The sequence below is a fragment of the Natrix helvetica genome (assembly GCF_964273705.1).
Source record: "Natrix helvetica genome assembly, chromosome: 1".
In the NCBI taxonomy this organism is placed as follows: Eukaryota; Metazoa; Chordata; class Lepidosauria; order Squamata; family Natricidae; genus Natrix; species Natrix helvetica.
Genome location: NC_138548.1, coordinates 79659928 through 79804106, shown reverse-complemented (window position 1 = coordinate 79804106; position 144179 = coordinate 79659928). Strand labels below are relative to the sequence as shown.

Sequence of the window (144179 nt, the reverse complement as noted above, 5' to 3'; positions counted from 1 at the left end):
TGATTAGCACAAGAAAAAAAAAATCTGCCTCTGCCTCCCAGCAATTTGCCTGGTAGAGCAAACAGCAAGTTTCACTTTCAATTTCTTCCGATTATCAGCTATTTCAGGCTGCAGAGATTGCTATAGCTTATTGAAGCTTCCACAAGCCCCCGTTTGCCGCAAAGAGATAAATTGCTGGGAGGTAAAGGCCAAAGGGTTGGGGCCAGTGGGTGGGTTGGGCTACATTCAGTGTATAAGACGCACCCAAATTTTCACCCTCTTTTAGGGAGTCTTATACTCTGAAAAATACGATAATCCATTCTCAAAACAGAGATGCAGTTTTCTCTATTTGCATGGTGTCATGTTGCCATTCTCTCACTTAGTGAAGTCTTTATCCTCTCCCAAAATAACATCAAGACCCATCCTTTTTTTAATTAATGAAGAGGCGATGTATGTGCATGTATTTGTTGTTGAATATGATTTTCTCACTAATCTGTGAGTGTTGTGGATTGATCCACAGGATCATCAATATCTGGAAGGGAGTTAAAATATTATATATTTGATTAACATACAATTAAATTCATTTCCCAATATTACCAGAAAAAGGAAGAAAGGACTCCTGTCCTAAATTTTCTAGAGGGTTGAGCTAAAGTGCTAAGGATAGGAGTTAATGCACATGGGTTTTCTATAATCCTAGTCAAATAAATTCAGAGAAAGTATGTAGATGGCCATTTCCAGATACTGTTATTATTTAATAAATGTGCTGTGTTCTTAAGGGTTTCGGGTTTTGGGGGGGGAGGGGTGGGGGTCGAATGATATTGTATCTTGCACCAAAATGAATATTTAACACTATATGTTTTGTAGCCTGGTGAAGCAAAGCCGTGTTGAAGATGAAGCCAATGTAATATTAGAATGGATTAATGGGGAACTGCACATCAAAGTCTGCTGTCCTGTTGATGTGGGCAGTGAACTGCTATGCTGGTTAACTGACTCACAGGACAGTCCTACTTGTCTGAAAAATAATATCCTAGCACATACCTCAGATGGGGAACTTGATACAGAAAAGAAAACACGGCAAAAAATGCCAGTAATAACCACAACCAAGACCAGAGATTTAGAAGATGAAACTTTGCTGCAAAAAGATGATATTGTCCAGGATTCCTCTGCAGGTACTGTACATGGTTTAGAAATTTTGAACTTCAAAAGCAGTATCATACATCATTCTGGCAAATCAAATAGGAAATGAAATATACGGGTAGTGCTCCTCTTAACAACCACAGTTGGGCCCAAAATCTTGGTTATTGAGCAAAGCGGTCATTAAGCGAGATGCCATGTGACTGCTTTGCTCAACAACTACAATTGCGGTTGTTAAAAAGCGCTCCAGGGAAGGGACATGGGCCTCTCAGATGTGATAGGACAGGGAGAGGACACGGGCTACCTACCATACCCGAGAAACCCAAGCTCTCTGCCCCAGCAAGGAGAACAATTACAAGAATGACGACACTCGCTAGTATTTTCACCAGATTTGAAGTCCGTTCCTCAAGGGCCCTAAGGAGCGTCACCTCTGGAAATCTTAATTCTGAAAGGTTCGGAATGCTGGAATTTGCTAGTATTGAGGCTTCCCCACTGAAGGGGCAGAAATGCTAGTGAACCTCAGTGTTTTGCACAGGGGGGTGGGATAAGAAAATTCCTTGGCGTGCTGGGGAATGGACCTCAAATCCAATATCCCTTCCACAATTCCCCTGCCCATTTCCTAATTAACTTTGTGAAGACGTTTACAGAAGAGGTAAATGGCAGGTTACTTAAACAGGTTTTCAAGTGACATTATGTGACAGGGCGAGGCCAGCATGATATTTTACAACAGCCAGAAATGCTTTGCAAGTCATAAAGTGCCCTCCCAAGGCTGACATGACTGCAAAGAGTCTAAACGGCTCGTTGTAAGTCAACAACTGGCTGTAAAAATTACTTTATTTCTGATAACAAGATTTTAAAGTAAAGATCTGATATCTTAAAGTAAAGAATTCACTGTCACATTCTATTCATAGGAAGTTTTGAAAAGTGCCTCTTTTGAATTGTTGTAAGGACTTGATATATAGCCATCTGTCTGAAATGGTTTAGGGTTTCCTGCCTAGGCAGGGGGTTGGACTAGAAGACCTCCAAGGTCCCTTCCAACTCTGCTATTGTATTGTATTATATTGATGGTATATTATATACCATTATATAATTATATTATATACTAGCAATTTTATAAGGTAGATTCTTATTTTTGAACAAAGATTATTGAAAATATTTAAATGTAAATCTGATAAACCTTTCAAGCTGAATGCTCCATTTTCTGTATTTTTATTTATTTTACAAATGGTACTCTAATGGATAGCATTATGAAGCCCACAAAGAGTAATTTGCAAATAGGCTTTCCTAGTTATTCTTTAATTTTCACTAGTAATTTCAAAGCACGGTGTTTTTCCATTCAGTAGCTCAGTTTCAGTGATTGGGAGCTGAGTCTGAGAATATTTATACTTTGCCTAGGACTGCTGAGCAGATAGACTTGCTGAGTAGAAGTCATGCTAGTCTTCCTTACTGAATTTGATTCAGTAACTCTGGTCAATGCAGTTGTATAAGCAGCAATGTATTATGCTGCTATATCTCATGAAGTATGTTACTATAATGCAGAATATGTTATAAATATCTGACTGTACAATTATACTACAAAGGAAAGCTAGTTTGGTCCAATAGTTAGGGCACCAGGCTAGAAACCACCAGAATGCGAATTCTACTCCTGCTTTAGCCATGAAAGCTGGCTTGGTGACTTTGTTCCAACCCCTCTGTCTTAATCCATGAGGTCAAGCTCAGGTGGCAAACTGGTCAGTAAATTCTTATCAAAGCCATGGTATGGTATTAATAAGTTTTACTATAAAGTGACTATAACTAGTTGATGTTTTGTTAAGAGAGCTAACAGTTCCTGATTCCATTCTTCAGGCATTCCTGGTATTTCCAAGTTTGCAGAGTTGAAGGACAGAGCCCGTTGCGTTTCTGTGTTGAATAAGAAGCTACAGATGGAACAGATTCTTGGATTAGATGTCAATCTCAAGAAAAGCAGTAGAACTTCTTCCTTGCAAATTGAACAATTGAATACCAAAATAAAGAGTAGAAATACTACACTTTTAAACAAACATCCTGTTTCCAAGGATGATGAAGGCAAAGAAGATTCTCAGGAACAACAGATGGCTGAGAAAAAGTCAGCTGCAACATTGACTGAAACCTGTTCACACCCAACACCACGCAGTGTAGTTTGCATCAGTGCCATTTTGACTGATAATGTAGAGCCATTGAGGAAAGAATCCTGTGCTGAAAGAATCCCGAATGGATATCTTCCAAGTAGACCCAAAGACAGGGCAGAAAATCCTAGACAAGAGGAACCGTCACATAGATACAAGCCTGATGATTCCGCTCACACAGAATCAAGCACTAAAAGACGACACAGGTGTAAAGAGTGTGGGAAAGCCTTCCTTCAGCTCTGCCACCTGAAAAAACATCATTTTGTGCACACTGGTCACAAACCATTCTTGTGCACAGAATGTGGCAAGAGCTATAGTTCAGAAGAGAGTTTCAGAGCACATGTGCTGGGACACAGCGGGGTACGACCTTTTCCCTGCCCACAGTGCCACAAAACATACGGCACCAAGCGTGATCTTCAAGAACATCAGGTGTTGCATACAGGCCAGCGTCCCTACGTCTGTCCAGATTGTGGAAAATCATTTGCCCGTCGACCTTCCCTTCGTATCCATCGCAAGACACATCAAGTTAAACAGCCAAGCTCTACCACCTCTTCTGCCTACCAGTGTGTGATATGTGGACGGCACCTGGCCAATCCAGGATCACTGCGGAACCACATGCGCCTGCACACGGGGGAATGTCCTTATACTTGTCCATACTGTCCCAAATCATTCCGTCAGAAAGGCAATCTACGTGGGCATCTTAGGTTACATACAGGGGAGCGTCCTTTCCATTGCCATTTCTGTGGAGATGCCTTCCCACAGCGTCCTGAGCTGCTCCGTCATCTGATTTCCCACACAGGTGAGGCTCATCTGTGTACAGTATGTGGGAAAGCACTGCGTGATCCCCACACGTTGCGAGCGCATGAACGCTTGCATACAGGCGAGCGGCCTTTCCGCTGCCATCTTTGTCCCAAATCCTATCCTTTAGCAACAAAACTCCGACGTCATCAGAAAGCCCATCATGGTGACCAGCCCCATCAGTGTAACGTTTGTGGCATAGTCTACAGCCTCCCTCAGAAACTTCAGCGCCACAAGCTTGAGCACAAAGACAATATAGTCAATGATTCACCCAAATCTGGCATTAAAGATCTCAAGGATACTGCCATTTCAGAGCAGCCTGCTGTGCACACACTGAGTGTGGCAGAGCCGGGCAGGAAAGCACAAGTCGTCGTCTCCAACACTAAGTACATTTCAGCACAAGAGGGCTCTGCCCAGCACAAAGATCCCATTGAAGTTGCTGAGGAAGAATGTATCATTGTGCAGGAGCAGGCTTCCCCCAGTAACACGTTTCTTCTTCAAGAGGGTGTTGGTTTTAGTGCTGTGGCAGAAGTCATTGAGATAGAATTGGGAAGCTGAGCATTGCCTTTATTTTGGATTATCTGGAATGCATGTATTTTATTTATTTAGAGAATTGATACAGCCGACCATTCACTTTCAATGACTCTAGGTGGCTTACAAAAAATTAAAAACCCAAATGTATAAAGAGTAAAAACAATAATCTACCACCCCACCCCACACCGGCAACATCAAACAAGCCACAAGCAATTTGCTTTTTCTCTAATTGTGAAAGGGCAGCATGATGTCTTCGAAGCACAGAATGCTAGAGAAGTGCAGGTACAGTTAGTCCTCAATTTACAATTGCAATGAAGAATCATGGCATCAAAAATCTTAACGGACTGGTTTGGACAAAACTGAGCAGCATTTTTTCTGCAGCTGTTGATAAAAATAGGATCACCAACATGATTGCCAACGTCCAATGACGGATATGGCACAAGAAGAAGAAGAAGCCTGCCCATTATAGTTGGAAGTTGTGTCCATAGCCATAAGTGGGGGACTATCTGCATTTGACTTCAAATTTGGCTGAATTATCAATATCAGTGCCTAGAACCTTTATCATTGAATTGGATGCTAGGCTCAGTGAATAGACCAGAAGTTATTTATTAAAAATGTTCACTAATTAACCTTATACGCAGTCAATATTGAGCGAGGACTGTTTGTATCTATTTGCAGTTCTTTAGAAAAAACAGTGATAATGCACATAAGCATTGATCAGGTGGTTCTCCTAGGCGCTGCTTGGAGTGTCCAAGCATGGGTTAACTTCAGCTTGCTGCCCAAGGACTGAGTTTAAATCTTTAGTGTAGCCACCCCTCCTGTTCCCTTTGGAGGTCAGTTTGAAAAACTCAGTCGCCCTAAAAGGATGTGTTTGAGATTTCTAGTCCTTGGATAGCAAGCTGGATTTCTCCTAATTGGATTAGTGTAGCCTTTTTATTGTTTTTTTCCACTGTTGTAGTCTTAGATAGACCTAGGTTTTTTGTTTATACCATTGAACCACAGTTTCCTTCATCTAATTGCTTTCCTCATGCATGGACCAGGCTGGTGGGAGCATTACAGCCTCCCTTGTTTCCACGAGGCTCTGGCAGCACTGGGAGGCTCGTTAGAGGCTGCTGACGAGCCTTGGGGTCAGGTAGGGAAGTCAGGAGCCCCTGCAATCCGTCAGAAGACCCCTCTTAGCTCCAGAGGCTCTACTGAGCACTCTGGATCACTGATGGCAGCCCAGTGTCGCTCCAAATGTGCGGCGGCCATTTTGGGAGAGAAAAAAATATATGCGCTTTAAATCCAAGCCGCTTTTTTTCTTGCTCACTGATGCAGCCTGGGAGGGGTGCTGGTCAAGTGACTTGCTCTGGGTCTCCAGGCAGGCCTCCCCCTCCCCCGAAGATCTTGATTGGCGGCACAAAGTGTTTGGCTTTCTGGGCCATTCCTTGTCCTTTATTAACAGCGCGGATCTGCAGCGCCCTGAGGACTTCTCCTACTGGCGCCATTTTGTTGCTGCATTCCCTGTTGAGCCGTTACTTCAGAGATTCATCTCATTTTGGGACTCTAGTTATTCCAAGCAACCTTCTGGATACCGGGGTTTGGGGGCTGAAAGTTTCACCATGGCCAGCAAGAATGTGGAGAAAGCTGCAGATCAGGCAGGGCCTACCATCAACAAGCGCAGCAGGCCCAATCCTGTGGCCAAGGGTGCCAGTGCAGCATGCCCCACTAAAGGGAAGCAGCCTAGAACAAAGAGAGGGTCCAAGGGAGAGGAGAGGCTGGCTGAGAGATGCCAGAGAGCCCTAGAAAAGCAGTTTCAAAAGGCTCAGGGCAACCAAGGGCTTGAAAAGGATCTCCCTCCACCTGCTGAGGTTCCTACTGACCCCTCATTCTAGATCCTCATCCAGATGAACCCCATCTGTGGTAAAGGAGGGTGATTTTGGGTTCTCCCCCAACCCCTCTAGGGCCTCTCCCAGGACTAGCCTCATCCCTAGAGGAGGAATATTGGGAGGATGCCGGTTCCCTGTTGGAGGAGGAAATTCTTCTTTCTGGGTCTGTAGCCAGGGCATTTCCCCAGTACCAGGATCACACCCCCAGGTTGACCACAGCTATGAAGGAGGTGGTTGTAAGGGCCATATCTCAGGGGATTGCTTATGGTATCCAGCAATTGGGCCTCACCCTACCCCTCCCAAGCCAAACCAAAGGTTCCTGATCCCCCGCAGCAAACTGGCAGGGTCTCCCCTTCGGCCTCCTCAGCCGTCAGTGAAGCATCTGACATAGAGAAGGGCAGTCATGATGCCCCAAATTTGTCGGAGGACGAGAATCCGACCCCCGACGTTCCAGCATTCTCGGGTTTATTCAAGCCCCCCATGTTCCGGGCCATTCTTACCAAGGCTAGGGCTTCTTCTATTCAAATGGGGCTCCCACCCAGTCAGATAAGAATTCTACCGATCAGGGCAATAAGCCAACAAATGGAACTCAGGATCTAGGTGCAGGACTGTTCAAAGAGACCACTCCCATTCAGGAGCTGGTTCCAGCTCCCCAATTTTTCCTGGACATTATTCTGTGCCAATGGGCCCAGCCGGGCTCCATGGCAAATCCAAGTGGGGTGGATAAGAAGCTGTATTCTATGGAGGCCTCTATGGAGGATATCCTGAAGCTTCCTCAGGTGGGTGACCCCATAGTGTCCCTAACCTTGAATTTGTCTCTCCCGGCTAACCTGCCGGAAGGACTCAAGGCTGAGGACAAGAGGGCAGAGAAGGCCTGTCACATGACTCACATGGCCATAGCATGGGCCATAAAGGCTTCCTCTTCCTACTTCGGTAGGGCAGCACTATTGGCTGCGCAAATTGCTGTCCAGTCTCATGGCTAGCAATGTAAGGTTGTGCCAGGATGTCAACAAAATAATCGCGGCGGTCGAGTATTTGGCCGATGCTTTGCTTAACACCACCAAATTCTCAGCCAGGGCCTTTGCCTCCAATGTGACCTCGTGTGGCTTCGTCACTGGCAGGTGGACATGAAGGCAAAGTGGAAGCTTGCTTTCGCTCCCTTCAAGGGAGGCAAGCTCTTTGGGGAGGCCTTGGACTCCTTTTTAATTGAGTCGAAGGATAAGCGCAAGGTCTTGCCGGCTGTTACAAATAAGCTGGATCGGAAAAGGAAACTTTTTTTTTCGTAGGTAGCCTTTTCATAACGCAGACACCCCTTCTACATCAGGGGGCTACTCCAGACCTTACACCCAGACGCCGGACCACTCCCACAAGAGGTCTTCCTTCAGAGATAAGAATAGGCAGCAGGGGAATCGCAGGTCCTTCTGAGGGGGATATTCCAACCACTCCTTTTGTCGGACTAAGTGAACGGCATGGTCCTCTCACATTCACACCCTCAAACAGCACGGCTTCTTGGTAAATCTGGAGAAAAGCCACCTGACTCCGACCTCCAGAATTCAGCATCTGGGCATAGTGATCGACTCCACCATTTGCAAGGTTTTTGCAAGGTCCATCTCTCTTTCACTAACTGTCCGAGACATTCGGTCTTCCGACGATAGACTTGTTCGCCAGTCCGTTGAACATGCAACTCCCCCAGTTTCTCATGGTACTAGTGCCCCAGAGCGGAGGGGACGGACACCCTTTGATGTCGCTGGCCCCCAGGTCTTCTTTATGCCTTCCCCCCTCTCAACCTCATTCCTCAGGTGATCAAGAAGATCCTGCTGGAAGGTGCTGAGGTGCTGCTGGTTGCGCCGCATTGGCTGAGAAGATCCTGGTTCTCCGACCTTGTCGAACTGTCCATGACCAAATGCTGCCGCATTCCTCAGGAGCAGATCTCCCTCAGCCAGGGGGCCATTCAACACCCGGATCCTCAATAGTTCCAGTTGGCCATCTGGCACTTGAGGGGAATCTCCTAAGGCAAGACAGTTTCTCGGACAGGGTCATCCGCACTGTCCAGGCGTCCCTCCACGGAGCGCATCTATGATGCTACTTGGACTGCCTTCCTTTTCAGCCTGGTGCCTACTGCGTCAAATTGTCACCACTGCTGCAACTATCCCACAAATTCTTGACTTCTTTCAGGACAGGTTGGACAACGGTCTTGCCCCTAACACCCTTCGGAGGCAGACTGCCGCCTTGGCCACCATCTTGTCCAGGGACGACTACACCGCTCAGCAGACACCCCATGGTTCGCAGCTTCCTGAAGGGAGATGCCAACTTACCTCCCCCGATGGTCCACCAATACCTGACTTGGGATCTGGCAGTTGTTCTGCAGACATTGACTTCTCCATTTGAACCACTTCATTCTGTCGCTTTACGCCACTTATCATTTAAGACTGCCTTTCTCATTGCAATCACTTTGGCTCGCAGAATCTCTGAATTGGCGGCCCTGTCGATCAGGGAGGACCTCTGTGTTGTGCATCCAGACAGGGTCATTCTTCGGCTTGACCCCTCCTTCATTCCAAAAGTCAACACCTTGTTCCACCGGTCACAGGAGGTGATTCTCCCTGATTTCTGCCCGCATCCCAGACATCCCAGAGAGTGAGTCTGTCACAAACTTGCCGTACGATGGGCAATACACATATACAAGAAGAGGACAGCCTCCTTTCACAAGTCCGAATCCTTCTTTATTTCCTTCTAGCCCGCCTCAATGGGCAGGAAGGTTTCATCTTCGACTATTGGGCGTTGATCAAGTAAATAATAAAATTAATAAAACAGTATTTGCCAAGTCTCATCATTCAATGTAGTGAAACTCTTAATATCTCTGACTATTGATATTTCAGTATACTCTGAACTTTCTTCGTTATCTCTCATAAGAAGAACTTGGGTGTTTTTTTCTTTTATTTAATAAATCCAGGCTACATCCCAAAGGTGCTTTTTCAAGAGGTAACAAATGAAATCCTTTCATTACCCATCATCCAGTTAGAAGCTGAAGAAGCTCCTTAGATGAGAAGCGAAATGTCTTCAAAGAAAAACCAAAAAGTCCAGTTGCCTCTTGAAAAAGCACCTTTGAGACAACCATGACCTGGATGACTGAGAATCTCCATAGACATTGTAATACAGTCTATATACTACAAAACAGAGCTTCTATTTTAATAATATGGTAAACGCATTTGCTTGGGCCCAGAGAAGCAAATACAAAAAATTATCTCTTTCCACTTGGGTTTTACAGCATATTTATGAGACAGAGATCAGTTAGAAAAATATACTCATATTCAATGACAGAAACCTTGTTTCCAAGGATAAAATTAAAAATAAGTCTCAATTTAGTTGCCAGATATGTTTCTTCCTGTACTTTCTTTAATGATCCTTGCTTATAAAAATCAGGTTTTGCTCATTACTTATCTTGATTCATATTAAGCTACAGTATGTAGTTCCCAAAATATTTAAATATAAATATTTTCCTGCAATATTTGATAGGGATAATATTTGTAGTTATTATTTTCTTCAAGGCAGCATTTTGGTCTTTTTGTTATTGCCTGAAATGGTACTGTTGAATAATCGCTATGTCAAAACAAAACTATTGTGTAATTATTTAGTAAAAACGACTTGGAAATATATGTGTGCACAAAACATATATTTCTTATAATTCTTCAAATCTACAGTTCTACCTTTAATACAGTAGAGATAAGCAAGTTCAGTGCTGCCTATTTTATGAAGAAAAACAAAGGCTAAAAAAACTGTGCTACGTAGTTCCCTGACACAGAGGAGATACTTTGAAACATTATCTTATTTGATGCTGAACCCTCAGTTTTTAACAATAGTTGCCTCACAAAAAGCTAGTTGAATATATTTGTTTTTATTTGTTAATGGGTATACTGTATCTGGATATTGTAAATTGTTTTAATTTGATGAGCTGTTTTCTATTTAGCGGTACTATCGCAGTGTTGAAGTTCACAGGTGATATTGCAGCCTTACTGTGGCGTTCTGTCATATACTTACCACATGATTCTATTCATTTTAAAAATGTATGCCGTGAAGCAAAGTCAAATTTCAGTTGTAATCTTTATTTCCAATAATGCTTCAAGGGCCCACATACTGTATATCCTGCAGACATTGTTAGAAAGTAAATATATGATATGGATTGTATTCTAGCTTTTTCTTAAGGAGTGTGTGTATCTGACCAGAAAAAAAAACCCAAAACAGAAGTAATCTAATGTAATTAAAGCACTCTGGGAAATTAAAAGAGTAGTAGAGGACAATAGCACCATCTTACTTCCTATTAAGCAGATGCCTTGTTACTAAACACTTTCAAAATGTCCTCCACATATCTAAAGATTTATCTTTTAAAAAATTGTCTCTGAAAATTACTGACTTCCCACTGTTACAAGCATTACATGAAGTCTGTATTATAAACTGTTGTGGATCTCTGAGGCAATAAGATTTAGAACTCCAATGTAGAGTAGCTGGTCTGCATTTTTAGCTGTTCCAGGAACTGGTCCAACATTTTGCATGCAACAAATATTGACACAGCTGTAAGTCTTCTTCCTTTGCTTTGGTATACCACTTGCTCTGAGCTTAGTAACTGAAGTTACATTGAGGTGTATCACTCACGCTGATCTTAAGTACTAAGTGGTGCTTGCTGACAGATATGGGGGCATTCTGATCATTGCTTTTTAACTGATGTTATTGGTCAGCTTTGCACATAAGAGTCTGCTAGGATTTACTACAGACTTTCTAATTTTTACAGAGAGTGCTTGTAAGTATGTAAGCTATATGAAGGAGCTGTTTTAGGTGATATAATTGTATAACTTGTATGACCTGTTGCTGACAAATCCACACCAGCTTCTAGTAAAAAAAAATCTGTCTTCAGATATTTTACTATACATCTTGCCAAATTACAGAAGTTAAATCAACTAGTTTGCCATTTACTGAGTCTTCCTTTCCCCTTTTGAATAATACAATTCTGTTTGTCTTTCTCTAATCTTTCAAACCCCTTCCTGTTCTCCAGGAGTCTTTAAATGGTATAGTAAATTCTAGATTAATTCAATCAGTTCCTTCAACACCATGGGATTTAATTCATTTGGCCCTGGAATCTTAAATTCATTCAAGATAGCAAGTAGATTTTAACATTCTCAGTCCTGAATTTTATCACCCTTCCCCATGTCTTCAATCAAGCGGAGAGACAAAGTTGTAAAATAATCCCATCCTCTCTATATATCCTTTTATTACTTTCCCATGCAAAAAATTAGTAGCCTTCTTGATTCTTTTTTTCATTTCTGATGTACTCCCCCCAAAAACATTGCATTTTGTATTCCTCACTAACCTCATCTTATTATTTGAGTTTTAAATCCCAGCTCCATCCTAAAGCTTGGGCTATAACTTGTACTCCTCACTAACCCCTGCTTACTTTTTCTTTACATCTTCTTTCTTAGCCTATCGGTGAACCTACTGTTCATCTAGACCAGGGGTGTCAAACTCACGTCATCACGTCAGTGTCACATGATGTATCGGGACATTTTTCCCCTTTGCTAAACCAGGCATGGCATCCAGCCCACGGGCCGGGGGTTTGACAACCCGGATCTAGACAGACGTATTTTTTTCTCAATTTTACTTATGGGGATTATTGGTATCTGTTTATCTCCCATGCCTTTTGAGCTTGTTTACTTTTCAGGATTTTCAACTATGGTTGTTGCTCAATTTTGACCTAAGTTCATTAAACACTATGCATAACTTGCTTTTTCTCAGAGTTTTGAACTTGAACATCCCGTTTCTCTAGTTTTCTTTTTGTTAAGATTTGGTCCAGTTAATTGAACTTGCTTGTTCAGGTCTCTGAAAAAAATGAAATTGTCTGCAAATAAACTAGAAACCTTTGGATCTCGTATTTTTATTTGAGTTAGAATCCAGCTAATCTGCTTCATACTGAGCCCTCTGAAGCTTTTGTGCAACTACCTTCACAACCAGTTTCCCCCAAAAGCTGGTTACATACAGGGCAAAAATTGTCCAATATAGAGGAGTTCAATAATGGCTTTTTGAGGATGAGGTGAATGAAGAGGTAGAGATAAATAACTCCCTGACTTGAAGAATTTACCATCGCCAGAATCCACTCACACAACATCCCTGGGCCATTTTAACAAGCCAAGAGGGACAAAATCTAAAGAACAGGTGGCTGACTTCACCTAAAGCCTCTGTCCACTTCATCAGGCTCAACAGGTTCAAACCATTCCAAACATCTCTCGATATGCAACTAGGCCAAGCATCCAACTATGAGTGAATGTGAGCAAACGTCTAACTGATGTTGAACAAATTCTTCCACGAAAACATGACAGAGGTTCTCTGAGCCCCCCTCTAGCCAAGAAGGCAATGTATCACCTGAAACAGCTGCAGGATAGCAATAAAGAGAAGTACTGATGCTTCGTCACCCTTACCACCACAAGGTAGGCTTTAATAGCAGCTCTAACCTGTGTCCAGTCAAGTTCTTTTCCCTTGTGGAATGCCAGCAATGCTCTAGATGTTTCTTCTGTCATTTCATCTGCCATGAGCCATGGAAAATGCCAAATCCACCCAGGAAATATAGGTGCAATCTGATTTAAAGCCGCCTGTTTATTCCAAGTGGCAACAAAGGCCTTGAATTGATGCAATAACAACTCCCAGCTCCCCCTAAAACCTATCAGGGTTCATTGGTCATGGGGGGAGGGGGGCTAATCAATTTAATGGAGCTGGCGAAGACGGCACTAGCAAATCCTACGGCCGTGATGGCGAACCTATGGCACGCGTGCCGCAAGTGGCACGCGGAGCCATTTGTCAGGGCACGCGAGGCGCTGGCCAGCTGAGTTCACCATTTTTAAAAGCTATTTTTCGCCTTCCCCAGTCTCCAGAGGCTTTATAGGAGCCTGGGGAGGGCGAAAAGAGCCTCCCCCGCCCCCCCGGAGGCTTCAGGGACCGTCCCTGAAGCCTTCGGAACGCTTAAAACTACGTTAAAACTAGGGTAGTTTTAAGCGTTCTGAAGGCTTCAGGGACCGTCCGAAGTCACTTCCGGTTTGCTCGGAGCGTGGTTTTAAGCGCTCAGAGGGAGAGAGAGAGAGAGAAGAAAACAAGAAAGAAAAAGCACCGCAAAGAAAGACAAAAAGACGAGGCGTGGAAATGCCCAGGCCGCTACGAATCCCAGAGCGCCCTGTTTCTTCAAAGGATCCCACCGGCGGTGGGGGCAAGGGGGAGGCTCGGCTCGGCTCAGCCAGTTGCCGTGGCGGTGAGAGATGAAGCTGAGCCACAATGGGGAGGGACAGGATGGCAGCTGCCGCCGCTACCGAGCTTGTCCTGGGGGCTTCGATCGGACACTGGTGCCGCAGTCGGCTGCCGAGAGGCGGCTGGGTTGTCTGTGACTCGGTTCCCCCGCTTTTTCGCACACACGTAGGCGCGCACACACACACACACACGCGCCTGCTCACGGACCTACATACATACACACACACAGACCCACACACCCAGGATGGAAAGCACAAGGCGCCCCCTCTACCGGATCCCGCTGGATCACGGGATCCGCTTGGCTGGGAACTGACGAGGGGCGCGAGGAGAATTCACAATCATCCCCAGTTTAGCAGCACCCAGCCCGGCTCACTGCAGCTGGCCGTGATGTCAGAGGCACCACTCTTAAAGGGACTGACAGCCCGGCTGGCGGCCGCAGGTTTGCCCGCTCAGCCTGTGTCTGACTCGGTGTGTGCGTGTGCGCTGGTTCACATTCGCGCCCGCACGTGGAATTGGGGCGCGCGTTGAAACGCGAGTGGCGTTGGGAAGGGATGTAAAACGAGAGGGAAACGCAGACAACAGAGCGGCGTGGGGAGGGGAAAGAGATGAGAGCGGAGATCCCAAACTGAGAGAATCTCACCAGGTTTTGCCCAGCGACTTTCACGCTCATTTTATGTATGCGTGTCTGCTCAGCTGGGTGGTTTAAGAACTACTGTCGTGGAAATGTAAACGTCCGGGGATTCTGAATTATGCATATTATAGACTTCGTGCCTGTGTGTATTTGTGTCCTAGCTTGTCAGCCTCCGGAGGGCCTCCGGGGGGGTCGGGGAGGCTCTTTTCACCCTCCCCAGGCTCCTATAAAGCCCCTGGAGCCTGGGAAGGGCAAAAAAACCCATGTAAAAATGGGGGGGTCGCGCGTTGTGCGCGCATGCGCACTGGGGGGGTCGCGCGTTGCATTATGGGTGCGGCACGCCCGCACTCGACCCCCCTGCGCTCCCCCCACTTATGGCACAGGAGCAAAAAAAGGTTCGCCATCACTGTCCTATGGTATCAGGGCATGATGTGATCATGACTAGGGGAACAAAAAAATCCCTAATTTCAGATCACAGCACCTTGAGGGATTAACACCACATCTGATGTGTGGCCACTGACTGTCATCAGGCTCTAGATGACTTGGGATAGGCCCATGGCCATCATGGTGGCCATAAACCTCTGGGCCACCTCAAACCTCACTGAGAAGGTAGATTAAAGTCCCCCAAGACCATGAACTGGGAGACTCCACTGTCACCCAGATAAGCAGTTTAGGGAGGGAGGTTGGTGCAACAGCAACAATCCCAACTGATCCTTAGAATCCAATTTAATGAACAGGGTCTTACAACTAGGAAACACTCCTGAAGACCAAAAGTGATTTCTGGATGACAATCGCCACACCTCAACTCTTGCCCTGGTGTCTTGGCTGATGGTACACCCCAAACCTGGGTGGGCATATCTCGGAAGCAGCCACCACCACATTTCCAGGCCCAGTCAGGTCTCAGTAATACATGCCAGGTCCACCCTCTCATTAACATTTAAATCTCCGATTAGATTAGAGGCCTTGTTACAAACTGAACTAACATTGAAAAGCAGCAGCCAAAAGTCAGCCTTTTCCTATCCCTTTACATACCGTAACTTATTTTAATTTATGGCCCTAAAGTAAGAAGAGTGATGCTGAATTATGTTTTATCTGATTTAATAATGTATTAAACTTGCATTGCATCAACCATCACTAGGTGATTCCTATAGCATAGGACAATATATAAATCAAGATCTCTGTATTTGTTCATTTGTTCCCTACACTGATAGTTATGTTAATTTGTATTGAAGGCTGCTAATTTCCTTCTTGGCTGGCAGGTATAGAACATGCTCTGCAATTATCCTATGAATCTACATCATCTTGTTCAAGATGTATTGTGTCTGGTGAGGAAGACAAGATTAAAAGACAGCCACGACCTTTTAGGCAATCAGAAGAGCCCACCATTGTTAGAGACGTGATCTGTCTGACTGCTTCCCACTGCCCCCGCCCCAAAGTATTGCTAAATGATACATTAATCTTGCAGTCTTCATTGCAGTCATATAAAACCTATAACCCAGGTCCTGAATTGGAAATTTCTCAATTGTCTCTCCTGTGTAATGAATGTTGATTCTCTTCTCCTCAAGTCCTGTTCTCAACCAGAGGATGGGACTGTGTAATTGCTCTTTGTACAAATGGCCAAAGAGTTGTTCCCAGCTTACCTAATGCTAATATTTGCCAGAGATAACAGATATTAACCCATTTGTGAAAGAGACAGACAGAAGGAAGCAAACTTCTGGGGTTGGTAATTCATCTGCAGCATTTACTTTTTATCTCAGAGCAGAATAGGAAAGGCTTAAGTAAATTATATTTTGTATCACTTTGGAATATTCAGAGTCTGAATTTTTAAATAAAGTTAGTTTCTTCCTAATTTTTAAGCTTAAAATCACATCAGTCCAGCCAACTCAGAGAATATTAAGAAGTTGACGAAGTTGTAGCTCAAAAGAACTAAAAGACCCCAGGTTTTATTTCTTTATTCAAACTGATGGATTAAATGTTGTTAATTTTTTCCTTATCCAAAATAATTCAAAGGCTGAACTTTAATTTTAATAGGTAGGGTGGATCTGTTGAGATAATGGCAGTGCTAGCATTATTTCCTAGTAAAGTTATAAAGTCTAGTTCTATTAGAAGCAGCAGAGAGGGAGATAAAAATAACTTCATCATTTACTGTGAAGATTAAAAACTCTCCCAAGTGAATGACTACATATTCAAACTGATAATTTGTCCTGTCCTGTAAAAAAGAGCTTTAAATCATCAAACAACCAATGGGGTCACTTTGCTTTAAGGTTAAATTTATACACTCATGAATAAATATTCATTATGCCTATTCATTATTATTCAAAATTAGAAATAGAGTTGAAAACAACTTTACCAGTTTTCTTTGTTTTTAACAATGAAAAGTGGATATATACATGTGTATGTAAAATAACAAGTCTGGTGGGAGTGTTGTATGGATTGTTGGAATAATTTTCAATACATAGTTGATGTGATCAAGACCCATGAATGTGTTTGCCTTAGTCAACCCTTAGTCAATCCAAAGTCTCTTTCATACATACACTTTACCTCAATTTAACAGAACAGTTTTCCCAGGTTGCAATGGAAGAGAACAGTATAGAGAATCTATAGTTCCTCCTCCATCCCTTTTATCCCCTTTGAGATAAAATCAGGATTACTTTATTGCTATATACTGTAATAATATACTGTTTTTTATCTGCTTTACCTGTACAGTGCTGTATTGCCGCCTCTTCTATGTTTTTATGTTTCCATGTTTGTAGTCTATTTTATCTATTTCATTTGACTGTACACCGCCCCGAGTCCCTTTGGGGAGAGGGGGCGGTATAAAAATCGAAATAAAAGGTAAAGGTAAAAGGTAATAATAGAATTTTGAAAAAGCTGAGAGTGCTTCTCCTTCCTTCCCTCCCTCTTAGCAATCAATCCTAAACCTTTCATTCCTTCCTGTTTTCCCAGACTAAAATAGCCTCTCCCCAATGATGGCCATAAATCTTTTTCCTGGCCATCTCTGTTCTCTGCAGTTTTTGATAATATGCTAATTGGCAGACAAGGGAATGCTTACATACAGAGTAGGCATCCCAGCACAATAGCAAATGCTTTTACAACAGCTAGTTCAATTGACTGATTACAAAACCATTGATATGCCTATCACTGGCTATTAGTGCACTAATGGCAGTAGGAATCATATGATCTGACATGGCATGTTTTCCATCTGCTGTCTAGACCCACGCAATGATTTTGCCTTGGCCACAAGAATCCAGAATCTCTTGCACCTGGCTGAATTTATCTAAGCTTTGAAAGATAAGCACGGTCTGGATCAGAAATCACCAGGAAATATGAGGCACTGCAGACTACACTGGAAAGTAGCAAACATCAAAGAAATAAACCCTTAAATCAAAATTGTAACAGAGTAAATGTTTATCTCAACTTGCAAGGTAAAAGACACCCTTTATCTCTTTCTAGATATGCCTTCCAAGATTTTTGTATATTCAACATTCAGCCAAACTTCAAAAATGCCTTCGTTAAAATGTTCATCTTATCAATACATGAACCAATTTCTACCTGCTGTTAATCCTTGAAATTGATAAACAAGGTCCCACATTCTTGAAAGCCAAATTATTCAACATATATAACAATTAATAAAAAGTCTACTCATGGGACAGTCTGGTTTCATTTTAATACTAAAATGTCTATGCTCTGGTTTATTCATGAGTAAATTCCATAGTCTTCCCAGAGCTATATTCAATTCATATTCAGTAAACAGAGATCATTACTATATACATACGCACATGCATAAAAAAATACATGTTCCAACAATAAGGAAAATTAAAATCCTATATCTAAAAGAACCAAACTTTCTTATCCAATTACTGTGGAAACCCATCCTTTACCTTCTACCAAATCTATGACGTTTTGGAGTCGTTTGCCACATCCTCAGGTATCTGACTAACTGTTCCTTTACAGCAACAGCTTCTCTACACAATGGGAAATAAAATGGCAATCTTTGGGTTTGACAATTGTTCTCCTAAAATGGTATGGCAACAGGGCGCAGTGCTTCAGTGCTATAACAAATGGTAGATAATAAGGCATCTGTGTAACATTATCCAGACCAAACCAACAGGCACATAGAGATAAACATGTACATACCATTCAAAGGAGACAATCAAAAAGCCCAAAAGGAAACAAAAGGACTAAACCAGCAATCAACAGCCCTGTGAGTAGAGATTAACAGCAAAGTTAATATTAGACCATCAAGGAACAAACAATATCCCAATCTAGGAACTACCAACTCAGACAAACAAGCTAACAAACAATAACCCAATCAAGAAACTACCAAGAACATTCCCACCAACACTGACAAGGCAAGCCACTAGTATATAAAACAAGAAAAAATCCAACTCCATAGTGGCACTGATGATGTTATCCAGTTTGATAATGAAATGTCTGCAAGAAAACAACAAAGCTCAGAGAGCATCAAGGATCCTGCAGTGGTATTGTAGTTATTGTAAATATGATAGTTGAAGAGAATTAAGTACAGGGGGCAAAGTTAACTAACTTAGAAGGACTAAATTAATTGCGGTAAAATATAAAAAATTTAAAAGTGTATTAAATTTGATCATGGAGGGTGGGATGTTAGATGAGTTGTTGGAAATGATAAAAAGTGTACGAGCCACATTAAAAGATAACAAAGAGGTAGAAAAGGAACCAGAAAAAATGTTGGAAGTGGAGACAGGAGGGAACAGGCAAGCAATGTAAATGAATAAGGAATTAACAAGATAGAAATGGAAAATAAAACTCAATGGGGTAAAGGCACAAAGAGAGCGGAGAGGAAAAAAGGGAAACGACATCCGAAAAAGAAATTAGCCAAAAATAAAGAGAGAAATAAAGGGAGATGGGAAAGAGAAACTTGGGGGAGAGATACTCAAAAAATCTATTGAAAAGTGAGAGAAAAGATGCAGAAGAAAAGATACATGACACATAAAAAGAAGAAAAAGAGAAAATTTAGAAATAGGAGAATAATAGAATGATATGATCCATTAGAAAGAAATATTGTTAACAAGGTAAAATATGTTTTAATTAGAATGTGTGGGAATTATATTAAGAACCTTAAAGCTGTTAAATAAATAAGTTGATTATATAAAACTTGAAATTTGAAACTTGAAGATTCATATTGTTAATGGAAAATAGATGGAAAAGGAATGATAAATTGTTTATTTTTAAAGAGGAAGAATAATTATATTGTTTGTACACGTTAAAAACTAGAAATTGGAAAATAGGAAAAGGTAAGTGATACGGCTAAAATTGGACATAATGGAAATATAATGTAAAATGAATTATATCTTTTGGTGGGAATGTTAAAGGGGGAATTTGGACAGCACTCTGTTCACAAAAGAATTTTTATTATGTAACATAAATAAATAAAAAACTTTTTAAAAAATTCACATGGCTTTGACTTTTATGTTCATACAGTAGGCACTAAAGCCTCATTGCCTTTCCATATTCCTATTTTAAACCAGGAGAGTTGGTTCAAAGAGCCTTCGTGTTAATTTTATGAAGTACAAGATCAGTCCTCCACTTATATTTGGTGTCCTGAGTCCAATAAATGAGTTCCTGAGGTCTTTCTTATTTATCGATTGCATGTGTCAATACGTTTAGAGAAAGCAAAAGTACATCAAAGGCAGGGAGAGAAGAAGCCAGGAGGGGTTTCCTTGGCATTTTCATCTCTGACACATTATGACCCAGCTTCCTGTTTCTTCATTCTGGTTCAACATTAACCCAGGCAGGGTTGCAACATTTCTTCATCCACTTCGTTCGCAGTTCTTCTGCATTTAGAAGCATCCAAGATGGGGCCGAACAGAACCAGAATGCTGAGGACTCTTCTCATTGCCACCTTCTTTCACCTCACAGTGGGCAACAGCGGTAAGGGATTGAAAGCAGGGAAGAAGAGGGAGAAGTTGAAAAAGATTTGCCAGGTCAATCAGCCCTTTCAGAAGTAAACAGTCTGTGATCTGGAGAGTGAGCAGTTTAGACATCAGTGAGATTTCAGAGGAAACAGAGTAACCCTATAACAATGTGGCCCAGCTAGGACAGCAAAGCTCATGGTTTATTCTGGAATTGTCCTATATGTGATAGAAAAGCTAGAAGATCAAGCATCCAAGAGGCCTTTGTCATATAAGAAGCAGTAGCACATTTCTAATGCCAGGCACGGTGACTATGGCAGACAGTAAATACCGCAACTGTGAAAATAAATCCATAGTGCTGCATATGACTCCCAAGAGAAGAGCAGAAAAATATTGGGGAAAATTTATGAAGGAGAGCAAGGAAAACAGCTGTTTTTGAGATTTTTAGCCAAGCTGTTCTTTTTTTACTTTTTACTTCGGGTGTGTATATTTTAAGAATACTCAAGAGTCACATCAGATGAAGCTTTTTGCAGTTTTCTGTTTTTTGCTTGTTTTGTGATAGTGATGGGGAAAAGAGCCCCCTTAATCAGTTCGTTCTGGTTGCAGTTCTTTCTTATCTTGATAGAAAAGCTCTTCTTTATACTTTACCAAAGATTCAAACATTCTCTGGCTTTTCAGGAGTTTGTGTATTGGTGTTTCTATTTCCTCTTTCTTATCTTAATGGGTTTTTCTTAAAAAGTCAGGAGAAATGGTGGGAAAACAAAAAAGAAGAAGAAACCCAGGATCCCTGGTATAAACCTTTGCAGTAATGTGGCTCTTTGCATAATAAAAGCCTGGTCTGGGAAAGTGCCATTGAATATAAGGGACGATAATCATGTCCAAGCTTTTTCTAACTCCTCTTAGGTGACAACAACACAGACTTTAGCCTGCCAAGCTACAGCTGTAATACATTCATTAGTTCTTAAATTCCTCTTCATTGTGTCTTTGGTATTTCTACCCAGGCTGTCCCATTTCCTCCTTTTTATTGCTAGATAGCCATTTTTGTCTTAACATTCTCCAGTGCTTGTTGCTGAAAATGATTTGGAGGTTCTGGTATCTGAATTTGGAAAAGAGAAAACAAACGTCCCAGCAAGTTGCATTAGGAGAGAACTACAAAGGTTAGATAAATAGACAGCCAGCTTTGCCATCACAGTGGCAGTCACAATGTGAGGGCGAGTAAACAAGTTTTTTTCCTCTACAGATAGGAAGAAAGAAAAGGAAAAAAAAGGAAAAGTAAATATACATTTGGGCTAAACTTTGACTTTATATTATGAGGAAAATGTATTACTGCCATCATAAGTTCACAAAGATTGGCTTTATACAATCCTATTTTATTATGGTTATTAAAACTAATAACGCAGCCATGAGATTTCTTTTAGAGAGCAATCTTGAATACTTCCAGAATGAGCAAAATCTTCCTCTTTGCAAACTCTTCACTAAACTGTTTGTAACTAGTCAATGACAAAGAAAACTGATAGGAAAGAACAAACAACAAGGTAAAAAAACGGGAAAGAGAATAGAAAAGCATAGTAAAAGAAAGAGAGCGAGATGCAAAATCATTGCTAAATTACGCAACTAACAACAACAATCTATCAGGAAATTTCACATAATTTACTGTGCTTCATGTTGATCAAGGATAGTAAGACTGGTAATAAAGCTGTGCATTTTATTTTAAATCAATGCTTAGGGGCTCTGGGGGGGAAAGGCACAGAGTTGTGGAGCTAGAGGTCTTTTTGACCTCAGTGCCAGATTTAGGCATAAACTACACTTTAGAGCAGTGTTTCTCAAACTTGGCGACTTTAAGTCCTGTGGACTTCAACTCCCAGAATTCCCCAGCCAGCTATGCTATGCTGGCTGGGGGATTCTGGGAGTTGAAGTCCACAGGACTTAAAGTCGCCAAGTTTGAGAAACACTGCTTTAGAGCCTCACAATCCACAGGGATTTAAAAGTTTCAGAATTTATTTTTCTTTCTCTCTCTCTCTCTCTCTCTCTCTTTCTTTCTTTTAGAATTTTATGTGACTTTTTATATTCACTATAAACTATGAGATTATAGTCTATAAAACAGATCAAACCAGCCAAATGATAAACATGTAACTAGTAAACACATTCACTTGAAAATAATTTGTATTTTTTACTTCAAACACCTTGCTATTGAATAATTAAAAGGCATTTACCATATGTTTTTCCATTTTGGGGAGATGATCACAGATCCTCTTTTAGTAAACACCTTGTGAGACCTTCTATTGTAAGTTTTTAACAAGGGAGCCTCCAAGATTTATATAGTCGGCAACGACTATCAGATTACAATCCACAAGGATTCTTTTATCTTTACCTTTACCTCCAAGCTTTATATATCTTAGGTCTCACTAAGTCTAAATCTGGCACTATTTCCAAGACATTGTATTTTTTAGATTGCTTTCTTCCAGTAGGTGTGATCTAGCTCACCTGGCTGAAACATTTGGAATTTTACCTGAATTAGCATTCTGGAGAGTGCACTTTGCCTCTGCCTTTTGTGGCTCAGATCATATAGTAGGTTCAACCGCTGTCCTCCAGATATTTTACGGCTACAATTCCCAACTTATATGTGCTACAGAAATTCTGGAAATTATAGTTCTAATACATTTTGAAAGCATCAGAATGAGAAAGTTGATATACATAACTTACTGAGAGTTCTACTTCCAGAAGAAGATTCCTTTACAGGCACTTCAATTTTTATAATTTGAAAAATTGGAGCTGAATCAATCGCTGGCCCTTTAGATGTTGCCCAATTTTAACTCCTGGAAATTCTAGACTGTGTGTAAGAGACAGATGTAAAAAGAATCAATCTTTGTCTTTTTGGTCCACTGACTGGGTGTTTTGTTTTTACTAGTTTTTCTTGAGCAAAAGGAAGCTCTTTCATTGCTGAAACGCACACCACGAGCTAACAAGGGGTTCATGGAGGAGGTACTTAAAGGTAATCTAGAGCGGGAGTGTCTAGAGGAAATCTGTGTCTATGAGGAGGCCCGCGAAGCCCTTGAGTCCAACATCCACACAGTATGTATCATTTAATATACCAGTTCCTACAACTAGTTAGTCACGTACTGTATTTAGAGTCCATCTACCGTTCAAAGTATTTCTCTCCTATATAGAGTAGAGCAAGAATATTTTTTCAATTATTAGAGTTATGTCTGAAATATTTGCTGTTCATTATGTAAGACTTGGAAGGGATCTCAGAGATCAACCACTGAGTGAAAGTCTATTTCCACTTCAGCCAGTCTGTTTCATTGTGGAATAGCTCTTACCATAAGGAATGATTTCCTGACATTCAGTCAAAATCCACTTTCTTGCAATTTAAACTAAAAACTACTTTGATTTAAACCCAATGCTTCCAACATTTCCTCATAAGTTTTTCTTTCAAGGTCCCATAACATTTGGGTTGCTCTTTCCTCTGCTCACCATATTCTAGTTTGTCTAAGTCTTCCCTAAAATGCAGTGGCCAGAAGTGGATGCAATGTTCTAGGTATGATTGAGCCAATGTACCACAAGGAGGAGCAATAGTTTCTCTTGATCATGATACTATATCACAGCAATAGACTGCATTACTGACAACAAGATGTTGTGTTTCCTTGCCTTTTTTGACTGAGTCATATCTCCTTTTTATTTCAAAATTTCAATAAACATCTCAGTTTACAATGCTAAATCAATTTAGCACTGGTCAGTCTTCTAAGTCAATGCTTTTCTTTTGCAGGATCTATTCTGGGCACAGTATTCAGGTATGTTTTGTCTGAGTCTCATCAGATAACCAGAATTTTGTCGATAATTTATCGTTGAATGTTCATTCCAAGTTCTTGTTTATTCTTAAGTCAATGGTCAGAATCAAATATTTGTATTCTACATACATATATTAGAACACACACTTTCCATGTCTTCGCTAGATGGGAATTAAATTAATAAATATCAGGAGAATGAAAGATTGAGGGAAATCGTTCTATGGCTTGATTGCGGAGGAGAAATTTGTGGAGAAGCTGAAGAAAAGGCATTCATAATTTTAGGCATGATAATCATTTCCAGTGATAATTAGATTTGATTAATTCTACCTTTTATAAATGAGCTGCTGGTCTCCTTGGACTAAATATTTTTCTTCTTTTGTTAGTTTGTAGCACTTTATTGAAAAAGAGAGCAATTCTGGATGAGTGTTTGAAAGGTAAAAAACATTGTGGAAGATCTATGATTCCTTTCTTGGTGTTAGTGGGCACATGGAAGTTCCTTTCTTTCAAGAGAATGGAGGCAAATTGATGACAAAGTAACTGTTAGAACAGTAAGAGAAAGAGACAAGATTTTTTCAATGGGAAAACCCTATTCATTTAAAAAATAGATCTGGGTGTACAATTGCTGAAGATTGTGATTATTTCTTTGGTTTTACTGTAATTTTAATTCTTAAGACTCTTTAAATTATTTTAAATATTATACATATCTTTTTATCAAGTTCTATTATTCAGTCAATGGCCACATCATCTGATAGCTATTTATATCAGTAGTCTATTAGAAATACTGTACTGAATTTTCATATAACTTCTGACATAGGAGCTATTTAAAAATTAATGAGTTTTGTTGGAGCCATTTACAACATTTATTGGCCTCTTCTCAAAAGCAATCATAAACCTTGACAAATGCAATCAATCCTGTATGTTCTGTCACCCCAAATCCAATCTTCAGCTTGATTCTCCATGCTATGATTTCTGTTTCACTCATTCTGTGCTTTGAACTCTTGATAGGTTCCTGTGTCCTAGGAATAGGGCAGAATTACAGGGGAACGATTTCAGTCACCAAGTCAGGAACTGAATGTCAGTTCTGGTCCAGCAAATTTCCTCACAAACCTCAGTAAGTTTATTTATCTTTAGAAAGTTCTGTACTATCTTTTAATTCCTAACGGCAGATCCTAAATCAGCTTACAATGATAAAACCTCAGGTGAATAAGAGTTTTCAGAGCCATTCAACAATTAATAAAATAAGACTATAGCTACCCAGCTTAAATATACTGAAACCCAGCTGGAAGAAAGATGTATTTGCTGCGTGACTAAAATCGAACAAGCAGCCTTCCTTCCCTGAAAAAATAATTCTGAATGAAAAAAATGAGTGGATTCTGAGGTTGTTTCTTCCATGCTGACATTGAAACACCTTTCAGCAAAGATACAGAGATGCAAGCTGGCATGTGTGGTCTACAGCTCTCTTCAACACATTCAAAACCTGTTTTGCTAGAAAATCTCTGTTTTCTAGCAAAAGCTGACAATTTTGCTCAACTCCTCAACTCTCAGCCCCTGCTAAATCTAGGCTGTTGGAGATAGATGTCAGGGTTCCAAAGGAGACTGATTGCTCATTTATCTGTCAGAGGCAGAAACTGATTTTAAATCACCAGGTTAAGAGAGGGTCAGCTAAGGTCAGTGACGGGCAACCTATGGCATGTTTGTCAAAAGGGACACACGTTTTCAGTGACACGCCAGATGTCAGGCCTGCAGTTATAATCCTTTTAGGATCTTTGGCCTGCCACACTCTCTCTCTTTCTTTACTATGCTGTTCAATAGTGGGGAATTGGGAGGGGGGAATAGTAAGGAGTAGAATGTGGTTGTTTTCAAAATAAAAAATCCCTTTCTAGAAATCAAGGTCATTCTTTGTCTCTGCACCTCTCCACCTGACCGGAACTAGATGGGTGGAAATGCCAGCGTGGCAGAGGAAGATTGGACCATGTGATGAACTTGTGGGTGTGGGGACAAGATCATGAACTTTCAACTGAGTGGAAACCCAGGAAGCTTTCAGATTTGGGTTTCCCACAGAAATGCCAACATGTCTGTCTTATTAAATTGGAACTTTAAGGATAGCTCTGCCTTGGACTCTGATTTAATTCTGCATGATATTTGGAACGCTGACACCAGCATTCACTAACACCCAGCAATACCTCTTCTCGAAAGCACCTCCTCCCACCCACCCCATTCTTCCATGATTTTGGGAGGCTGCACAAGAATGGTTCGGAAATTGTGTGGAAGGGCTGTGGTCTCCAGAGCCTTTAAAAATGTGCAAAAAGCAGGCCGTGCTTTCACATGACTTTTGGAGGCAACAGAAGAGCTTTCTCTGAAGCCATTTCAGTATGAAGGCCTTCTGTGACCTTGGGTAGGCTGCAAGGGCCTTCAATAGAAACATCACCTGAATGTAAGTGAAGTGTGGCAGATCCTGGGGGGTGCTGGGCTCTGGTGGAGCAATTTTGTCTTGGTGGACAGCATGAAGTGGCCTTTTTGAGTGTCAGCGGTGGCACCAAGGCTGAAGTCAAGGCCTGGGGCCTCTACTTCAGGCCCAGCCTCAGTGCTGCTGCTGAGGGCTGCTGTTTGGGGTGGCCTAGATGTGGGGGAGATAAGAGCCATTCAAAACCGAATAAAACAAGACTATATTGTTTCTCTTTTACTCAGAGTGGGTGGAGGGTAACACACCAACAGAGTCAAATTCAGCATTTTTTCAATTTTGGGCACGCTGAGACCAAATGTTTTGCCATGACTGAATTAGGGCATAGGAAAATACACACACACATACCTATATCACATCTGCAGTAGTCTTGCTCTGATATATACTTGTGATTTGCAAACACTGGCTGGTTTACATCACTTTTCTTGTAAATTCAATACTGGGAAGGGTTATTATTTATTGCATAATGTGATTGTTTTCAGGTTCAATGAAACAACCCATCCAGGTACCAATCTCATTGAAAACTACTGTAGGAATCCTGACAACCACCCCCAAGGGCCTTGGTGTTACACCCGTAATCCAGTAGTGCGAACAGAAGAATGTGCTATTCCTGTGTGTGGTGAGTCTCAGGGCTGGTACAAAAGGTAAAGTTTGATTAGGTCTCTGCCTTAATTTATATGAGTTTGTGCACAATATGTCCTCTAGAATCAGTTTCCTTGTGGTGAGGGAAACACAGCCTACATGAGATCAGAGGTACATTCTGCTCAGGTATTACTTTATATAATACGGGGATTAAACAAGGGATGAGGTTTTTTTTTGCTCAGGCTATATGTTACCTTGGGAGTCAATTGTAGGAGACACAAATGTCAACAGTCTCTGAGGCTAAGCAAGAAGTAGACATAGAATCAAAAGTGAGCTTCTGGGCTTTCTTTTTTTTAAAAAAAAGTTTATAAATGCAAATATAAAAATATAATACAACTAGGAAAAATAGAAAAAGTAAAGAAAGAGAAGTGGAAAGAAATAAAAAAAAACAGAAAACAAAAAATAAGAAGATAAAGGATGACTTCCCCCTACCTCCAAATAAATGCAGAACAATATCAGTAACTCAACACCTTCTCTCAACTTAAAAAATCTATTTTTTCCATGACTCATACTTTATCAATAATTATAAAAGATAATTGTTCAGTCGTAATCAGCAAAAGTCCATTAAGAGCTATAGAAATAGTAACATAAATATTCAGTCAAATATATCCATTTTCTGTTCCAACTTATCACTTTCTTTAAGAAATAAGATAAAAATATATCTCCCTGTTTGTAGACAGATTTTCAAAGCCTCATCATTTCATTCTGGTAAAAAAGAAATTCCGCTAATTTGCAATTGGAAATTACCTGATGTACAATTTAAACCTGATCAAAGTAGTTCATTTTATATTTTTGTTTATTTTTTAAAAAAACATGATCTTTAATCCTGTCACCCCTGCCTGATTTCTTATCATTTTCTCTTTTTATTCAACACAACACAATACAATAGCAGAGTTGGAAGGGACCTTGGAGGTCTTCTAGTCCAACCCCCTGCCTAGGCAGGAAACCCTATACCAGTGATGGCGAACCTTTTTTGGCTCGCGTGCCACAAGTGGGGGGAGCGCAGGAGGGTCGAGTGCGGGCGTGCCGCACCCATAATGCAACGCACGACCCCCAGTGCGCATGCGCGCACAATGCGCGACCCCCCCCCATTTTTACATTTTTCCCCTCCCCAGGCTCCAGGGGCTTTATAGGAGCCTGGGGAGGGTGAAAAGAGCCTCCCCCGACCCCCCGGAGGCCCTCCGGAGGCTTCAGGGACTGTCCGGAGGCTTCCCTGAAGCCTTCGGAGTGCTTAAAACCACCCTCTGAGCAAACTGGAAGTGACTCCGGGTTGCTCGGAGGGTCGTTTTAAGCGCTCCGAAGGCATCAGGGAAGCCTCAGACGGTCCCTGAAGCCTTCAGAACGCTTAAAACGACCCTCCAAGCAACCCGGAAGTCACTTCCGGTTTTCTCGGAGGGTGGTTTTAAGCGTTCCGAAGGTTCCGGGGGAAGGCTCTTTTCGCCCTCCCCAGGCTCCTATAAAGCCTCTGGAGCCTGGGGAAGGAGAAAAATAGCTTTTAAAAAGGTGAACTCAGCTGGCCAGCGCGTGCATGCGCGCTGGCCAGCTGACAGGGCAGCGCCTCGCGTGCCCTGACAAATGGCTCTGCGTGCCACTTGTGGCACGCGTGCCATAGGTTCGCCATCACGGCCCTATACCATTTCAGACAAATGGCTATCCAACATCTTCTTAAAGACTTCCAGTGTTGGGGCATTCACAACTTCTGGAGGCAGCCTGTTCCACTGATTAATTGTTCTAACTGTCAGGAAATTTCTCCTCAGTTCTAAGTTGCTTCTCTCCTTCATCAGTTTCCACCCATTGCTTCTTGTTCTACACTCAGATGCCTTGGAGAACCCCTCTTCTTTGTGGCAACCCCTGAGATATTAGAACACTGCTATCATGTCTCCCCTAGTCCTTCTTTTCATTAAACTAGACATACCCAGTTCCTGCAACCGTTCTTCATGTTTTAGTCTCCAGTCCCCTAATCATCTTTGTTGCTCTTCTCTGCACTCTTTCTAAAGAGTCTCCACATCTTTTCTACATTGTGGCGACCAAAACTTAATGCAGTATTCCAAGTGCGGCCTTACCAAGGCATTATAAAGTGGTATTAACACTTCACGTGATCTTGATTCTATCCCTCTATTTATGTAGCCTAGAACTGTGTTGGCATTTTTGGCAGCTGCTGCACACTGCTGGCTCATATTTAAATGGTTGTCCACTAGGACTCCAAGATATCTCACAGTTACTACTATTGAGCAAGGTACCACCTATACCATACCTGTGCATTTTGTTTTTCTTGCGTAAATGTAGAACCTTACTCTTTTCACCATTGAATTTCATTTTATTAGATAGTGCCCAATATTCAAGTTTGTCAAGATCCTTCTGTATCTTTTTTTAAATACGTTTTTTATTTATTTATTTTTCTTTAAAAAAACAAGACAACACATACAGAGCAAAAGCAAGGAGAAAAAACAACTTTCCTTGGTTTCATCAAGCATGTCGTTTGGTTACAAGTTTTTGTGCAACAGTTTTTACAGTTAAAAATAAAGTCACTGGTTATCCATTAAACATAACTAAATATTTCATTGATCCTTCTGTATCTTAAGCCTATCTTCTGGAGTGTTAGCTATTCCTGCCAGCTTGGTGTCATCTGCAAATTTGATGAGTTCCCCATTTATTCCCTCATCCAAATCATTGATGAAGATGTTGAAGAGTACTGGGCCTAAAACAGAGCCTTGGGGTATTCCACTGTATACCTCCCCCCATGTAGATGCAGTTCCATTGAAGATTACACATTGAGTGCGGTTGGTCAGCCAGTTACGAATCCATCTGATGGTGATGCTGTCTAACCCACATTTTTCTACTTTATCTAGTAGTAGGTTATGGTCTACCTTATCAAATGCCTTACTGAAGTCCAAGTAAACTATATCAAAGGCATTCCTCTGGTCCACTAATTTTGTCACTTTGTCAAAGAATGCAGTAGGATTAGTCTGGCATGATCTGTTTTTGACAAACCCATGTTGGCTTTTGGCTATTTCTTTGTTTACTTGCTTGATTATCTTTTGCAGAATCTTTCCTGGTATTGAGGTCAGGCTGATAGGTCTGCTGTTTCCTGGATCTATTCCCCCCCTTTTTTTTTCAAGATGGGGACCGCATCAGTTCTTTTCCAGTCCTCTGGCATTTTCCCGGTGCTCCAGGATCTCTGAAAGATATAGTCAGTGGTTCTGAGATCTCGTCTGCCAGTTTTTTCAGAACCCTGGGGTGTAATCCCTCCGGTCCTGGTGATTTGAACTCGTCTAGGGTAGACAGGTGCTCACTTACCATTTTCTTCCCTATTTCAACTTGTGTTCCTAATCTGATTTTTGTGGTGCTGTTTTTGATAGGTTGGGCTGTTTTATCCCTTTATTTAAAGACAGATGCAAAAAAAATGAGTTAAATAGTTCTGCTTTCTCCCTGTTGCTTGTCACCTTCTTGCCACTTTCTCCCAGCAATGGACCAATTGTTTCCTTAACCTTTTTCTTGTTTTTAACATGTTGGAAGAAGCTTTTTAAATTATTTTTTACTTTTGTGGCAAGCTTTTCATCATTGTGAGCCTTAGCTTTCCTCACTTCATCTTTACAGGCTCGGGCTATTCTTTCTGGAACAATTTAAATAATTTAATAATCTTTGTAAATCCAAAATAAAAAAAGATTTATTTACTTAACTAAAAATATTCTTGTAAAGAAATTATTCCAATTTATTATTTGTATGTCTTCTTTAGTTATTAAGATATTAGCTGGTTTTAAACATAAATCCATTGTAGCATTGTTTCCATCTCACTTTTTAAAAATCAATTTACAAATTTATATTCAATTCAGTCTTTGTTTTAACCAGTAAAATATTTTATTCTATATCCTCTCTTGAATATATTTTTACAGTATCAGTCTTCTAAATAATTTATTCTGTAGTCAATTAGGATTGCGCCATTGTATTAATGGGTCTATTCTCCTTTGTAATCCTTAGTTCTCTCTGGTTTCTGCTGGTCAACCTTCAAAGTTCTCTCCTATGATATATGTATATGTTTATTTATTAATCAGCAAAACTTTGCCACAGAAGGTTTTCTTACAGTTAATTTCAAAATTTTCATATATTCTTTTATACTGAAAAAATTTAAACACCTTATAGAAAATATTCCTTCAAGCCCACCTTAGTCTTTAACTGGGCGAAAATCAACATTCTAGTCCATTTTGCTACTTTCCAAAAATTAAAGTTTTTCTTTTAAATCCTTAAACTTACATTTCTTTCATCCAGGGTAGAAGGAAACTCTCCAAGCATGAAGAACCTTGCCATTCAGAAGGTTCTTAATACTCAGAAAATCAATAGCAAGCAACTTCCTAAAGTAGTGAAGCGAGGAAGCCAGGGTGTGTTTTGAAGATGGTAAACCATGGCTTAGGTGATTTTACCCCTCACTCCTAGAGCTCTCAAAACCACTCGAGATTGCTAGTTTACAATCTCTTTACTGGCAGACTGTATGGAACAAACCTGCCGGTGATCCTAGTCTTTTCCTTGATCCAGAGAGGAATTCTAAGGAGCTGATCCATTCACTTGTTCGTCTTATTACCGTAGTTGTTAGCTCCTCAGTCCAGTTGCTTCCCTGGAAGTCATTTTTTCCTGACACTTTCAATTTTCTTTAATTTCCTCTTTCCGATTCTTTGTTTTTTCAACTTACTCCACCCCTTCCTGCATAGCAGTTAGGATAAATTATAATAATAATACTTTATTTACAGTCACAGACTAAAACACGACCACTACAAAAGAGACACAGCAGCCAGTCACCAAAAGCCCAACTAAGGGAGGTTACAGCTCTCTCCTCTAATGGTCACAGCTCTCAAGAAAAACCTGGAAACCTGAGAGGTGATGTACGAGGAGACATCCCCAAGGCAATGTACAAACAAATCACAGCGATCAGGTCCAGAAGGGACGGTTTCAGGAAGAGACAGTAACCTAGATCTGTCCGTGCTATACATAGGGCAAAATAGAAGGACATGCTCCGCTGTCTCAACCTTGGCTCTGTCACAAGGGCACAGCCGCTCATTAATCGGGAGCCTCTTGAAACGACTATCCAGAAGTGCTGAGGGCAAGACATTGAAGCGAGCTAGGGAAAAAGTTAGGATAAATTATTCTCACTAGAAGTCTCCATTAATTGCTTGCACACTACTTTTGGAATTGGGCAAAAATCTGCATGAAATTAGACTATAATCCACACAATCGTACAATCATAGGTTGGCCACTTTTAGGCTCATTATTGAAACTTTTGACCGGCATCCTCCTAAGCAAATCATGGCCTCCTTCCCTTTAACTTCTCTCCATGGACCTGAACACAGCTATCATGTCTCCCCCAAGTTCATCAAACTGAACACAAGTTCTTAGCTTGTCCTCAGAATTCAGACTAAGATAAATACTCGATGTAAAGTAACAATTGAACAACATGGGTAGTATGAAGCAAAACCATGACTTTCAGGTCCTGCATGTCTATGTCAGGGAAAACAGATGCTGTGACTGTTTTTCTGTCAGCTCTGAGATGCCGTTTCATCAATGCTTACGGTAATCTTGCTCTTCCTTTTAGGTGAGAACCGGACAACAGTTCCCCTCTCTCCAACACTTCCTCATTTGCAAAAGGAAACACAGCAGGAGGAATGTGAATCTGAGGAAGGGTTGCTCTATAGAGGGACTCTCTCTGTCACAGTGTCTGGAGACCAGTGCTTGCCATGGGCTTCAGAAAAAGCAAGACAGTTCAGCGATAGCAAAAACTTCCTGGACGAAGTGCCCCTAGTGGAGAATTACTGCCGCAACCCTGATCATGATGAGGAAGGGGTCTGGTGCTACGTAGACCACCCAAACATGACCTACAATTATTGCAACTTGAACTACTGTGGTGAGGAACAGACTTCTATTTCCGTGCTCACTGAAGGAATGTGATATCCGGGAGGGCATGCTGATATTTAATAGAGGACAATTTCGAGGTTCTACAGTGGAATTGTTTTCCTATTGTAATTCTTTGAGTGTAACATGCATTGCTGAAAACGAAAAGTCCACAGAGGAGCCCCCACCAAATCCAGGAACCTATTGGATCCCAGCAATTATCATGGCAGATGACTGTTTCCTCCCCCCTGCTAAGAATCCATAGGGCCTCCTCATATGTCATCAAGAATGCTCAAGTCCACTGACAGAGAAATCACAATGTTTTTAACTAAATTTCTTCTTTGTATTTTTCTGTCCCTCTTCATTTCAGAAAACAATCTAAATTATGCCGATGATATTCCTGAGATCTTACGAAGTGGTACCCAGCAACATGAAACTTTCTTTGATCCTAAGACGTTTGGTGAAGGTGAAGCAGGTGAGGAAAGGAATCAATTAAAGAAAGAACGTTAAGTGGAATTAGAGAAAAAAGATAATATAATTCCTCAGTTAATATGGGGTTGGCAGAGAGATACATCATATTTTTCAGCCTACAGGCTACACTTTTGAATGGCATTCTGCCTCAAGCCTAAATGACTATGGGCAAATAAGAATGTTAAAATATTTGATACAAAAGAAAACATACATAAAACAAAAAAGGTAGCCTGGAATTATAATCAGATGATTTGTTTACGGGCATTTTCTTTTTTCCTCAAAAGTCTTATCATTGGTACCTCCCATTGTCCAACAGGAGGTGGGCAGGGTAGAAATCTGGGAAATAAGTTTGATTTGCTATGAAAAATAAGAATGATAGGAAATCAGTATTGATTTGTCTGTCTCTCCTTAACTCTGCCTTTTGGGCATATCCAAACATTTTGCATGCTTCAATCAGGTTGCACTAGCATAAATTTCCTTTCTCAACACAGCTGTGTAAGAGTTAATAAGGAGGCTCATAAATGGTGCTGTCATAATAGCTAATTTTGGGATAAATTAAGTGCAGCAAATAGAAAGCCGCCCTGATTGAAGGAGAGTCATGCTCAGCCAGTGGTGTCCTCTAAAATGATCCACTGACACACTGCATACCACAGATTACTCAAACACTTTGTTGTTATCCATGATAATGGTTGAGGTTGGTAGAAGAGAGAACCAATCTTCCCTAAGGCAGATGTTTTCTATCTTCTCTGGGCAACATCCATGTTGATCAGGACAAGTTCTTATACCAGAAGCTAGATACTCACTGTCATCTCTTCCTAGCAGACATTTGGCTTATGAAAGACTTGTGAACTTGTGAACTAGTCAATCACATGTGGATGGGGCTATATTTCCAGATTGTGGCATCCGTCCCCTGTTTGAGAAAAAGCAAATCTCTGACAGCACGGAGAATGAGCTACTGGAGTCCTATTTGCAAGGCCGAATTGTGAAGGGGGCAGATGCTGAAGTGGGCAGTGCACCATGGTAAGTCTGGTTGTGGGAATGAGATGGAATGGGGAGAGTTTGCTTATTTTCTTTCCTGTGTGTGCCTGATTACTGACACCGACTATATCAATTGATCACTAATGGGTTTCGGCTCCCATTGCAACGGGAGGCGGGCATGTACCACAGGCACGCACACTGTGCATGCATGCGCACCTACCGCCTGCGATACTCCAGCTTCTCAGTGGAGCATCACGCAGGCGACGTACGCTGCACGTGCATGCGCAGATGGCCTGTTTCCTTCAAATACAGGTAAGGAACGAGGGCGGGCAGGCGGGCCCTCCAAAACACCGTTCCGGTAAGCACGTACCAGGGCGTACCGCCTGCAACCCACCACTGCAGTTGATGCATGAGTTGCCACTGCAGCTTCTAGAAGAAGTATACCTTGTTAGTTTCTGTCTCTTTCCTCTTTGTGAACCCTGGGCGGTAAGAGGAACTAGCAATACAAAGAAAAGATAACATGCAAGTCAATTGCGGTCTATCCAGTTTCAATGATATGATCAATCCTGAAAAAGTTGCTTTCCCACCTGCTGCATTTCTAATTTTATTGTACTTAGGCAAGTCATGATATTCAAGAAGAAACCACAGGAGCTGGTATGTGGTGCTAGTCTCATCAGCAGTCGCTGGGTCCTCACTGCTGCACATTGCATTTTCTATCCACCCTGGGATAAAAATTACACAACCGATGACCTCCTTGTACGGATTGGCAAACATAACCGGATACGGTAAGGGCTTAAAAGGTTATGAGCCTGTCAAATTCTACACTGAGTGTAGGTCATAACTGCCAGGCTCCAAAAATCAAGAAAGTCACATTGAGATTCTTCTAAGCAATTTCCTCTATTGTGGTTTTTTTTTTTTACCCCTAGGTAGAAATCTTGCCAAACTAAAGCAGAATACTTGCACCATTACACATATTGTATACTCTGAGAATTACTAGGGAGGAGCTACTTTAACTCTCTTTCTCCCACACAACTATCCCAATTTCGCTGTAGTTTACTCCTCTGGAATGCACTCCCTCTCTCCGGGAAATGCAGACTACATTCCACCACATAACAGCCTTCTATCGTCCTCTTTTTCCTACCTGGAAGGTGGTGTCCTATTGAAATAGGGGCAGAAATGGAAATCACAAGGACAGAGTAGCAGGCTTGTCAGCAAGAATGAAACGCCTCAATCCACCAACTTTACTAATAGCGTCACAAAATACAAAGACTAATGACTCTGGCAAAAGAAACCAAAAATTGTGATAATTGTAATAGATATTTTTGGGTGCAATCCCAAAATATCCAGAGCACCACTTGAACAACATCAGCATTGATAAAATCACCGTTAGTCAGTTTCAAAAGAGCTTTACTTGAAACAGCTTACATCCTGCAACAATATAACTACAATCAAACAACACCTCTCTATAGCTACCCGGGTCCTTGGGAAGGACTCAACTGGTAGAAAAAAATGCTGAATCCAGTCTAAACATCTAGTTGACCGCATGACCAACTATAATAATTGATTAAATTTAAGTGCTGACTCCCAGCAATTCTGGAACTCCTAAACTTTTCTCCTCTTATTTATAGTTCCATTTAGTTTACATCTGCAGGCAATTAAAAGTTCCAGGATGCAGGGTTTATTTCAGTTTAATTTTCTCTATATACAAATGACCCAGGATTTGTGGATTTAAAATATTTAAGTTCAAGATATATGAGCTGAGAGAATAACGTTGTGAAGACAGAACATTAATGCTTTAAAGAGGAGATTAATTCCTTCGGCCACCTCATTAATCAGTTTGGACAGATATCTGTTTCTGTGATATTGCAGAAAACTGCTCAAAAAATGCAGTCTCCTTTGATGCCAAGCCCTACAGTTGTAGGCTACATATACTTGTGTTGCAGGAGTGAAGGAAATGATCCTTTCTTACAATATGTTTTCTATTGAGAATGACTGAGAATGGTGCTATATTAAGAAACCATCAGTTAACAATTAACTGTGATGGACACATACAGTATCCCTTTGACTGTCCTCAGTTTGTAACCCATGTGTTGGTGAATAAAAAAATTGCTTGACAATTTTGATACAGCGGTTAAGACCAGTTGAATCTGTTACCATCATTTAATGTGTAATGATAATAAACTGTAACTATCCTGTGTCTTAAGCTCACAGTGATCTTTCTGGATAGACATTCGATAAAGTTAATAGTCATCATAATATTAGAAATAGTAATCATAATATTACAGTACTAACACAAGGAAAGGGAAGTCAATTAAACTACTCTTTTGACGTTCATACTATAAGGAGTACCGAAAGGTAAAAACGTCCTGACATTAGCATTGCATTTTTTTCTCATCTCTGGATATTCAGATATGAGCAGGGCAAGGAGAAAATTGTCTTCCTGGATAAAATCATCACCCACCCCAAATATAACTGGATGGAAAATCTGGATCGGGATATTGCACTATTACGTCTGGCTAAGCCTGTACTTTTCAGTGATTATATACACCCAGTATGTTTGCCTACCAAGAAGGTTGTTCAGAGGTAAGGAGACAAGTTTTTAAAAACTTGATAAAGTTTTAAAGTACTTGTGCCAGCATAATTCAACTATCTCACTGCCAAATATGAGTGACACAATTTCACAATGTAAAAGGGAATTGATGCACACACCACCAGTAATTAAACAAATGATGGATATATCTATACTAATGAGGTAGTTTTTTGAATGATCTAATTATTTTATTATTATTAATTAATAATTATTAATAATTAGATGCAAATAAATATACTGGACTAAAAGACCTCCAAAGTCCCTTCTAGTCCTATGATTCTGATTCATATGCATTATATACAAAATCAGTATGTTTTTCTATGTATTTACACAATAGGATAAAAACATAATCAGGTCTTATTTAATTTTCCTCCCTCTCAGGTCACTTTCTCTCACTTTCCTTTTGTAATTTATATTCCTTCTTACTCATCATCTCAATTACCAATACTGGAATGTCTGTGAGGTTTTTCCCCCCTGGCGTCTCGCTGCCAACAAAACCCCCCTGCTCAGCACTTTGTACAGGCAACAGAGTCTGTCCTCCTAATCTTTTCACACACTCACAATCAGGAAGGACTGCAGTATTCCTCAGTCTCTGGGAAGGAACATTTAATCTTTGCGGATGTTCACAGAGGTGCTCACAGAGGACCCTGAATGAGCAATTTGTGATTCTGTCATGATAATGCAAAGATTGGAAGCTACAACAAAGACTGAACTAAATATGGGCACACCATAAACAGACAATGTGTGGAGGTGTTTAAATGTTTACACAATTGTAAAGACTTCATTATCACACACATTAAAGGAAGCAGTAATGATGGGACTGAATAGCTCTGCAAGAATATGTTAAACTCAGAGGAAGCTAGCCGATTTAGTCTGAAGCAGGAATTCAAGAGCGACCATTTATTGATGCATTCAATAAATTCAAATCTCAGTCCACAACATGAATGCTCCCATCCCACTTTGGGATGGTAAAAAGCTAAAGGTAAAAAATATGGGATGGCAAGATTTGAGAAACCTACCCCAATGATCTCTTTCTCTTCAAAGAATGACAATAAAGGTGGGTTTAACACTATGTGATATTCAAGTAAACAATAGGAAATTCAGTTCCATAACTACTACTAATAATTTCTAGGCCCTAACCATCTCACTAGAAGAGTGTATTTGTAGTTCAGGGTTGAACTGTGGAGCTCTTGATACTCTGAGATGTTTCATTACCAACTAGGAAATTTCTTCAGTGCCATCTAGGTTAACCTGGTTGGGCAATGAAAGATCTTCAAGAAAACAATCAAGCTCAGAAAACACCAAGGATACTCCTAGCAATCTGTAGAGTTGCTTCTTTAGGGGTAACAAAAAATGAGAAAATCAGTATTCACATCCACTAGCTTGGAAGAAATAAAGCCAAAGATGATGCAAGAGAGGCATCCATAGATTAACTGTGTTAGAATTGCTGGAACCAAGATCTAAGAAGTTTTGAGTCCTCTGTGGGACAGAAGAATAGAATTCTGTAGGAAGTATTAGCCCTTCGGCACCAATATCATGTTCAAGGAAAGAAATAATGGTAATAGGTGGTAGCATCCTTAAGAAGTAATGCTGAGCTTTTGCATCTGTTTGAGGTCCTTACTGGCCTTTGTCTGAAAAAGATCATCACTGTCAAATGCAAAATCTTCAGTATGGTTTCAAATCTCCTTGGAATACAGCTAGGCATGATGACAAAGGATTATTGGTCCTGCTTGCATCACTAGATTGTTAAAGCTGTCAATGTGATACTTCAAATTATCTGATTTGTGTTATAATTTTATCTGACTTCCAATTCTGATTTGTGTTAGCTCATTATGTTGACTGGAGAAAATCCAAGAGACATTTTCTACAGGATGTTTACAGCATGCCGTGCATATTTGGTAATGAACTCTGCACGACTTTGTGGATTGAAGCATTCTCTGATGTCTAGATTCCATCTTATTTATCCATTGACACAGTATGAATTTGAACTCTGCCATGGGCCTCTGCAGGTCAAAATAAAAAAGCATAACGGCAGACCAAATGGTACAATTGTTATGGACACCATCTTGACTTTTTTGACCAACAGAAAAGTTTGATGACTGAGCTATGCCAGAGTTCCCACCATCTAGCTCTGATGTGGCTGAAGATCCAAGCACCACAATGAAGGAGCTCAAATATGAGATACTGAAAGTCTTTAGCTACAGAGAAAGCTTGCAAGAGAAAACCTCCCTGGGACTGCTGAACAAACTGGAGAGTTCTCACTTGTTCTGTAGAAAAGAACCAAGAAATAGAGAGGAAGGAATTCATAGTGTCAGAAATATTGAGGAAGGAGTTAGGTTGTAGGGGAGCAGATGGAAGTGTAATGTAAGACTTTTAAAAAACTCCCTCCATTTTCACATTTTAAGAAAAGCCTTTTTTTTCTATTTTCAGAGCAAAAGAGAACTTGCCTGGGAGAGTTCAAGATTTGAGCATTTGCAATGAGCAAAACACTTAAGTGTGCTCTAAAATTGTTTATTTTTACTGAATCCTCCCTTTGCTTCTTGTGATTTCTGCAGACAATCTCTTCACCCAGTTCTTAGTGAAATGGTTGACTTTTGTCCTTCCTGTCATAACTTGATCTCTGCCAAACAATTCAGATGGTGGGGGAGACCAAGAGGAAGGTCATCATATACTGCCCAAGTTGGACAAATATAAATGACCTATTTTAATGATGCACCATATCTCCATTATTTATATTGATCTATCTCACTCTAGTATCTCCAAAATCTTTTAATCAACTCCACTTTTGTTCCGTAGCCTATTGATATCAGGATATAAAGGCCGTGTTACTGGTTGGGGTAATCTGTTTGACACCTGGGGTGCAGGGTTGCGACAACTGCCCAGTGTGCTGCAGGAGGTGAATCTCCCCATTGTGAACAGGGACATCTGTAAGGCATCCACTAATATTAAAGTCACCGACAACATGTTCTGTGCAGGTGAGTTTTCCTAGGACCTTGATGCTGAGGCAGACGTAGGCATGATTCTTTGTGTGTTTGCAGTTGGGTACTAATCAAATAACGGCTTTCAAGGCCCACCGTGCAAGGAACAGCAGTCGATCAATAGGATAAAGGAAAGCTATTTTCATTGTATGAGAGGGAAGATTAACAACTCTCATCCTATTTCTACTCCTGCCTCCATTCCTTTGCTCTACAGTGAGCAAATGGAGTAACTGAGTGTCTTTTCCCAAATATAAATACATCAGTAATGGACACTGAGTGGATAAATAGGCAAAAGAATCCTTCTAATTCACCTACGTTATGACTCCCAAATTACAACACTGTACATCATAGAACCTCTCACATCTTTTCCCCTTACCTCTAGAAATGGCACACATCAGTGTAGAACAGGGGTGTCCAACTGACAGCCCGTGGGCCGGATGTGTCATGCGCAGACCATGCCCAGCCCAGTTTCGCAAAGGCAAAAAAGTCACGCGATCGAGCCTGAGATCCGTGGTATAGAACCATACTCTTAACTTAAGCTTCCTTGGATATATATCCTAAACAAAACTTAAATAAGGGTGAAAATTGTTTCTAATTTAGGCAATAATGTTTTTTTTAGATTTCTATCTCGTTTCCTCCAAGAGTTCAAGCGGATTAAATGGAAAATCTCCATTTTACTTCTGTGACAATCAGGTAGTTAGGCTGAACAAGACTCACCGGCGAAAACTCATACAGTGCATTTCCCTTGGTAAAGCAACATCCACTTTTTTATTTATAAATACAACCAGAAATGAAGCTTCTCTAACAACTCACTCTGGTTTAAATGAGTTATATCATGATGCGCTGGTTTATAATAGAAAAAAAATATCTCTGGAGCATCTCACATGAAACAAATCAACAATTTTCTGCGATATTATTTGCATTTTATCATATTTAGAGACCGCCCATCTCCCTTATAGAAGAGCTTTTTATGACTTTCATTACTCCATCATTTTATAAAGATTATGGTGAATTGAAAGAAACCATTTCTAGACTCTTAGCCAAATGGTTTTAGCTAAAACATGTCAAACTTTGCCTCGGAATAAAATTAATATTTAAAGATCTGATATTAAATATAGCATTTTCTGAAGTTAATATGTTTGAAACCATTCTATACAGATTGATCATTTAAACCGTGATTGCCTTTATATCTTATGACAGCAAACATGCTAAACACCTCACAAAATCATGGAGTTTCTGCGTACTAACCGGCAAACCAAAGGCATTGTCTGTGTTCACACAGAACAAGAAAACAACCAGTAATTAGCGTTTGGTGTGATCTAGAGTCAACTCTGCTGAAAATAACTCCAATTAAAAAAAATAAACCTAAGTTTATAAATTTAAGTAAGCCATTGCAGCAAGTGAAGCAGATCATACTGTTTCACAAGTATCAAACTGATCAGCTCAGGAACTACATTAAAAGCTGGGGGGAGGGGGGGAACAGAAAAAAAGGGAGAGTGTAGCCTCTACTAATTGCTCTTTTTTTTTAGGTTATAGACCTGAAGATAGCAAGAGAGGCGATGCTTGTGAGGGTGACAGTGGGGGCCCTTTTGTCATGAAGGTAAGTTTCTATGCGTGAGTACAAAACATAAATGGGCAAACTGTTGGCATAACAGGCCCACTATTCATCCGTTTGCAGCGAGGACCAGAATGCAATTTTCCCTTGCTAATGCCACCGTTTATTTCTTTTCAGCAATATTCTTAAAGGACTGCAACTTCTTCACTTTAAGAGCATTACAAGTTAATTAAACATATCATTAAGAGCAGGACAGCAGGAATTTAGAAAGGAATAGCTATAAATTAGGTGAGGAAAGGGTGGCTTCCTCCCCCAATTAACATTGGGTGTGACATATGTGATACAAGCAGATATACACAGCAGACAGAGCCCTTGAATTGTAGCAGTGATAACATTGAGCTCAAGATCGGAACAGTCAGTTTCAGACAAAGCTCAGCATGTCAGAACTTTTTTAAAAAAGCAACGGCCTCAATCTGAGTTTAGAAGTCTTAGTAATAGCAATCACCAGCTAGGCCTATAGGATCTTCTTAACCTGAAAAAGAGAGACAACCTTCTCACTAACAGCCCAAATTCTGAAGTTTCTGTCTTGACATAAACCTTAATTTATTCCATGGTGGAATATTTTCTCTATCCCAACCCTTTTCAAATGAGCGTGAAAAACTAGACTCAGAAATGTTCCTGGGCTACCTCTTTCTTGCCTATAGTCTTGTAGATTACACAATCCTTATACTGGTGCTGTTCATGTTTCTTTAAATGACCTACATATACTATTTGCAATTTGCTGACACCCCCCCCCCCCCTTTTGATATTGTGGCACTTCTTTCCTCCCTACCAGGATCAAGCAGAAAAACGGTGGTATCAAGTAGGTATTGTCTCCTGGGGAGAAGGTTGTGATCGTGATGGCAAATATGGATTCTATACCCATCTGTTCCGTCTGAAGAAATGGATACAAAAGATTATTGAGAAACATGGCCGTTAAATAGGAATCAAAATTTGCATTTGCACCTTGGTTTACAGACATAGAATAATCAAACAGTACAATACTAAAAGCCTATGGATGGAAATAAACTGGAGACATTCCTGAATAAAGATTTTTAGATAAAATACTTGGTTTTTTTCCTGGTATCAACTGCAGGCAATTTTTATTGAATGCATCAGCTAAATCATCTGGATAATGGAAGGAAATCCATGCACAATTATCCAAAGCACACCTTTAGAATCTGACAGAACATTTCTGCATTCCTAAATGTATACCTTTAACATAGGAATAATACAAGTTGCAAGAAGTTGGCTTTTCTGTTTCTTTGGAGAATAAAGTGTTCTGAAGGAAAGAAATTATACGTAGCAGAGTTTTAAACATGGTAGGGATTACAAACAGGCAAAGGTTTTGCATTCAACCACATGCTTTATTCAATTAGAGAAAAACCAGCCTATTTGTGTGTGAGAGATCCCTTCTGCTTGAAAGGCAACAACGGATTTCATCCTAAATGTCACAGAATTGATCCCATTCTTAGAGAGGTTGCTACCTAACCTAAAGGGCAGGCTGCTGAAAAGGCATCTTTGGACCAGTGTTGTCCAAGGTTTATGCCCACAAGCCCAGAAACAAGAAGATATGCTTGCTTGTTAAAGTTTGGCAATAACAGCATTTATTTAGTTAAATATTTTCCCCTGAACAATCAAGGAGTATCCATTGGAAGAGGCTAATTTACAGTTTCATTTGTAACTTCATACCCTTCAACCTCTAGCAGACATTCTGATACTTCAAACACTCAATGGTTTAAAGAAAAGGGTAAAAATGAAACATAGATGCACTGGGAGTATTTAAAAAAAAGCAAAAACATCAACGTAACACTCTTAATGAACAGACATTTGGATTAGATTTTTCATCCAACAAATGATTAAGGAAAACATCTGAGCATCAATTTTTTTTGGAACTATTTATGACAATTTTGCATGCCCATTTTCCTGCGTCTATCATTATGTTAATACTGATTAATGGAATACTGTTGTACACATACTATTTTTTTCTTAGTTTAGTGCAACAGACATTAAAAATGAAACACTTGGAAAAAAAACCCTGAGTTAACTAATAAAAAGCTACCACTTTAGACAAATACAGTATTTTAGAGGCATAATTTTTGTCAGTCTTCTAATGCTTATGCTTTTGGATGCACAGAAACTAAACATGTGTGTCACAGACATCATGAAAAAAAGTAGGTCCTAAGAAATCAGGAGAGGATAAATTAACCGATCATTAAATGCTTTTTCATTCAGAGTGATACAGTACTTAGTATTTGTTTCAATATACTAAACACCAACCAGATATTTGGTTTAATTTAATTTGAAAGCATTCTACTGTTGTTCATGCAAAAATATGTCCAAACTCAGTGAGAAACTCAAACTAGCATTATTTAACACGAACAGGACATACCAAAAGCCTTTGCATATTCTTTATAACATGATTTCTTCTGAAAAAATAATTTTATCATAGGCCCCCTGTAAAAATGAAGCATAGCAGTCACATAGTACTTCTTCTCCCAATGGTCTGATGGAATTGTCATGCTGACATTGGAACTAGCTGAATTATCAATGCTTTCATATGCTGGTGCCCATGAGATATGAGAAACAGCCACCAGCCACGTGGGTTGCATCAGAACTTGTACACTTCATTGAGTTATAGATGATTTTGCAAAAATTAGCTTCTTTGTATGTTTCTATATTGCCAGTTCTACTCTTCACTCAACCCAAAAAGGGAAAAGGGAAGCCAAGGATAATAGATCAAGCACATAGCTCACTTTGCATTGAGTAGGACACATTATAGATGAGCAGAATAGAACAAACTCCTTCTCTTCGGAAAAATTCATGGCAGCAACAATGCAATGATCTCACTATTTTTAGAGCTGTCAGTCACTTTTAATACAGCAGCAAACATTTCTCCACTTACTAAGTGAAGCTCTATAAAGACAGAAGAAGAAACTGAATATATTACAGAAGCATCCATTAAGTAACAAAGTTGATACCAATAAATATGTTCTCTATATAGTAACTGAGAAAATGTCATCTTCTGAACCACTGACCCAAAAAATTAATTCTATCTTTTCTAGAAAATATTTCATAGTTACTCCATTGAGAAATTGTATCACCAAGATTCAGGAAGTACAGATAAATTAATAGTAAAAGGTAACATTTATTCAAATGTACTGTAGAAATATTTCAGTTAGTTCTAAGTTAAAGCTAAAAATGGTTCAAATGCTTTAGGGCATTTTGAAAATCAATATTAAAATGGTATTGTAAAAATGATAAAAGCCACACACTGCAAGGAGAAAAGGAAAGAAGCTAAGTATATTGTTAGACAAATAGCTAATATAGTTTAGAGGCTTTACTTTCAAGTATTATTTCTAATACTTGTTGACTATTATAATCCAATGTTTATCTCCAGATTCTATAAGTGAATTCTTGTGTATTATTGAAAAATTAGGGACTTGTTACTATTTCAAATAATGTACTGAAAGAAAACTATAAGTTAGCAAAATACATATATTTTGGCACCATTTCAAGGCCTATCATAGTACTAGCAAGTTGTTATTGTGGTTTTTAAACACAAAACGTATTTTACCCACTTAGATAGGTGCTGATTTATTCTTTAATATTCCTAGCTAAGGCAAGTAATTCTTTATGAAGTAGTTTCAGCTGAAAAGACTGCAAATTAGAATAGGTTTCAAGGCAACTATAGATAATCATCTAAGTAGGAAAATCTACATATTATGGATAAGTACGCTTATTACACCAATTTTCCCCCAGATTACATATCATATATGCACCTAGTGACCAATTATATTTTTACAGATTATTACCAAGCTTGATTGGTTGCAATATAGAACTACTGTATAGCACACCAGCGCTATCAGCCAAAGCGTAACAGGCATAAATATGTAAATGAAATCTATGTTAGACATAAAAGCAACTGATATTCCAGGAAGTATGATACGGGACAAATAATAGGAACATGGAAGGTGCTAAAGAGACTATAGAAATTCTAGGTTATGACACCTGTAGGAACAGATCTTATAAGGCAATCATGAATAAAAGAGAATGAAAGTCAGCCAGAGTCTCACAACTCTCTAACAATTGTGCTCTGAAATGGATGGATATTGTGACAAATAGTCTGACCTTCAATGGTCACAATATCCATTAACTTCAAAGCACAATTATTTTGCAAGTAGAGTCCCAAATATCTCAGTCATGATTACAATTTCTGGTGATACATTTAACACAAACTTGCTAGCAGTTTCTGGGATAGGAAGAGAAAATGGATTCACCACGATTATAGTAAAATTAACAAAAAACTAGTTACCATATTTTTTGGAGTATATGACGTACCTTCTCCCCTACCCCCCCAAAAAGTGGGTGGAAATTTAGGCACTTCTTATAGACCGAATAACGGCGTTTTTGGCCTCCCGAACCCTCCGCACATCGCATTTTTGCCCTCTCTGGCCCCCAGAAGCACTCTGCAGGCCAAAATGGGCTATGAGGAGCAGGCTTCTGGGAGGGCAAAAACGCAATGCCCTGAGGGCTTGGGAGCCCAAAAATAGGCCCGTTTTGGCAGAAATGGGCTATGTGGAGCACCGCAGAGTGCTTCTGGGGGCCAGGGAGGGCAAAAACGCAATGCGTGGAGGCCAAAAACTATTTTTTTCTTGCTTTTGTCCTGTAAATGTAGGAGCGTATTATAGTCCGGTGCGTCTTATAGTCTGAAAAATATGGTATTTGCCCATCTTAAGTACTGAATACTTCCACTATTTTGAGGAAATTTAGATTTAAAACCAGTCCTCAATTAAAATTCTAGGAAAATATTTGGAAGATATTGTCTGAGATGTAAAATGTTCTGGCTTTGGGTCAAGAGTTTTCTTAAGCACAATATTATTAATATTAAAAATTTCCTTCATCTGGAATACCTTTATACATTAGTATCTCAGCTTTTCCTTGTTTGCCCAATGAAAGTTCATTTGCTATAGTGACTCAGACACACACTCACTTAACAATTAAAATGCGGAGTCACAATAGCAATTAGGAACATGGATGAACATTTGCCACCAAGTCACTGCTGCTCCCAGAGAGAGTTAATGCAAACTTTATTTACAAAAAGACACTTAAATTACTTGCTTCATGCCATGCGTCCATACAGAAACAGTTCAAGGATTATATGGAGAAATAATTCACAAAATTGAAAATGAATGCAACAAAAAGTCTCTAAGATTTCAGAGAGCTAAGATAAGACAACTTAACAAATAAAGCCAAGTTTTGAGAAATTAGACTGAGCAGGAGAATTGTTTACAGCTCTGTACACGAAAACTAATACACGGACTCTCCTCTACGGTCAAAAAATGCTCACAAAGAAGCAAAATATATACAAAGATTTGTGCCACATTGACTTGGATCCTCCTCCAAGATCTGCTGTATTATACACAGAAACCAGTTTGTATACATAAGGCCTGCATGAGGCCACTTAACTATGAAGACTTCTAATTTAGTCAACTAAAGATGGATAGCTCTGCAATAGCCAAACTGTCTCACGCAATTTCACTTGCGACTGCTTTTTATTCTCTCCAGTCTTTTTTTCAAGTCATCAATATTGGATGCTGAAGAAGAGGAATTGGTACTTCCAATGCCAGCATGGGTCTGATTGGAGTCCAGATCAATGTGCTGGTATTGTTCCCGTGATTCACGGAGCTGGGAAAGCTTACTATGGAGCATATCTGTAGAGGAAGCAACAGTGGGGACTGATGGCTTGGACAGTGTGGTGGCCAGTGATGCTCTGTCTTCTTGCTGTGGGGAGAGATATTGAAAACTCTTATTCAAAAAGTGCTTATCATATTTTTGCCAAATCAAGAAGATTGGCTCTAACAATACCACTATAACTAATCTTCTTAAGAGGAGGTTTACTTAAGTTTTAGAAATGTAAAATATACATTTAAAATGAAAGGATGCTAAACTTTTATCCTATTCTTTATCTTCACTATGGCCAAGGTCATAAACAGAATTAACATTTTCTTGCAATGTTTTTTTTAAAGCATGGGGTACGCAGCCTTGCTCATTATCTTCATCTATGCTGATATATTAATTTTAAACTTATGACATACACCGGAAAAAAAAATCACCAGTAACCAAAGAGTGAAATGTGGCATAACTCAGTTGTTGTTGTTGTTTTTACAATGGTGCTTAAAGGTTGGTAAACCCTTTTGAATTTTCAATAATTTTGTATAACTGTGACCTAAAACATTTACCTGTTCTCCGTACAAGTTCTAAAAACTAGATGAAATGTTAAAAACTACATAGACAATTAAAAGAAATAAGTCAAAAACTTTCTACTTGTTCTACTTAACTACCTTTGCATTGTCAAGGCCACATCGCTGCCTGAGGATTTTTAATCTTTCCAAATAGACAGATGGCCCCACCTCTTCCCCGTTTGAATTTCCGATAGCTGAAGAAACTACATTGGTGGGAGTGGGAATACATGATACCTCCATCTGTGGAGAAACTCCTACAAAATAAAAAAAATCACAAGCCACAAATGAGTCAAATCTAACTTCAACAAAAGATTGAAATGGGATGTTACCTAGGTTTGAATAGAAGATGACCAGGCTAACATTGAAGATGAAATTAAATGCATGCATCAGTCTTGAGTCCCTTTGTGCCCACAAGAGATCTAAGTCCAGCCCATCTTGAATTCCATTGATTCTTATCTACTACCAATTTGCTTTGAATGTTAGTAATTCAGATTCTTGTAGAGAATCTTAAGCTTGCAATAAACCATGGGTGTCAAACTCACAGTATCACTATTTGTAGATGTTACCTGCATAATGAGAGTATTATGGAATAGCCACTACAATTGCTTAATGTCACACCCGGCCTGTACTTTAAGAAAGTTGATACATTACTTCTGAAATTTCCTACCTGTTCTGATGACCCTGGAAAAATCTGATAGCTTCATCGACACAAGAGCTCTTGGCTGCAGGTTCATATCAAATTACCTGTGGAGGAAATCCGCCCTTTGCCTTCCCTTTCCATTTCAATCAGCCGGAGACCTCGTTCTACATAGCTCTGGAAGAACTGTGAGGAGTTTTTTAGGAAGGGCTCAATATCTGCATCAGAATATTTCTTTTTATATTCATACAGCTCTGCCAGGCCCTGTTTTAAAAACAAAATGCCTCAGCTATTGAAAGTTGTATACATAAAAACGGGCATTAGCTCTGAAGATTTAGGTTGTGAATGTTGTATACTAATGCCAGTTCAATATCATGGCTCCGAGCTCTGAAGATTTAGGTTGTGAATGTTGTATACTAATGCCAGTTCAATATCATGGCTCCGAGCTGAATGCCCTATTATTTGGTCATTAGGATTTCAAATGGTTCTTTCCTGGTCATACTTTAAAAGGTCAAAGCTTGATTTGGGTATTCTCTGTTAATAGGTTCAACAGCTAGGCTCTAAACCTGTCCTAAAGGCTAGCCCAGATGTTTATGTGAGACTGCAAAGCTGTCTCCACCCTCCTCCAAAAAACAAAAAAAACCCCAACAAAAAATCCCTGTGAAACTGATAAAAGATATGCAAAATGCTCTGTGGACAGATCACAGCCTGCATGGAAGAGCGGAGTTAGGTGGTTTGTGACTGGATATGCACATGCTGGTCTGAGTTATAGGCATTCCAGGTGGGAAAAGATTAGAAAAAAATGAAGTCGGTAGAGTGAAGAGAAGGGAAAGAAGGAGCTGGGATGATTGGGGAGCGGGGAAAAGGGTGGGTATGAACTTATTGGGTTATGCTGTGCTAAAATACAAACACAGCAGTGGCATGCGGTACAACAACAAGAGAAAGGGTATGGCTTGCCCAGGTGCTTAGCAGGGATAGGGGAGAAAAGCATTGAGACTATTGTTCTACAAGTTCCATCTGAAAATTTTGCCCAAACCCCAATCAATCAAGTGGGCTGAATCCTGAGCTACAATGAGTTTCTTCCATGTGCAGAAAAAAAAAGACTTTTTTTTTAAATTCTAGACATACTTCTTACCTCTTTAGTGTTTTCTTTAGAACCAATTTTTTTAAATATCTCTGCCAAAATATCATTTACTTTGGCCTTTGGTGACTTTTCATCCTATAAAAGGAATTTGGGCATTAATTAACAAATCAAATTAAAAATCCAAATAACAACTAAAGAATGCAGAAAAACAAATAAAAAATCTAGAGGAATTGAAATTTAAGTAACTGAAGCATCTTTGGAAATACAGGCAGAACACTAAAACAGGTAAGCCAGAGTTATAAAACATAAATGAGGACAGTATATTCCAATTTAAAGAAAACAAATCACTATTCTAGAAAAGAAATCAGACAGTATTAAAATCTCAACTTGTTAACAATAGCAAACAGGGATTTCAGGCTCACTAGCAGAGTTCTGAATACTATGATAGAGTCCACACATTATTATCAATACTGTGCACTACTGTAGAAGCCAGCTTCAAATGGCCATGTGTAAATATAATGCCATTTATAGACAAATTATAGGCAGCAATAGACAAATTTGATATCTGTAATGCTTTGGGAACTATGAGTGTCAAGCAGAACCAGAAATTAACCTTGTAATTGTGACTACCCTAAACACAGCACGCTTAAGCCATCTCTCTTGAACATCACTTCGTGCAAGGCTTCTTTTTTCTTCGCGAGGACAATGTCATGGATAGATAGCATTCTGTACTGTATATGTAGTCCTTGACTTACGACCACAATAGATCCCAAACTTTATGTTGCTAAATGAAACATTTGTGAAGTGAATTTTGCCCTATTATTTTGCCCTGTGATGACTTTTCTGGTCACAGTTGTTAAGTGAATCACTGCAGTTCTTAAATTTGCAACACGGCTGTTAAGTAAATCTGGCTTTCCTATTGACTTTGCTTGTAAGAAGATTGCAAAAGGTGATCAGGAGCCCAGAACATTGGAACTGCCGTAAGTATGAGTTGGTTGCCAAGCATCTGAATTTTGGTCATGTGACCATGGGAATGCTGCAATGGCTGTAAGGGCGAAAAACGGCCATAAGTCACTTTTTTCAGTGCCTTTGTAACTTTGAACAGTCACTAAATGAACTGTTGCAAGTTGAGGACTACTTGTAATTCATCTCCTTTAAAAGAAGTCAAAGTGACTATCTGAGCCTTTTCAAGAAAGATCTGTTATGTTATAAATAAATGCGGGGGGGGGGGGGAGAGCAAATTGATTGTTTATAGGAAATAGGCATGTTGCCCAATTTGTATATAGCCTGAAACATGCTACTGTGCAAGAGTTATTCTGTAGCTAACCAAACGCTTTGCAAAATGCCTCCCTGTGCTTCTTGACATCCTAATCCAGCCACATCAGGGAGTGTCTTCAGGCTTCTATGTAATCCAGGCTAAAAGTCCATACAGTAAAAATGATATAATTCACAAAGATTCCAACTGTGCACTTGGAAAATTAACCAGGTTTAAGGTGACGGCTGTTTTCTTTCTATTTTAAAATACAAAATACTTACAATACGGGAAGCGCCTTTTTCTGTGCCTTTATCAGATTTGCTTCCAGTTTGGTCCAGGGAGTGTTTCATCATTCTGCATAGATGAGCCTCCAATTCAGATTCATTCTTGTTGTCTATCATTGTTAGATGATCTAAAATCTAGAAAGAAACATTATAACTTTAGAGAATCTTTTAAATATTCCTGAAAACCATTCACGGGTTGGAACCAATCCACTTGGTCTTACTTTGGGTCCCTTCAGTTTGCATAATGTATGAATCAGGGTCTTCAGAGTCCGTATTGGGAATTCGCTTTTACACTGCTTTAATTTCTCTTTTGGAAACACCTTCATAAAGATGTGAATATCCAACATGATTCGGTCCAGGTTGATGCTGTTGATGGTTTCAGGGAGTAGTCTTACCATTCTCCATAAGCACTTGGAGACAGGAGAGAAATGTTTACAAACCAAAATCAGTTACGTATGGAACAGGACATCCTAATGCAGAGTCGTCAGTGGCAAACTTGATGTTTTAAAAGCTTAAAATAAATGATTATGAACAAATATGGCAATTGTCCGCTGAATTATATCGGACATAAAAAGTTCATTGCTCATTAAGACACCAACTCGTAACAGATATTTTAAACCTTTAGTTTTCATTGGCAAGTTTATCTATTAATAACAGATAATGCCACACTTATTTGTATTCATAATGTAATTTTTCCAATAGAAAAGAATTAGGTCTATAATTATAACAAGTTGGCAATACATATCACTATGCCATTTCAAATCTGAAAAGAAACCTACATACTCACTTTCATTACAAGTTCTGAGAATTTGGGAGAACTAGCAGTTGCTAATAGACTGTCCTGGAGTAGAACGAGCAGGGCACTAGAAGAATTAAGTGAAGTAGCATTATTTACTTGATTTATACACCCACCCATCTCACTGTGGTGATTCTGAGTGGCTAACATTTAAAACTCTAATACAAATAATGTAAAATTACAATACATATAATAACTATTGACATAAAAGCCAGTCTGTCACAAAGCAATCAACAATCTCCTAAGTTTCATCTAAATATAACCACTGCAAGAGTCATACATATTTTCACAGATAATCAGCAAGTACCATGCAGAGGTATGTAATACTTGGGATTTTACTTGGGTGATTGTTAAAAATACAATAGAACACAACACCTATCTGTAACTCATGAAAGCATTTATGACTTTTTCTAAGACTGCATGGCTATTTTTAAACTACAGGTGTCAAACTCCCCATGTCACGTTGCTGTCATGTGACGTTTTGCAACATTTCCCCCCTTTGCGGAGCTGGGGTGGGCGTGCCCTGTGCGTGACGCATCTGGCCCGCAGGTCGCCAATTTGACACCCCTGCTCTAAACCATCTCTTCTGAACTGAATTTGCTCAACTGTATCCAACTGTAATGAGGAACAAATGTATTTCATCGAGCACATGCTGGAATATTAGCATTAAGTGCTATGGCAGATAATTAGACTATTAAAAAAAAGACTTTTTATCTTATCATCAAGTTATTTACCTCAATATGTTGGTTTGGTCAGATTTCTCTAGAACTTTTACCACCAAGAGGTTGACAGATCTGATAACCTGCTGGCCTTCTTCTAGATCTTCAACTCTTGAATCCAGCATTAAGGTAATAAGGCCATGCATCAAATCCTTCAACACTCCTGCAGAAGCCTCCCTTGCCAAGCTTTCAATCTGGAATAACTGTCAAATGAATCTAAGTGTTAGATACAATTCTATCTTCTGTATAAAGCTTACAAGCCACAATAACCCTTTCAGAGCCCCAATATTAGATTGGTCCCTATGGGAAGACAATGTTGCATTTTGCTTGCCTTCTCAGTAAGCATTGTTTTCAGAAATATGTTTAGAAGTGTTGATGAGTGAAAAGAACCCGTGGTGCAGGATTGAAGGGAAGGAGATGCTTTAGATGCCAACCTGAAAAAATTCAGTGGCAAATCACAACACAACAATAAAACACAAGCCACATCTCTTAAAGGCATTGTTTGTACTTTAAAGAATGTTTTTGTCAGATGATTGACATTGCAGCAGATTAGATCAGAGATATAAGAACGACACTTAGATATTTGGCAAGCTGCATTTACTCATCCTTGAAAATAGCACTTCAAGAACTAAAATATTAATATGTGTAAAATATCTAGATCATTTAACCCAACCACATCAAACAAGATACAATACTACATCATGGACCCCAACTTAGTTAAATAAAAACCATTTATCTTTTTTGCCAAACAGTAGGCAAACATTATATTTTAAATTTTTAATTAGGCTTCCAGGAACTAAGCTTGTGAATTCTTTTTGGTAACTCCCGAAATTCAGGAAGGTGGTGAGTAAAAAACATGCAACTTGGCCTACTACTTGTACCAAGCAACCAGATTCTGCATTAAGATTGCTTGATGTGCAATGATGTGCAACCTGATCACATTTTGACTGTTTTTTTTTTCATTTTACAATAGCAAAATAAATAAATAAAGAACTCTTACTGAAATCATGTTTCCGATGATGCAGCTGTACAACTTGACGATCTCATCCTTGTCCAGTTTCTCATCAGCCATATGAGTATTATAAATGAGTCGGAGCTGCATGAATGTAGCTACTAAGAACTGGTCAATGTGGCCAGACATTGCTTCGGCTTTATCCTCTTGTCTTAGAACCTCATCAATCTATATACAGACATAATAATTATGTTTCTTCACGCAGCGGAGTATTTAAGATATTGGCATGCACTAGCTGCAAAAACTACCACCAATCTCTCCTCTTAACTATTTTTTCCCCCATTCTGCTGTGCTATTTCAATTCATCCATCACTTTGTTCACAATCTTAGACTATTAGGCCAAACATCAGATGTGCAGTGCCAGCAAAAGTTAGTTATTCCTGCATTATCTATTTTAACACATTCTGCAGCCTTTACACTTCAAAGAACATGTATCAAATATGCATATTACTACAAACATTTAAAATTCATTTTTCCTGCAGTTGCAGTAATTGTTAGCCCTAGGGCAGCGATGGCGAACCTTTTTTGGCTCGCGTGCCACAAGTGGGGGGAGTGCAGGGGGGTCGTGTGCTGGCGTGCCACACCCATAATGCAACACGCGACCCCCCCATTTTTACATGCTTTTTTCGCCCTCCCCAGGCTCCAGAGGCTTTATAGGAGCCTGGGAAGGGCGAAAAGAGCCCCGCCGCAGGCCCTCCGGAGGCTTCAGGGACTGTCCGGAGGCTTCCCTGAAGCCTTTGGAATGCTTAAAACCACACTCTGAGCAAACCGGAAGTCACTTCCGGTTTGCTCGGAGGGTCGTTTTAAGCGCTCCGAAGGCTTCAGGGAAGCCTCTGGACGGTCCCTGAAGCCTCCGGGGGGGGGGGGGAGGCTCTTTTTGCCCTCCCCAGGCTCCTATAAAGCCTCTGGAGCCTGGGGAAGGAGAAAAATAGCTTTTAAAAAGGTGAACTCAGCTGCCCAGCGCGCGCATGCGTGCTGGCCAGCTGACAGGGCAGCGCCTCGCGTGCCCTGACAAATGGCTCCGCGTGCCACTTGTGGCACACGTGCCATAGGTTCGCCATCACTGCCCTAGGGGAATGCAAGATGAAAATGTGAATTCACCCTAGCATTTCTTTCTTTTCCATAAAGTAAGAACGTTTTTTTCATAAACTTTCTTATGCTATTGGAACAGCTGAGAAACCGAATCCCTCCTTTTAGAGAGCAAAAATGATTGTTACTCTGCAGTAAACCTCAGTTCAGACTCATTGGTAGACTGATGCTCATCAAATCTTATTCTAAAACTTACAACTATATATACATATATGAGAGACTGACCCAAAGTCATCCAGTCAGATTATTTATTTTTTATCCAGCATTTATTATGTTTATAAATAATGCAAGGTAGTGAACATAGCTAATACTCTTCCACCTTCTATTTTCCCCAGAACAATCCTATAGGTGAGTTTGACTGAGAGACTGATCCAAAGCTACCCAGTCAGATTTCACACCTAAAGTGGGACTCCTCAGTCTCCTGGTTTCTAGCCTGGTTCCCTAACTGCTAGGCCAAATTCGCTCTCAAAATTAGAATGAATTTTCTCAATAGGAGAAATAAAATTTAATTTTATTTAAGGAGTCTTTACTGATATGGCAGCATAGAAATATGCTTAACAAACAAACTGAATGCACCACAAAAGCCTCCTCATTCATTTCCCCTCATTTGCTCTATTCAATCAGAAGCCAAGTCCATGCCATCCCATCCTCCACCCCACCCCACCCCCAAATACTTCCTGGAACAAAGGGGCCTCAGCTGGCAAATGAGGACTCTGCTTCAAGGTTAAGTAGACTGAAATCCTAGAAGTGGAGGAGGAATTTTATTTAAAGCCCAGTAAGGTTAAATAAATGTTGTCTTATTAGATAATATGAAGAGTTAAAGTATCCTTGCATGCCTCTTGGCATCAAAATGAAAGTCAGTGAATTATCTAGTAGCTGGGAATGTTCTATGTTCTTGCACTTGAACATAAGATCTTTTTCTTTGCAAGAGTTTGGCTGGCTTCAAAAAGGTTTGGATCAATTCATGGAAGTCACAGGGTTTAATAGCTATTAGTCTTGTTGGCAACTGTATAGACCGGAGATGGCGAACCCTTTTTGTTTTGGGTGCCAAAAGCACGTGTACGCGCTTGTGTGCCCACCCCCATAATTTAATGTCCCCCCGCACCATGCCCCCTGCGCCAGTGTGCGTGACACGCTCCCCCACAGCCCCAAGCATGCACGCACGGCTTTCTTGGAGCCTGGGGAGGGCGAAAACGGCTTTCCCTCCCTGGAGGCCGGAAATGGCTCCTATTCTGATTTCTGGTGGGCCCGGTAGGTCCGTTTTTCGCCCTCCCCAGGCTCCAGAGGCTTTCTAGGAGCTTGGGGAGAGTGAAAAACACCCCAACAAGCAAACCAGAAGTTCAGGAACGGATCTCCAGGTTGGCCGTTGAGCCATATTTCTCCTCCGGAGGGCGAAAAAAACCCCAACGCACAAACCGGAAGTCGGTTCCTGAACTTCCTCAGCTGACAGGGCAACGCCTTGTGTGCCGTCAGAAATGGCTCCGTGTGCCACCTGTGGCACACATGCCATAGATTCGCCATCACAGGTATAGACTATTGATGGCTAACCTTTTCCGGACCGAGTGCCCAAAGCACATGTGCATGAAAGTGCGTGCCCAAACTCCCAAAATGCAATGCACGCGCCCCCCATGCATGCAACCTGCCCCTGCGCATGGGACCCCTGCATGCGCCTCATCCCCCACGCATGTGTGTGCAGGGGCCCTGCATGCACCTCACAGACCGGAAGACTAGCTGGCCAGTGAAAGGCGTGTGCACACATGCAGGGCAGAGCTGAACTGGGGCAAAGACTTGCGTGCCCACAGGGAGGGCGCTGTGTGCTACCTCTGGCACGCGTATCATAGGTTCGCCATCACAGATATAGACTATCTGGTGGGAGATGGACTTTCTTGTGCAGTTGACCACTGTGAGAACAGAATATTGGACTAGGTAGACCAGAGGTCCGCTCCAGGAAGGCACCACTTTTGTTCCTTTTGAGAACTGCGAGTCAGATGGCCCCTGTGCACTTAGTTATGTCATCAAGACATATTTCAGAGTGGGGCATGTGTCACCTGACACATAGCTCCACCAAGTGTGCAACTCATCACTCTCGCAAATAATTTCTTGATCTGTTAAACTATGTTGCCGCCATCTACAAAAAAACACCACTTACCTGTGCAAGAGCTTGGATACTAGTATTGATATCCCCACTGGCTACCTGGGAGATAACAAAGTTGATAGTAGAAGCAGTATTGCTGTGCATGTCATCAAAGTGTGGGGAGACAGCACGGACCCTGGGTGGAGGAAAGTTTTTGCAATTACTGAAAGTTAATCCTTTCCACACGACTTCCAAAATAACACTTGCAAATTTTGCAGAGTTTTAGCTTACGGTAATTGAGAAAAGCAGAATATGCTATTGAAAACAAGCACATGGGTAGGAAGTACAAATGGTGCAGATCTAGCTAATAAGTAGATGCTGCTTGCCTGTGGAATTTTAACATTTTTCCTGTAACACCTGAATAGGGTTTCTTTCATTATTTTCCTTCCCTGTCAAGTCAGCTCTTCTCCTTCTCTCATCTCATCTCTATTTTTTCCCCCTCCTTTTTCTTCTACATTTTCCTATCTCTATTCTGTGGGTAGGATACTTTTTTGTGTGTTTTGCATTGCTACTAGAAGAAAGGAGAGGAACTTGTATGTATATATCTCTATCACTGTATGAGACAGTGGTTGGTATATGAGGATGAGAGAATCAATGTATTTTATAAATGGAATCTCTATTAAATTTAATTATAGTTACATCAATTAGTATTGACTTCTTTTTGCTCTGAACGTTGGTCCTACCTGAACGTTCTTCTCAGCGTGGAGCAGGACAGTCCAGGAGTGGGTTGTTCAATCCTTATTTGCCCAAGAGACGGAGTCAGAATTTAAGCTACGCCTCCAGCTTTCCCTGCTGATATCCAATTCCGACTAGGCGCAGCTCCAACTAGAGTAATGAAAGAAGAACAGGCCCTGCCCGCAGCATTACTAGCCCCCGGGGACCGGGACCTAACCAAAAACAATAACTAGGGTGGGACCTGGACCGTCCTGCGCCACACTGAGAAGAACGTTCAGGTAGGACCAACGTTCCTTCTCCAGCTGATGGCGCAAAAGGGTCCAGGAGTGGGACATACCAAAGCAGCAGTCCCTAGGGCGAGAACTCACTGGTTCATGGTACCCGAGGGCACATGTACTCCTTGCAGCACTCTATGCCCAAATGATGCCCCCGCAGATGCGAACGCATTCAATCTATAGTGCTTAATGAAAGGTGAGGGGGAAACCCACGTTGCAGTTCTACAAACGTCTCCGATCGGAGCCTGAGTGTTCCACGCCGCCGTGGTGGCTGCAGTCCTGGTTGAATGAGCCGTTATCCTCTGCGGCACCGGCTTGTCCCTCGCCTCATAAGCCCTGGCAATACAAGCTCACAACCAGCGTCCAATAGTAGAAGAGGACACCCGTGAACCCATGGCAGAAGGCTGGAAAGAGACAAACACCTCCATTTTCTATAGGGCGCCGTTCTCTTTATGTAAATACGGAGGGCCCTCCGCACGTCCAGCTTGTGCCAGGATTTCTTCTCTATATGAGAGGGGTTAGGACAGAAGTGTGGCAGACTTAACTCCTGAGCCCTATGAAAGTAGAAGTTTATCTTGGGGATAAAAGCGAGATGAAGCCTCAGAACCACTGTGTTAGGCTGGAAAATACAAAGGTCTTCCCTGACAGAGAGGGCACCTAACTCTGAAATCCTCTTAGCCAACGTGATGGCGACTAGGAAAACCACCTTTAATGTGAGGAACTGTAAGGACAAAGTCCTCAGCGGTTCAAAAGGAGGATCCACTAGGGCCAAGAGGACTGTGGACAAATCCCAAGATGGGAACCTGTGAACTACCGGGGGCCGAAGATTTGCCGCCCCCCCCCGTAGAAACCTCTTCACCACCGGATGACGGCCCAGGTTCTCCTGGCCGTCCAAGATCAGGACAGTCGACAGGGCCAAGACCTGTCTCCGAAGTGTGTTATGGGCTAACCCCCTATCGAGCCCATCCCGAAGAAAATCCAGGATATTCGGAAGCGAGGGATGTTTGGGGTCCACACGTGCCTTACGGCACCAAGTACAAAAAGTGGACCACATGGCGTTATAAATCCTGGTCGTGGCCGAGTGTCTGGGCGCCACAATGGTTCGTATCACCCGTGAGGAGAAACTAGCCTCTCTCAAGATCTTCCTCTCAAATACCAGGCGGTCAACTGAAGCCATTGCAGCTGTGGATGGACCAGGACCCGCTGGCGTAGGAATATCTTCTCCTGTGGGATTCTCCAGGGTTTGGCAATGGACAGACTTAAAAGGTCTGTGAACCAAGGCCTGCGTGGCGAGTATGGGGTGACCATGATTACCTCCGCCCCTTCCATCACTATCTTCCCTAACACCCCTGGAATCAGTGGGAGGGTGGGGAACGCATAAAGCAGACCTGGGGGCCACCTGCTGCGTAGGGCACTGCTCCCCTCCGCTCCCCGAGTTGGGAACTGCGTGGAAAACCTGGGGAGCTGGGCATTTTCCGGAGACGCGAAGAGGTCTACCACTGGCCATCCGAATCTTCTGTAGATCTCCTCAAACAGTTCTGGTTCCAGCTGCTACTCCGTCTGGTTCACTGTGGCCCTGCTGAGCCAGTCCGCCTGGTGATTGGCGTCTCCGGATATGTGCTCTGCTTTGATGGACAACAGGTGCCTCTCCGCCCAATGGCCCAGGCACTGAGATTCCACCCAGAGGGCTCTGGAGTGAGTCCCCCCCTGCCTGTTTACATGCGCCTTCATGGCCATGTTGTCCGTCAGGAGTAGGACGTGTCTTTGCTCTACAAGGGCCTGAAAGTGTCGAAGGGCCAGATGAGCCACAAGCAGCTCCAGACAGTTTATGTTATGTGTAAGGTCCTGAGGGGACCACTGCCCCTGGGCCAGCTGTGTCCCCAACAATGTCCCCCAGCTATAAAGGCTCATGTCTGTGATCAGGGTAAGTCTCTCCGGCTCCCTGAAACCACACCCTCTGGCTAGTGCTGGAGAAACCCACCATCTCAGGGAGAGCCTCAAGTGTGGGGGGGTACTCAAACCTGGAAAGACGAGGCGCTGCACTTGCTCCTTTGGTACGGGAGCAAGAACCACTGGAGGGTTCTAGCATGAAGCCTTGTCCATGGAACAAAATCTATGCATGAAATCATCTTCCCCAACAACTGGGATAAGGTAACTATGGGTACATGTCGTTCTCTCTGTACCTGGTTGACCAGTTTCACCAGGCTAGCCTTACGATCCTGTGACAAGAACACCGTGGCGGAGGAGGAATCTATGATCACTCCCAAATGCAACAGTTTGGTAGATGGTCGCATGTGGCTGTTCTGGATGTTTATTGAGAACCCATACCTCTGCAGGGTTTTGTTTTGTTTTATTGGATTTATATGCTGCCCTCTTCCCAAAGCACTCAGGACGGCATACAACATTAAAAAACACATATCCCAAAAGTTAAAAAGAAATTAAATACATATCCAAAAAACCAAACCAAATTTATAGGACAATACATTTAAAAAATGAGTTAAAATTAACAGGCCAGGCCGGCTTGCTGGAAAAGCCAACTTTTTAGGGCACGTCGGAAGGACCGGAGGTCAGGGATTATGCAAAGCTCCGGGGGCAGCTCATTTCAGAGGGAAGGAGCTCCCACAGAGAAGGCTCTCCCCCTGGGGGTCACCAGCTGACACTGTCTGGCCGACGGCACCCTGAGGAGGCCAACTCTGTGGGATCGTACTGGATGGTGGGAGGATACTGGTGGCAGTAGGTGGTCTCGCAGGTACCCTGGGCCTAAGCCATGGAGCACTTTAAAGGTCATAATTAATACCTTGAATCGCACCCGGAAAACAACTGGCAACCAGTGCAGGCCGCCTAAAAGGAGTGTAACATGGGAGCACCTAGGTACCCCCTTGACAACCCGCACGGCCGCATTCTGGACTAGCTGAAGCCTCCGGGTGCTCTTCAAGGGCAGCCCCATGTAGAGAGTGTTGCAGTAGTCCAGGCGAGAAAGGACGAGGGCATGAATGACTGTGCACAGAGCATCCCGATCCAGGAAAGGGCGCAGCTGACGTACCAGGCGAACCTGGTAAAAGGCCCTCCTGGTCACGGCCGCCAGGTGTTCTTCTAAACTAAGCCGCGTATCCAGGAGGACTCCCAGATTGCGAGCCTTCTCTGAGGGGGCTAAAATTTCTCCCCCTATCGTCAAAGATGGAACAAGATGTACAAATCGGGATGACGGAAACCACAGCCACTCAGTCTTGGAGGGATTGAGCTTGAGTCTGTTCCTCCCCATCCAGATCCGCACAGCCTCCAGGCATCAGGACATCACGTTGAGGGCAACGTTTGGGTGGTTTGGGGTAGAGATGAAAAGTTGGGTATCATCAGCATATTGATGATACCGTACCCCAAAACCACGGATGATCTCGTCCAGCGGTTTCATATATATGTTGAACAGGAGGGGTGGGAGAACCAACCCCTGGGGCACCCCACAAGTGACGCACCTGGGGGTCGATCTCTGCCCTCCAGTCAACACAAACTGTAACCGATCCGACAGGTAGGAGGAGAACCACCATAAAACGGTGCCCCCCACTCCCAACCCCCCGAGTCGTCACAGTAGGATACCATGGTCGATGGTATCAAAAGCCGCCGAGAGGTCAAATAGGACCAGGACAGAGGAGCAGCCCCTGTCCCAAGCCCGCCAGAGATCATCGACCAATGCGACCAATGCCGTCTCCGTGCTGTACCCGGGCCTGAAACCCGACTGAAACGGATCCAGGTAGACAGCTTCATCCAGGTACTGGGGAAGCTGACGTGCTACCACACTCTCGACAACCTTTGCTACAAAGTGAAGGTTGGAGACCGGACGATAGTTGGCTAAAGAAGCTGGGTCCAGGGAAGGCTTCTTATGGAAGGGCCTCACCACCACCTCCTTCAAGGCGGTGGGAAAGAACCCCTCTCTCAATGAAGCGTTGGTAATCGCCTGGAGCCAGCCTCGTGTCACCTCCCAGGAAACCAAAACTAACCAAGAGGGACACAGGTCCAGCACATAAGTGGCAGCACTGAGTCTCCCCATAATCCTGTCCATGCCTTCGGGGGTCACAGGGTCAAACTCATCCCAGATTGTCTCTTCAAGATTCATCCCCATCGGCTCGCCCGAATCTACCCAGTCAGAGTCCAAGCCTGTCCGGATCTGAGTGATTTTATCCTGCAGAGACTGAACAAATGTTTCAGCCCTACCCTGCAAGGGGTCTTCCCCAGTTCCTTGGTTAAGTAAGGAGCGGGTCCCCTAAACAGGGCGGCTGGGCGGTTATCTGCGGACGCGATAAGAGCGGAAAAATGTTGCTGTTTTGCCGCTTCTATCGCCACTAAGTAAAATTTAATATGAATTCTTACTAGTGTTTGATCAGATTCGAACCGGCTGGTCCTCCAGCCACTCTCTAGGCATCTTTTCTGGTGTTTCATCTTCCAGAGCTCCTCGGTAAACCAGGGAGCCACCCGGGATCGACACCAGGTCAGAGGCTGCAAAGGCACAACACGATCCAAGGCCCCAGCGGCCGCCCTATCCCAGGCTTCCACTAGGGCTTCGGTCGAGTTGTGAGCAAGGGATTCAGGAAAAGTCCCAAGCTCCATCAGGAACCTTTCGGGGTCCATCAGGTGCCTGAGGCGGAACCATCTAGTCGGTTCCGCCTCTCTGCGGCGAGGGGTAGCGGTATGGAAGTCAAGCCTGATGAGGAAATGATCAGACCATGACAAGGGTTGAATAGAAATATCCCCTAAATCTAGATCATTCATCCACTGCCGAGAGACAAAAATCAGGTCGAGTGTGTGTCCCCCATTATGGGTGGGTCTTGAATTAACTGAGTTAGGTCCATAGCTGTCATGGAAGCCATGAATTCCCGAGCTGACTCGGATGTCTCGCCAATGGAAGGCAGATTGAAATCCCCCAGGACCATGAGCCTGGGGAAATCAACCGCCAATCCAGCTAACACATTCAGCAGCTCCGGCAGGGCTGATGAAACGTAGCAGGGAGACAGGTACGTAACAAAAAGGCCCACCTGAGCTCCAAGGCCCCACTTCACAAAGAGGGACTCACACCCGCCTATCTGAGGCACAGTGACCTCCTGAGGTCTGAGATTTTCCCTAATAACCACCCCCACCCCCCCCGCCCCTGCGCTCTTGGCTGGTGAAATGCCCGGAAGCCTGGTGGGCATAGTTCGCTAAGGGGCACACCCCCCTCATGGCCCAACCAGGTCTCCGTAATGCACGCCAGGTCCGCTCTACCCTCTTGTATGAGGTCATAAATGAGGGGAGCCTTATGTACCACAGACCTGGTGTTAAGTGACACCAGCCAGAGACCAGGGTCCTGTAATCCCGAGCACCCGGGGGTGCGAGAAGGGCGATGAGGGTTGGAACGCTCAATCACTCTTAAACAGCAAACCCGCGTCCTCCGAACATCATTTGGCCCTCGGCCCCCACCATATCTGCCTCTCCCACAAACAGTAGAGATGGTGAACCCCCCCCCCCCCAAATCTGGCCCGTTAATTTTATCTAATTTTTAAAATGTTATTGTTATATTAATTGGGTTTGTTTTTGGGATACTTATCTAATTTCCTTTTAACTTTTGTGATATGTGTTTTTTAATGTTGTACGCCGCCCTGAGTCCTTTGGGAGAAGGGCGGCATATAAATCTAATAAATCCAAATCCAATCTCCCATCATTCCGGACCATTTGCAGCTACGTGGGAACGCCGGCGTGTCACACCTGCGCTCCTCGCACCTGCAGCCTCGATGTCCGCCCGCTGCAACCCCTGAGAGCCAGCGGCAACGCAGGGCAACCTCTCTGGCCCGCTCACGAGCCAGTAATCAGAAGCAAGTTAAACGGAGCCACAATGGACTCTGATGGCCGGCCCAGCTGGTAGCTTGCCTGCAAGGAACCTGGGACCTCCAGCAGGATCTAGCCCATACAATTTGCTACTCCAACACAAGCAGGTGGAAAGAAAGAATCTGTGAGCCAAGTTCAAACACCTTCCATCCAATAACGACATCAAATTAATTGAAAGAAATGAAGAAAAAAAATTAAACTATTCTAGGAAAGAAAACCAATTATCACTAACAGCAAGAAAAATTTATACCTCTTTTCAAGCAAGACTGAATCAGAATTGGATATCAGCAGGGGAAGCTGGAGGCGTGGCTTAAATTCTGACTCAGTCTCTTGGGCAAATAAGGATTGAACAACCCACTCCTGGACTGTCCTGCGCCATCAGCTGAGAAAGAAGAGAACAGCATACCTATAATATGCAAATACTGGGTCAAAACAAAGGAAATTCCCCAGCACTTACTTAGGTTCAGGAATCAAGACTGGCTCAAAGATGTCATCCAGTTTGTGCTGAACAAGTGCTGGCATTTCACATCGCACTGTGCCATTATCATTTTCTATTTCATCCAGATCCAGCTGAAATTCCCGAGGAACTGTATGCATTGCCTCTGAATGGCCACTCAAGTTACGGGCTTGGCTATAAAAATCAAGCAACACATTTTCCTTAATATTTCTGGAAGCATGCTGTCTTCCCAACAGAAGTTACATTCTGAAATCCTCATAAGCTAGAGATGGAAAACATTCTTTTCTATATTATTTGGGACTTTGTTAGAGAGAGTCCAACTTTAAGTCAAAGTAATCTCCCTGGTTTCCCAATATTCCCTGCAGTTCACAAGAAATTGGGAAGGCGCCCCATTATCGCTCAGTTTTTGGAGAGCTTAAGGAGCGGAACAACAAATAATGGCTTGCTATTCTAACGTAACAAAATTTGTTGTCCCCTAATAATTATGTTTAAACACAGAAACCAAAAGAAAAAAATGAAAAAAAACCCTGCAAGTGGTCCTTGACTTACAGCCATAATTGATAAATGTGCCATACCCAATTTTAAAACCTGTTTTTCCACATTGTTAGGCAAATCTCGGCAGTTGTGAAATGAATTGTGTGGTTGTTAAGTGAATTCAGCTTCCCTCCATTGATTTTTGCTTGTCAGAAGCTGCAAATGGTGATCACATGACCTAGGGATGCTGCAACAGTTGTAAATAAAATGCTGGTTCCAAGTGCCCAAATTCTGATCACGTGACTGTGCAGATTTGGTTGTAAGTGCAAGAACTGATTGTAACTCACTTTTTTCGGTACTGTTGTAACTTTGAATAGACACTAAACAAATGATTGTAGGTCAAGGACTTCCTGTAGTAGTTTTTATAGCTTTTGCATTAACCAAGGAAAGCCAGGGGTCAAATACATCAAATACACCACCAGAAATGTTAAAGAGAGAACAAGAAAGTATGGTTTCATCCAAATGAATCCAGTTTTTATTCATATATGGAGAAGGCACTATGTTAGGTTGCCTTTCTTAGTGACCACTGTTTCTTAATCCAGAATATTCCCAGCTGAGATTTGTACTCTTCAATTACAACTTGTCATTTGTCTTAGTTTGTTAGGGATTTTCTACTAAGCAGAGGATTTTAGAACAATGGCATAAGGTATAGCAAGATGCATTCTAGAAGGGGTCCATGAATAACATATTAAATAGAGATGGGGATCTTAATTTCACATTGGATAGTATCCAATGCCACCTGAAGGTGTCTGCTTGTATAGAAGTACCTCCCTTAACTTTTTTACCCAAGAGATGGGACACTATTTCTCATATCCAACATCAGTTTTTTCTAGAACCCTAAGTTTTAAGAAGCTTTATTATAATATGTGAAACTTCTTCCAAAGGGTATTTAATAACTAATGATTTTGGGGGGGACGGGGGACGACAGAAATCGTATGAGCCCTGCTACCAAGGATTTAGTGGTTAGTACTTACATCCTATAAGTGCGATACATAATTCTGTCCATGGAGAAGCAGTGAAAAAAGGCACAATACCATTTAGAAAGCATTCAAGACATGACAAAACAGATGAAGAAAGGTTCAAATATTTTGCTTTGCAGTATTTTTTTTTTTTTTGCAATCTGTGTCTCATGGATGCAGCAATGATAAAAACAAAAGACAAACACAAGGCAACAGCAAGGTATGTTTTAGCACACACTGTGAAAATGTTGCACACAGATGGCATTTTCTCCACATAACATACTTGAGTTTGGAAGACATGTCTTCAGCTGCTCCCTTCCGCAGCATGTTTGCACTGGCATTGGCATTTTGCATGCGCTGGGGTTTTTCATCTACCTGCCTTGATGAAGCAGTATTTACTTTCTTAGCTGACCGCTTTATTCGTTCCTCCAACATACTCATGTCCTTCTCAGAAAGCTGTACAAGAAAAAAAAAACTTTAATGTCATGACAGATTTTCCTCTAAAAATGATCCACAGCTTCATAATTTCTGAAAAAACAATTAACATGCAATTTACTTCCCAATACAGGACTTGTATTTAGCAATTATTCTTTTATTCCCTTTATAAGTAACAGTACAAATGTTTCCTAAAACACTTCTAAACAAGGAAATAAGCAAAGGCAGAGTCTCTCATTTATTTATTATTCATCAAGTTCTCTCCCCGACAGCATTAAATGGTCTCATATGAAAAAAATAAATTGAGAGAAATTGTATGATGCTACACAGATTCTCTCTAAAGACAACACTATATGTCAATAAGCCAGCATCCACATTTTTGCAGTTGGACATCTATCCTCCTTGATTCAATGTACTGTGACCACTACACAACTATGTTCCCTCTAAGCTGCGTGGGTGCGCGGCCGCGCAGGTGGCAACAAAACACAGCGCAGCAGTTTCCAACTGCCACGCAGTGATCTTTAGCATGATGGACTTTAAGCTGCAGGCGGCTAGGAGGCTTCTGTCAGCTGGGCCAGGATATTATAGTGCCTGGACACACCCAGAGGAAGGCGGGCCTTTGGCCAACAGAAATGTGGCCACCTAGGGTTATGATTGGGCTTCCTCCGCCGGTGCGTGGCTGATTGACAGGGAGGCCGTTCACTCCTGGATCAAAGTTACTGAGGGGTGAAGCAGCAGCAACAGCAAACTCTCCGCGGGACGTGCGGAGCATGTTTCCGTCGCTGTTTGTCGGCTAAGTCCCCATGGCTGGGCTCCCCACTGTTGGCTCCACTTCCGAGATCCGGATGTGTGGGAGGCGCTTGCCACGCAAGCAAGTGGAAACCTATGCCAGGTGTGCACATGTCTGAATCCAGCCTCTGCGTTCGGAGCATTGGGGCTCGAGGTTTTTTTCGCAGGAAGGGGGAATCGAACTGGTGCTCTGAAGATTTTATTTGATTTTATTGCTTAAAAAGAAAAAGAAAACAGAGGCTTCTTGGTCCGCCTAGACCAGAAACTCAAAATCCAGAAAATTAACCTTGTTTAGGAAAGTTTTGCGCTGATGGAAAAAGAGTTTTCCAGTGAAAGTTTTTCCTACTTTTCCTTGTTTGCTTTTTTGGTCTCTATTCCTTCTCCTCTCCTCTTCTTTCTTCCTTTTTTCTTTCTTTTTTTCTTTCCTTCCTTCCTTCTTTCTTCCTTTCCTCTTTCTCTCTCTTTCTTTTTTCTGCCTCTTTTTCTTATCCTCCCTCCTCTCCCCTTTCTTTTTCTCTTTCTCCTCTTTCCTTTTTTGTCTCTCTCTGTGTATGTGTCTCTCTCTCTCTCCCTTCCTTCCTCCCCCTCCCTCCTCTCCCCTCTTCGTTTGTTTCTTTATGTGCCCCAATTGCTAATCTACATCAATTGGTAATTTATTCATAATTTGCTAATATCACTGCAGATTATTGGATAGTAAGGGGGAAAGTATAAAGCATATAAAGTAATTCATAGTATGGAAAATGTGGATAGAGGGAAGTTTTGATCCTTTTCCCATAGAGAGTCATCCATTGAACTTGAATACAAGTAGTCCTCAACTTACAACAGTTCACTTAATGACTAAAGTTACATCAGCACTGAAAAAAGTGACTTAAGGCTGTTCTTCACACTTATGATCATTGCAGCATCCCCATGGCCACATGATCAAAATTTGGATCTTTGACAACTGCCTCATATTTTTGATGGTTGCAGTGTCCTGGGGTCACCTTTTGCAACCTTCTGCCAAGCAAAGTCAGTAGGAAAGTCAGATTGACTTAACAACCAGGTTACTGATTTAACCTCAGTGATTCACTTAACTGTATGTAGCAAGAAAGGTTGTAAAATGGGGCAAAACTCACTTAACAAATGTCTCACTTAGCAATAGAAACTTTGGGCTCAATTAGGGTCGTAGATTGAGGACTACCTGTATAGGGAGATTTCTTTACTTAATGTATATTTACATGGTAGAATTGAGTTTCAAATAACACTGATTTTGTTGTTGTCTTGGGTGACATCTATGAAAAAAATTCAGATGTTCAGGCATGAAAATGTGCTGCTCAAACACTATACTTTTCCGCTCACACTGAAAAAAAATTAGAGGGAACATTGCTACACAAGACAACTTATTATCTAAGTTGTCAATTCCCTAATTGTATAGAACAGGGATGGGCAAGCCTTTTGTGGCCAAGAGCTAACATTAACATTTGGTGGCTTGGAGAGAGTTGCAAATCGAAGGGCCCACATCATACAAGTGATGCCACTGACGCTATGTCTATTTTAGGATTTGTACTCAGTTTTTATGTCTCTCACTGCAAAATAATAGAAAATATTGTCATTTTTCAGCAGACATGTTTGGAGGGTTTCTGGGGGCCACCCTTGCCTGTATAAAGCCAGAGCAGATTACAATTAAGTTTTGTCAGTGGAATACATTTTTTTGTCAGTGTTTGAATGAAACTATGGAGCACTCTCACAGATGTTAACCCATTTTGTTGACAGGGCTGCCATGTAGGTAAATTCTGGATGCTACCATTTTCCTACCCCCAACCTAGGAAAGTGACTTGAGAAACAGTAAGACCTAAAGCAGCAATTGACTTAATCTACAATTTCCCCAAAAGCTAACATCTTGCAAGAATATGAGATTTCATATCCAAGTGCAGAGATGTTATCTAAATTGAATAAAATTAATTTGTAATTTTAGATTTTCAAAATGAGAATAGGAAAGTAATTGTAGGATATATCAGTACATCTTAAAACTCAAAGCATTGAAGATTTAAAAAACAAGATAAAATCATCATTAATACAGCTGTGTTCTCCAATTTTGCAGGGGCACTACACCCGGACATTTCATGTAAGAATGACCTTTCTTACTATTGTGATGTTAGAAATTCAGAAATCTGCTCTAAACCATACAATTTAAGTAAAATTAAATTGAAATTTTGATAAAAGCAGTGGTTCTGAAATATAAGAAAAATAATTCCATGTAAGGTACTATTTTGGAAGTAGGTGGTACTTGATACCACCTGATTATTATTATTTTTACTTCAAAATAGCTTGATATCCTACTTGAATGTGGATGGCAAAACTCTCAGAAAGATTTTTTTTATCTTATTTAACCCCAACCTTTTGTAATTTGGTACACAGCTAATAAATATTTTTAAATTATTGTAAAGAGACAACAGATACGTTCTAAGTTCATTAGTCACATTTGTATTTAGAATCAGATTGATATAAAATAAGTTGCATCAAGAGACCTATTGGTCTAAATAGGCATTTAATGATTGATCCCTGACAGACATCTCCAGGCTTTCCTTTCCACTTTATCTGGATATGCACAAAATATGTGATTTTTAGCTTAGTTGCTTTAACGCTTTGAACAGTTTAAAAACTGAATCTCACAAACTGGACTGAACTGATTAAATAATAGTTTGGTGCAGATGGTTTTTTTTTTCTTTTACCAATATAACTTCCTCCAATTATTCACTAACACAGTTGTCAAAACTTTTGAACAAGATTTGTGGCAGACAAAATTCAACTAATTTCCACTGCTATTGCAGTTTAACAATGAATGCTTATTTATTTACCATCTTACAATTCATTGATATCTGAATGATTCATTAACCATCAACTAAATAGTGTAAAGTACAATTTATCTGTTCTTGACAATCAATATTCAATCAGTTGTATAATGCAGGTCGTTGTGACTTTGTACCATTTACCCTGAATCGTCCAATACACTGTAAGGATTTAATTTTTTCCCCTTGATTCCTGTTTACTTACATTTCCAATCAGCTTGAACACCTGGTCCCCATGCACATTGTAAACAGTGACAATGGTATTAAGTGCAGCATTTCTGACCGTGTTGTCCCTGTCACCAATGTGAATTGCAATTTCCTTTAAGGCTTTGCCCGGAGTTGGCTGACACACATTCATGCCATATGATTCAATTAGACATCCCAGCTCTTCTAAGCACTCTAAGGAATAACAAAAGAAGATGTAAACAAAACCCAAAGGCAACCACACTTCTTAGTAAAGTGAACTGTTATTATAGGCAAGGTAAAAATTCTTCTTCATGATTAAAAATCTCCAAGATGCAACTGGGAACCCACTCTAACACAATGTATGAAATGATCCGTAACCATTCACATTTATTGTCAGTAGCCTGAACAAGCATTACAAATAATTTTTATAACATGAACATAACTGTTACTCTCTATTTTCCTATGCCACCCCCACTTTAAGGAACTGCTACATCTTTGTGGGTATGGCAACTAGGCCATTAAGTAAAAGCTTATATTGCTCCCTTTGGAAATAATTAAGTCGAGTGATGGCATATACGTATGAATGTGCACCCCCAATCCCTTACTAGGCTGAAAAATTACCTACCCCTGCATACACCAATGCATCTGCCCCTATTTCATGCATCCAATGCAGAAATTGACACACCAGTATTTTAAGTGGGACTTGCCCATTCCATTATTTTCATGACTGTAATAAGATATTGTGATCTGTTCTACATGTCCCACCTGCCCGCTGTTTTGAGTTTTTTGATTTCGTTCCATCCATGATAAATGTGAACATTTTGCTGGCTGGATAGACAAGACACATTCTGTTCAGAATGGCACGCACATCCCTTCGAATAACATCTTTGGGTTCCCCAACCTAAAACCAGAGAAGATATATGGAGATTTAGAAAAATTGGACGCATAATCAATATTCTTAATCTTCTCAGCCAGGGCTTCCAGGGAATCACATTCATGCCTAAGGTCTCCAAACTGTCATGTGGGAGGAGTCACTGATGGGTTATTCTCAGACTCCATTAGCCTAGAGACTGAGGTTAAAATTAAGGCCACTCCCCTCTGCCTCACTTCCTGGCCCCTCTCATAATCTGAGTCTTTGACCTATTAGGAGACTAAATTTTTGGCTCCTGAGATTAGAGTGATTTTGAGAGAGTTTTCCCATATTTGACTCCCCCACCTCCTCCCTTAGTTTTCCCTGCATGTGGTGAGTGTGCTGGACAATAGCGGAGCTTTGCCAGGGGCACTAAAGGCTCCGAGGCCGCTGGCAGTCGTTGGGGGGGCATCCAAAACCAGGCGCCAGGAGATCAATGGTGGCACTGCGCCCCCATTACATCGGGGGTTGCTGGAGCTCTACTGCTTCTGGGCAGAGCTCCTTGAGGATTCGGGCCGCATGGTCGCCATTTTGGAGAGGCATGGCTTCTGGGAAGACTCATGTGGCTGGGGCGACTCATCGGCGCTCTGCTTCTAGCGCCAATTTGGGCCACCTGCAGAGGCACTCTCCCCCATGAATCGGGGAACAGCCTCCTGTTGCTTCTCTGCGACCCGCCTTTTCGAGCTGCGGATCGGCGCCGCCATTGGGACAAAAGGGCTCATCAGGGGCTTTAGCTGGCAGCCTGCTTGCTGAGAGGCACGGAGGAGGCCGTGAAGAGCCTTGGAGGCACAACTTTCTGTGGAGCTGTGAGAACTGCGGAGTGGGGGAGCTGGACAAGATGGCGGATGCCATGAGGCAGCAGCTCCGGATTCCCCTGAGGCTTCTGATCCTGAGGAGGGAACTTCCAGGGGGGCTTCTATTCCCAGAGACAGGGCTTCTGGCAGGAAGAGCTCTTCCAAGTCTGCTTCGGCTGGGGGGTCTCACAGGGGGTCTGAGGGTGTTACCACCAGGGCTTCCTCCAGGAGAACCAGGGAGTGTGTCAGGCCTTCGCCCTCCAGGTCAAGGTCACCCCATAGGCTCACGTCTGTTCCTGAATCCCCACTAGATCTCGGGGATCTTCTAGGGGAGGTGTTTCCATGTCCCCTCCTATCACCCCTGAGCACCCTGGGGCCCACAAAGGGGATCCTTTCGGCAGGCAAGCTGCTGGATTGGGAACTAGGCGGGAACAGTCGGCTGAGGCAGGGCAAGATTTGGGGCCTCCGATTCTTTCCCCGGCTTTTCTGGAACTTCCAGAGAGATTTCAGCATATTGTTGCCCAGGCAATTTCTCAAGGTATTGCTACAGGCATGCAGCAGAGATCCAGGTCTTTTAGGAGGAGTTATTCTCGTGGGACACCAAGAGGTCATCCAAACCAACCCGCATCCTCTTCTGCTTGTGAGCATAGGCAGAGTTCCCCTTCTATACCTAGTGAGAGTTCTGTGTTAGATGACGAGGATCAGAAGGAGGTTTGTTTTCTCCGATGATGAGGAACCAGTTCCGGAAGCGTCTGTGGTCACTGGTCTTTTTCACTCCTCCCAATTTGGTTCCCTTTTTCGCAAGGCCAAGGCCATTGCGGACCTGGAGGTGACTCCCGCGTCTGCGGGCACACCTGCTGCCCTGGCCCCAAGTACTAAAAAGCGGCCGTTCCACAAGCCTCCAGTGGAGAAGGAGGAGATTTCTACACCCCTTATGTTCATGGAGGTTCCCAAGTCCCAACCTGCAGCATTTCCAACCCTAGGAGGCAATGATCGCCGTTTTTATAACCTTGATCCTAGTTTTTCCCAGGCTTTACAGATCCCGATGGTGGATGCGCCCGTGGCGTCTTCTTCGTCTCTGGTGGCAGGTGACATCGCCAACAATCTTAAGGCGGATAGGAGAGCTGAACTGACTTTGCGCAAGAACTTCTAAGCGGCCACGTGATCGATCAAGGCAGCTGCTGCGGCTTCCTTCTTCAATAGGTCCACCCTCCTGGTTGTCCCAGATGCAGGAGAGGGTTCCGGCTATGGAGGTATGTCTTTTGTAGGACATTGCAAAGCTTACAGCGGCTGCTTAGTTCTCGGCAGATGCCACACTTGATGCGATCGGTTGCGTCCAGGAGACTTCTCTGGCTACGTGGTTGGCAGGGGGAGACCCGGTCTAAGTGGAACCTGGCTGCAGCAGAGTATTCCAGCGACAAGCTATTTGGAGCCTCCCTTGATCCGTTTCTGGTGAAGGACAAAAGCAAGCATAAGATCCTGCCTTCTACTTCCAAATGGGTAGAGCAAAGGTCGACACCCTACCAGAGGAAGTCTGCATATCGGCCTCCAGAGCAGGACTACCAGCAGCAACAGAGGTACCCCCCTCCTGCTAGGTACTCTCGACAGGAAATAAGACAATATTACAGGGACAGGAATCGGTACCAACAGCCCAACAAGCGGCTCTTTCGAGGGGGGAGGGCGTTCCTGCCCCAGGAATAAATGATCCGGGCTCGGATCTCCCCATAGGCAGTCGCCTCGCTCATTTTGCAGGCCACTGGGACCTCATCTTCTCTGATGCACGGGTCCTCCACACTGTTCACTTTGGGTTGCATTTGGAGTTTCGTTCTCACCCCCCTTCTCGTTTCAGGCTTTTCTCCTCCTCTTGGAACCCAGTAAAGGGCGAGCTTATGCGCAAGGCCATTCAGCACCTGCTGGATATTCAGGCCGTGGAACTGGTTCCGGAGGACCAAAGAAGTTCTCGTTTCTATTCCAATTTATTTGTACTTCCGAAGAGTTCAGGAGGTTGGAGAGCCTTTTTGGATTTAAAGTTACTAAACTCTAGACTGGTTTACGAGAATTTTAAAATGGCTTCCTTGAAGTCTATTCTCGAGGGGATCAGGTTGGGGATTCCCTGGCCTCCTTTGACCTTACAGAGGCCTATCTCCATATCCTGATTGTACCGGAACATAGGAAGTGGTGGTGGTCGCGGGTCACCTTAGATCCGTCCTGATCCAAATTCAATGTTACCTAGATGATGTCCTCGTGAAGGCTAGCATCCTTAGGGCGGCGAAGAGGAACCTTCAGATCACTATTAGAACTTTGCAGTCCTTGGGATTTTCGGTAAACTTCAAGAAAAGCCATTTAGAGCCCTCTACCTGGTTGCAACACCTGAGAGAGGTCATTGACACGGTGGAGAGAAGAGTGTTCCTATCCCAAGATCGTAGGGATAGTATTTGTCAGCTGGTTCAGCAGATTCGCAGGACACGCTCTGTTCCCGCTCTCGCGTCTCCTGGGGAAGTGCATCTCTTGCATTGCGGAACGAGGCTGCAAAGTTGGGAAATTAGACGGAACGTCATCTCCTGTTGCTGAGGGCGGAACACATCTCGGGGGTGGACAACATGCAAGCCGACTGGCTCAGCCGAGCGACAGTGGACCACGGAGAAAGGCAGCTGCTTCTCGAGGTCTTCCACAAGATTTCTGGAGGTTTGGCAGGCCGGTGGTGGATCTGTTCGCCAAACCAACCAACGCACAGGTCCAGAGGTTCATCTCCTGATACCCGACTCGGGGTGTGGAGGACGTGGACACCCTACGGTGTTGTTGGCCGGAGGACCTTCTGTATGCCTTTACCCCCCTTCCACTCATTCCTGGGGTTCTCAGGAAGCTGGTAGCGGAGGTCATCGTAGTGGCTCCCTATTGGCCTCGTCGGCCTTGGTTCGTGGACCTGATAGATCTGTCTGTGTCTTCCCACTGGAGGATTCCCCGGGGGGAGGTGGCTCTTTGCCAGGGGAACCTGTGCAATCCAGAGCCGCAGCAGCTCCAGTTGACCGCTTGGCACTTGAGCGGGAGCACTTAAGGGCGGCCCAGTTTTCAGCCAGAGTTATCAGGACTACTGAGGCCTCCAGGAGGAAGTCCATTACCTGCATCCACGATGCTACGTGGGCTGCCTTTGTGACCTGGTGCCGTTCCACGCAGTTGATCCGGCAACAGCCTTGACACCTCAGGTGCTGAAGTTCCTTCAGGATGGACTGGACGAGGGGCTTTCCCACAACACCCTCAGGAGGCAGGCTGCGGCATTGGCAATGGTTCTTGGGGGGGTTGGGATCCTGTTCTTTGGTGCAAGACCCAATCATTAAGAGGTTTATCGGGGGGGGGGTAACCTTAGACCTCCTGTGGTGCATCGTTTCCCCACATGGGATTTACCAACTGTCCTGCAGGCTCTGACGGGGGCTCCCTTCGAGTGCATTTAACCTTGAGCATAATAACATATTAGAAGATGCTATCCTGATGTAGATTACTATTCTCAGTTGCTCTGGGAGTTTTGTAAATTAGAATCTTTGCAAGTACAGCAGAAACAGATACAAAATCCCATGGGTCATTGTAATGAATAAGAGATACATGTTCTCTAATGAATTTAAAAAAATTCTGTAAGATATTTGCTCAGCAATTCTGTGTTGAATTTTTACAGCGATGTTAAAAATGTTGCTCTCATACATACTATATCGAGTGTATCAGGTATTACAATTAATTTAGTTGTTAAAGATCAGAATTTCTAATTGATGTATTTAGTATTTTTTCGCTAATAAGATATAATTCTACTACCATTATGAATGCTAGTATTTTATTCGAAACTGCTCGCATATTTTTTTATGAATGTTACTGGTAATACCCAAAGGTGCTTTTTCAGGAGGCAAAAAGCACCTTTGGCACAACCATGACCTTGATGATTGAGAATCTCTACAGACTTTTAACATTACAGGTAATAACACCCAGCTTATCTTGGCTGATCTCATAAAATATAAACTTTTTAATGATTTTATTGTAATTTTTCTGATTTTTACTGTTCAGTCATTCAGAAATTGCAAGTTTAATAAATTAACATCATCATCAAGACTGGACCATGTTAATACTTGTATATAAGCCCACCAGGAAATCTCAGGATTGGAGCTAGACTTGGAAGTGGAAAAACATTCCAGAAGACAACAATAAATTATTCTTTTGTATTGTTGACAATAAAATAAAATGGAGATGTTCTCAAGCAGTTGATCTTAATATTATCTTATCTTCTATACAGTATCTTTTGATGTGAGTTCAAAGTTATTTTAAAAAAGTAATGCTAGATATGAAGGCTGAAATAGAGTTAATGGAATTCCCTAGGTTACTGACTATATTCACATTTTTAAAAAAATCATAGAACATATAAAAATTTGCTCTCTACCTCTTGCATCCTATTTTTCCAATTTTGCCTAATGTAATGTACTGACTGAAGTTTTAATATTATTATTCTACACCTTAATTCAAGCATTCTAAAATTGAAGCATATTGTCACCTACGCTTATTCAGGAATGGGAAGGATCTTGAGGAGGAAGCTAAAGTAAAATCTGATGGCAATTTTTGGGGCTCTTTATATCAGTAAAAACATTTTAGCAATGTTTTCCATTTCTATTATTTGAAAAAGTAATAATATTTCAAATCTGGTTTTCTTGCTTCTCTTTTCCAAATAGGGTTTTTCTTTTCTTTTTCAAATACAGTATCCTCCAGTTCTATTAGCTAAAGTCATCATTATTCTCAATACTGTCACAGAGGGAGCTCTAATTTCACAATTTGCTTTTTGATATATTTTGTGAGCAAAATATCTAGGTTTTTTTTTTCATTTTACCCACTCTAAGAAGTCAAGACACACCAAGTATGTAGCTTTTTAAAATTCTGGATACCTTCAAAGTAAGATAGGGAATGAAAGAAGTGGCTTCATTTTCAGTCAGGTGGTATTCTTCTTGGTTCAACATGATAAACAGCAGCTTAAGATACTCCAAAGTTTTCATCAGAACACTTGTGTTGGTGTCAAAGAACCTGAGAGTGATCCACTTCAGAATCAGATCTAAACAGCTGATAACTCCATCTTTTTCACTCTCCAAGTGCTTGAAAGGGGGGAAAAGAACAAGGTGAAGTTTTGCACAGACAAAAGTTTTTTTCTTTTACAATAAAATAAACTGAGAAATTGTATTTCAATTAAATGATTATGCCATGGCTTTTCTAGCAGCAAAGGGACCAAAGATAATTATTTTGTACATGCATAATTGCAACTTGCATCAGCTACTCTACTATTTAAGTTTGTTTCAAATGCTCATATTCAGTGCCTGGATGGAGGCCAATACTAATTGCACTGTTCTTATGAGAATATTATGCAGGGCTCTAGATTGAATAGGGCATTTTCAAAAGTTGCACGCTCTATGAAAAGTTATACTAGTGTTCTTATTGGTTTATCAACTGCCAGAAATCAATGCTCCTCACCTCAACCATTACACTAAGTGCTTTGTTGTGGTGTTGAAAATCTGTATGAAACATTTCATCTTGTAACCACTTGGCAACACAGCTAGACATCTGAGTCTTCAATTGCTCAATGTATTCATCACGAGGAGTAGTAAAATTCCATTTCAAAACCTGAAGGAAGAGGGGAACATGGTCTTCTTAAAAATTAAACCTGTAAGTTAACCTACTTGTAACTTAAATTTTACTTAAAATAATTAGTCTATAAATTGTAAGTGGCATGTAGATACATCCTATATGTATGTGTGCAGTTGTTTTCCTTATTTGCTAAGACTACATTATTGACCACAGGTAATGTTAAGTAGCATCGATCCTCCTAACATAACAAAATAAGTTCGTATTTATGAATATTTTTTCCTGTACAGATTACTTGATTACCAAAGCATTGTCTCTTTCTAACTTTCACTAAACCTAGTTTGGTTAAACCTCAAGCAAGCACTTCCTACCCATTCCACTTTTGAGACAGTCATGAAGAGGATACCAGAAACAACTGTTTATTTTAAGCAAAGAATAATTTATTCTTGTATCTGAATTGGAACAAGTCCAGATTATTTTAAAAATGGATTAATGTTTCTACCTTAGCTTCTAGTTAATTTGTGTCAACTGGATCTCTTGTTGGATATGTGTTAAGATTATCTCACAAATAACACCTAGTGAGCTTTCATGGCAGAAGTGCACCTAATCTTGAGTCTTTGTATTTTATATTTTAATACCTCAGAACTGTATTATAACATAGATGCTTAGGTGCATACACATACAATCAGTGATTTGAGGCTTGTTTCTGCCTATTCATTCTGTGCAGTATTTCTCAAACTGAGTGATGCCAAGTTATCTTGATTTCAACTCCCATAATTCCTCATGCCGACTGGTACAATTTTAGCAATCTTCCCATTTAAAAAATACAATAAAACGATTTTGTTATTGTAGAAACATTTCCTAATACTGAATGAGGAGACACCTCTCCACTGAACTTTTCCAAAATAATTCATTTGGTTTAAGCGCAGTTAAGGCAGAACAAATTTGGCAGATTTTGTAGGCCATGCTTAACAAAAAAGGATAACAGAACAACTTCTAATTTTGTATGCTTGTCCACTGAACTGTTAATAACATTGGTAAATACATTAAAGCAGAATGTGCATTTATACAATTAAGTGAATAAATAACTTTAAGTAATCTCCACATGTATTTTTACCTGGAGCTTTCCAGCGTTAAAGTAAATTTGGCCTGCAGGGCCGCCCTGGAACAGCTTTATAATAGGAATTAAGGTCTAATACAGCCTAGAAATCAGACATTGAGCATTTCTCTCACCTTTAATCCTTTCTCATCTTTCATTCTTTGCTCTTTTCCATTTGGGACTAAAATAAAAACTGGGCCAGACCTGTCATCATCATCTTTCAAGTTGGATTTGCTTGGAACCTTTTTCCCTTGTATACCCTAAGAAGCAAAACAACAATAAGTTCATTTCCCAGTAACCAACCTCCTATAATCTAGTTTCAAACCATTTTCCATTCTGCACCTCTGGACTAATCTCACTGAAGTCAACAGGAATGCCTTTATTTAGAATAAATCTATCCCATCAGCATGCAAGCCAAGTATTTCACCTACACAGAAGTTTGTGTTAGAATGTGCACTGAAGACCTCAAGTACCTATTTAGCAGAGTAAAGACAAAGGCCATAACAGTGTTTAGTACAGCAAGTATATAAAGGTCAGTGTACCAGCCACTTTATGTGGTACCCGTTTATTACCTGTTTGATAACTTTGTTCTTTGTCAGATTACTATTGCCTTTGGTGAGGCCTGAATTTGCATCAGAATGCTGAAACAAGTCATAAAACACTCTGTAGTTAATAGTATTGACCACATAAACACCTTTTTAACAGTTTTTTACAATTTCTGCATAAATATGAATATAGAGCCCAAGCACTCTTCCTTTTTATTGACTGTATGTGAAATATTACATAGCTAAGATTACTGGCATATAAATTATATGGAGGAATAACTGAGTTAGAAGGGACCAGTCAAGCCATCAAATTTCCTCTCAGTGAAGACCAAGAGGCTCAGACTCCAATTGCCACAAGTGTTTCACAAGGATCATTTCATTAACCTGAGGTCTGCAACATGAAGCTTTTTCATACATTGACACAAAAATCTGTAGTGCAGGGGTGTTAAATTCAAGGCCCGGGGGCCAGATCCGGCCCCTGGGGTGCTTAAATCTGGCCCGCAGGGCTGCCCTGGAACAGCAAAGGACTGGCCAACAGAGGGTTGCAGGAGACCATTGCAGCAGAAAAGGGAGCTTGCGAGGGCTGGCGCCCTCGACACAAGTGATGTCGAGCTGGCCACACCCACTCCGGCCATGCTCATTTCAGCCCCCTGAGGCCAAATACAACCCTGATGCAGCCCTCAATGAAATCGAGTTTGACACCTCTACTTTACATATATTGCAATGTACCATGAAATAAAAACTTCTTAAATAAAGCTTTACTATGGAACAGAATGAGCTGCAAAATAGAGTTGTGATGCGGTCATTTCATTCTGCCACATAGCTGGTAGTACTTTTCATAACCAGGGCTCCATCTGATTTTATTTCTGGATTGATATGCAATACTGTATCTAGGCTGATATAATCCAGGAAAGCCATCCCACTAGGAACTGCTGTCCAAATCCTGCTCTTCATTTTCTATCATTAGATGATAGAAATGTGAAGGTGGGCAGTTCAAAAATGTATTAGGTAGACGGGCAGGCAAATCCTTCTTTGCCAAGTAAAGAGAGGTTGCTTGCCTGTTTGTGGTCTTTGCCACTCATTGCCTGACACAGAGGACTTAATCCTACGTCTTCTCTCCCTCAAGCAGCTTTCCAGCCTGTCTTGCATGGCAAAGTCTCTTTTATCACTGGTCCTGTCTAGATAGATAGGCATTGCCTCAGAAGCAATGCCTGCCAGAATATGAATGGGGGCAGGAATTCTTGGGACTAGTGATACCTAAAGTTAGAAATCTCCAGCAAAGACTGCAAAGCCAAGTAAACCAAGAGCCACAGTTGTCATTTACCTTGGTTTTAGGGGCACTTCCTCCTGTTTTGGCTTTTTTGGCATCAGGTTTAGTCTCCACTGTGCTTGATACATAATCTTCATTGGAACCTAAGGAATAATTTGATAGTTTACACTATATAGGCTTGGGATCAAAACTACCAACCCCCATTCTGTCAATTTACAAAACATGGTATAATTCTCAAGATATACTTTAGCCTGTGGGCTGTGTCTCACTAGGGGGCTGTGAGGGGATTGTAACCAAGCTATGGAAACAGCCGGTGAGCACACACACATCCTCATTTACACGAACAGTGGGCGAGCGTGCACACTTCATTTGCATGAGTGGCAGCCGCACACGTACAACGCTTGTGCAAGTGGACCTAATGTGTGCGTGCTCCCCTAAATAAAAGTTTCGCATGATTTTAATCTTTCTTGAAACTGGAATTCTCTCAAATAGGTCAACTGTAGAAAGATTACCTGATGCAGCTTGAGATTTGGCTGGAGCTGCTCCCACTGCTCTAGATGTCTTACTTGGTGGAGCAGGTTTGGCAGGCATATTGGCTTTAGCTTTTTCAAGCAGGGCCAGTACTTGATCTTTTGAAGTTGGCTACAGGAAAGAGAAAAAAAAGAGTCCTTATGTATCTACATTTAAGCTACTTGATCAAATGACTACAAGCCAAACTTTCTTTTCTTTACAGGTCTTTAAACAGAAATTAATTTTTGTAAACAGTTCCAGGCTTGTCAGCGCACAGTGCAAAGGAATGGTGGCAACCTAAAGCAGGAATGGGCAACCCATGGTCCACGGGTTGTTTCCCACCACTCTGATATCACACTGCAATGAAGTATGTAGCAAAATGGCTATTTCTGATACCATTTTTACCTCGCCAACCTTCAAAAATATATTTGAACTACTTTTAAAAATGGTTCAGTCATGTTACCAAAGTTGTGCCATACCAACAGACGGTCCTAAAGACTTCCAGAGTTGCAGCCCAACTGCTCAAAAGCTCCCAACCCAAATTATCCAAGCTTATATAGATAAGAACTCATATGCAGACATTTAAGATTTCCTAGATTAGATTTCAATATCCCAATAATGAAAGCTATTTTGGAAGGCCTTAACTTCCCAGAAACTCACTCATGCTATTACTTGCATGTCTATATACCATTTGCCCTTGCCACTATTTATACTCCCATTAGCTGTTTGGCCCTATTGATTTCTTATTTAAGAAAATTTGTATGGCCACTCAATTCAATTTCAATGACTGGCTTGAGTGGCTTACATGGATAAAAATCCCATATAATGAAACTAGTTAAAACAATCAGTCAATTTATTAGTGTTTTCTGTACCTTCAATTTGCCAGTGGCTTTGGCCATCTTCTCAAAACCCAGGTGCATCATAAAAAATGGAAGAGCATCCTGGGCCTTTTTACGGACATCTCCATTTCGATCCTCCAGGCAGGAGTACAGGTGAGGTACACATAAAACTAAGTCTGACGGGACAGCTCGGAGAGTGGGCAACTTGTCAGCGAGCCAACCTAAAAGCTAACGTTAGGAAAGATTATTAGAAAGGAACACACTGTATTCTAACTAATGATTATACAAATTTACATATGAATAATCATAACTGGTGGCATTTAAACTGTATTAAAAATTAGATATCCACTAATCGACTAAAATTGATTTGAAAAATAAAAATGAGTGGAAGGGAGCAATAGCTGACTAACAAGATACCACAAAGAACAGGCCACTAGGGAGAACAAATAGAAAAAACATGTTGCTTTCCTTCTCTCCCCACCCCTTTAAAAAAATAGAATAAAAGAGTTTTTAGGCAAGGAATTTTATGAAAGATTTTGAAAGAGACAATGAGGAGAAAGTAACCTATAGATCAGTGGTTCTCAACCTGTGGGTCGCGACCCCTTTGGGGGGGTCGAACGATCCTTTCACAGGGGTCGCCTAAGACCATCCACCTCCACCAAGGTCGCCCATGCTCAGGAGCGCATCCTGAAGCGGCAGGTACATGAAGAGCGCCAGGTGGCAAAGTAGCCTCCTCCCAGCTCTGGGTGCAACCCAGATGCCACCCCGTCCTGTCTCCACGCCAGGGAAAAGCTGAGGCACTGAAGGGGGAGAGAGACGGGTTCTTCTGGGTGGCGGATCAGCCTTGGCTCCGACGGATGTCCAAAGCGAACGCGGTTGGCGGTGCTGCTTCAGCGCAGCCACCTGCACAGGGGCTCGAAGGTGCCCGGAGAGCAGAAGACCGGTGGGTCAGTCGGGCCACCCGCTTAAGCTGGAGGGATGGGCTCACGCCCAGGCAGGTGCATACCAGGATTCAAACAGCCTTGGGCCTGGATGCTGCCTTTGCCTCCCCTGGTCCTGTCTTGCAAGCTAAACTGAGCTCAGATGCTTTTTGGCCCCCAGGAAGGGCTGGCAGGAGACGCCGGAGGGGAGGACAGGCCCTGCCAACCCATTCCTTCCGTCCCGAGGAATTCCACTTGGGACGGAAGCACAGTTTGATGTAGCTAAAGCCTCCGTTTAAAATCCCATATAAAGGGCAACTTCTTAATCTGTGTTAGGAAAGAAAGAAAGAAAGAAAGAAAGAAAGAAAGAAAGAAAGAAAGAAAGAAAGAAAGAAAGAAAGAAAGAAAGGAAGGAGGAATGGAAGGAAGGAAAGAAAGAAAGAAGAAATGGGAGGAGGGAATGGAAAGAAAGAAGAAAAGGGAGGGGGGAATGGAAAGAAAGAAGAAAAGGGAGGGAGGAATGGAAAGGAAGAAGAAAAGGGAGGGAGGAATGGAAGGAAAGAAGAAATGGGAGGGGGAATGGAAAGAAAGAAAGAAGAAAAGGGAGGGGGGAATGAAAAGAAAGAAAGAAAAGGGAGGGAAGAATGGAAAGAAAGAAAAAAAAGAAAAGAAAGGGAGGAATGGAAAGAAAGAAAACAAACAAACAAACAAACTGGGTGGGTGGGTGGAACGGAATGTAAAAAAAGTAAAATTAATAAAGCGAAACTCATGTAAACCACGAACTGCTGCTGGAGGCAAACAGGGAGGTTGTTTTATTCTGGAAAATCCCAGCCTGGCTGATCTTCTCCCAAACCAAGATTGGCAGATTAAATCACTATGCTTTAATTATGTTCAATTTGTAATAATGAAAATACATCCTGCATATCAGATGTTTACATTACAATTCATAACAGTAGCAAAATTACAGTTATGAAGTAGCAACGAAAATAATTTCATGGTTGGGGGTCACAACATGAGGAACTGTATTAAAGGGTTGCGGCATTGGAAAGGTTGAGAACCACTGCTATAGATGAAGATTTCATACATTCTTGGTCAGTAAGTGCTCTCTCTCTTATAGTATTGGGGCAATAACTAAGCAAATGGATGCGGAAACTGATTCAATATACTTCTTCCAACAACAAAACACATTATTGTAATCAACTTTTAAGTCTTGGATTCTCTTTTAGAATGTTAACAACATACTGTAAGGTTTTTCATTAATTCAAAACCACCTAACACAATGGGTGCAATTAGCCACAAATACCCACTTTCCAATGTCTTCATTTTTTATCTGCTCTGCTCAGAACCACTTCTACTCAGAGGAGAACTGCCACATTTTGGATTATGAACAGATGAGTTGAAACATAGTATATTGTGTTGACTGGAGGGCAGGGATCGACCCTGAGGCATGTCACTTGTGGGGTGCCCCAGGGATCGGTTCTCTCACCCCTCCTGTTCAACATATATATGAAACCGCTGGGCGAGATCATCCTTGGTTTAGGGTATGGTATCATCAATATGCTGATGATAACCAACTTTTCATCTCTACCAATGACCACCCAAACGATGCCCTCGATGTGATGTCCCGATGCCTGGAGGCTGTGCGGATCTGGATGGGGAGGAACAGGTTCAAGCTCAATCCCTCCAAGACTGAGTGGCTGTGGTTTCCGTCATCCCGATTTGTGCATCTTGTTCCATCTTTGATGATAGGGGGAGAAATTTTAGCCTCCTCAGAGAAGGCCCGCAATCTGGGAGTCCTCCTGGATACGCGGCTTAGTTTAGAAGAACATCTGACAGCAGTGACCAGGGGGGCCTTCTACCAGGTTCGCCTGGTACGTCAGTTGCGCCCCTTCCTGGATCGGGATGCTCTGTGCAGTCACTCACGCCCTCGTCCTTTCTCGCCTGGACTACTGCAACGCTCTCTACATGGGGCTGCCCTTGAAGAGCACCCGGAGGCTTCAGCTAGTCCAGAATGCGGCTGCGCGGGTTATCATGGGGGTACCTAGGTGCTCCCATGTTACACCCCTTTTAGGCAGCCTGCACTTCAAGGTATTAATTATGACCTTTAAAGTGCTCCATGGCTTAGGCCCAGGGTACCTGCGAGACCACCTACTGCCACCAGTAGCTTCCCACCGTCCAGTACGATCCTACAGTTGCCCTGCTCAGGGTGTCATCGGCCAGACAGTGTCGGCTGGTGACCCCCAGGGGGAGAGCCTTCTCTGTGGGAGCGCCTTCCCTCTGGAATGAGCTCCCCCCGGAGCTTCGCATAATCCCTGACCTCCGGTCCTTCCGACGCGCCCTAAAAAGTTGGCTTTTCCAGCAAGCCGGCCTGGCCTGTTAATTTTATCTCATTTTTAAATATTATTGTCCTATTAATTGGGTTTGTTTTTGGGATATGTATCTAATTTCTTTTTAACTTTCGTGATATGTGTTTTTTAATGTTGTACGCCGCCCTGAGTCCTTTGGGAGAAGGGCGGCATATAAATCCAATTTAAAAAAAATGTGCCCAGACTGTTTTGCACATCTCTACTGAACGGACACTTCTTCTAAGATAATAGTAAAAAAGCAACCAAATAATAAAAAAGGCAAACCATGACTAAAATCCTCACCTCTTGTCTTAGAAAAGGATTCTCCTTCTTCAATTCTTCTGACAAATCTTCCCCTTCCAACCATTCTTTCATTCCTGTCTGTTCGGTCCAGGCATTTACTGTTACTAGGGATGCTGCCCGTACATTGCTCTGGAAAGGGGAAGAGGCAAAATAAGATATAATATATACATACACAAATACACAAAGTTATCTACGTTCCAGAAAAGTGTAAAAATCAACCAGATTAGGTTCTCACATCTGTCTGTGCACCATTTATATTCACTACTGTGAAACAATCAGAGTTTAACACTTCAAAGAGAGGATAATCTTCCACTGAATCTCTGAGGTGCCAATTTAATGCAACACAAGAAATGCATGTGTTAAGTTCAAGAGGGTGCATACTCTCAGGAAACAGATCTTTCGAACCACTTTCCTTTATAATAGGATGGACAGCAAGTTAAATACAAATTCAATGGCTTCTCTGAATCCATATTTATTCTATCTGCATTTTGTCATTTTCAAAAGGAAAGTCATTTGCTTTCCTTCAATTTTCTACTTAAGACTCCAATAAGATGTAACAACACTACACCTTATTACCAATTTTTGAAGCTAGGACATTAACATCGCATATGGGCAATTTTCATCTTCAGCAGTTTTACATGGCCTATTTCTGTGATGGCGAACCTATGGCACACATGACAGAGGTGGCACAGAGAGCCCTCTCTATGGGCATGTGCGCCATCACCAGCTGCTCTTCTGGTTTCCAGTATACATAGCTGGTTTTTGTGGGTGCCGGAGCACCAGAAAACAGCCTGAAAATGGCCCCAAAACAGCCCCAAAACAGGCCATTTTCAGGCCGTTTTCGGGCTGTTTTTCAGGCACATTTTCGGGCTGTTTTTCAGGCTCTTCAAACATTTTGAAAATGGACCCAAAACGGCCTGAAAACACCCCAAAAATGCCCCAAAACAGGCATTCATGTGCCAGCTAGCTGGTCTTTGGGTTTCCGGCATGTGCACATGCATGCGCATGCCAGTTTGGGCACTTGGTGCCAAAAAGGTTCGCCATCACTGGCCTAGTTTATCACTCAGCAACAAGTAAATTTAACAGAAAGTGTACAAATATTTGATGATGAAACATTCAGAATAAAGGAACTGGAAACGGTCTTCTGAAGTCAAGTCCTTAAATTCAGGATTTCCAAGAGAGTACATAGCCAGCACATTTCTGCCAATGTCCATCCAGTGTCTGATTTTCTTCCAATTCAACTTTCTCAATGAGAAACTAAAGCTGTCATCATCTTTTGATTACAGATGCAGAGCTTATGTATATCATGGATAATATAATCTCGAAGAGTACTATCAAAATAGTACCCAGTCTTACCTTACTGTCTCCAAGAATTGTGAGAATAGGAATTCCCAAATTTTTCACATGTTGCTTTATATTTGGGCCCATAGCAGTGGCCAGTTGCTGAAGGATGGTGAGTGTTTGTTGCACCTGAGTGGAAGGCAAAAGAACATGAAAAGTACCTAGGTTGAGAGCTTTCAATTTCTTAAAAAACAACACAACGGTATCATTTCACAACCTCTGAATTTTTTTCGTAGCTTGAAGAACAAGATCTTAAACACAGAGAACTTTGTACCTTAACCAAATCAAATGTAATAAGCTGCCACAAGCACTTCAAACTATAAAACTTGGAGAAAATGTGGTAAATTCACATAGGCAGATGTGCTGTTCAAAACAGGTGAGCAAAACTTTTGAAATCTCTGGCTTCCTCTGTTGTTAGCATGTCAACATATAGGTATAGGTAGTCCTCGATTTATGACCACAATAAAGTCCAAAATTATGGTCTTACGTCATTGCAATCATTAAGCAAGGTACCTACATGGTTGTCTTGCTTAACGACCACTATTACAACTTTTCCTTCTGCCATTGTTAAGTGACTGTGTGGTTGTGAAGCAGAGCCTGGGGTGACTCAGAGAGTGGGTCTCCCAGGGCCTCTCTACCCCGAGGCATCTCTTGCACAGCTTTCCACCAGGTTGGGACCCACACCCTTGGGCCTCCTCTTCCTGTTGTATCACACTCCATTTATCTCTTCCGGAGATGGTTTTTCCAAAAAACAATCAGTTAAGACTGCCTTGTACCATTTAGGAAGTGGCTGCCATTCTCATCATCTCTCAGAAGGGTCAATTTTATTTGAGATTGCAAATGGTGATTGCCTCTAGAATGACGCAAAGTAGCCCCCGTGGGAAGGCCATGCATCATGTCAGTTGGGCACTCTTGGAAAGGTGATCTTTGGAGCAAGGCATAACAGGGTGGGGGAGGCTCAAGGATATATGGGACCCAGCAGGGCAGGAGGTAGGCCCAAAGCTTGCGTGAACCCAGCAGGGAAAGATAGAAAAGTAGCGGTAGTTGTAGTGACCCGGTGATGAGTTGTAAGGGCGAGAGGTTTGCCAAGCATCAGAATTCTGAATTCTGATTACATGACCGCATAATGCTACACTGACAGTAACTTCAAGTACAGGTCATAAATCCCTTTGTTCAACACTGTCATAATTTTGAACAATTGCTGCATGAATTATCGTTAAGTCGAGAACTACCTGTAAGGAAAAAATACTGGTGCAGAATTTCACATAAGGTTATGTATTTGTTTTAAAATACCTCCAAAATTCCCAATGCAGGACATGAACTTCCCTATAAAGAAAATCTGCAGTATCCTTGTGGCCTCTCTGCCTACTATAATCTAATAAAAACTAATTAAGTTATTATTAAGAAACAATTCTAGCCCAAAAAATGTATTTTGCCGCATAAATGCATACAGAGGAATTTTAGGACAATACAAGGAAAATAGGGAAGCCAATTACACAAGACTAAATTGGAATAACATTCCAAACTCATTTTAAAAACAACTAAATCTGCTAACTTTTCTTTCAAAGGACATCGACTGTTCCATACTCACTGGAGCCGAGGAAGTATATAAATTTAATAAACTTTAAAGTTTATATTTAATAATTCATACAGGAGTTTATATTAGTGTGGAAAGATATAAACCATATTTGAATATTTACCTAGAACCTCAAATTAAACTCCAATTTGATGTAAATCACAAGACTTTGATTCTCTATACTAGGCTTTCATGAGAAACAGAAGCACCATTAAGAGGAAGCTACACAATCTCCCCAGCTGTGCTTTGGTGTGTTGTGTTACAAACAGATTAAACAAAGCTCAACTGTGTTCTTCTGCATATTGTGGGAGAGTGCATTTCCTTTACAGCAACCTCTCTGATGTACATTGAATACAGCAGTACCATTTTCCCCAAGAGAACGAGATGCATCAACACACAAGCTAGCAATTGTAAAACTATTGTATTACATAAAATAAATTAAATGGCAAGTAATGCTTAGTGACATTTTCATTTTGTTTCTGTTTACAAGATCTAAATTAAACTGGAATATAAAGGATAGAAGAGGACTGACTGTAACAAATTTGTTACTCGTTTTAAGCATACCAGGATTTTATTGGAATCATTGAGACGACTCTTCAAGGCAGGTGCAAGTTCGCCTATATTTGGCTGTATGAATTTGGCTTCATTGACGATGCTGGTCACCTCATCCAGACCCTCTTTTCGGATTTTCCAGTTTTTATCACCAATCTTAGATATCAGCTCAGATGTGATCTTATCACTGCAAAGAAAAGAAAACCCCAACAGCTCATCATCAATTTTCTTTAAACAAGAGGGAACAAACTATAAGCATCTTAAGCAGTAACTGTCAAGACAGAAAATGCAAATGATAAAATGTTATAGATTGACAATTAAGCGTTTACCTACCTATACATGGAGAAATTGTCCTTAACATACCTAACTTATAAAGCACAGTTGTTGTCTGCCTTTTCAAATGCTGTGGTGATGCCCTCTCAGGGCTGCATTTTTGTCAGTGATTTATTAGGCAGCAAGAGCAATCCCCATACAAGTGCTCCAGCTGACAAGTTTTCTCCCTGTTTCCTTATAGTTGACACTGATAAGCTTTTAATACCAGATTAGCATAAATTTATTGGTTAAATCTGTACTATTCTGCCTCCTGTTCTGCTTTGTTATCATCTTATGGTATTTTAAGATGTTCTGTAATTTTAAACATATTATATTTGAGAGGATTTTGCTGTTATTGTTCTTTTAATTGCAAATTTCTTTTATATATATTTTAAGAGGCCCGGACCTGTGTTTAAGATAGGGAGGGCAATGGGGGAGGCATATAAATCTATTAAATAAATATTTTATATTGTATTATTTTATATTCAGATTATATTTCATTATTTTACCAACTAGTATTCCTGCTTTGTCTCACACCCGCAAGTCCTGTGCTGCTTCACTGGATTGTATGGCTTAAGAAACCTTAAATGTATATGCTAAGCAATGCCGATGCAGGTAGTCCTCGACTTACAACCACAATTGAGCCCAACATTTCTGTTGCCAAGTGAAACATTCATTAAGTGGTATTGCCCCATTTTGTGAATTTTCTTACTATAGTTGTTAAGGGAATCACTGCAGTTAAATTAATCAAATTACTGTTAAGTGAATCTGGCTTCACCATTGACTCTGCTTCTCAGAATCGCAAAGGGGGATAATATGACCCTGGAATACGGTAACCGTTATAAATAGGAGTCAATTGCCAAGCGTCTGAATTTTGATCACATCACCATGCAGATGCTGTAACGGTCATAAGTGTGCAAAATGGTCATAAGACACTTTTTTCAATGCCATTGTAACTTTGAACGGTCACTAAATGAACTGTTAGAATTTGAGGACTACCTACAGATGGATTGATTCAAAAGAAAAGATGGAAGAGGGAAACTGAAATATTATGTAGTAGACATGTCAAATCCAAGATCCCGAAAATATTCCTACTTATAAGAGCCTCTCATTCAAGAAGATGAAGTTAGATCAATACACTGCTCAATTCCAAGTTGGAAGGTTATAGGAACTGAAGGAATATCCACAGAAGTATGGCAAGCAACAAAAGAAGAATCAATAATGGTTCTATCCAAACTATTCAAACAAATCTGGAGAATGATACATTGGCCAACAGATTGAAAGAGGTCAAGCTACAATCCAATGACCAAAGAAGGATATTTAATTGAATGTGCAAACTATCATATGCTTGATTTCACATGCAAAATAACACTTAGGATCACCTAAAACAGATTATAAGGTCATGAAAAAAAGGGCAACAGATGTTTAAGCTGGCTTTAGAAAGGGCTGAGGAACATGAGACATTATTGCTGATGAGCTCTGAATACTTAAGAAAGTCCAAAAATACTGGAAAAGAAGAGAGCATGTGCTTTACTGATTGTGGAATGTCTCAGAAAAATTGGTTTCCCAGAACATATCATTATCCTTATGATAAACCTATATATAGGTCATATAGCCATCGCACAGGTAAAGGTGAAGCAGATTGACTCCAAGTTGGAAAAGGAGCCTTCTCCAGTTATTTATTCAACCCATATGCTAACTATATATTAGGAAAAGCTTGAATGGAAGAAAATGGGCATGATTTTAAATGGAAGAAACAAGAACAATAGTATGTGCTAATTTGATGACACCATCCTGACAACTGAAAATGCAAAGGATCTGCAAGTTCTAGTAATAACAGTAAGAGCGTAGCAAAAAACGGGACAAATTTTAAGAAGACCAAAATGGCTAGATAGAACCAGCTTTAGAATTGGCAATGGTAGTAAAGGAACAGGCAGTCAAGAAACATGCTGATTACCACTTGGAACCACCAAGGCTCAAATTATCCTGCTTCAGACATCTAATGAAAAGACCTAGATCTCTGAAGAAGATTTCAAAGCTAGGAGAGGGAGCCAAGCAGCAAGATGGATGGACTCAGTTACATTGGTGGTGAGCACACCATTGGAAGACCTATAAAATAGCAGCTTAGGGACAAATGATCATGGAGAAAGCCTACCCAGGTAGTCGCTAGGAGCCAATAATGACTGGATAGCTCACAGTCAATCAATCAACCAATCAATCAATTCCTGCTTTGGGTTTCCAAAAAAAGTAGCATAAAACCAAATCAAATAGAAACGAAGGATAAAAACCTGATATCAGCTCTAGGCAAGAGGTCCACGACATCATTCCCTGAATCCTCCGGTTCTTCTCCTTCCTCACCATCATCACTGCCAATATTGTGCCTTGTACTGCCTCGAGTTGCAGCAGGTGGTGTTTGTCCTTGCATCTGAAATGCATATACTTACCAAATTACTTTGCATTATTTTGATACAGAGCATTTGGCATTTTAATTCATGAGACTGTACAACGTTGTGTTGTACTAATTAAAAATCATGCAAGTAATGCTCAAAATGGAAGGATCAGATAAGATACAGTAGTCCTCAATTATGATCACAATTGAGCCCAAAATTTATGTTGCTAAGTGAGAAATTTGTTAAGTGAGTTTTGCACCATTAAATGACTTTTTTTGCCATGTTTGTTAAGTGAATCATTGAAGTTGTTAAATTAGTAACCCAGTTGTTAAGTAACTCTGGCTTCCCCATTGACTTTGCTTATCAGAAGGTTGAAAAATCTGATCACATGATCCCAGGACACTGCAACGGTCATAAGTATGAACTAGTTGCCAAGCATCTGAATTTCGATCAGGTGACCATGGGGATGCTGCAATGGTTGTAAGTGTGAAAAATGGTTATGCCATTTAGTGAACGGTCACTAAATTAATTGTCATAAATCAAGGACTACCTGTATAGGCCATGACACTGTGTGATACACCACTGAACCTCCTGCTTATTTAGTATACTACCCAAATACTTAGCTTCTATCACCAATCAAACAGTGAATTTTACAGTGCACTAGTCTTGAAGAATTAATACTCATATTAATAAAAGTTTGACAGGGAATTACATCCGAAACACAACTGATCTTCAGTGAATCGTCAGCCAAAATGATCTTCTAAGGTTATCTTAGCAGATTTTTCATTTATTTCACTGTGTTATTAGCAATGCTAAGAAAGATACTGAAGTCAGTCGAAATGATCATCCAAATAACAAATGTTTCAGCATTTCAAAGAAAACTTACTTTTTCAAACTCTGCGTCTATTTGGGAAAGAAGAGCAGGCTTCTCATCCTCAAAGAACATTCGTAAAGGGGGACCAACATACAGAAGCATGACGCCTAGTAAGGTAATGGCGGATGTCCTCACAGCCTATTAAATAGGACATTGAAATATTTAAGCTCAATATTCAGACAGTGAAAGAATTTAATTTGAAGGGAAAAAAAGACTCACGGGATTTGTAGCTCCAAGAGCTGTTTTAACATTGCTGATAAATGCCTTCACATTCAATCTGAGAGAGAAGACAATAAAGATTAGCCAAAAATAGCATAACATTATACAGAACAGTGAAAAATATGACAACTTCTTACTCATTTTCAACCACTTTGTCAAAAGGTTATGAAATTTAAATGTGAGATCATAGCACTGGTTATGATGGAGCTGCTTCTCAAAAGAATAGGTCACATCTTACATTTCAGAAAATGCATTTCTTAAAGAAATGACACCTGAATACTCTGCATCCAGCTCTGTATGTTTTCTTAGTATTTCCATGGATGATGGGGAAAGAAGGAAATTTGTCTCACATCATGCAAGTGGACACAATAGTATTTTATTCCCATTTAAAAATCTGTTGGGAATTTCTGTAAAGCAGGTTTTGAATTTTTAAGGTATGCAAAGTGTATTCAAAATGATAAAAGCATATTATATTCCTTTTTTAAAATCTCTACTGGAATCTAATTTGTTGTCAGACTTCAGCAATCCAGAAACCATGGCAATAGAGTCTGGGGGCTACATTCAGTGATGGGTTCTGGCAGCCGCTACTGCTGGTTTACTCAGGGTCGTGCCGCGAGCTGCTGCATGATGAGCGCTGTGCGCACATGCACAGTACAATGTAAATTGCTCTGCGCATGCGCAGAAACCAAAAACCTGGCCATAGGCGCCACCAGGAGAACCATTTCAGAGGCATGACAGGCCTGGGTTGCTGCCGGTTCCAGCGACCCACGCCAAGCTACTACCGGTCCACCCAAACCAGTCTGAACCAGTAGGAACCCACCACTGGCTACATTATACCAATAGATTTCCAAATTCTAACTACATTGTATACAAACAAAAAAGAAATTACACGGGAGGAAAAAAAGAGTACCAGACTGTACAAAACTAGTAAAATAGTTAGAAAGAACTTGGTTCACACATGCATGTAACTGATCTAACAAACATAAATACATTCATCTTATCCAAAAATGAACAAATAATGTAAAATAGTATGGTTTCTATTTACATTACCTGTGTGCTAATACATCTTTTATGTCAGTTATTTAGTAAACAACATGTATATCTGAAAGCAGCATGCTCTCTAATTTTGAGACTTACCCAGTAAACCCAAACTCTTTAATGGCATTTGAGAGCCAGTTTAAAGTTTCTGATTGATTCTTTGGATTCTTCTGGGAAAATGCCATGGACATAACCTAGAACGAAAACAAACTATTTGCAACTGATATAAATGAGCAATAGTTCTTGTGGTAAGGTTTTTTTTTTGAACATATCGTATCTATGAAAAACAACATATGCACCTGCTCAGCAGTCCAAGGCAGCTGACAGGCTTCCGCTATTGCTGTTAGTGCTTCTTTGGCATTGCTCCCACATTTTACATCGCCAATCTTATCCACAAGGCCGTCCAGGACAATTTGTGCAGATGTTTTGGAAAAGGTTCCCTTTTGAGCAACCAAAGCAACGATATGAAGTTTTATCTGCATCACCTGCAAACAAGAAGAGGAGCCATTGCTATTTTCAAGCCGATGATCTACTGCACGGTAAGACTTCAGACCTACATTTTATCAAATATGACGTGTGCGCACCTGCATTATCTACTAGGCACAACAGACACGTCTAGTGCAGACAAAACTTCCTACACCAAAAATGTTTTTTTAAAAACTGTATGCCCTAAAATTAGCTATATTTGTTATTACTTTATTATGCATACCTTCAAAATACATACATTATGACTTTTCCCGTGAAAAATACAAGTTCAGAGAATACCTTTATAACTGTGTGGAATCAACAGCTGAAGGAAAGGAGGCCCCTCTAGGGGGAGTAAAGAGACATTCTAGCTTAAGGTTGGTTTGGAGGAGCAAACATCAGAGGTCAAACCCATAAGCCTATATCTGCCGTTTCCCAAGGGAAGGCAGATAGCCTGGTGAGATTCTTGTAATACAGGTGGTCAACAATAAAATTATTTACTTGGGCCTACTCATGAGTTTTTCTGGTTGCTTGTGCCTCACAATAAGCTAGTATCCAGATATTATTGAAATGAAGATTCCCAAAGGCCTAGGTCTTAAAAAGCTCTTAATGCTGTTGAATTACAATTTAGACGTTTTTCACATACAGGCTAAATACAGATACTATAAATACTGACACAGCTCTCAGCATCTTTCTTAATGTATATATCTGAATGCTTTATCTTAATTGTATTATTCTTGTTTAACAAGGTTCCAAATACCCATATTTTAATTAAACCTTAATGAGCTGTGTAATACTACCAGAAATGTATCACCTATCAATGAAGAAATAAAATAATATAATGAACAATATTATTATGCTGGATACGAATAAGAAATATAGATGAAGGTTCTTGCATAAAGTTTTGAAACTTAAATGGTAAAACCTACACATAAGGAATTCCAGACTCAATTCTAAGGTAACTGTGAAAACAAAGTTCATTAGTTATAAATTCAATGATAATAGAACTAACCCTAAAAATTAATATTGCTCTACCTGAAAATTGGTCTCTTTCCATCCAGGTTTCTTCGCCAACATCCTTACTAAAGCCTGGCAAGGCATTTCAGTTTTATCCATCAGCTCAACAGCCTTAAAGATTAAGAACAGTGTTAAAACACTAAGAAATGCAGGGGCATAAATACTGTCTAACTGCATTCTATAAATCTATATACAATCGGACACATTTCATGTTTAGCATACGTAAAAACCATAGTTCTTAACAAGATTATTTCTTTTCCCTTCATTAGATAATTTTGTAAAGAAATTACCTTTGCTTTTTGCAGTCTTCAAACCCAAAGCTGGATAAAAGTTGATTAAAAATGATCTAAGTTTGGGTCTGAAGATTGTAAATATTGCAAACATAAATTTAATCCACACTGTGTAAGAATTATTCTTTTTTTACAAATATATTTTACAAATATTTACAATCAAGCTTTATTTTGGAAACATATTTTTTATTTTCTGAAAAGAAATGTATAAGTGATAGGATGCTTGAACCAATTCTTATTTTTCAACAGTAAGAATTAATTATTGTTGGCTGCCTCCCTGTATGAAACTGACTAGTTCAAATTTTACACAAATTAAGCCTTTAATGTATTTTTTAAAAAGGATCAAATCTTGTGTAACAAACTTGCAGTATCCAGAATAACCTGAAAGTCACAAAATACAGTCTGATGCTAAAAGCTTCTGTGAAATGCCAAAATAAATTACTATGGAACAAACAAATATTTATAGGGGTGAGACACTTTTTAGAAGAACTTGTCATTATTACCTTTTGAAATTCTTCCATGCAAGCCAGCCTTTCCTTCCAATTGCCACTATCTAACTGCTGTATGCAAACTTCTGGAAGGACAGCCGAAGCCTTCTCCTCGCACATCTCTATCTATTAATAAAGGAAAAATTGCATGCCTGTTAATAGCCTATTGGTATATTCCAAACATGCCTTTATTGGACTATTAAGCATTTTGACTTATATCAGGTTTGCTACAGCACGGCAACCTGGTTTCAAAGGACACGTTACTTCAGAGCACACAGACATGTGCATGTAGTACCTATCAGTAATTTTAGACCCTATGTATCTTTTCCTGCTTATGTGACTAGCCTCTTGAATGATGGGATAGCTGTTTCAAGTGGGCATGTATACATATGACTTTATTTTAAAACGACCGTTGACTTACCTGAACGGTCCTTCTATGTGCGCTGCGAGGGGAATCCAAGCATGGGTTAACTTTGTCCATTAGCCTAGAGACTGAGTTATGCAAATTAAATGACCACGCCTCCTCTGCCTGGAATACTCAGTTTTGCACGAAGGACAGCCGTTGGAGAAGTAAGTCAAAGTCAGTCACGACGGCAGTCGAAAGGTAACAATAAGTCACGTCCAATAAAGGTCACGTCCAATATAAGTCACGTCCAGAATACGAAGGTCAAAAGTCAAAAGTCACGAGAAGAGGACCCGGACCAGCCCAAACATCGGGCGGGATTGGATTCCCCTCGCAGCGCACATAGAAGGACCGTTCAGGTAAGTCAACGGTCGTTCTCCTGTGCGCTGCTTGGGGAATCCAAGCATGGGACATGCCAGAGCAGTTGACCTAAGGGCGGGAAGTAGGCTGGTCAGGACCCGCAGAGGAGGCGAGAACCTGTTGTAGCACACGCCGCCCAAAGGATGCCTCAGCCGAAGCGTAAGAGTCCACCTTGTAATGCCGAATGAATGGGGACGGCGACGCCCAAGTGGCTGCTCTGCAAATATCCTCAACCGAAGCCTGAGTGGACCAGGCCGCTGTTGTCGCCGCGCTCCTGGTAGAGTGAGGAGTAATGCGTCTGGGAACCGGCCGGGATTGAGAGTCATAAGCTAGTGCGATGCAGGCCTTCAACCAACGTCCGATGGTATTGGGGGAAACTTTCTGCCCCATAGAAGAAGGCTGGAATGAGACGAAGAGTGCCTCTGTCCTGCGGAATGCAGCCGTGCGCTTCACATAGCGACGAAGGGTTCTCCGAACGTCCAGATGATGCCACTGTCGCTCCTGCGGATGAGAAGGATGCGGGCAAAAGTCTGGGAGAACAAGCTCCTGCGCCCTGTGAAACAAGGTATTGACCTTGGGCAGGAAGGATGGATCCAAACGGAGAACCACTCTGTTGGAATGGAAGATGCAAAGATCAGACCGAACTGAGAGAGCGGCCAGTTCCGAAACTCTGCGGGCAGAAGTAATGGCCACCAGGAATGCTGTTTTGAGCGTAAGTAGTCGCAAGCTGATGGAGCGGATGGGCTCAAAAGGCGAAGATGTAAGCGCCCTGAGTACCAACGGAAGATCCCAGGTAGGATAACGGTGGACAGTTGGAGGCCGGATGTTGGAGGCGCCCTTCAGAAAGGCCTTGACCCGTGCGTGTTGAGTTAGCGACCGGGCCCGACCACCACTAAGGACTGTGGACAGAGCGGCGACCTGGCGGCGTAGAGTGTTCGGTGCCAATCCCTTCTCTAGGCCCGATTGTAGAAAATCGAGAACCTGGGGAACAGATGCTCTGGTCGGAACGATGGTACTGCGACGGCACCACCTGCAAAAAGCCTGCCACGTGGCTTCGTAAATACGAGTAGTGGAAGGCCTGCGGGCCGCCTGAATGGTGTCGATGACAGCGCTGGAGAAATGAAGACTGGTCAACTTAGCCCGCTCACGTGCCACACAGCTAACTGCAAGAGCTGAGGATTCGGATGAATGAGATCCCCCTGGTTGAGCTGGATCTGGTTGTCCGGGATGCGCCAAGGGCGGTTGATGGACAGGTGGACGAGGTCGGCGTACCAGGGACGTCGAGGCCACATTGGCGCCACTAGGAGAACCTCCGCCTGTTCCGAAAGTATTTTCTGGATGACCAGAGGGAGAATCGGCAGTGGCGGAAAAGCGTACAGTAGGCCGGGCGGCCAGGGGCTGCGTAGAGCATCCGTGCCCTCCGCCCCCTGAGTTCGGAACCGGGTGTAATATCTGGCTGTCTGAGCATTGCAAGGCTGGGCAAAAAGATCCACCTGCGGTGTGCCGAACCGGTGAGTTAGCTCCCGAAAGAGGGAGGGATGCAGCTGCCATTCCGCTTGGTCGACCGTCGCTCGGCTCAACCAATCCGCCTGCGTGTTGGAGTCGCCTGAAATGTGCTCCGCCTTCAATGACAGCAGTCTGGCTTCCGCCCAGTGGTGTAACTTCTCCGCCTCCAGCATCAGGGCCTTGGAACGGGTGCCCCCTTGACGATTCACGTGGGCCTTGGAGGCAACATTGTCCGTCAGAACTAGAATGTGGTTGTGTGACACAATGTCCCTGAACTCCAAAAGGGCCAACCGGATGGCTCGAAGTTCCAGCCAGTTGATGCTGTTGTTGATTTCCTGGCTGGACCATCGGCCCTGTGCCACCCGATCCAGTACATGGGCTCCCCACCCATACAGACTGGCATCTGTCGTCACCTGGATGCGATCCGGCTCCTTGAACGGGCTCCCCCTGAGGAGTTTGGAAGAAGCCCACCACCGGAGGGATCGTAGAGGCTTGGGTGGCAGACGCACCTTGATCTGGGTGTGGCTTGTGTGAGCTCTCTGGAAGGGTAGCAGGAACCACTGGAGAGGGCGAGAGTGGAATCGGGCCCAAGGAACCACCTCGATGCACGAAATCATCTTCCCGAGTAACTGGGAAAGAGTGGCCAAGGGGATGAGTCTTTGAGATGATATCCGACTCACCAGAGCGCAGATGCTCTGCCGTCTGTCCTGGGACAGGAACACTTCGCACGTCCTGGAGTTGATGATCGTGCCCAGGTGGAGCAACGACGTGGTTGGTCGTAGGTGGCTCTTGGTGAGGTTCAGGACAAAGCCGTGGCGGCGCAGAGTGTCCATTGTGACTTCCAAGTCCCTTACCGCCTGGGCACGTGTTGAGGACAGGAGCAGGATGTCGTCTAGGTAACAGTTGACCCGGATGGGCACTGTGCGAAGCGAAGCTGCCACAACTGCGAGGAGCTTGGTAAACGTGCGAGGGGCCGATGATAGGCCAAAAGGCAGGGCCCGGTATTGGAAATGACGGCCTGCATAGTGGAAGCGGAGAAACCTCCTGTGGGCCTGATGTATCGGAACATGGAGGTATGCTTCTTTTATGTCGACCGATGTCATCAGGTCGCCGCGGCGTATGGATGCTAAGATGCTTCTGAGAGACTGCATCTTGAATTTTTGATATTTGATGAAGAGATTGAGCCGCTTTAAATCCAGGATGGCCCGCCATCCTCCTGAGCTTTTGGGAACTAGGAATAATATTGAATAAAATCCTAGCCCCTCCTGCCCTTTTGGAACCTGCTCTATAGCCTCGATGGACAGGAGGTGTTGAATCTCTTCGTTCATTAGGCGCCGCTTTTCTTGGCACCTGGGTACCGGACAACGGATGAAGCGTCTTGGTGGGAGGGACAGAAACTCCAGAGTGAGGCCCTGCCTCACTACTTGAAGGGCCCAGGCGTCGGATGTGGTCTCCGCCCATTGATGAGCGTAGGCCAGAAGCCGAGCGCCTATGGCCCCCTCCCCCTGGGAGTCACCGGTACCTGCGAAAGGACCGGTTACCGCCCCCTCGAAAGGGCCGCCTAGACTGAGCCTGTGGTTGGGACTGCTGGCGACTCCTATCTCTAGGACCGAAGCGGTCCTGGCCCCTATCCTGAACCTGATTGCCTCGGTTATATTGGGGAACGTAAGGAGTGGAGGTGAATCCCGAGTCCCCAGCCCTGAAATTCTGGCGTCTATTATATGGTTGCTGTCTCCTATCATTGCGTCTGGTGGCAGAAGGAAGGACTTTACGTTTGTCCCTAGTCTCGATAAGAATAGGATCAAGAACGGAACCAAACAGAGCCTCACCCTTGAAGGGCGTGGAAGCTAAACGCCATTTAGAACGAATGTCTGCCTGCCAATGGCGAAGCCACAACAGGCGACGAGAGGCTACATTAGAAACTACGGCTCGGGAAGCGAACTTGGCCGCGTTAAGAGTGGCATCTGCAGAATATTCCAGAGCCGCCATCAATTTTGTGACATCCTGGTGAAGTCTCATGTCATCAGGGGCAAGCCTAGCTTGAAGTTGCCTGAGCCAGACCAAAGATGTACGATTAAAGAAGGATGCCGCAGAGGCGGCACGTAAGGCCCAGGCAGCTGCTTGATGTGTCCTACGTATGACCATCTCGGCCTTGCGGTCCTCAGCCTTCAATCCCTCAGAAATCTCCGAAGGAATGAGTGCAGGAGAGGCCAGGGCCGCAATGGGGGCATCCACAGAAGGAAATTGGAGAATCTTTTCCAATTCCGGAGTGGAGAGGTATAATTTTTTGTCCCCATTGCTAGGGGGGGCCACAGTAGTGGGCTGCGCCCACTGTTTCTGAATTACGTCGCTAAAGAGCTTGGGAAAAGGAATAGCTTCCTGTTCTGAAACCTGCTCTGCAAACAGGCGCTCCGTGGCATCCAATCCCACAGCGGTGCTATCCTGGGTGGTGGAACCGCCCATGTTAGTGGTAGCCTTGGCCTTATATAATAAAGACTTAAATAAGGTTGGGCGAAATAACCCCGAAGAGGGTTGGTCCACTGGAATGCCCTCATCATCGGATAATTCAATATCTAATACCTCACCTTCCTCCATCAAGGCCGATTCCTCACTATATTCAGAGGGAAAGGGTGAGGAGGGCTGGGCCTGGGAAGTGGAAGCCTCCCTAGGCGCTAACGAGGTCCTGGGAGTGTTGGATCTACGCTGCAACTCTGCATCCACCCCCCTCGAAATGGCATCAGATATCATTTGATAAAATTCTGGGTGAAGGCCCATTTCTTGTCCCTCCGGAGGCCTGAGGCCTGCAGCCGTGGGTGTGAAGGTTGCAGAAGGCCCAGCCCTGGGCTGGGCCGAAGCCACGCCCTGTGCTGGCAAAACCGGGAAAGATTGGCCTTCCAAGCCTCCCTCCTCGGCAGATGGGGCCTGTGGTAAGGCGAGGTCTGGAGACCAGCCTCGATTGCCAGGAGAAGCAGGGGGGGAATGTGGTGTGGAGCCCTGAGGGGTCAGCACCGGAGGCGAGGGATTGGCCGCCCTGGGGGCCCTGGATGGTGCCCTGGTTCTGTCCCTGCGCCTTTGGGCCCTGTCCGGGGCTGCAGAGGAAGCCCGGGAAGCATGGGTGGAGGCCCTGGTTGCGGCCCTACCCACCCTGGGGGGAACATCAGCCTCGGATTCAGAGCGGGCCACATTGGTGGTGTTTACAATACCTCCAGAATTAGTGGATTCTGCCATACTAAATGCGAATGGAAGTGAAAAAGGCTCAATCTCCTCACAAAACACCTTAACGAAGGCAATTAGCAGTACTCAGAAGCAGCTGCAACGATGTATCTCTAGCCGAGCGAACCAGGCAAGTGCGAGAAATAGGAGAGAGCAGTTGACGTAACGTCAGTAATTGGGCGGGAAGGGAGGCCCCGCCTTCCTTCCCCTTTGCAAGAACGCGGCAAAACAGCAAGCCAAAATGGCGCCCGACATTTAAGCGGGAGATTCAAACTACTTCTGGGCTGCAGCGCTCCGAAACGAAAACGGAGCCAGTCCCAGTCACCAGGCATGAAGGCAATGTCTTCGGGAGAAAGATCCCACTTCGCAAAGTGGATCGCTCCCGGGAAAAAAGCGGCGCGGAGCGGCGAACCAACCCCAGAGCGCAACGATGCGGCTAGAAAGGCGGCGAACCAGCCTCTAAATTAGCCGGGAGAGTCAACGGCGTTTCCCCGCCGAGAGGAGCTTGCCGGCAAATCCACATGACGAGCGGCTCGGGCTGCTGCCGAATGCACGCCTCGTTAGTTATCCCAAAGGCTTCAATCAAATCAAGTAAAATAAACGAAAATAAATTAAATCCAGGCTTAGAGGAGTCCAAACATAAAATTACCTTATCTATTAGTCTAGAGAGACTTGGAATTGCGTCTCTTCAGGCTGGACTGAGTTAAAAAACTGAGTATTCCAGGCAGAGGAGGCGTGGTCATTTAATTTGCATAACTCAGTCTCTAGGCTAATGGACAAAGTTAACCCATGCTTGGATTCCCCAAGCAGCGTACAGGAGAATGGGCTTCATTCTATAGCACTCTTGGCATGCCCCTCAAGGCTGAGATACTTCCTTCAAGGATTCTGCTGAACTGCTTATACAGTACGTAGCACTTTCCCCATTACGAATATAAAGAAGACCAATATATAATTTGACATTTACATTAGGCAAATGTCTAAATGCTGAATCTTGTTTTAGAAATACTACATTTGAGAAGTTGAACTACAACTGGCAAATGGCCAGTCATTCTCTGCCAACAAGAGTTGTGCAAAATGATCTAGGCATGAAACATGCTGCGCATAGATCAGCCAATTTGCTGCAGCCCGAAAGTGGGAAAAAGCATGAAAAAGCCAAGGAGAGTAATCCTAGTGGCTAAAGGAGATAGAAAAGGTGCTTGAAAAATTGGGTCTGGATAGGTTGTGGGGATATGCTGCTTAGAAAACAGCTATAGGGAGAATGGAGTGTACAGGCAGGCCATACTAGCCTTACTTGCCCCAATAAAATCATTTAGAATCTTGGATTTTGTTTTACCCAAAACTCCCAACAAAATGTTCCATGTTTTGTTTCTGCTGAACCATGGTCAGTCTGAAACACTGTGGCAGAACTCCCAAGGTACAGTGTTTTGTTCAAAGTTTGAAACATAACATTTTCCAGTTTGTTCACATTCCTACTATCAAATCAACTTAAATCATTTTGAGATCCTGAAAGAAAACATGCCCTCTAAGTTTATCAGCCAGTCACAAGAGTTATAGAGCAAACAAAATCTAATGTAAAATAAAATACTACAGAGAAATAAAACTGTCCCAAATGTAACATCGAATCTCATGCACATGTAACTGAATCACAACTACCATATTTTTCAGAGTATAAGATGCACCAAGATTTTGAAGAGGCAAATTAAAAAAAATTGCACTCTGCAGACCTCCCCAAAACAGCCCATGTTTTGCAAAAATCCGTTTTTTGTCAAAAAAAAAGGAGGGGCATGCATAGCCTTTAGGCGGCTTATAGAGTACTCCTGGGGGCTGGGGAAACGAGCAAAAAACGGTCTTTTGCCCTTCCCAGTCCCCAGGAGCACTCTGAAAGCCTCCTAAAGGCTATGCACAGCCATTTTTCAAAGGGGGCAGGGTTTCGGGAGGTCAAAAATGTTGCATTCAGCGTATAAGACGCACCCAGATTTTCACCCTCTTTTTTGAGGGAAAAAGGTGCGTCTTATACTCCGAAAAATATGGTATTTTGAGTAAGACCATCATTGTTTTTGGAAGTGTTTACACATAATTCACTTACTGAGAGTTCTGGCTCAAATATCTCTTTTACTTCACTTCCTTTTTTGGCTTTTGTTCCAGTAGTTCCTACTCCTCCAGCTGAGGTTGGTTTCCCTTTCTTCACTGGACCACCAGCCTATGTATACAAAAAAGAGAGGGGACATTTTTTGAAATGAGCACATATTCAACAGATGTTAAAACAGATGATTAAATGGAAAGGGAATAAAACACCACCAACTGAATTCAGAGAAAAGTTTGGGAGGGAGGGGTGTAGTCTGCTTAAATATGTTCAACAATCCTTCCTCCCTCCTCCTCAGACATAGCCCACTTACCCTGACTTTTAGGAGAATCTTTTCAAGGGATAGGAAATGGAAGGTCACTTATATGACAGCTTTCTGTTGGTATTATAGAATCTAGGTATTCTAGACAATATTGTCTTCTAAAGATGAGTTTAATGTAGATAATAGCACATTTTATAGCTTTGGCACTAATGGACAATGTTGGATTTTACTATTTGCTATCTTATAGACTCGTAACTTTCCAGAAACATATTAATTACAGAAAAAGTGTTGGAAAAAACTGGATTGTTTTTGAATCAGTCTTCAAAAAATATTTGAAAATTGCAGTCAAATCAAAAACACGGTGAAAAGATCATTATTGGTTTGCATTCTGGCAATGGCAACAGCAAAGAAAAAAAAACATCAAGTAACTTCAATAGAAGCTTCTGAAACCACAGATGACTAAAACAAGAGCATCTAAAATGGAGTCTTCATACAACTTTAACGCAGAGAGGCTTCTACACATGCCACTACTCACCTAAGCAAAAGGACCTGTTGTGGTGTCCAAAATGGGAAACTTACTTTAGCAAAAAGGTCTGTCTCACCTGTGATTTATTGTTTTTTTTTAAAAAAATATTAACTACTATTCCAGAATTTTATTTTCTTTGGCAACATTTCCATCTAATTAAAACTTTACTTTACTGAATTTGCTATTTGTGTACGTTTGTGCATGAGTCTGTTAATCCCAATGTTCATTTTGCAATGTTTCATGGGACAAAAGATAGACATACTGAATGCAAAAGTAAAACGTAGCAATCCTGACATTACATCCATTTGTTTAAACATTGGATTTTTTCAGAACATCTATGTAAAATTTAACTCATAAGCAAATGCAATACCCTATTTTGTCACTTCTTTTGTCACTTAGTTTGTACTCCTTTAAATATATGCAAATTCGATCTGTTATATTTCAGAGTGTGTGGTTTTCATACCTTAGTAGTGGAAGCCTTTTTTGGTGGTCCAGATTTAGCTGTGTTATCTTTCATATCCTTGTCTCCTGCAGCGCCAGAAAGAACTGGAGTCTTGCCGGGAACAGCTTTGTTTTCTTTTCTATCAGCGCCTCCACTGACTTTACCTCCACCAACCAACTCTATTTTTTCGGCACATTCTTTAATCTAGTAGGCAAAATTAGATTAACATAAAAGCATTAAAATGCTTTATCTAGCAGTTGCTAAACCCTTCGAGGTCCTTGACAAGTGTCATAAATTATTGCTACAAAAATTACAGTTCCTGAACTATATTGCCCCCGAATTATTTGGATTTTTCTATTTCTGGTACAGATGCAGTACAATTACAATGTAAAGAAGCTCTTTTCAGTTCTGACTTTGTTTACACAACATTTAAATTGTTTTATAATCTGAAGGCTGGACAAGTAGAAAAGTTTTAATCTGCAACAACTGCCTGCTCTGTTCCCTTATCAGTGGCCTGAATGGAGAGCCCAGTGCATTCTTCAGAGGGAAAACAAAAAACAAAACCACCAAAGGGAGCAACCTAAGCTGCTTGCCAACCAGGAAAGAGAAAAGGAACTGAAAGAGTAAGCTTGTGAGATGAAGGAGCTCATTACCAAGCAACCTGGGAGGGGTGTAAATGCTTAGGAGAAAGAACAATGTCAAAGTGATTAAAATGCATATGCATTTATGCAAAGAGCTCCCTTAAAGAGGAGCAGGGGCATGCTTCCAACTTTTCAATGGCCATTTTGCAATCAACATATTAAAGTTGTAAATATACCCTCACCTGTTAGCTTCTTTGCCTTTATATATAGATGACAGGTCAAGTTGGTTGTAATTAGAGGTAGAAGTTTATAAATTTTGGGCATGCTTCACAAGTGGCAGGGGAAACTAATCTTGTTCCAGTATATTTATGAGTATTCAACTCAGGGAAAAATATGCGTGTCCTTTGTCTTTTTTTAATGCACCTTTTTTTCTTTTCTAATGTTTTGTCTATCTTTGTTTGGTTTTTGTAAATTTCTTTTTTCCTTTTTTGGAGTCTATATTTTACCTTAATTTTCTGAATAAAATAAAAGTTTCAAATATGCCCACGGCCCCACCCTGAGACTGAAATTCTGTTGTTTCATATGCCCTACACAACATTAGCTTTAAATAATGAAATGATCATAACTTATCTGATAGAAATGACTTCACTATCTTATAGAACCTAAAACTCATACCATGTTCAAAAATAGCAAGTCAAAGCCTCACCTATTGAAAATATTAATAGTTAAACCCCTGACTTATTCTTGGGGCTCCTTGAATAACATCATATTTGAATCCTACTATAGACTGATGATTTGGTGTTACTTACCCGGTCTAGTTTCAGCTTGTCCACATCCGTTAGAAAAGGATTCACAGCTTTCTCACCTGCCACTTTTAGGGCAGTGCCCAAGGCTTCAAATGCAGCATCTCTAACCTCCGGAGCCGAATCATTAATATGCTGTGGTTAAAAAACAAAATCTGTGTATTCTGCTTGATGGAGCTTTAGATTCACAGAATGCTATAAAGCAGTGGTCCCCAACCTTTGTAGCTTGGCGGCCTGGCAGGAGGGAAACGTGTGTGCAGCTTGACATGGTCGCATGGCCCTGTTCCGAATAGGCCCAAGCCCCGTAGTGGGCTGCAGCCCAGGGATTGGGGACCCCTGCTACTATAAAGGATGGTGAAAACATGTAAGCTCAGCTTGGAACTTCTCTGTGCAATCTTCAGCTGAACCAAAGTGGAGGGCAATGAAGAAACTGAATTCAAAAATATGATTTAGATACGTGGTTTTCTCCTTTCTTGGATACCAAAGATATATTTATATATTTATTTATTTACATTTATTTGTCACCCATCTAGCGGTTGTGAGACTCTGGGCAGCTGTCATTCTTTTTCTTTTGTTCTGCATAACACTCCTGTCTTGCCTAGATAAAAATTCTTCCACGATATATGTCAGTATTTTTGAACTTCCCACCTTACATATTAGTAAAGGATACCTTCCAGGAATAGAAGCTATTGCCTTATTTTATTTCAAATGCAAGTTCTGCAGATGATTTTATTTAATTTTTTTACCTTGAGGAGAGCAGCGCAGAATGGTTTCAGGAGACTTTTGGGAAGGGTAGTAGGAGTGCAGTGACAAAAGCTTCGTGCAATGAAGAGGGATGTCTGCTGCTTGATAGTTGGGTTTTTGTTATCCATTACAGCCAAGATATCTTCACTGAGATTTTGTAATGTGGTCTAAAATATTTGGACATAAGAGATTCACTTTGACTATTCAAGAAAAGCCTGTTAATCTTGGTCAGAGTATTGGTATCAATTCACTTACAGTAAGAAAGATAGCATCAATGGCTTCTTGCAGGGCTTGCACGACCTGAGGCTTTTTTTCTTTGAACTTCTCCAGAATAGTTGGGACAACCTATTGAATATTATCAAGATGTTATAAATTGCGCATCCACTCCAGTGCCAATTGTAATACAAGGAAATGTCAGTTGGTGTTACCTGAACTGCAGGTCTCTAAGTTCCCGTGGGAGGAGTCATTAATGGGATATTCTCAGACCCCATTTGCCTTGAGACTGAGATTAATTGAGACCACTCCCCTCTGCCTCACTTCCTGGCCCCCAGTTTAATCGAAGGTCAATGGTATAAGAGGAATCTGGTAGGAATGGTAAAGAACAGCAAACGGAACACAAGAACAACAACCAAACCAGTCAAGAACCGAACCAACCTAATACAACAAGAATGCTCAGGTACTTCCTGCGTCCAATTGGGATGGGAAGTGACTCCTCCCACAGGAACCTAGAGACCTGCAGTTCAGGTAAGACCAATTGACAGTCTCCTAGGTGATCCCGTGGGAGGAGTCATTGATGGGACATACCAACGCTTGATGTCCCAGAAAGGGAATAGGAAGCCTGAGCCTCCCGAGGTTCTAACACTTTCTGCAGAACCTGCCTACTGAATGAAGCCTCTGCCGAAGCGTAAGCATCCACCCGTTAATGTCTGATGAAAGACGTAAGGGAAGCCCAGGCTGTCGCCCTGCAAATATCCTCTAGGGGTCCCTGGGTTAACCAGGCTGCCGCCGTAGCCACACTCCTCATGGAGTGGACCGTAATTCCAGCCGGCACCGTAAGGCTGCGAGCCTCATAGGCTCTAGTAATAGCCGACTTGATACATCTATCAATGGTAGCTGAGGATACCCTAGCCCCAAGGGTGGAAGGCTGGAAGGAGACAAACAACGCCTCCGACCTACGGAGGGGAGAGGTACATTTAAGGTAGATGTGCAACACCCTCCTCACAGCTAGTCGATGCCAGGAGAGTTCCCTCTCCCTGGATGGTGCGGACAGAAATCCGGCAGGACTATCTCCTGTGCCCTGTGGAACGGGGAATTGATCTTGGGTAAGAATGAAGGGCCCAGTCTAAGGACCACCCTGTTCTCAAGGAATGTGCACAGATCCTCCCTGAAGGACAGTGCATTGATCTCAGAAATGCGCCTGGCGGATGTGATGGCCACCAAGCTACCTTCAGGGTGAGGAACTGCAGGCTCATTGTCCTTAGTGGCTCGAAGAGAGCCCCCGTCAGCGCTTGCAGGACCGTTGGAAGATCCCAAGTGGGGAAACGAAGGATCACAGGGAGCCTAAGATTGGCCGTCCCCCCGGAGAAACCTTTTAATGATCGGATCCTATGCTAGGAAACAGGAACTCAATCGCCCAAGAACCGTTGTCAATGCCACAACCTGCCTCTTGAGGGTATTATGGGAAAGCCCCTTGTCCAGCCCATCCTGCAGGAATTCCAGCACCTGAGGTATCGAGGCTTGTGCTGGATCTACCTGTGCGGAACGGCACCAGGACACAAAAGCAGTCCAAGTGGTGTCGTAGATGCAGGTAGTGGTTTTCTTCTGAAGGCCTCAATGGTCGTAATGACTCTGGACGAAAACTGGGCCGCCCTCAACTGTTCCCTCTCAAGTGCCAAACGGTCTACTGGAGCCACTGAGGCTTCGGATGGCGCAGGGTCCCCTGGCATAGAGCCACCTCCCCCCGGGAATCCTCCAGAGGGGGGACAGGGACAGATCTATCAGGTCCGTGAACCAAGGCCGACGGAGCCAATAGAATGATCTCCGCCCCCTCTGCTACCAACTTCCTGAGGACCCTGGGAATGAGAGGAAGAGGGGGAAAGGCATACAGGAGGCCCTCTGGCCAACGACACCTCAGGGCGTCCACACCCCGAGCCGGGTACCGGAAGATGAACCTCTGGACCTGCACGTTGGCTGGCATGGCGAACAGATCCATAACTGGCCTGCCGAACCTCTGGCAAATCCTGTCGAAGACCTTGGGAAGCAGTTGCCATTCTCCGTGGTCCACTGTCGTTCGGCTGAGCCAGTCGGCTTTCAGATTGTCCACCCCCGAGATGTGCTCCGCCCTTAGCGACAGGATATGACGTTCCGCCCAATTCCCCAACTTTGCAGCCTCGTTCCGAAGGGCCTTCGAGTGGGTGCCCCCCTGCTTGTTGACGTGCGCTTTCCTGACGATGTTGTCTGTCACCACCAGCAGGTGCTTCCCCTCGACCTTCTCCATGAAATGACGGAGGGCTAGGTGGATCATCCTGTATCCAGCCAGTTGATGTTTTGACGCAAGACGGAGGCCAACCAACGTCCCTGGGCCAGCTGGGTGTTGAGATGCGCCCCCCCCCCAACCAAAGAGACTCGCGTCAGTCGTCAATACCAACCTGTCTGGGTCTCTGAATAGAGCCCCTTTGTCCATGGCGGGAGATGTCCACCAGCGCAGACAGACGTACTTGGGGCGGAACGGGAATCTGGAATGTTACGTCGCTGGCACCGTCCCTCTGGTACAGAAGCAGCAGCCATTGCAGCTCTCTGGAATGAAGTCGAGCCCACGGGACAATCGCTATGCAGGAGATGCACTTCCCCAGCAGACGCGAGAGCAACACTACGGGGACAAAGTGTGCCCTACGGATCTGCTGGACCAGTTGGCAGATACTGTCCCTACGATCTTGTGAGAGGTACACCCTACTCTCCACCGTGTCAATAACCGCCCCCAGCTGTTGCAAGCGTGTAGAGGGCTCTAAATGGCTCTTCTAGAAATTTACGGAGAAGCCCAAGGACTGCAAGGTCCTAATGGTGAACTGAAGGTCCTTCTTCGCAGTCCCAGGACCGTGCCCCTGAACTAGGACATCATCTAAATAAATTTGAATTCGAATCGGAACAGACCTGAGGTAACCCACGACCACCGCCAACACCTTAGTGAAGGTCCTGAGGGCCAAAACCAGACCAAAGGGAGGGGCCTTGTACTGATAATGGATCCCCCCCATATGAAAATCTAAGGAACCTCCTATGGTCCGGTGCAATCAGGATATGGAGATAGGTCTCCATAAGATCAATGGAGGCCAGGAAATCCCCAACCCTGATCCCTTCAAGGATAGACTTCAAGGAGGCCATTTTAAACTTCCGGTAAACCAGCCTGAAGTTAAGCAACTTTAGATCTAGGATGGCTCTCCAGCCCCCTGAACTCTTCGGAACTACAAAAAGGTTGGAATAGAAACCAGAACCTCTCTGGTCCTCCGAAACCAGTTCCATGGCCTGAACGTCCAGCAGGGATGGCTTGCGCATAAGCTCACACTTCACTGAGTTCCGAGAGGAGAAGATCTGGAAACGAAAAGGGGGTGAGAACGAAACTCCAAATGCAACCCACAACGAACAGTGTGGAGGACCCATTCATCAGAGGTGATGAGGTCCCAGTGGTCTGCAAAGTGAGCGAGGCGACCGCCAATAGGAAGATCCGAGCCCGGATCATTTATTCCTGCAGAAGGAACGGCTGTGCCCCCCTCGAAAGGGCGGCTTGCTGGGCTGTTGGTATCGATTACTATCTCTATAATATTGCCTATCCCCTTGGAGAAGGTACCTAGAGGGAGGGTACCTCTGTTGCTGCTGGTAGTCCTGCTCTGGAGGCTGATATGCAGGCATCCTCTGGTAGGGCGTTGACCTTTGCTCTGCCCGCTTGGAAAAAGGAAGGAAGGATCTTACGTTTGTTCTTGTCCTCCATCAGCAGCAGGTCCAGGGAGGCTCCAAATAGCTTGTCGCTGGAATACTCTGCTGCCGCTAAGGTCCACTTGGACCGGGCCTCCCCCTGCCAACTATGGAGCCAAAGCAGTCTCCTGGATGCCACTGACGTAGCGAGCACTTTGGACCTGTACTTGACCGCATCAAGTGTGGCATCCGCTGAGAACTGGGCAGCCGCAGTGAGCTTTGCGATGTCCTGCAAGAGATGTACCTCCGTAGCCGGAACCATCTCCTGCATCTGGGTCAGCCAGAGAAGGATAGACCTATTGAAGAAGGAGGCCGCAGCCGCTGCCTTGATTGCCCATGTGGCCACCTGGAAGTTCTTGCGCAGTCAGTTCAGCTCTATCTTCCGCCTTAGGTTTGTGGTGATGTTGCCAGACACCAGAGGACGCCAAAGCTGCCATAGGTGGGTCCACTGTCGGAATCTGTAAAGCCTGAGAGAAACTAGGATCAAGGTGATCGTTGCTGCCTGGGATAGGAAAAGCCGTGGGCTTCGCCCATTGGAACTTGAGAACCTCCATGAACATAGGGGGAGTAGGGATCTCCTCCTTTTCTACTGCGGGATTGTGGAATGGCCCATTTTTGTGCTTGGAGCCGGGGTAGCCAGAGTGCCCCCAACAGCGGGAGCCACCTCCAAATCTGCAATTCCCTTGCGCACAAGGGAACCAAATTGGGAGGGGGGAAACAAACCAGTGAACACGGAAGCCTCCGGAATAGTTTCTTCATCATCAGAGAAACCATCCTCCTTCTGACCCCCTTCATGTAACACAGAATCCTCACTAGCTGTAGAGGGGGAGCTCTGCCTAAGCTCACGAGCAGAAGAAGTTGCCGGTTGGTTTGGATACCTCCAGGTGTCCCACGAGAATTCCTCCTAGAGGATCTAGATTTTTTCTGCATGTCTGTGGCAATACCTTCAGAAATTGCCTGGGCAATAATCTGCTGAAACCTCTCTGGAAGCTTAGGAAATGCTGGGGAAAGAGTGGGAGGCCCCAAAACCGGCTCTTCCTCAGCAGACTGAGGAGCTAGCCTAGGTCTGCCCATCCCAGTAACAGGCCTGCCATAAGGTTCCCCTCTCTGGGCCCCAGGGTGTTCAGGGGTGATGGGGAGGACATGGAAACACCCCCCCCCCGGAAAATCCCCATGATCTAGGGGGTGATTCAGCCACATGCGTGAGCCTAAGGGGAGAATGGGACCTGGAGGGGGAAGGGCTAATGCAGTCCCTGGCTCTTCGAGAGGAAGTCCTGGTGGAAACTCCCTCATGCCCCGGTGAGAGTCCCCTGCTGTGGCAGACTTAGATGTGAGCCTCTTGCCCAAGGCCCTCTCTCTGGATGTGGAGGGGCCTCTGGAGGTCCCCTCGCCAGGCTCAGGATCCACCGGGGAATCCGGTGCTGCCTCTCCTGGTCGCCTCGTGGCATCCGCCATTAAGAACAGCTTCCCCAAAAGCCTCAGGTACTCACAGCTCCTCAGATGGCTCACCAGGCTCTCTGCAGCCTCCTCTGCTCTTCACAGAAGAAAAAGAATGTTGCCAGCGATTCTGAAGGGCCCCGTGTCTCCGTGCACGTAGCCCCAATGCCAGCGATCCGTGGCTCGATTGTGGAACTCTGGAAGGAGAAGCTGGAGGCGATTCCCCGATTCACGGGGAGAGTGCCTCTGCAAGTGGCCTCTGCAGAGCTCTAATGGCTTCCCTGGCCATGTGCGTCTTCCCGGAAGCCGGCAGGGATCCAAGATGGCGGCCGCTGACCATGCGGCCTGATTCCTCCAGGAGTCTGCCTCAACAGGACCACCCAGTGGTCTGGAGGAGCTCCAGCAGCCCCCAATGGGTTGGAAATGCAGTTCCTCTTGTGATCTCCTGGAGGCTGGCTTTGGAGGCTCCCCAGAGACTGCAAGCAGTCTTGGAGCCTGAGGCGCTCCTGCAAAGCCCAGCTATTGCCCAGCGCAGCAGCAATCACTCAGGGAAGACAAGGGAGGAGGTGGGGAAGGGAAGGATGGAAAATTCTCACACCAAATTGAATGAAGTCAGGAGCCAAGAAAAAAGTCTCCTATTAGGCCGAAAGACTGAGATTAACTGGGAGCCAGGAAGTGAGGCAGAGGTGAGTGGCCTCAATTTAACCTCAGTCCCAAGGCAAATGGGGCCTGAGAATAACCCATCAATGACTCCTCCCACGGGATCACCTAGGAGACTCTTCATCATCGCCCCATACAAAGGACAGAGAAAAAATTTGAATCACACTAGAAGTTCATTACATCAAGAAACACTCTGATACTACAATCTAGCTAAAACAGGTTTTTAAAAAAAGTTTGTTGTTTTTAAAACTCTTACTTCAAACTACTCCTCTGGAAACATTTTTTCCTATCTTCCTGAATATTCTTTTGTTTTAATAAAACAAAATCCACAAGAAAATTTGCTAGAAATATGATAAAAGGAAGATTTAACATGCATTCAGTAGAAATCAGACTGGTGCCAAATTCTAGTCTATTCCTCATTCCACAATTAATTCTAGACACAGAGAATTCAAAAGCTAACACTGAGCATGTTATACTCACATGACCAGCATATTGTCCAAATTTCTTCCTGAGACCAGTAGCTAATCCAGCAAGGCATTTGGCAGCCAAAGCAACCAACATCACATTAGTATCCTTTCCAACAACCTGTAAAGAAAGAGCATCATAATCTAATGGTGTAAATTTTCAAAATGAATTCTGAACAAATTAAAAATAATTTCTCATGCCATTCACCAGAATTAATATTAAACTATCTAAGAGTTACTGTCCAATTTTACAAACATAAAGAATGGGAGAGAGGTTGTTCTCCCCTGCCACTTTCTTATACACTGACAAAATATGCTCCATTTGGTGGAGTGTGCAAATGGAGAAAATTGTTTCATGAGCACAAATTCTGGATTTAATTTTACATAATAAGTGCTGGAAACCAGAGATTCTGGGCAATTTACTAGTGCTACCTGACTTGATATCTGCTTAAAGAGTTCAGAATGTGTTCAATTATATTTATTTCTATTTATATCCAATTAAGATCTCGATCGAAAAAGAGAGCTGACGTTGTGACATGCGATCTTGGTGCTCCGAGATCGCAGTCGATATTTCTGCCGCTGGACGGTCCATTTGGACCTAAACCATCCCGTAGAGACGATGGTTGAGAAGGGCACCTCCTGCTGATCTCAGGGACACCGCAAAGTCCCTGAAAGATCCAGGAATAGCCTTTTCTTCCGGCGACAGAAATGCAGCTAATGAAGCTGCTGAAGTTGGGACAGCTCCAGAACGGGAAGAAAGCAGAAAGAGAAAGTGTGTTGAATTGGTGAGAAAATTTTATTATTAGAAAAAGAGACTACCCCCAAAAAAATTAAGTTAAATTAAAATTGAAGACAGAAGACTTTAAGCGGCGAAATTAATCTACATTAAACTTAGTGTGTTATCCTATTTCTAATTTTTTTTCACAGATGGAATTTTTGTAAAGGCTCCCTATTTTTTAAACTGAATGGATTAATTCTTCTTTTTTCACTTTTGCTTACACCTATGAATTAAAATTTTCCTTTTTTTTATAATGCTTGATTGGATTAATTGGATTGTTTTTGATTTCCATTTAAGGGTTTTCTTTCTTTCTTAAGCTTGGAATATAAAGAAGATAACAAGAAGGATTATAAAGAGGGTTGTAACAACAGGAGGAAAAACAGTTACACTGCCACTTAGATGCTGGATACATTGTTTTTTTTCTTCTTTCTTTTTGATAACTTGAGATTCAAGGTTCTTTCAGTTTGTTTACTGATAGTGATAGTAGGAAGAGCACTAGTTGTTTATAAGGTGCTTTTTGGGAGGGAAGACAACATTTTGACTTGAAAAATAATAAATGAACCTGTTTGAAGTTTATTAAAATAGCCTTGAACCCTATAATGGCAGTGCCTGCAAAATTGAAAGAATGGCTCAGCAGGAAAAAGAAACTGTAACATTGCGAATGATTATGTTTGAAATTCAAAATCTATTAGTTGTGACAGAGAATTGAAAAGAGATTGGAGAATATAGAATACGAAACAGAAAAATTTGATGGAGAAACTGAGGATGTTATCAAATGAAGAAAGTGGAGGACAGAGTTCAAAAATGGAAGAAAAAAATGAGCAAAGAGATAAGAAAACTGTGGATACTCACAACAAAGTGAGCGTGATTTGTAATGGCAAGAGCGGAATATGGACAGGGGAGATAAATGGATTGGAACTCTACCCCAGACTTCAAAGCACAGAAGAAGAAAAGAGAGAAAAATTGACGGAGATAAGGAGAGAAATCTTGACAGAAGCACCAGTGATAACCAAAGATAAGCTGATGGAAAGAACAGATGCTGGGTTTCAAACTTTTATGAGATACGAAAGGAACAACATGTTGTGAAGAGAAGTTTATACAAGTTTTATTAAGAAAGTAACTAGAACATTAATGCTACAAATGGCAAGAGATATAAGACCGCACTGTTACTGGAAAGATACAGGTTGATGTAATGAAAATGTATAATAAAAACTAAGCTAAATTTAGTTTACTAGTAGTATGTATAAAATGAAGTGACAATAGCTATAGTTAAATAATGATTAATAATGATAACAATGCATATAGATAGTTTAATAATATGAAATTTTATATAAACAACTCATGGAGACTATGAGGAGGAGGTTTAAAAGTTTTATCTAGAATATGTTATAAAAATGTATTGTGATTGGATGATGTTAGGATGATTTAATAGAATGTTATCATATAATCCTATTCTAGATTTTGAATATATATAAAAGGATGTAAAAACAATTATAGTCAAATTAAGGTTGAGATATAATAATTGTGATATAGATGAATATAGGTGAATTTAAAATATGCGATTTGATATGAAAAGCAGGTGATGACTATGGAAGAGATGCATGGAAATGCTGTAAACACTTTCTACAATTTGTAATGGAAGATAGTCTTTTTTATTTTTATATTTGTTTGTCTTTGTCCAAAAATAAATAAAAATTGTTTTTTTAAAAAAGAAAGATCTTGATCATCCACTTAAACCTATGAGCAAACATTATAATTAAACACTCTATAATTACCAATAAAAGATTAAAATCTCCTTATAACTATACTAATACTGAGACCTTGCATTTAGATTTGAGAGGTCCATTTGGGTAATACAGAGAATCTTGCCTTCTTAAGAGCTTTCACCAAGTCTGCATAATCTCCAGCTTCCAATCTGGGATTTTTAACCAGCACTTCTACTGCTTCCAATGCTTCTTTTCTTTCCTGCCACTTTTTGGCCTCCTGCAAGGCAAACCATTAAATATTTATTATTATCCAATATATGCATTATTAGAAGTAATACATTCTAGTCACATGGCATTTCCTATTTCTATAAAGGAAAAATACATGCACATGCTTCCATGGTTTCCATGCTTTCAGAAACAATTAAGTACCGTACTTTAATTTACCACTATGTTTTCACATTGTTCTACTGCAATTGTCCCTAATAAATAATACCTCTTAGACATGACAACATATAAATTAAGTAGCATAAAAGAGAAATTATTTGGTAGATATTTTAATGCACACAGTATTGATGCAAAGGGAAGTTAGAGAGATTAAGATTAACGTATTACTTTGTCTCTACTTACTATTTTGTCATAGAAATCCTTAGGAAGTTTGGAGAGAATTTCAACAGCTTCCAAAAGTTCATAAGCATCAACTTGTGGAACATCCTCATCAACATCATCACCTCCTATGGAAACAGCTATTAGACATGCCAAGTACAGACCAGTTACACTACAATACTAAATTTTACTAATCATATGATCAAAATTCCCAGAATAAGGTCTTCTGTGCAATTAATGATACTGTCTGAATACTGATATGCATCTAACGTCTTTAGTCAGTTTGTGCTTTTTGGTTTTGGTGAGTTTTCCTTTTTTTTAATAACATCCTCAAGGTTGACGGTCCAGATCAAATGTTACCTCCATCTGCATCTCCACCAGCTGCCTGCTGTTGCTCAAACTTTGCTTTCATTTCTTGCTGGGATCGCAGAAACCTGGACTGCTTGGGAGTAGACGATGGTAGTTTGACCCATTCTTCTTCCAGTTCTTTTAACTACAAGAATTAAAATAGCCAAAAGATGTTTAACACAGTCTTGTGATGTTTGGACTATTCCCTGCTTTCAAAGTGGTATAAAAGCATAGCTTTTGAGGATAAAAACCACACTGACCCAACATATGCTGCTCTTGGTTAAGGGGCACTGCTGTACTGTATTGACTTTTAAAACTATTTTTCTATTTTTTTCCTCTATATAGACTTGTTATTAGCCACTCAAGTATTATTAGAGTAACATGCAAGCTGGAGGTAGTGAGTGATTACATGAATACAATTGATTATAAATAATCTGCTACTGAAAGAAGGCCTACTAAGAATATTAGTATATTATATGATTTCAAAATCTTTTTGCTGACATAAGCATTTGCTGCTTAATAATTAGCACAGGTTCCAGGAGAGAACCCATCTTTTAAAGCTTGATATTGGATGATCACCTGATAACTCAGTGCAAGATATCACCATTTTTCCCCAAGCCTCTTGAAAGATTCAATATGAGATTTGTTAGAACTCCAGTTGTTTCAGGTCTTGGAGTTCATGCCTATTTTATAAAGTTTCCTCCACTAAAATTGTATCTAAAAGGAATAATTTTCCAAAACAAAGCTTTGAATTATTGAAAACATTTCAGAAAAAAAAAATCTATTTTCTTCTGTAACTTCCTGTTAAGATTATCAGAACACAACATTTCCCCAATTTACCTGAAGAGAATTTATGTTCTGTAATGGAGGCCTAAGAGCATCCTTAATCCACCGATAAATCTCAATTGCAAGGAGTTTGGCTTCATCTCGAACCGCTTTCTCTCGAGATTCAAAAAGTTTTGGCAACATTTTGATTATTGGCTTCAGGGTGATTATTTTTGAACCAAATTCACTGAAATATATACATGCAATTAGTTACATTATGTTAATTTAATGTGACAAAAATTTAGGCGTCCTAAACATTATAGCAATAGGAATTAGACTTATATACCGCTTCAGTCACTAAGCAATGCAATCATAAAGGGTGACATTTTGTGACCAGGCCTTTTTCTAAATCCCACTGACACCATTCTGCAAATACCACATGTGGTTCTTACAATGTTTCAAAAGGTTTCTGAGAGCTTCTAAAACTCATGAAAAGGCTGTGCTCACCATTCTCATGATGCTTCAGAAAGCTTCTGTGGCTTTCCAGAACATCATGAGAAGATCACCCACAATTTTGAGAAGAGGGGGCATCTTTTTTTTTTTAACAAAATTTTTTATTGGTTTTTCAACATTTATAAGGAAAAGGGTAAATGGACAGGTATACAAATTATGGCAGTTGCAAAGTGTGACAGGCGCCCCTCTCTCCATACTCATAGTATACATTTATATATAATGCATTGGTATATAATTAATTACAATCAGCATATTAGTTCTATTACTAAATTCAATCAGATTAGACATTACAGTATAAAATCCAGATATAATTCCATTATCACTTTCGGTCAGTTTATAATAATATGATTTTCTTGTTTATTTTTGTGATCTGAGTCTTCTTGCTATTGCCCCATCTCCCTCCACTGGCAGAGCTCTGGCCCCTCCCGTGTCCTGCGTGTCCGCTGTAGTGTCTCGTTTTTTCTAGGAGTGTTCTGTTTTTTTCCATAAAGGCCTGCGCCTCTATGGGTGAATTGATTCTAATTCTTGTCTCCTCCCAGAATATCAGCATACCTTCAGGCATCAACCATCTAAACCACACCCCTTTCTGGTATAATTTATTCGCTAATTGCGAATAATTCTTCCTTTTTTCTCTAATCTTCTTAGGGATCTGCTTCAGAATGGTTATCTCCATATCATGGTATGTCAATGCTTGCCCCCTTTGTACACCCAGAATTTCATCTCTTGTGCTTTTTCTAAGAAATTTAATGTGAACCTCCCTAGGTACATTGTGAGTTCTAGCATAAGCTGAGTTCACTCTATAAACCAGGTCTATATCCCACCCCATCTGTTGTTTTGAGAAGAGGGGGCATCTTGTGAGGTTTTAGAAGGCCTCAGAAGTGATGAGACCTGCCTTGAGCAGCCAGCAACTACCTCGTCTAGGGCCAGGCTGGGCATGCTTTGTCAGTCATTGGAAGAAGCCAGAGCAGGTCGCTTGGGCATACCACTGGAATGGTGGTCTGCAACGTGGGGCTTGAGATAACACTCCTTGGCTTTGGACTGAAAGAGGTCCATGGAAAGAATATTGAAGCCTCAGGCCTCTAGTCAGCTTACCACTACCACCATTAAGGAGTGCTACTATGCAGAGCAGTCAAAAGGACAGAGATGGGGGTGTGATAGACAAGTAGATAAGTGCAGATGATCTGCCAAACAGCTGAATTTGTAATGACCGTGGCAGTATCTTTGGGGATTGAGCATAAATACCATTCTTTCAGTGCCACCCTTTATTAATCATAGCTTGAGGAATACACCATCCATATAAGTATTATGCACAGAGAGAAAACTAGGGCTTCTCTGCCATCTACAGCTGAGCATATAACTTTCTATGTAAGTGGTTTTCCCACTGCTTTTGAGGGATTTTTTTTCACCAACTTTTTACAGCCCTCTGATTTCTGATGTTGGTTGGCTTTTAATATAAATCATGGTTGCCTTATGTGCTAAACACATGGTCAGGCAGAAGATAGAATAAATTACAGTATTTAAATGGATTCCTTCCCATTTTTTCATTTCTTGCTTTGTAGAGTTCAGTCTTTCGTTAAGTTGCATCAAATATCAGCAACAGTTGATTTCACTCGTGTACTACACTGTTTCCCTGAAAATAAGACCTCCCTGGATAATAAGCTCAATTGGGCTTTTGAGTGCATCCGCTAAAATAAGCCTTCCCCCAAATAAGCCCTTCCCAAAACTATTGCAACACAGCAGCAGCCATAAGGTGATCATGCTCTCTGCCTCCTGCACCTCAAAAAAAAAAAAAAAAACCTCCTCGAAAATAAGACCAAGCGCTTATTTTGGGGGTCAAAAGAAAATAAGAACTTGTCTTATTTGGGGGGAAACATGGTAAGTCATAAAGGAACTTAGTTTTAGATGAACATAACACATGAACCTAAAGGGCAATGTATGCATACTAAATATTATATAATGTAGCTTTTTTCCACTGACCACTTAAATGGAAAACGGCAATAGAGAATTTAATTAGTCATAAGAAATTCCCCTATTCTTAGAAAGTCTGAATAAAATTTTCATTAAATCTTACCTTAGTGCTTTCCTCAGTGTCTCTATGCATGCCACTATAATCTTGGGGTTCTTGTTGTCCAAGCCTTTAAGCAATTCTTCTTGCACCACTTCCCCTTTCTCAATTTCAATAAACATGAGGCATATATCTATGCCTAGTTCCTTTGCTCTAGCTTTAGGCTGATTGAACACTTTATTTACAACTCCAGATACCACCTCCCCTGTTGTTCTTAAAAAAGGAAGAAAAGTAATAACAAGAATTAGTTGAAAACAGAATGAACAATTTGATTCTCTCTCATCCACCTTATAGCAATAATGTCAACTCCATTAAACACAGGAATCTTCAGTATATTGTTATATTTATTGCAATTTATTGAGGTTAAGATTGGTTTTGATGCATTGATGAAATATTCCCAAGAGTTCTGGAAATCTGAAAAATTTCCCTGATATGTATTAATTTTTTTTTGCATTCAAGATACTTATTAATAACCTCATTCATACACATTACTCAAATGAAGCCAGAGCTTTTTCCTTTATGATTAATGGATAAACAGTTAGAAAAAGCCAGGGAAAATCATCTCAATATATGATCACAGCAGCGAGATTACTGTATGCACAGAGTTGAAAAGGTTGACACTACCCAAAATGGAGGAATGGTTGCTTAAATTGAGAGATTTTGCTGACATGGAGAAATTAACTTCTTTGATTAGGGAAAAGACATTATGTACGTTTATTTTTTATTAGAAGCCTCTTATGGACTTTTTGTGTAAAAACAAAAACAAATGAATTTATAACTTCTGGTTTCAATGATTAGATGGGATAGATTATGGAAAAAAGAGTAAATATGATGTAATTTTAGAGAAAGAGCAATCAAATATATATTTGTACTTATAACTGCTGTGAAAATATTGGAAGCCATTTTATATATATTTTTCCTTTCTTTTCAATTTTTCTTAGCTTTCCCTTAGTTTTTTTTAAAATGTTCTAATAGTTTGTTAGCTTTTATCTTCTAGTTTAAAAGTTTTAATAAACATTATACACAAAACCACCCGATTCATACACATGCATGTTGAGCACTTCACTGCTACATTTTAGACAGCTCAAATGCATGCATTGTGTAAAGTGAAAAATATTTTTATAATGTGAAGGGCCATTACAATGTGTAGTGAACACACTGAACACAAATACAATTATTGTAAGAGTCAGATAATTAATTACCAACATAAATTATCTCCTCCAACATTTGGTACCCATGCAGTGAGAAAGGTGTCAGTTTTTATTTGCTTAAAGAAAATCATTTCAAAAACCCAAACTGGGGATTAAATGACTGATGTACTGTAGGCATGTTCCAAAAAGATTTATGGTATAGATTTAATTAAACAATTTTAGCCTCATAGCTCTGAAGAAATTGTCCAAACTGTTCTAACTTCTATAATATTTGAAACTGTTCAAAGCTGATATATAAATATAATTTGGGATCTTAAGGTCATTAGTAGGAGCAAGAATTCTTCTAAAGTACAAATACAAATAACTTACTTTCCTGCTACGTGAGCATTTTCAACATAAGCAAGTGCAGCTTCTAATCCTTTTAGCTGAACTACTGCATTTGAGTCTGTCACAAATTTCTTTATAAGTCCAAGATATTTGGACCATTCAGGGTTCTTTTCATCATCTATTTTCAAAAACAGCTTCAGTGCTTCTTCATACCCATTTAATCTGGCTTTCCATACCTAGGAAGAAAATGGAAATAAATAAATTAAATCTCTATGTGACCCGAGAGAATTATATGCTATTCTCTTATATGACCAACTATATATTTTTATTACAACCAATACTGAGGTACTGTAGTTTTCCCTGTAAGTATTCAAATCATAGATATCCAATACCTACTAAAATTCTGCAGCATTTATCACATGTACTATCTGCAGTCCCAAGAACACATTTGAGGAGTTCTGAAACTGCTTTAGTCATGATTGCAGTCCAATACAGTCATACAAATTAATGAGGAAATTTCTATGTTATCTGACCTATCATATACAAAGTTAATAGTCTTGAAAATAACAGGTTTTCTTCACAAATCTAGCAATATGTTTTATTCTCATTCTTCAGACTTCCGCAGCATTCTTGTCATGCCTCCAAAGTGCTGCTACCATATGTTGACTTCTGTTGCTAATTGCTGTGAGATAAGGGAAGATACAGTGATGGGGAGAACAGAAGAGGAGGGAGAATAGAGGATCTCAATTTTTTTACTAGTTTTCCTTTCCAACACTGTCTGATAATTTGTAAACTATTTTAATATTTTTTAAAAACAACACGACATGCCCTAAATAAATATCATTATAGCAAACTTATAAAAACATCAAGATTCATAAATAATAACTTATGCAACTAATGTTGCTATTTTCCCCCCGTTGTTATTTCAACAATTTAGAAACATGGCGAACTGATGGCAGAAAAAGATCTAGTGGTGCATTGGGTTTGCCCTTTGATCTTTTTTCTTGTTTTTGTTTTCTTTTGTTTATTTATTATTTTGAATTACTATTTTTATTTTTAAATTTAATTAAATTATTAAACTTCTGTAAAGATATGAAGAAATGTTTTGTAGAACTTATCTATGTAAAAAATAAGAAATCACAGAAAAAAGAGAGAAAATGATACAAATATATTTTAGTAAGCATCTACGTAACTTCATACTTCTCTTATTGCAAAACTGGATAAATCAGTCATAGGATTCCCTTAAACTAGGAGCCCATACTGATATCCTTCATGTACTTTTGTGCCATCTGTTTTCTGCTAATTGTCCAAGATGAAAAAGGGCATTGGTACTTACCTGATATGCCTCTTCTCATAGTGGGGGAGGAGTATCCAGGATGAGTTAACTTCGTCCTTGTTGATTGGACTGAGTCCAATAAAGCTCTTTAGACCATGCCCTAGTCACCAGGTAATACCCAGTTTCGACGAAGAACTCTATCAGACTTGATGTGTCATCCACTCTTAGACAATGATGCAGTTTCAAACCTTTATTTACTCATGTAGTTCTTTACACTCCAGATGTACAACAAAAACAAAACGTTTCCAAGACTGTCATACTCAGGGAGGGGCTGGATACTCCTCCCCCACTATGAGAAGAGGCGCATCAGGTAAGTACCAACGCCCTTTCTCCATAGTGAGGGGAGGAGTATCCAGGATGGGACGTACCAAAGCCCACATGTCCCTAGGGAGGGTTAACACTTGGAGCATACCTTGAAACCCAACCTATGCTCAACCCTATGCCTGGTGAGATGTCTCTCCCACTCTGTGCACTGCCTGCAGTATCCTACGTCCAAAGGCTGCCTCCGCCGAAGCGAAGGAGTCCAATTTGTAGTTCCTCACGAATGGTGAGGGAGAAGACCATGTGGCCACCCTACAGATCTCGGTCAATGAGGCCTGCGAGACCCAGGCCGCTGATGTGGCTGCGCTTCACATAGAATGCGCCGTAATGGCCCCCGGAGTTTGTAGCCCTCATGCCTGGTATGCGGTTGCGATGCAGGTCCGCAACCACCTGCCTATCGTGGTAGAGGTTACCTTGTTTCCCAGGGATCTCGGCTGGAAGGAAACAAATAAGGCCTCTGACTTTCTGGTTGGCAGGGTTCGTTTGAGGTAGATCCTCAGTGCCCTCCTCACGTCCAAGATGTGCCACTTTCTCTCCAAGGGATGGGAGGGGTCCGGACAGAAATTGGGCAATATCAGCTCTTGCGATCGGTGGAAGCAAGAGCACACCTTGGGTATAAAGGAGGGGTCCAGTCATAGGACCACTCTGTCCTGGTGGAATACACATAAATCTTCCCTGGCAGACAGAGCCTGGAGTTTAACTATCCGCCTAGCGGAAGTAATTGCCACCAAGAAGGCGACCTTGAGTGTCAAGAATTTGAGTGAGATTGTTCGTAGTGGCTCAAAGGGAGGCCCTGTCAGAGCATCCAGCACCATGTGTAAGTCCCAGGAAGGGTACCTGTGTACCGTGGGCAGCCTAAGATTCAAGGCTTTGAGAAACCGCTTGACCATGGGGTGCTGAGTCCTACCGCATAGGAATACCGAGGAGATGGCGGAGACCTGCCTCCTAATAGTGTTCGGAGCCAACCCCCTGTCCAAGCCTGCCTGGAGGAAGTCCAGTACCTGTGACACCGAGGTCTGAACCGGGTCATAGTTCCTGGTGGCGCACCATGTGCAAAAGGCGCACCATGTGACGTTGTAGATACACTCCGTGGAAGGCCTGCGGGCCGCCTGGATCGTCTGTATGACCCTGGCGGAGAAATTATCCTCCCTCAGGATGCTCCGCTCAAGTGCCAGGCGGTTAGCTGCAGCCACTGGAAATCCAGGTGTTCCAGAGACCCCTGCCTGAGGGAGATCCTCTCCTGTAGAATCCTCCAGGGCCTGTCCACTGAGAGAGACATGAGGTCGGCAAACCAAGGCCGTCGGGGCCACTGTGGGGCAATCAAGACCACCTCCGCCCTCTCCCGCAAGATCTTTTGGATGACCCTGGGAATCGGGGGCAATGGTGGAAAGGCATATAGGAGTCCCCAAGGCCACGGGCATCGAAGGGCATTCACTCCCTCCACTCTCAGAGCTGGGTATCTGGAGTAAAACCTCGGGAGTTGAGCGTTGAGGGGTGGTGGCAAATAGGTCAACCTCCGGGTGGCTGAAGCATTTCGCCACTGCTTCGAAGATTGCTGGTTGCAGCTTCCACTCTGAATTGTCCACCTTAGTCCGGCTGAGCCAGTCGGCCCTGGCCTTGTCCACCCCCGCTATATGCTCTGCAGTAATAGAGATTAGGTGTCTTTTGACCCAAAGCCCCAGTCTCCTGGCCTCCAGCATGAGGGACTTTAACCTGGTCCCCCCATGTCTGTTTATGTGCGCCTTGGTAGTTATATTGTCTGTGAGTATTAGAATGTGACACCCTTTGACAGAGTTGCGAAATTGTTTGAGGGCTAGGCGGACCGCCCTGAGTTCCAACCAGTTTATGTTGTGAGCCAATTCCGCCCGGCTCCATTGTCCCTGCGCCATCTGGGACCCCCCCATCCAAATAGACTGGCGTCCGTAGTGACCATTACCCGGTCCAGTGTTCTGAAGACTTCCCCTTTTGTTAATGCTGGGGACATCCACCAAATCAGGAAGCGGGATACCTCTGCTGGAAGGAGGACCTTGGTCAGGGAGCAGCTCATGCGCCTTTGCTGGAATGGTAAAAGGAACCATTGGAGGTCTCTGGTGTGAAGGCGCGCCCAAGGGACAATGCCAATGGCTGACACCATCGTGCCTAGCAACCTGGACAATATAGCTAGGACAACCTCCACTCCCGGTATACCTGGGAAGCCAGCTCCTTGAGATTGTGTTGCCTATCGGCTGACAGGTACACCGTACCTGACACTGTGTCTATCAGGGCACTAGGAATCAGCCTAGTGGAGGGATACAGATGGCTTTTGGCCAGGTTGACCAAGAATCCGTGCTCTCTTAGGGCTGACATGGTGATGTCTAAATCACCCTTAAAGGATGATGATTGTAACAACAGGTCATCTAGATAGCATTGGATTCGAATAGGCTTTAATCTTAGATATGCCACCAATGCCATTATTTTCGTGAAAACTCGGGGGGCAGAAGACAGCTCGAATGGTAAGGTCTGATATATCCAGCCGCCCGAGGCCTTGGGGATCATAAAAAGAATAGAATAACAACCCTGATCTTGTTGGTCTAGAAGCACCGGCTGGATTGTCCTGATGTCCAATAGGTGTTGAATGGCTTCTTTCATCAGTTGCCTCCGGATTGGGTTATTTGAAATAGGACATGTCTGGAAGAAACTCGGGGGGTTGGAGAGGAACTCGAGAGAGAGACCAGAACAGATGGTGGACTGAACCCACACTTCGGAGGTAGACCGGTCCCAGCGGTCGGCGAAATACACCAAGCACCCCCTGATGGGAGGTGAGCTGGGCCTAGGGTTACTTCTTGCAGAAGGAGCGGCCACCGCCGCCGCTTCCTCGAAAGGGCCGCTTCTGCTGCCTGCCCCTCTGCTGCCTCTCTGGGGAGTATCTCTGCCTGGGGGGGTAGCTTCCCTGATACTGGCGAAACCCTGAATACCCAAAATCCAACCCCCTGAACGAGTCCTGGTCCCGGAAGGAAGACCCATAGTCCTGACCATGGCCGGTGATGCTTCCGGAGTAGGGAGTCACTCTGAAGCCGTTCTTTCTCTGCACGGTGGGAAGCACCTTCCGCTTGTCCTTGTTCTCTATCAAGAAGGGGTCCAGAGCTGCGCCAAAGAGGGGTCCCCCGTGAAGGACTCTAACGCCAGGCGCCACTTGTGATGTACGTCCGCTTGCCACTGCCAAAGCCAAAGCAACCTGATGGATGCTACAGAGGCGGCGATCGCCCTGGCCGCAAATCTGGCTGCTGCTAGGGTGGCGTCCGAAGAGAATTGGATGGCTGCCATCACTTTGTTGATGTCTTGGTGGGCCCTGACATCCGCTATCAGGATCAGCTGTTGGAGATCCTGTAGACACAGTAGTGAAGACCGATTGAAGAAGGAAGTGGTGGTAGCTGCCTTCACTGCCCAGGCCGCAGCCTGATGGCTCCTCTGCAAAGTGAGGTCTGCCTTCTTGTCCTCCGGGCAAGTTCGAAGGTGTATGCAGCGCGGTGACTGGTGCGTCGATGGTGGGTTGTGACAGCACCTGAGCCATGTCTTTGTCCACGTTGAAAAAGGCTTTGTTTGTGGAGGTTGGCGTCAGCCCCGAGGTAGGAGAAGCCCATTGCCTTATCAGGTCAAGGAAAGACTTGGGTGTGGGTACCGTGTCGGCCTCCACGGTCTGCTTCTCAAATATGGTCTCAGCCGAGAAGCCTTGAGATAGCGCTGGTGGTTCTGAAGGTCTGTTGCCAAGCTTAGCGGCCGTCTTTGCATTGAATAGCAAGGATTTGTATAGGGAGAGCTGGAACAGTCTGGAGCAGGCGGGCTTCGAGGGAGGCAAGCCCTCATCCTCAGAGCTCTCTGAGCTCCCCTTCCTCAGATTCCACAGGTGGTATGCGGAGCAATATCGGTGGTCATGTGAGCTCAGCTCCAGCGTGCATGCGCATACTGGCCATCGGACGTCAGGTAACAGGCTGTTTTCGGCCTCCACTGGGCCTTCGGGGAGGGGGGGTAGGGTAAGGCCGTTTTCCCCCTCTCCAGGCTCCTAGAAAGGCTCTGGAGCCTGGAGTGAAAAACAGACCTTCTGGTCCGACCGGAAGTTGGCAAATGGGCTGTTTTTGGCCTCCGGAGGGCCTCGGGGCGGGGGAGGGGAGTCTTTTTTGCCCTGCTCAGGCTCCTAGAAAGGATCTGGTGCATGGGGAGGGTGAAAAATGGGTCCACCATGCCATCACGTGCCAAAAGGGGAGGAGTGCAGGGGGGGTACATGTACATCCATGGGGGCAGGCACATAGAATTAAGTGTGTGGGCATGCACGCGCACGACTTCCCCCCGCTCCCCCTTCACTGCCCTAGCCTGACCTCAGATGAAAGCATATTTATAAGGTCTGTTACTAACCAAAAAACTAGAATGTTTATTATTTTGTTACTCTAAATAGATAAATAAAAAAAATGTCACAACGTAGCAAAGACAAATGCAGGTAGTCCTTGACTTAGGACCACAATTGAGTCCAAGTTTTATCTTGCTAAATGAGAAATATTTTAAGTGAGTTTTGCCCAATTTTACGTCCTTTATTGCCACGTTTGTTAAGTGAATCATTGCAGTTGATAAGTTAGTAACACAGTTGTTAAGTGAATCTGACTTTCCCATTGACTTTGCATGTCAGAAGGTTCCAAAAGCTGATCACATGACCCCAGGATACTGCAACCATCATAAATATAAACCAGTTGTCAAGTACCTGAATGTAAATCATATGACCATGGAAATGCTGCAATGCTTGTAAGTGTGAAAAACGATCATTCATCACTTTTTTAGTGCCGTTGTAACTTTGAACAGTCACTAAACAAACTGTTGTAAGTTGAGGACTAACTATACTTCCTGTGGAGACATTTTCAAATTTGATCAAATGAATTTGAGTTAAATTAGTGTAGGAAAAGATTTTCAAAATATGATACTAACATTTGTCCTTTCCTTAAACTCAAAACAATGTATCATTCAGTAAGTAGGGAAATACCGGTTCCTTAAACAAGGTAATCTTACCTTATGTTCACATTTTTGATCAATGGGTAATTTCATCCATTCACTATCTTCTGCCATGATGCTTCAGTTTCTTGTAGTTGTTCTCTGCTATACCTAGGAAATTCCAAAAACAGCAACAATGACAATTAAAAAAGGCACGTTGAAACATATGAACGCAGTAGAAATGAACGTACATAATAATAGGATCTGAATGAAATTTAACATTAAAAAACTATAAGCTACCTAATAGCAGCACCAAGCGATTATAGCTGACTTCAAATTTTCTGTATATTTTGACTATAATCCAAATCCAAATTCTATGCTCACAAAATATAAATCTGAATATATTTTATTTTCTCAAGAGTTCATTTTTGGTAATGGTAAGAACAGAAGAAAAACAGGACGAGTACTAAAAGTATAACAGAAATGTAACAGAATATAACAGAAATAGTATAAAAGTTATACTAAAAGTATAACCTAGTTTCAAAATATATAGCTAGCCCAAATTATAATGTTGCACACTGCATGGAAGCAACCTATAAAAAGCACATGTCAATAAGCCAAATCACCAGGCTAAATCACAATATATTCTAGGTGGAACTGAGGCTGGACTGAGGAGACAACAGTTTTTGTTCCAGCTCTTAGCAATGCGTTCCTTTTCATTTCTGGTGCCAAAATATCTTGCTACACATGAGATGCAATGATAAAGAGTATTACTATTATTTGCTCCATTTACTAAGAGCAGTATCAAAATAGTGTGCTCATTCTAAAGTGTTCTCACAACTCTTAAGATAGGGTGGCAGTCTATACATTTCCCTAAAAAACAGTTCATTTAAACTAGCAAAACTATGCATATGTATGTCCCTCTCTTCTCAAGAAAGGTATCCTTATTAATGTTTTGAACAGACAATTTGACGGGGACAAAAACTAATTTTTTTCCAAGGATCTTTAATTTTTTTAAATTTTCTAACTGATTACTATATAATTAATTTGAAAGATATTTTAAATTAATAGGCAAACATTGGAATCTTGTCACCCTCCTGAAACACCGATTACACCTCTCAAAATTCTCAGCATTGGGAATTGTAAGTATTTAAGCTCATACACATCCTAAGGGCGTGACAGATGAGAAAGGATGTTATAGACGGATTGCTTTTCTAGATTTTTCTCAATTGAAGCTCAGATTCACTACAACCTAGCTCATAAAAGATACAACGCATTACAGGTAGTCCTCGACTTATAACAGTTCATGCCGTTCAAAGTTACAACGGCATCAACTTGTGACCATTGTTCAGTTACAACCTTTGCAGCATCCCCATGATCATGTGATCAAAATCCAGATGCTTGGCAACTGGTTCATACTGTATTTTTCAGAGTATAAGATGCACCAAGATTTTGAAGAGGCAAATTTTTTAAATTTTTTTGCACTCTGCAGACCTCCCAAAATCGGCCCATTTTTCACGAAAATGGGCCCATTTTTTTCCAAAAAGGGGCATGAATAGCCTTTAGGAAGCTTGTAGAGTGCCCCTGGAGGGTGGGGGTGGGAGGCAAAAAACGAGCAAAAAGTCCATTTTTTTGCAAAAACGGGCCCATTTTTTGTTAAAAAAAGGGCCTGCATAGTCTTTAGGAGGCTTATAGAGTGCTGGGGGGGGGGGCAAAATTGAGCAAAAAACGGGCCGTTTTTTGCTGATTTCTGCCCTCCCCAGCCCCCAGAAGCACTCTGGAAGCCTCCTACAGACTCTACACGGCCATTTTGGTGAAGGGGGTAGAGTTTCGGGAAGCAAAAATTGCTGTATTCAGTGTATAAGACGCATCCAGATTTTCAGCCTCTTTTTTGAGGGGAAAAGGTGTGTCTTATACTCCAAAAAATACAGTATTTATGACCATTGTTGTGTCCCAAGATCATATGATTCCCTTTTTCGACTTTTTGTTAAGCAAAGTCAATGGGGAAGCCAGATTCACTTAACAACTGGGTTACTAACTTATCAACTGCAGTGATTTACTTAACAACTGTGGCAACAAAAGTCAAAAAATGGGGCAAAACCCACTTAACAAATGTTTTACTTAACAACATAAATTTTGGCCTCAACTGTGCTCATACATCGAGGACTACCTGTACTGTTACAATCCTGCACATAATAATAAATGTACAAAATTACTGGTACAAGACCATATAGATAATAGAATCAATCTCTCTCCCCCACCTTCCCTATTGGAAATGAAGTATACAGTTAGAGACTCAGTCTTACTCTTCTCAGTAGACATTTGTCTTTAAAAAGTGTGATTGCTTATTAGCCATGAAAGGAAAACTTTAATTAGAAGCAAATGCTAAGAAATGGGGAGGGTCATGGTGATTTGAAAGGAAAAGAAACAGATTGATAGAATTAGTACAGAAAGTTGTACATTATTTATACTTTAATGGATTCTGCTTCAGTAGGCTGTAACATTTATCTAGACCAGTGGTTCCCAAAGTGGGCAGTACCGGCCTCTGGGGGGCAGTGGGATGACTTAGGGGGCGCTAAGAGGCAAGGGGAGCGGCAGGCAGCAGAGAAGGAGCTGGGCTGAGCCTACAGTTTCAGCTGGCCATCCTGCCATAAATGCCCATTGATCTACTCAACACTACCACTGCTGCTTCTCGCTGCTGCTGTTGTCCGCCGCAACTTAAACAACAGCAGAATCGATCCTAACTATCAGCAGCCTCAACCATCACCCAGCAAAAGAGGGGGGGAAACATAAAGAGAGCGTGCAACCGAGCAGAGGAGGGGAGGGAGTCGAAACAACTAAATCGGAAGACATTGAGCCGCTCCCACGTGGAGGCTACGCACATGCCACTCAGGCTTTTTTTCTCCCCCCCTCCCCAGACCGAGCGCCATGGCTCGGAACGTGTGCTCCCTGAACCTGCCGCAGACATGGGCCACTCCCGTCCTCCCCGTCCTGTTGAATGGTTGTTTTTGGCCTCTTGCATACCGTGCATTCCTCGGGGTAGCCAATCAGTCGGTGCACACTCCGCCGATCCGTGCACTGTGCATCAAGGATGGCAGTATTGCGTTTCGCAGGCAGGGAGCCCTCTTTTCTGCAGCCACGCATAGGGCGATTCCAGGACCGGGGTTCCCCATATGTTCGTGTGGCAACTAAAATCCTCCGGCGACACAAAAAAGGGGGTGGTGGGTGGTGTTCCTTGGGTGGGAAGGGGGCAGCAGGGCAATGGCCAAAGGGAATTTTGATGTGGGCGACGACGAAGCAAGTTTTGCATGAACTCCAGGGGCAAACTGGTAGGAAATGGGCTGCTCTTTTTAAGTGTCTTTTAAGACAAACCATCACCCAAAACTACTGGAAACTAGAGCCAGGAGTTAATGCCACCTATAGGGTCCTCTGATACCGTAATAGAGAGGAGAGGAAAACAGTTCTGATGCTTTTAGAGCAGTGTCTCTCAACCTTGACACTTGAAGATGTCTGGACTTCAACTCCCAGAATTCCCCAGCCAGTATTCCCTGGCTGGGGAATTCTGGGAGTTGAAGTCCAGACATCTTCAAGTTGCCAAGGTTGGGAAACATTGCACTCTGCTAAGTGACTTAAAACCAAACATTGGGAAACTGGTATCACTTCATCAAGCCCATCCATCACATTAAGAATTTACTGAACCTACCAGAGACAGAAAATGAAGATCTTAAGGATATTATGAGTACAATTTTAGAATATATTAAGAGAAACAAAGAACAGTTGTGGTAGGATATGGATCTGGTTTACAGGATTAATTCAGCATATGCTAGAACACACAATGTTCCAAGGGAGGTACATGTTAAATTTCTTAGGAGGACCACGAGAGATGAGGTGCTAGGGGCCCAAAGGGAGGGACCATTAAAATATAAACATAAAGAAATTACCATTCTTAAGCAAATTCCGAAAAAAATAAGGGAAAAAAGGAGGAAGTATTCCTCCTTATCAAAGAAATTATACAACAAAGGAGTTTGGTTTAGATGGTTATTGCCAGAGGGAATGTTGATTTTTTGGGAGGAAACAGAATTAGAATTAATACAGTGGAGGAGGCAGAAGCCTTCATTAAAAAACATATTTCTCTCCTAGAGGACGAAAATAGGGGAGGTGGTGAAAAAGGTAGTAATATACAAGATATGAAGGAGGGGGGGCTGTGGCTACATCTGGGGACAGGGAGGAGGGAGCAATATCGAAAAGGCTCAGGTCACAAAAATAAATGTATTTGAAATATTATGGTAATTATTGATATACTAGAAAGTGACAAAGAGATGATTGAACACATGGCTGATATAATGTAGAACAAGACTCTGTTTATGCTTATCTTTTATACGTTGTTTTTAACATTGTAAAAATTGTGAGATTTGGAGGGATTTCTACCACTAGCACAGGAGCTGCCAAAATTTTCTATGTATCTTTCTACCCTTCCCCATAAATGCTTAAAAACCAATAAAATTCTTTTTTAAAAAAAAGAATTTACTGAACAGTGAAGTAGTTACTAAATTTTACTGAGTTTACTAAGTTACTAGTTACTAAGGTTCTTGATAAATGACTATCAGACTTTGAAAACCTGGTATCATTGGATCATGTTCAATAATTTTGTTGAATTAACATTAACTAAAAAGGTTTTTAAATTGGATTTTGAATAAATGTGCAATTAATTGTTATAGTTTTGAATTTTCCTGTTACAAACTGCCCAGTCACAGGACCCCCCCAAGCCACGCCCACAGAACTGGTAATAAAAAAATTGAATTCCACCACTGGGTGGGGGCACTGAGGATCAGTTTGTAGCACCAAGGGGGCGGTGGACTGAAAAAGTTTGGGAACCACTGATCTAGACCAATAACTATAACTAGTTTTAGTTTGTATTAACATACAAGGAATATCACCATATAATATACACTATCTGGATCCACATATCATGCCAAGTCAACATGTGAGTTTATTTTTTGATATATTCTGTTAAAAAAACAATTGTAGATTGCAAATTAAATTTTAAGGTTTAGTATAGTCATGCTTTACTTTAAAAAACACATCTATTTAATGATATACATATCTACATCACTCCTCAGGCTAATTAATCTACACCATATAGATTAATTTGATAGACTCGGACACTATACATCACTGTATGCCTTGGTGAAATATATAAAAGCTGTTAAAATGCAACTAATTATCATTTTTTTTAAAAAAAATGTAATATTTTATATTTTACCATTTGCAGTGATCTTTATTTAAAGGTTTCTACTATTTTAGGTATTATTAAGTCTTCAACACTTACTAAACAAGTGTACATATGAATATATTCTGAAATATATCCAAATAATTTTATTCCTTGGTAACATATTCAATTTATATAACTTAACACTTCCCAAGTCATTTTAACCATTAAATGAAAAAAGCAACAAATAGTACATCACTACTCTCTTATAATAATTCCAGAACCTCTATCATCTTGCCTCTATTTTCTCCAGTCAATTCAAACCTTGACTAATTCATTCAGTAGTAGCAGAAAAACACAAAATTCCTGGTTATTATACTCAGTTCTGTATCACTGCCACCATATTTACCCATTCAAAAAATTAATCAGGCTCCAATAATCTAATTAATTATTATGCAACAGAAATGTTTCTACCAACTCAAGAGATTATTTGTCATTTTAATAACACTCAACATTATGTCTCTCAGCAGATGACAGCACCCAGTTAAACTTCACTGGTCTCAAAGAATTAGAGAGAAAGCGCAGATTACTGCTTGGAAAGAAGACCAGTAGGAAACACTGGACTATAATAAAGGAAATAAAGGAAAAAACCCTCAGTATTCCAAAGGCGGCAATATCAATTGTTTCTATATTGCTTTTACCAAAAGTATGTAGAAATATAGCTGCCAGAAGTCAATAGTCACCTTCTTCTCCAATTTCTTAGGAAAGCAACACAAAATATTTTGACTAACTAACCACTGATAATGAATCAAAATCTATTCTTGGAAAAATTAGGGAGTGGAAGAACACTGCACATCTAAATGGATTTACCAAGGCAGTCTTCTCCATGTCCCACCTGTAATATTCCATTCTCTGCAGGAAGGGTGATTTTTTAAAATCCTGTCTTCATTATTTTTATAAATAACTCAAAAGCAGCAAACATACCTAATATTTCTTCCTACTCCCTTCTCCTATTTTTCCCCACAATAATAATTCTATGTGATTAATTGGGCAGAGAAAGAGTGACTAAACCAAAGTCAACCAGCTAGTTCTCATCTTTCTAGCCTGGCTCTTTAATCACTGGATTATACTTTTTGGTTTTTGCCACCAAATAAAATTGAACAGAATTTAAGAAATGAATACCATACTTTATTATAACTATTATTGTTGTTGGTGTGTGTGAGAGAGAGAGGGGGGGAGGGAGGGAGAGAGAGAGAGATTTTCAACAATGTAAAAAAAAAATTTTTTTAAACTCCCCGTCCCCATTTTGAAGAAATATTTGGGTTTACCTTCAGAATTTCTTCAGATATGCAATCCATGAAGAAACTGTCCATCTCCAGAGTCCCACCTCCATAACTTCTCTCCTCCCTGTCTGTCCAAGTTACATGGCAATGTCTCTAACCTCTCTCTCAGCTTTCCCACTCTCACAAAGACAAAATTATTTTCTCTCCAGGCCAAGTTTTCCCTAAAAGCTTTTTAGGAAGATAGAAGCTTCTTTTCTCTCTAACTCTATGCTCAGGCCAAATTTCAGGCTATGTTTCTACACATCCCTAAAAGTGGTTTATGTTACGACTAAGTAACATTGGGACTATGCCAGTGACTACTCTGCATATCTTCCGCCCATTAATATTTACTCTGGTTGAGTAGCCTGCATGGATGGGCAGGGCTTACAGGTATTCACTGTAGGACTGTCATGACAGGAAAGAAAAACAATTGTTAATAGAAGTTTCCCCAACTATCCAGCATTTACTCAATACTTTCAATGCAATGCAGCTCAGATTAAACACTGTCAGGCCTGCAGCCATATTTTCTTATGGATCTCAGGCCTACCACACTTTCTATTATTCTACTATGCATTTTCTATTGTGGAAAAATTGGAGCGGGAATTGGACGGAGTTAGATGATATGTAGCCATAACAAAATTATTTCTAGAAAGCCAAGGTCATCCTTTGTCTCTGCACCTGACCAGAACTGGATGGGTGGAAGCTGCCAGCATGGCAGTGGAAGATTGGACCATGTAATGGACTTGTGGGTGCGGGTGCAAGATCTTGAACTTTCAACTGGGTGGGAAAACTGGGAAAGCTTCAGATTCGGGTTTTCCCAGATGTGCCAACATGGCTCTTTTAATAAATTGAGCAATACTTTGCCTTGGACTCTGATTTACTTTTGGATGCTATTTGGAACCCTGACAAAACACATTCATTCAGTTTTTTGCTTTGTTTTATATTTCACAGTTGCTACGTGGGCTATATATGCCGAAAAAATATTTATAGTGATCATTCTGAGCTACCTAGCAAATACTAAAAAGAAGTGACATTAAGGTTTCCTTAAGACTTCTTTCTCTACAGTATATGGTGCATCCTACTATTGACCTTGATTTTCTTACCTCTAACTCCAGTGCAGGATTTCATTTCTCAAAACTACTGTATAAATAATAAATCATAGAACTGGCAGTGATTTAGGTGGCTGGAACCAACCTAACATATTTTTCTAGCCTTTGTTTAAAAAAGACAAGTTGGTTTTAAATAAAGTTATATTTAAAAATTAATTCTGGAACTGATTAAACTTTATAAGATCCAAAGCATAAATATACAGTATATGCTAACTTTTATGCTAACGTCTGAGCATAACTCTTCTATTCCCCTACTGAAGTGCAAGAGCCCTCTCCTTCATATGTTGGGTCACTCTGCATACCACTTCATGTTGTGACCTTACTTATTATGGACCATATTTTCTTAATAAAAATGATACTTAAAAATAAGTATATTCTCTTAAAGCTAATACAGAATATACTGTATCAACTTTTTATTACGCTATATTACTATACATATATGTATAAGTAGTCCTTGACTCATGACAACAATGGAACCCAAAATTTGTTGCTAAGCAAAGTAGTTAACTGAGTTTTGACCCATTTTACCTTTCTTCCCACACCTAAGCAAATCACTTAGGTGATTGAGCAAATCACTAAATCAATTAGTAACACAGTTGTTAAATGAATCTGACTTCCCCATTGACTTTTCTTGTCAGAGGATCGCAAAAGGTGATCACATGATCCTGGGACTCTGCAACTGTCATAAACACATGCTAGTTGCCAAGCACCCAAAGTTTGATCACATGATCAGAGATACTGCAACTCAGTGCTGTTGTATCTTTAAACCGCCATTACATGAATGGTTTTAAGTTGAGGACTACCTATGCTTGTGTGTCCCCCCCTCTATAAATAAATAAACAAACAAATAAATAAACTATGCTACATATTTGCTTGCTTGAAACATAGCCTCAGACAAATGCAACCCCATGTGACTATAACAGAAATATCTGGTTTAGCATGAAAGAGCTAACTACACACCTTGGTTATGAATTAAACCATGATTTTAAAAACAATTCGGTATAGAGTGTAATGTAAGTTACAACAGAGCATTTTTAAAAATAAACTCTTCAATTATATATTACTTATGTGCTTCTACCATTTAACAATGGGATGTATGCATATTGCCCAAAGTAATAATGTGCTAAAAATGGCATCATCATTAGTGCTTCATTGAATGCACTAAATTAAAACCAAGCAAACTATGTTATGGCCTAGCACAATTTGTAAGCCCTGTCACAGTCTTTCAATTTAATTCAGAAAAATCTGAGATGTTGTGAAGATTTCCCTACTCTTGAAACAAATGCTCTTTGGAGCAAGTCCTTTGAAAATTTCATGCTACTCTCTCCTGGTCTGTTATTTCTATTCTACCTATTTCCCTAATAATGCAAGTAATAAAGCTTATTTCAGGGATGCTCTTTCAAAATATTTCTCTCAAATGTACAATATACAGTAGAATATTTTAAGGCACACGTCCAATATTTTAGGAACCGAAAGAGCAATATATTTATACCCTGTATAAATGCCATTCTCTTTCATGAGCCATGTCCTCATTTTATTTATAGCACTCCTGCACTAACATCAATTGAGCCAGGCATGTCAATTAGAAGTCTCGTCTCTTGTTATTTCTGATGGATCTTGGGAGGCATCTCATTGTTCTCAGTAGCTAGCCGGTTGTTTATATGCCTCTGAATTTCCCTTATTCAAAATCACACTCCTCGCCCCTGCCCACAAGATATACACAGCTCTAGGTCGGCGGCATCACCAGAGTTCCCCTTCCCTGCGACAGCAGGACTTGCCAGGAGAATAATCGTAACCTCTTCCCATTTCCCGCCCCCAACAGAAGGGGCCACACATCTCCCAGGAGCTGCAGCTCGGTCGGTCGACATTGACAAATTCAGCATCACCGACTATTACTGCTACTCTGGGGAAGAAAAAAACACACACAAAACCCCGCTCTCCGGCACTTCTAATCTACTCCGAAGTCAAACGCCACTGAGTAGCAAGCAGGCCGCTCCCTGGGCATTGTTTCTGCCAACAGCCCAGCCCAGCAAACCTCGGTTCTGGAGCTTGAGGCCCCTGTTCGATCGGTCACCGCCCTGCCCCGGAGCCGATTGCCGGGCAACGACGACTTACCCAGTTTGAGCTAGGCCGCAGTTGTCGTTCTACCCAGCCACGATAGCCCCTCTTAAAAGGAGCTGGCGGGTAACTGCATCTCCTACCGGCAAAAAGACAGGCACCTCCTCCGAGGCGGGGCAGAGTACATTGCAGCCGGCGACACCAGCCTCCGACTCCCACCGCACCTGAGAGCGGGGCCTTCTCCGGCCCATGTGACAAACAAAGGCAGGGGTGTCCGCCTCCCAGTAGGGAGCATGCGCACAGTCCGCTCCTCGGTTCGCCCCGGGCGGTGGGAAACGGGAGGTGTTCGGGCTCCTCTTCGAAGAGGAAAATGTCGAGTAACGACTTCAACTGCCGTCTTAAAATTGTTCGGCGTCTCGCGCGCTGCTAACTCCGATCTCTCTCCCAAGAGGGAACCGGGTCTCGGGCTACACAACTCGGGAGTCCTTCATACGCGCAGTGCGGCCTTACTAAAAAAAAAATCCGTTTGAGATGCAACAAGTGCAGCGCGCGTAGGTTCCAAGTCTGGTCGCTTGTTTTTACTAGCGTGCAAAGTGAAGGCGCCCGATGGATGCTACTCCCACAGAGTAAGAGATGGGGGGGGGGGGGGAGCGGACGACGAATACGACCCAGAAAAACTTTCTTACGCAAGTAACAACCTACTCACCCAATTTTCTTTTTCTATACTGAAAGAAAGCCTGGAAATTCACTGCCAGTCTTGAGAGCCTTGTTTTTTGAATTTAGACTTAGAAAACTTATGGAGATAACTTTGGCCACCAATTATTTCCAAAAAATGTCTAATTTTATAACAATTGTCCTGCCATGTTAAAACTAACGAAATACACCTGTGCCTCAACTGAAATAGTCAATGCAGAGTTAACTGTTCTATTCAAATCTCATATAGTTAGTTTGAGTTATCTTGCTTCATATTTACAAAAAAAAAAACCTTTTAACTGAACAGAGTACTGCTTTACAGCATGTGAACTAAAGAATCCATGTTTCATATGCAAACACTTTCCCCCTTTAAAATCCTTTTAAGGATAAATTAATCCAAAGATAAATACTGTAAAAAATATAGCATCTGGATAGGAATTATTCATTCATTTGCAGAAAATACAAGATCCTTAAAAGTCTATTTCTTGAACATTTCAAAGCTTTTTATATGTTAGAAATTTGTAGCAAGAATCACAAAAGAGTAAGAAACAGGTACAAATTAATACCTATCTTTTTAATAAAAATTTGGAAAATGGACCCAGTGGGTGAAAAAAATCAGCATCAAGAACATTCCATGAAACAGTATTCACCACAAGTGCAATCAGCAAGAACACAAATTTTGACACAATTGGTTTCCTTCTCACAGCTCCTCTGGACTATTATTTTCACTTCTAAAATGCTTATTCTATGAATTCTATGCATAAAGTTCCATTAAATGCAAAAGTTTGATTTATATCCCACCTTTTGTACAAGAGCTCAAGTTGATGTACACAGTGCTCTCTCCTCCTTTTCCACACAGCAAGAACCTTATGAGATTGGTTGAACTGAGAAACAACAAAATGGCCCTAAGTTGTCCAGTAAGATTCTGTGAATCAGGGTAGACTAGAACTCAGGTCTCCTCACATTTAGTCCAGCAATGTGTACATAGTCATAGCCATGAGCATCCATAAGATCTTGCTGCTGAAAGCAGCATCATGTTGCAAGCTTTATTCCTTTTGTACAGGGTCTGTAATACATGTATCACAATATATATAAGCGTTAGTCTGGCATCCTGTTGCCATTTTTAGCATTCTCACCCTTATATTTTTAATAACTACTATTTATCAAAAAACTGACTTTAAAAAATAAAAAGCTATGATTAAAAAAGAAAAATAAACAATCTACTTTCAAACTAAAGAGCATCTTTTAAAATAGAATAAAATAAGCTCTTTTGCATTTTTCTCAGCTCATAACCACAACTAAACGGAGGAAGCCAGTCTTTACAACACTAAAAGCATAGGATTATTTCAGCACTTATTTACTAATTTTCTGCCTTATGCAATGTTAACCTGTCACTTAAAATATGATCCCATTCAAATGAAACATTCTTAGGGATTAACCTGCAGTCCATTCATAAGCACTTAAGTCTACCATAATATCTACATCTAGAAATCTAAAATTCAAGTGCAAGATCCAGATCATAAAGCTACCCCCTGATCTCAGTGATCCCTAAATGTGGGTATGGAACCTACCAACAAACTGTAAGAATCTTGTAGATGTCATTACCATGACGGAGAAATTGATATTAGAAACAATTCAGTCCCTGAATATATTTCAGTACACCAATATTTGATTAAGACATTGAGGCAAGATATTCTGACATTATAGCATGTTCTAGAGAGTGTTAAGAACAAACTTGCTCTGAAATAGCAATCCCATTATGTTCTATTGACTTTCCAAGTTCTGGAATAAAGGGCACTTAGCAACCATAATGAAGGAAACATTGAGAGAAAAGGTACCAAGGAAAATGGCTACAGCAGCCTTAACATTTCAATAGTTTGTCCTTTGAGGCATTATCAATTTCATGGAGAGTTTAGATAATTCAGATTTCAAGACATCACTATCAAATATTTAAACCAGATTGCTAGGATATATTGTCATACTTGTTTGGGATATAGCAGATTTTAAAATTTTTGAAACCCTTGCTTAGAAATAAAGCACATATTTCAGTTTAAAATACATACTTAAAATACATTATGTTTCCAAAATGTAAAGAAACTTAATACAAACTTAATATACCTTACATATATGTCAGATAAAAATATAACTATACAGGTGTCATAATTCCCAAAGGAGAAACTAATAGTAAAAGTCTTAAATAAACTCTCCCAAAGTTCTCTTTGCACATTACCGAGTACTACAAGTAACTCTGGATTACGTAAACAAGAGCCAGGCTTACTGGCCATTGATCCCTGTTTTTATCATATTCTTATCTCCATCTCAGAAAATGAATCTACTGAGGAAGTTCAACAACTGCCAAAAAATGAAGGCACCTGAGAAGCTAATGTGAAAAATCAGTAGCAACTACTACTTTCTGCTGCCACTGTTGCTCAATTACTACATCATCACAACACATGAGAAGTAACCATGATCAAGAATAAACTTCTGCATGCTCATCTGTCTCCTTTTGGGCAGTGGCTGTAGTTATTAACAAACTTTTTTTTTCTCCGGTTGGGAGGAAGAAAAGATTCTTCTGCAGATAATTGTGCATATATGATAAAATTGGGATTACCTACTTGTACATTTGCAAATACATGACAGATTCTTCAGTATGGAAACAAAGCTAGATTGTTTAAGAGTGCTTATTTTCTCCTTATGAAAATGTAGTTCATGTAAAACTTAGGAGTTTGCCTATTTCTTCATAGTGCTAACAGTGGCAATTCCTAAAAGTCATTCACTCACACAAGGAAGTGAGCAAGCAGGAGTATGGCTTTATGCTGTGTTCCTTTAGCTCAGTGCTTCTCAATTATTTTCTGTCATGCCCCCCCTAGGAAGAAGAAAACATTTCGCGCCCCCCCCCCCCGCGCGACTGTAAATAGTATAATTTGTCTATAAAATTGTTATAAGTACACCTCTGCATAACATAGCACACCGGTCTTTCCTCGTCTCCCACCGTAGTCACATGCTTTCTTTCCTCTTTCCCTCTTACTTGTCTATCCTTCCTTCCACCCTCCCTTCCTCCTTCCCTTCCTTCCTGCCTCCCTTCCAGTTCCCTCCTTCCTCTTTCCCCCTGCCTGCCTGCCTTCTTTCCTCTTTCCCTATTCTCCTATCCTTCCTTTCTCCCTCCCTCCTTCCCTGCCTCCCTTCCAGTTCCATTCTTCCCTCCTTCCTTCTGCCTCCTTCCTGCCTGCTTGCCTTCTTTCCTCTTTCCCTCTTGCTTGTCTATCCTTACTCCCTCCTCCCCTTCTTCCCTCCCTCCCTGCCAGCAGCTCCTCCAGCATCCCAGCTGGAAGCAGCAGCACAACAGTCACCGTTACCAGGGGCGAAGGGGTGGCGGTGGCAAGATCGGGCGACCGCCGCCCCTTTGTCCCTTCCCCAACAGCGGCTGTTGCGCTTCCGCTTCCAGACGGAATGCTGGCGGTGGAGCTGCTGGGGGGGAGGCGAGCTACCTGCATAAAGACGCCACCGAGGGCATGGCAGAATATATCCCGGCTTGAAGTGGCAGCGCTGGGGACTGCTCAGAGACTCATCAGAGCCGCGGGCTGGAGCTGTGCAAAAAGTCTGCTTGGGCTGGGTGGGGGGGGGGGGGAAGGGAGGGAAGCCTGGGACAGCCATGCTTCCCTCCCTCCCACCCCCGCCCGAGCAGGCTTCTTGCACAGCTCCAGCCCGCGGCTCCAATGAAAATCCACAGTGCGAAGTGCTGCCACTTCCAGGCGGGATATATTATGCCTCGCCCACGCCGCCGCCGCCGTTGCACCCAGATGGAAAGGGAGCCTTCGCGCCCCCCTTTACAGAGCCTCGCGCCCCCCCAGGGGGGGGCGCCCCACTATTTGAGAACCGCTGCTTTAGCTGAAGAAGGGAAAGAAACCATTGCCTAAGGCTTTAGGTAGCAGCTACCAGTAAGTCTCCAAGTCTTTGGGGAGGATACCTACTGGGCATTAATTGTAGCTTATAACATCTGACTAGCAGTGGTGGGATCAGACTCCTGAAATATTCTCAATGTTTGTGCCTTTAGTTGTGCTGTTCCAAAGGCAGTGCCTTTTCTTCCACCAAAGATGGAGAATGTAGTTACTACTTCCAAGGAAATGAGTGGATAAGCAAGTGGTGGAAAGTGCTTTTTCAAATAACAATGGCCATTCACTCATCCATCCTGCAAAATAATCTACTAGCAAAATAATTAAGAAGAGTAATGTACTTCATCTACTTAACATAGCTGACTTCCTTTAAGCAATGGGAACTGGAGAGACTAGACTGTCATCTGTCAGAAATGGTAGGGTCTCCTGCTTGGGTGTGTGGGTGTTGGATTAGATGACCTACAAGGTCCTTTCCAACTGTGTTAATCTGTTAAACTGAGTTGATAATCATATGGTCACATGAGTAATTGGCTTGATAGCCAGTAAGCTAATATCCTCACTTTCTTCCACCAAACAAAAGACAGTGCCACCAGCTGTGTTCCACAGCACGCCTGCCCACCATTTATACAGTTCATCCACACTTACGTCCTGGACCAGTTCATAGGTTGCTAGAATGATATCAAGCGGGGTAGTTGGTGGTTCCGCACATGAAAACACCGGTCTAGTACCTATTAAAAGAGGAGACGCCCACTGCATAGGAAGCCGCTCTGAACGCCTCTTAGATCCCACAGCTAGCTCTGCCAGAGCCTCACCAGCCACATGGGACCCTATGTGAAGAAGAGAACTGGGGCTTCCAATGGAGCAAACCACAGAGGTGGCCAGATCGGCTTCGGGCTTTAGGTTCCCAGGGCATCCATAGCACGGAAGCGGCCTTACGCCTCGCTGTCGAGTGAAAGAAGTGGCCAGTGAAGGAGAAGGATGGAGCGTGGCCTCCTCATACCGGTGACTGCTTCACAGCCCCAGCCTTCCCCGCTACTCGGGACAGTCATTGACGGAGAGAAGGGACACTTACCGAAGCCAAGGAGGAAGGTAAACCCAGGCCTCTCCTCGCCACCGTTTGAAATCACTAAGGATGCCCACACCTCCCAATATCCCGGCTCCTCATTGGTTTCCACCGAGAATACCCGCCTCCTGAACATGGAACTGTATTGGCTCGTTTGAATCTGGCAGTTGCGGCCGGGTTCTCACGCAAGAAGTGGGAGGCAGCAGGAGCGGCGTCGGCGTCTTGTGCTTTTATTCGGCTGCTCTTTCTTGTCCGTTTTTCCCCCCTTCAGAAACGTCAGTCCTTGTGGCGGTGGCCGGCCTTGGCAACAACCTCGGTCTCTAGTTGCAGAACCCGGCGGAAAAGAAAGCAAGGAGGACGCCGCAAGGAGATGCCGGCTCTAGGTTTCAAAAGCGAGCTCGAAGAAGACCCAGCCCCAAACTGGATTGCCGTGCCTTCCTCCTCCCTTCTGCCCCGCATTTCCTGACATTCTAAAAATGCTGCCCAGATAACTGGATTGATTTCTTCATTTGGTCATTTGGAGTCAAGCCTGACTTGAAGACAGAACCAGAGGAGAATAAAGTACCATTTAAATTTGTTAGGTTGCCCAGGTAGAAATTGTTAAACTCTTAACCAGCAACAAAATATTCTGTAGGAATGCTAGGAATCGTTAGGGTGTGTGCTTCCTACTTTAAAAATGCAGACAATTTCTAAATAACATAGTAAGAAATTATAATTTAGAGTATCAATTCCTAGATAATATTGTGTTCTGGGATAAAGTTTTTTTAAATTTATCTATCTAGCCATCTTATGGATATTTAGGCTTAATGCCAGGATTAACTGGTAATTCTAGTACAGCAGCCTAATCTTACATGTATTTAGTGAAACATAGATACTACTGTTTTTAATGGGACTTAATTTCCAGGACACAAAATATAGAATTTCTGCCTCAGCTATTAT

General features: G+C 42.0%; 3 protein-coding genes across 7 annotated transcripts in view; 2 read left to right on the top strand and 1 right to left on the bottom strand.

The window, feature by feature from the left end:
- Positions 1-5396, top strand: part of ZNF408 (zinc finger protein 408) — a 13488-nt gene extending 8092 nt beyond the window's left edge. For both annotated transcript variants that reach the window (XM_081937441.1, XM_081937440.1), the window contains 2 exons: positions 844-1148; positions 2959-5396. In XM_081937441.1, the coding sequence (XP_081793567.1) occupies positions 844-1148; positions 2959-4613 (1960 nt within the window). In that variant the 3' untranslated portion in view covers positions 4614-5396. The remainder of the gene's footprint in view (positions 1-843; positions 1149-2958) is intronic.
- Positions 5397-20117: 14721 nt separating this feature from the next.
- F2 (coagulation factor II, thrombin) lies at positions 20118-42701 on the top strand. Its single transcript, XM_081937442.1, has 14 exons — positions 20118-20276; positions 23166-23329; positions 24024-24048; positions 24429-24479; positions 25051-25156; positions 26989-27125; positions 32730-33038; positions 33396-33500; positions 34390-34516; positions 35092-35259; positions 36884-37057; positions 39861-40039; positions 41572-41642; positions 42433-42701. The coding sequence occupies exons 1-14, from the start codon at positions 20201-20203 to the stop codon at positions 42574-42576; spliced, it is 1836 nt and encodes a 611-aa protein (XP_081793568.1). The 5' UTR covers positions 20118-20200; the 3' UTR covers positions 42577-42701.
- Positions 42702-46692: 3991 nt separating this feature from the next.
- CKAP5 (cytoskeleton associated protein 5) lies at positions 46693-143698 on the bottom strand. Of its 4 annotated transcripts, XM_081937435.1 has the most exons (46): positions 143250-143698; positions 139086-139350; positions 127972-128064; positions 121326-121519; positions 119812-120018; positions 117303-117474; positions 116475-116607; positions 116139-116242; positions 115675-115788; positions 113044-113148; positions 106756-106845; positions 106503-106667; positions 105763-105891; positions 104394-104576; positions 103146-103259; positions 95593-95703; positions 94818-94910; positions 93617-93802; positions 93417-93511; positions 92280-92337; positions 92073-92198; positions 91085-91221; positions 88497-88671; positions 86372-86485; positions 85016-85144; positions 81481-81675; positions 80611-80740; positions 80153-80241; positions 78856-78924; positions 78418-78543; positions 77074-77223; positions 76497-76700; positions 70645-70780; positions 69899-70092; positions 65925-66097; positions 64149-64322; positions 56907-57027; positions 53657-53836; positions 52672-52859; positions 51929-52004; positions 51363-51551; positions 51139-51276; positions 49654-49737; positions 48626-48782; positions 47981-48135; positions 46693-47420 (listed from the first exon to the last, which is right to left on the bottom strand). In XM_081937435.1, the coding sequence occupies exons 3-46, from the start codon at positions 128026-128028 to the stop codon at positions 47175-47177; spliced, it is 6165 nt and encodes a 2054-aa protein (XP_081793561.1). In that variant the 5' UTR covers positions 128029-128064; positions 139086-139350; positions 143250-143698; the 3' UTR covers positions 46693-47174. The 4 variants fall into 4 exon arrangements, with proteins under 4 accessions (XP_081793561.1, XP_081793559.1, XP_081793560.1 ...); XM_081937433.1 differs by lacking the exon at positions 139086-139350; XM_081937434.1 differs by lacking the exons at positions 139086-139350; positions 143250-143698 and adding an exon at positions 137649-137780.
- Positions 143699-144179: the final 481 nt, after the last annotated feature.

What these genes read in the sequence shown, in the direction of transcription:
- F2 (XM_081937442.1), top strand. Translation starts at nt 20,201, where the DNA reads ATGGGGCCGAACAGAACCAGAATGCTGAGGACTCTTCTCATTGCCACC. An exon ending in ATTCTGGGCACAGTATTCAG is followed by an intron (nt 24,049 to 24,428) that starts GTATGTTTTGTC and finishes TTCTTTTGTTAG; the next exon opens with TTTGTAGCACTTTATTGAAA. An exon ending in TTGCAACTTGAACTACTGTG is followed by an intron (nt 33,039 to 33,395) that starts GTGAGGAACAGA and finishes TCTTCATTTCAG; the next exon opens with AAAACAATCTAAATTATGCC.
- CKAP5 (XM_081937435.1), bottom strand. Translation starts at nt 128,028, where the DNA reads ATGGCAGAAGATAGTGAATGGATGAAATTACCCATTGATCAAAAATGT. An exon ending in GACATGTCTTCCAAACTCAA is followed by an intron (nt 64,323 to 65,924) that starts GTATGTTATGTG and finishes TGATTTTTATAG; the next exon opens with CCAAGCCCGTAACTTGAGTG. An exon ending in TCTCAGAACTTGTAATGAAA is followed by an intron (nt 51,552 to 51,928) that starts GTGAGTATGTAG and finishes CCTGTCTCCAAG; the next exon opens with TGCTTATGGAGAATGGTAAG.